Source organism: Dermacentor andersoni, chromosome 2, assembly GCF_023375885.2.
Source record: "Dermacentor andersoni chromosome 2, qqDerAnde1_hic_scaffold, whole genome shotgun sequence".
In the NCBI taxonomy this organism is placed as follows: domain Eukaryota; kingdom Metazoa; phylum Arthropoda; class Arachnida; order Ixodida; family Ixodidae; genus Dermacentor; species Dermacentor andersoni.
In genome coordinates this window covers 178,771,412-178,908,373 of record NC_092815.1, presented here as the reverse complement: position 1 = coordinate 178,908,373, position 136,962 = coordinate 178,771,412, and the positions used below count along the sequence as shown (strand labels likewise).

At 47.1% G+C, this 136,962-nt stretch overlaps 2 protein-coding genes across 2 annotated transcripts; both read left to right on the top strand.

Annotated features, from left to right (window-relative positions):
- Positions 1-43,178: 43,178 nt before the first annotated feature.
- On the top strand, positions 43,179-69,485 carry LOC126540379 (uncharacterized). Its single transcript, XM_055075996.2, has 4 exons — positions 43,179-43,460; positions 63,907-64,098; positions 65,253-65,504; positions 68,718-69,485. Exons 1-3 carry the CDS (start codon positions 43,420-43,422, stop codon positions 65,491-65,493), a joined length of 474 nt encoding a protein of 157 aa, XP_054931971.2. The 5' UTR covers positions 43,179-43,419; the 3' UTR covers positions 65,494-65,504; positions 68,718-69,485.
- A 2,998-nt stretch (positions 69,486-72,483) lies between these two features.
- On the top strand, positions 72,484-86,912 carry LOC129387225 (uncharacterized). The gene is made up of 2 exons (XM_055075997.2): positions 72,484-72,587; positions 86,128-86,912. Exons 1-2 carry the CDS (start codon positions 72,513-72,515, stop codon positions 86,638-86,640), a joined length of 588 nt encoding a protein of 195 aa, XP_054931972.1. The 5' UTR covers positions 72,484-72,512; the 3' UTR covers positions 86,641-86,912.
- Positions 86,913-136,962: the final 50,050 nt, after the last annotated feature.

Below are 136,962 nucleotides of genomic sequence, written 5' to 3'. Positions count from 1 at the left end.
TGCTGCTGGAGTTCGTGTTCGTGAGTGCGAGCGAGAAGGCGACCATCCGACCGACGAAGAAGCTCCTGGAAGAAATCGCAGCTCGCCGTCGACGCATGAATCGGAACCATGCCGTGCGTTACTTTAACGCTGTATACAAAGGTTTCTCTAGCGAGAACCGTTCAGTCTCGGCCGATAAGTATCGTTATCTATACGCGCAAGAAGTGGCTGTTTTCGAGCTTTTAAGGTTGGCGATTTCCAGCGGCAACCGGAAGAATAACACTTCGATATTAACGAACGCAGCAATGATTCATCGTCGCACTCCGTCGTTGTCAGCCGAGGACTGGGGCGCCGTTCTTCGCAAGTACTGGAATATCTCCGACCGTTCGAAGGTGGACGTCGCCGTGGAAAATCCGCGGTATTTCGACGCCGTCTTCTCGCGGCACAAGACCGTCGGTAGAGGAAAGTTCATGGAATTTTACAGCTGGCTTTGCGTGCAGGCTGTCGTGCCGTTCACCAACAAGCGCATCGTATCGCTCTACTACGCAACCCGCGACCCCCGGTCTGCGCACCGACACTATTGCCTCGCTGAAACAAGGCGCTTCTTTCCAAACGTGCTCGAAGGGAATCTCCTGGAGGAAATTATGGGCGGCAAGTACGGAAAGGAAGACCTACGAAAAGTTACGAGAGGCATCGTTCGCGCTATGGGCAGCGCCAAGTCGGGACGTCCGTTCAACCGCGGCAGCTGCTCCGACGCCGTCCACGCATTGCGCGAGTCGGCGTTGCACAAATTCGCGCTCCTAAACCCGGCAGGCTTCGACGCTCTACCGGACATGACCGAAAACCCGTTAATCAATTGGTCGCGCACGAAGAGCGCCGTTACTTATCTGCATTCGAAGACAAAAGAAACTCCGGCGTCATCCGCACGCAGGCGGTCTCTCCTTTCCGGCGCAGTGTTCGACGACCTGGACCCGTCGTTCTATTCGTCCGGTCTTCCAGCGGGCGCCAAGTACGGCGGACTCGGACTGCGAGTGGCGACCGGCCTCGTCGAGGGGTTCCTCGGGAGAAGGACCGGTTGCCGGCGACTTCTCGCGAAGGAGTCGAGGCGCTTGAAGACCTGCGCTCGGCGGCGCCTGACGGCGCCGTCGGTTTTGAACGTCACGACCCGAACGATCATGATGACCTCGTCCGTGCTCTGGTCGGCGTACAAGGGCGGCGAGGGAGGAGCGACCGGGGCGAGGTTCGTCCAGCTCACGGATGACAAGCTCTTCTTCGTCGTGCAGTGCCTGCCTTTCTGCGGCAAGCCTCGGGGAGAGGTCGACTGCGAGTGGCCGCTCGCGCACAGCGCCCATTTCTCTCGCGTGTTCGGCTGCTCCTCCGGCGACCGAATGAATCTCGCCGGCGAATGCGCACTGTGGCACTGACGGGAAGGGCATCGCGGCCGCATCATGCAGCGGGAAGAGCCCGGGACATGGTTGCGTGCATCAGAACGACCCGAGACCGCGATACGTATTGGTAAATGAGTTGTAAGCGACATAGTTGACTGCCATATAGAGCACTTTGGGATTAGTAAAATATGACCAAACAATCGAAAGCCTCCCTTTTGACGGCCTTCATTCCTTTTCGTGCGGAAGTCTCTTTGATGGTACTGACGCCGTCTCTCTCATATTTAGTTGCAATTTAAGTAAATGGACAGAAGGCTGCATAGAAAACCTAGATGTTCCTTGCGCACTGTTGCTCGACTTGGAGAATAGTTGAGCAAGGCATTGGTTGCTCACGTTATTACAGGTATTCGAGTAAACCATGGTTATGCGGTGACCGGCAGTACGGCAGTATAATTTAGCGATTATTTCAGGCCTCACTGTTTATTCTTACTCCTTTCAGTTCTTTTCTTTTTATCTCAGTGGGCGCGGGGTTACACAACCGGGATGTTGCATGAATTGTTCACCGAAATTGTGTACATGGTCTGTAATTTTTCATATGCATAATATAGACGTTTATGATTATTCCTGGTGCTGTAGTACGTCCAGCTCATTTACTTTATGCGATGCAGCCAAAAGGACAAAGTTGGATGACCTTTGGTTATTGACGGTGCCATAAAGCTCCACTTCGTTCTTTTCATGGTGCTCACGGCTGCCGCTTACCGAGCTCTTGTGCAAGTGGATGAGTGTGCGTTTTTTTTATGGTGATGACCTTAAAGCCTTTGGCCCATACCCACTCACGGGGCTTGGCCAAAAGTGGGGCAGATTTCTATCTCTTGACCAGTGATCTCCCGTTATATATTAGACCTGTATATATACATACATTATTGCATATTTAGCCTCTCGCTCGGCTAGCCTCCCCACCTATCATCCAACGCGTACGTATCTTCAGTACTCGTTGACATTTTCGGAACACGCAAATTACGTGCACGGTGTGTAAGCTATGCCCTGTGAATAATGTACGAGGGCGGTGCGCGTTAATAAAGAATAAATGATGGTGTTTTACGAGCCGAAACCACGATATAGGCACGCCGTAGTGGGGATTTCCAGTTTAATTTCGACCACCTGAGGATCTTTAACGTGACAAATAACGGTTTACCAGCACCTTTTCTGAGAGAAATAGACTTGCCAATTGGACGAACATCCATTCTGGAGACGTATATAATGAGCTGTAGGTACGATTGAACTGGTAACGCTCTCATAAAACAGCCGGCAACCATGGCTTTCACTGTGACGAGGTTAGTATATGGGCATAAAATTAAGAAAAAAATTCCAAACGTTTCTTTCATGTGCAACTCCTATTTTATCAGCTTAGTCAATTTATTGAAGTTAGGTTGGCGGCAGAACCTTTCGTCACACTTTCCTATCGCGTCATGTGCCGGCTTTCCTTCGTTAAAGAAAAGATGCAGATCCCACGCACGTATATGTGGGAATCTATGTAGGCGAATCTTTGTCTGCTGTTTGCGTTCACTGATATTATTTGGCGTTGATACAGTTACGTAGGAAGACGCCGACATAGTTACGTAGGAAGACGCCGACGAAAAGCTATATACAAGTATATTTACAAGGCAATACGCCGCACTTGGCCAAGAGGCAACAGCCCGCGCTAGCCTCTAATCGTCGTCGTCCTCTTCACCCTGCTCGCCTCTTGGTCATCGCAAATACTGTTCCGTAGCACTACCCCCGGCGGCAAAAGCGCCGTCCCGGAGCGACTAAACGCCGGACTCGGAAGCAGTGTAGTAGGCCTTGAGCCTACTGACGTGCACAACAACACTAGATGCCAGACTAGAGGACGAGGTTGAACGCACAGGAGCAATTTCGTACGTCACAGGCGTCACCTGGCGGAGCACGCGGTAGGGCCCTGTATATCGCGAAAGGAGCTTCTCTGAAAGTCCGACGTGACGAGAGGGCGACCACAGGAGCACGAGCGCACCAGGCGAAAAATGTACGTCACGGTGGCGGGCGTTGTACTGACGCTGCTGAGTGGTTTGCGAGGCCGTCAGTCGAGTACAGGCAAGCTGGCGTGCATGGTCCGTGAGGGCGATGGCGTCGCGCGCATACTCGCTTGTTGAGATCGCAGCAGGAGGAAGTGCCGTGTCTAGGGGCAAGTACGGTTCGCGACCGTACAACAGATAAAATGGAGAAAATCCGGCGGTGTCGTGCCGGGAAGAATTGTACCCAAATGTGACGTAAGGAAGGGCAATGTCCCAGTCGTGGTGGTCCTTGGAAACGTACTTGGACAGCATATCGGTAAGAGTACGGTTTAACCGCTCTGTCAGGCCATTGGTTTGAGGATGGTATGAGGTAGACAGCTTGTGTTGAATGGAGCAGGAACGCACAATGTCGGCGATAACTTTCGAGAGGAAGTACTACCACGGTCAGTAAGCAGCTGTCGTGTGGCGCCATGAAGCAAGATGATGTCACGCAAGAGAAAGTCCGCGACGTCAGTGGCGCAACTGGTAGGGAGAGCCCGCGTGATAGCGTATCGGGTGGCGTATTCAGTCGCGACGGCTACCCATTTGTTCCCAGAGGATGACGTGGGAAAGGGACCGAGCAAGTCTAATCCAACACGAAAGAACGGTTCTACAGGGACGGTGATCGGCTGGAGATGACCGGCAGGTAGCACCTGAGGTGTTTTCCGACGCTGGCAGGGATAACAGGCAGCAACATAGCGTCGAACGGAGCGAGCGAGACCAGGCCAATAGAAGCGGCGGCGGACGCGGTCGTACGTGCGGGTTACCCCAAGATGTCCTGCAGTGGGTGCGTCATGCATCTCAAAGAGCACAGTCTGTTGTAGCTGTTTTGGCACGACAAGAAGATCAGAGCCGTCAGGGAGGAAGTTCCTTCGATACAGAATGCCGCCCTGGAGGACATATCGGCGAACGGATGCGTCGGTAGGTGTTGAGCGCAGACGCTCGATAAGTGCTCGCAGCGATAGGTCTCGGTACTGCTCATCGGCGATGTTAGCGAAGGCAGACACAAAGAAAATGCCGTAGGCGCTACTACTGTCGGCGTCGTCAGGCTCGTCGACCGGGTAGCGAGACAGGCAGTCAGCGTCCTTGTGTAGACGGCCAGATTTATAGGTGACAGTATACGAATATTCTTGGAGGCGTAAGGCCCAGCGACCAAGTCTTCCTGTAGGATCTTTCAGTGAGCATAACCAGCAAAGCGCGTGATGGTCTGTGACAACGGAAAAGGGTCGGCCATATAAGTATGGGCGGAATTTCGCAACCACCCAAACTAGGGCCAGACACTCACGCTCAGTGATGGAATAGTTGCGCTCCGCGGGTGAGAGGAGCCTGCTGGCGTAAGCGATAACACGGTCGTGGCCATGCTGGCGTTGTGCCAGTACTGCGCCAATTCCGTGACCGCTGGCATCAGTACGGACTTCAGTAGGCGCAGAAGGATCGAAATGGGCCAGAACGGGAGGCGTTGTGAGAAGGCCGATTAGAAGCGAGAATGCAGAGGTCTCGTTATCGCCCCCCTGGAAAGGGGCGTCTTTTTTCAAAAGCTCGGTTAGCGATCCTGCTATGGCCGCGAAATTTTTTACGAAACGGCGGAAGTACGAGCAAAGGCCGATGAAGCTGCGCACATCCTTGACACACTTCGGAACAGGGAAGTGCGCAACAGAATGGATCTTGCCTGGGTCCGGTTGCACTCCGTTCGCGTCAACGAGATGTCCAAGGACGGTAATCTGGCGACGGCCAATTGGCACTTCGGTGCGTTGAGTTGCAGACCGGATCGCCGAAAAACGTCCAGGACTCCTGAGAGGCGCTCGAGGTGCGTAGCGAATGTTGGGAATACTATAACGTCGTCCAAGTAGCACAGGCACGTGGACCATTTGAAACCGTGAAGAAGGAAGTCCATCATGCGTTCAAAAGTGGCAGGAGCGTTACATAGACCGAACGGCATCACTTTGAATTGACAAAGACCGTCGGGTGTTACAAAGGCAGTCTTCTCGTGGTCGAGATCGTCCACGGCAATCTGCCAGTAGCCGGAGCGAAGGTCAATAGAGGAGAAATAGTGAGCACCGTGGAGGCAGTCAAGGGCGTCATCAATCCGAGGTAGGGGATACACGTCCTTTTTGGTAACCCTGTTAAGGTGCCGATAATCCACACAAAAGCGCCATGATCCATCCTTCTTTTTTACCAGTACAACAGGTGACGCCCATGGACTACATGACGGTTCAATAATGTTGTTGGCAAGCATTTTGCGAACTTCGGCGTGAATAACTTGACGCTCAGCCGGTGATACTCGATACGGGCGGAGATGAATAGGAGGGGCATCGCCGGTATTAATGCGATGTTTAACAGCTGTAGTTTGGGCCAAAGGATGATCGTTAAAGTAAAAAAATATCGTGGTAGGAAAACAGAATGCGGTAGAGCTCACGAGCGTGCTCGGACGGCATGTCGGGCGCAATAATTTTCTGTAAGTCGGCGATGGTAGAGGAGGATCGGCTGAATTGTCGTCTACTGTAATAGATGCTACTGAGTGATCCTCGAATGAGCAAAGCGGGGCCAGAGACATCGCGCGTGGCAGCACTTGTGTCGTCAAGCCAAAATTGACCACTGGTAGGCAGACGCAATTCGCCGTAATAGATAAAACTGTATGAGGTACTGTGATCCCGTGTGTAAGGAGGACGTCTTGCATAGGAGCCGCGATGTAGTGATCGTCGGAGACTGGTGGGGATGACACGAAGTCAACGTAAGTCAGTGCCGAAGGTGGCAAGCAAACGAAGTCGACGGAACTGAGGCGACTGGGGTGTGGTTCAGCGGGATCCAGAACGGGCAGGTCAAGGCGGAGAGTACTCGCGGAACAATCGATGAGAGCAGAATGTGCGGAGAGGAAGTTTAAGCCGAGGATGATGTCGTGGGGACAGTGGGTTATGACTGAATAGCACGATAGTGGAGCGATCGGCGAAAGCGACGCGGGCGGCACACATACCAATTATGGGGGCTGTTCCGCCATCGGCGACATGGACAGCAGGCGTCGTGGTGGGCGTGATTATTTTCCTCAGCCGGTTACGAAGGTCAGCGCTCATTACCGACAAATGCGCCCCAGTGTCTATGAGAGCGGATACAGAAACACCGTCGACTTGCACGTCAAGAAGGTTCAGATGAGTGGGCAACGTCAGCAGAGGATTTGGCGGCGGAGGGAGCAATGCAGCGTCACCTCGAGGTGCTGCATCGTCTAGTTTTCCGGCTGGGAGTGGTGTCCGAAGGGAGTCGGCGAATAGGGGCGATGGGGCTGGGGGGAGCGAGATTGTCGTCGTTGGGGCGAAGGTGAACGAGAATAGGGGCGGTTCGGCGCAGGAGAATCAGTGGCAGCATTATCGGAGCGGGAAGCATAGGGACAAGAAGGGCCACCTGGGGGGCGAGAGTAGGCAGTATAAGTAGAACGGTTCGGTGAACTCCAGTGACTGCAACAGTGCCGAGAAATGTGCCCGATTCGATGGCAGTGAAAACAAATGGGCTTGTCGTCTGCAGTGCGCCATTCAGATGGGTTGCGGAAACGTCGTGGGTAAGAAGATGCGGGACGGGGCGGAATCGAAGAAGCCGGGTGTGTATCAGGGCGATGGGCCGAGCAGATGGTGTGAAGATCCATGTTTGCGAACTCCTGGCGGACAACTGCCTGGATCAGGGAAACTGTGACTGCAGATTCGTTGGTTGTACTGGAGTCGAAGGCAGCCGGATAGGCGGCCTCGATCTCACGCCGGACGATCCTGGCAACATCGGCACTGTTGTTGGGACGAGGAGCGTCGGCACAGGAAGATGTCGCTGGGGTGTTGGGCAGACAGGCAAACTGCTGGTCGATACGTCGGCTTTTAGCGAGTTCCAGGTGGCGGCACTCTTTTATAACTGCATCCGCCGTCGCCACGTTGTTAAAAACGAGCAAGTTGAAGGCGTCATCGGCAATGCCTTTGAGGATGTGGGCAACCTTGTCTGACTCAGTCATGTGGGTGTCAACTTTGCGGCAGAGAGCCAAGACGTCCTGAATGTACGTGACGTAGGGCTCTGTTGACGTCTGCACACGGCCGGAAAGCGCCTTCTGCGCGGAAAGTTGGTGACCGTAGGGGTTGCCGAACAAGTCTCGGAGCTTTTGCTTAAGCGAATCACAGCTGGTGAGCTCATCTTCGTGCGTCCGAAACCAAACTCGAGGTGTGCCACCGAGGTAAAAGACTACGTTGGCGAGCATGATAGTAGGGTCCCACCGGTTATTGCGGCTGACGTGTTCGTACAGACTGATCCAGTCCTCGATGGTTTCCCTATCTTTGCCCGAGAATACGCCAGGATCATGGGGAGCGGGGAGAGTGATGTAGGTCGTCGAAGTGGCAGCAGGTGTCGGAGCTGGCGGAGTCAAGTTGTCGTCGCCGGGAGCCATGAAGGAAGGCCCGACGTACCGTCCACTGCGAAGCTCCGTGACGAGGTACAGGGAAACTCCACCTCCACCAGATAGGTTACGTTGGAAGACGCCGACGAATAGCTTAGCTATATACAAGTAGATTTACAAGGCAATACGCTGCACTTGGCCAAGAGGCAACAGCCCGCGCTAGCCTCAAATCGTCGTCGTCGTCTTCACCCTGCTGGCCTCTTTGTCATCGCAAATACTGTTCCGTAGCAATATGTTGATGGCATACGACAGCCGTGACGGGATGTGAAATGTTGCCTTGCATGCTTCGCTTGTGTTTGTTCTTGCTCCGCTCGACGCTTTATGCGAGCCATCGTCTCGTCGGCACAAAGTGCACGCTTCGGCGCCATTCTGGATTGTAACCTTGTAGCTCACAAAGCTGCTTCCTCTCGCTCTCTCTCTGTTCCCTCGCCAAGATTTTCCCCACCTCCTCCCCCTACTCTCGTTGCTGTGGTGGGTGAGCACGGAGACAAGCGCGGCAGCTCCTGCACAGCATTTGAGAGGGGTCACGCCTAGTTCTGCGTCCAGAGGGCATATTGCTGATGAGACGCGGCATAAATCTTGACACGAGCTTCTCCGGTCGTCTTTCCTTTGTGGCACAATCCTGTCATGCACTAACGCGATAACGTTAAGTCCCCCGTGTCGCAGAAAATCCAGTGGCAGGCGTTGCTTGGGAAATAATCATTCTGAACCACAACCATGCAGGCCCTCCACGTGGCGCATACCTTGTCTTACGTTCTTTACAATGTTATTCCTCGGAATTTTGTGAACGACAGATCATGAACAAATGTGAGAAAACAAAACACCGACAGCGCATGCCTTTTATGTTTTTGTGACACGGCCACGTCTCGACCACGTCCCGACGCGACCGGCGTTAGTGGCGCGCGTCTCCACTACGTACTGACGTGACCGGCATTAGCGGCGTGGCGAACAGCAGCAACAGCAGCAGTGGGAAGGTCGAAGGAATAGGCAAAGAAAGCTTCGCTTTAATGAACTTGAGACGTCATCATTTATTCGTGTAGCGATTCATTCACGCGGGTGAACGCTGCAAGGAAATATAGCTTGCAGAGTCGATGACCGCAGCCGCGCTGATTTCAGCTGATAGCAAATCACTTGGTTGCCGCGGCGGCAAAGACGCTCGCAAGTGTTGGCCTTGGCGATGCTGGCGGGTTCTGCCGCCTTCGGCATGCGCGGCGCGTTTCCCCCCGCTAGTGTGGGCGTACCTTATAGGTTACAGCGAGGTTGAACGCTGAACTGAATCTCCCAGAACGGGTGTTCAACAATATGCGGGGTCGACATGTTGGCGCGACGCAGCACGCGACGCAACTGCTGCTGTGCAGTAGAAACAACGCCATGCCAAATCTAAGGCGACTCAGAATGCTGGCCAAGAGAACCTCCGCAGACAAACACGCTCAAAACAGGGCGTAGGAGTTCGTATGAACGCTCCCTACACTGGCGTAATGTCTCTTTATATGCACCAGCTGTATCTTTCAGTTTGTCGCTGAGTCGTGCGCACGTCGTGTGTTTGCAGGCTTACTGTATAAGGCTCCCGCAGTAACTCTATGTGTTTGCCTCGTGGAGCAATGAGCAGAGAAGAGCGCGATCAAACGGGAAAACGGTGCAGCGTCGATGCACCGTGGCGAAAGCCGGATTGGAACGCTCGTGCAATGTACAATAGAACACATATGCGCTTGACGACGCGCAAGCTCGCGTCTGCGCGCTCCCGCATGCGAGCACGGTGCGGCACACTTGCGCGCGTCGAAATGCGTCGCGAGCACGGAGATCTGTTTCGGACAGATATCGGCACTCGGGCTACGCAGGGGCTACCTCGCGTCCCCACGCGCCTGGTTACGCAGCCACGACGTGGTAAAAACTGTAAGCGAGGAAAATTTTTGTCATGCGAGAGAATGCCTCCTTAGCGAGTTACCAATCATCTTCCGTATCGGGCATGTTTCTACCCTTTTTCGTGGACTGATCGAGGAGATTCCTAAAATTCCTAAATGTGTGTGATTCCTAAAAATCTAGGCCGATATGTGCTACTGGGAAGGTGCCCCTAGGTCCACTGTTCGCCGTCATGTTGAGGATATATGTGCATATTTATGTTAAATTAAACAAATAAGTAAACACAAGTAAAAAGAGAGGCTCAACCAAGTGTCGGCGCTCAGGTAGACAAGGTAGACGTACATGGTGGTTCATATGATTGCGATTAAAAATTGATTATATCTCCTCTGTCCTGCCTCTTCCCCTATCTTTCACGTTCCTTATTCGCCCATCTCGTATCTTATTCATATAGTATTTCACGCGCAGTTTCGTCGACCTGGTCTTAGCGTCGGCACTTGTTGACCCCCTCCCCCTCCCCTTTTTTTTGTTTGACCAAGATGGCAGGTTGTCCAGTATGTGGGTGCTAATTGCACCCGTACCATTTTTTACCTACCCTTCTACTAATTCCAGCTTCTTGTTAGCGCTGGTGAAAACACCTTCCAGACGCTATTGCCTCGCGCGAGCTCTGCTTAGTCCAAGCGAACCCGCTTTATTTCCCCCAAAACATGTGCCGTACGGTGGCTTTGCCCCAACATGCATGTATCTACGGAGGTGCACCCTTTACAGGGGTATAGTGTAATGTTATTTTTCGACAATATTGACGGTAATTACGCCCGTTACCGTAATTTAACCTGCTTTGTGACTAATTCTAGCTTTCTGTATCGCGGAGACCTACATTTTTATAGCGTTTTCGACGTTCTTTGATGCTCTAGACGGGTGAAAGTGCCGTTTTCTTTTTGCTGAAAGTGGTTACAAGATACCCAGGTCACGTATACGCCAAGCCCATGTGAAGTTAGCTATACTCGCGCGCAACTTACTGTGACAATAAAGGGAAAGCTAGAAAGGCCGAGTTTCCGCTCGTGTTTTGGCACTTAGTAGTTCAGCACCGTTTGGCAGCACTTTTGGGTTCTCGGAACAGACAGCCCAATATACGCATTTACCACGTGCGATGGCTTCGCGTTTGCCCAGACACAGAAGGGAAAGCCGCCAAATTAATCAACTTTAAGACTCGGTGGTGTCTGTTGTGTACTTTAGCTGTCGTAAATAAGGTGTTTGCTTTCTCTTCTCCAGCTTAAAGCACTATGGATGAATACGTCAGACTACTTTCAGAAGCGCCCTCGCTAGTGCGCGCTTTGTCCTCGTAGCTTTTCCTTCATTGCCACAGAAAGTTGTACGCGAATGTTAGGAAACCTTGTCCTCAAAATGTCTGTCGGCTGGATTCGATCACAGTACCGCCAGCACAGACGCCCGCTACGATAACCATTACGCCAACAGACATGCATGCCTCAAGGTGTGCCATAGAACGTCCTTAAAGGGACACTAAAGGCAAATATTAGGTCGAGCTAGATTGAAAGACTATGATTCTGTAATAACGAATCCTTCATTGGTAATGAAAACAGCTTTTGAAAGCGAGAAAATGACGGTAATAGAAAATCGGAGTGCCGCCATCTGTTGTCGACTATGGTACCGCTTATGTGTGGCATTAGCATCTCTGATTCACAGCGAGCGGCCGCGACCCGCCACTGCGAACGGCATCGCTTTTTTTTCTGTTTACAACGACCGAGGCGGCAAGGTGTGGCAATTGACCACCCTACCGGCTCTCGCAGCGGAAGCTGCCGAAACCCAAACAGAGAGACAGAATGACTCACGTAAGCTGAGCACCTACACCCGCCAAGCAGTACGCTTCGCATCTAGAGCTAAATAAAGAGTATACAAATGACAACCACATAGAGGGCGGTCACGTGGAGATGACGTTAAGTCCTCCGCCTTGGCACGGGTGGTTCGAACTGAAATTTAATATAGGCCAAAAATTGATTTGGCACGCATAAAACGATGATATACTTCTAGACGAATACTCTGTTGATCTAGCTCGACTTGATACTTTCCTTTAATGTCCCTTTAAGTATTTTCCGCACGCACGCCAGCGCATGGAGACGCTTGGCGCGTTTCCCGAACGCGAAGGCCAAGCAGGCCCAGGGCCTTATTTGAGCCCTAACCCTCATCCACGTCCCTCTTTACCCTTCCCCCTTTCAATAAAGTTTATCACCACCACCACCACGCCGACGGTTTCCCCCATAGTTTCCCGTTGGTCCTGCCTCGTGCACCAGCGACGTGCAACACATGCAAACACCACTAGCGGCGCTCTTAGTCACGCCAGCATTGTCAGACGTTTCGTAGCTGACACGGCTCTGTTACTTCTATCCAGCAAGAGTCACGTTCCACCCGCGCGAGACCCCTACGAACACCGTCCGAAGAGTCCAAGCACAACGCTGTACCGTGCTCAGCGACTGAAGCGCAATACTCGGACCGCATGGCAAACGGTGTTTTTTGCGCTACCTGTGAGCGCTGGTTGGTCGATGGGGCGCCATATTCAGCCACATTGTGTCGCAAATGCCCTCGCTTTCATTCTATATTGGGGCGAGGACTTACGGAGTCGCCATCTGTCGGAAGCGTGTCGCTTGCGTAGTATGAGGGATAACGCGGCGCGCTCCTCATGGGTTTGGCTGCCGGCGCTCGATAAAAACACCACGCGGGAGCCTTCCTGGACGTTTATATAAGCACTCTCGAAACGAAAGAAGTTTTTTTACTGTCAAAATAATAATCTTGAGCAAACATAAAGGACAGAATGGCCAAGGCGGCCGCATTTCGATGGGGACCAAATGCGAAAACACTCGTGTACTTAGATTTATGTGAACGTTAAAGAACCCCAGCTGCTCTAGACCATTCTGGAGCCTCCCATTACGGCATGCCTCATAGTCAGATTGTGGTTTTGGCGAGCTAAACCCACAATTTATTTAGCACAGAATGGTTTACAGACAATAAACACGTACACTGAACGCTTACTGCGCGCGGTCGCCATCGAGGCCCCCGAAGCGGCTTCTTGCGTGAAAGGTCGGCATTCGCTGAGAACTATGTGAAATATGTTCGTATGCTAGGCTGTCTTTATAATCAAATGGAGCATAACAGAATGAAGCCTCAATGCAGCGATCGCACGGGTTCGCGGTGACTGGTTCCGTGTCTGCATGCATGTCTGCACACAATGTTTCGCGTTTTCGCATCGTGTCGTGAGCTTTAGGCTGCTGCATATGAGCACTTGACAGTCCACAAGCTGTGTGGACGGTATCAGACCTGCTGAAAAATAATTTTGTTGTATCTATGGACTTCGACGCCTGCAGCGACTTATGACGTGCCGTCGCGACGATTCAATCTTTTTTTTTTCTTCTAAAGCCTTGCACCCCCCCCCCCCCCCATTATTTCTCAAGTTGCTTCGCATTGTATCTTTATCGGTCTTCTCAGTGAGCAATTACCCGCTGCTTCTTTTTCTTAATCCAGTGCATTTCATTGTTTGGGGATAACACTAACATGAGCAAGTGCCATGCCTTTTTTAACGTGCTTCATACTGTTCCCCTTCCATTCCAGTGAACTTGCCGGTATCTGGTATCAACAAGTTCATAGACCAAAGCTTCGTAACGTTAGCCGGGCAGCATGCGCAGGTGAGCGTCTCAGTGCGCGCTTTCTGCTACTCACCGAACGTCGCAACCCCGACCCGATATCAGAAATCTTCGTGCAAGTGCTTGCTGCACACCCGAGTAGCAGCCGATTGCTGCTTGCCTTTTCTACGTTTCGCGATCCAAGCTTCACGCAGCTTCTTGCCCTGCGGGTACGTGTGAAGACTGACACCAGGCTCCGTCGTGTACCTCCGGCACTGCCGCACCGAGCAGTAACCTACCATGTTGGGCGCCTTCAAAGGCAGCCACTACCTATTATAGTGCTTTCAAGTGTTGTCAAGCACACACCAAAAGCGGGAAAACCCCCGTACTTAATCAGAAGAGCAGCGCAGGTGGGACTTTGAACTTCCGTTTTCAGCTCGCTTCGGCGATTCCGAAGCAGCCGACGCGGTCGCTGTGTCCACGTGATCTTTCATACCGCGTCACGCCGACGGCGGCGCCAGCTTTTCCAATGGTGGAGCACACCCACAGCAACATTTTGCATCAGCTCAGGGTCCTCAGTCCCCGGTAGGTGCTGGGGACCCTGAGCCATTTACTGCGTCATTACGACCAAAATGAGCGAGGAAATACATTCAAGTCCGTGGCGTCAATGTATTGACGTATACAGGCGTTGACGTTAGCACGGTATAGATTGGCTCTAAACCGGTATATGGAAAGTTGATCAGCGATAATTTTTATTTAGCTATGTGATATTATTATCAGCAATGTGATTATCTCCGCTTATCCGCACAGCACTACAGTGGAGGCAGAGTTTGTCTCACTACCACTGGAGGTTTTGGAAGAGTCTATTAAAATAAAAAAAATTGAGGATAAACGCCCGGTATATAAATGTTTGTTCTCTTGTGTGAAACCTAACAATATTGTTCGAAGCAGCTTTCTCTTTGCGGCATCCTTTAAAGAGTAGTGTGGGCGCTTCCAGAAATTCACCGCTTGAGAGAAAACTCGGTTATTTGCTCGGTTCTGGGAGCGTCAGCAAGCGTGGTTCTTTTAGCGGCGTCGCTGAGATTTAGCTCCACGGCCTGAGTTGTCACCCTGCTCGAAGTATCGGACGACGCTGCCTCATTCCCAGCATTGCTCATGTAAGGAACTGCGTCACGGGAGCTGATGCCGCTCGTCGCCTGCTCATTGCTAGCTGAGCTGACAGTGTGATCGGGGTTAGTCGAGCTGGTGGCGTTGACCAAGCTGACGGTGTAGCTGGAACTGGTAATCTTGGCAAGACTGGAACCAGCCTGGCTGGCGGATTCTGTCTTGTGTAGCGACTGGCCGGTGGAACGATTGATCGGTCTTGCAGACGAATTCGCCCTGACAGACGACGGTGCATGCGTCTCCTGAAAAAGCGGTCGGAAAGGAAAAAGAAAGCGTAAGCTGAACATTTTCTTGAATTGTTTCGTGCGTATGAGATCACTCAACGCATCAATCATGGCTGCGAGTCGGCAAACTCGCGGTGATTTGCATTCATAGCCGAACGTCGTACCGACAGGAATTTGATTTCTTGCTCAAAATGCTGAAGTCCGTGGAACAGTGAACCGCGTGACGCCGAAGGGTGGATTCACGTACGCTATACTGTTATCGCGGCAACTTTTACGTATGTGCACATTTACACATTTATAGGCGAGATGTATGCTGATTTTGATAGTATGAAATAACACCTTGCACCTGAGATAAAAAAAAAATCTGATTCCGTATACTTTACTGCAATAGGTGTTTCCTATTTACGTGGCCGAAAATAACCGAATCGACAAAATAACACAACTTTTGCTTTTAAGCAAATGCCAGAATTTGTACCGTTGTATAGGTCGTCGTGATAACCGTGTGGAACGGTCACTATATTAGTGATCTTCTTCGCATTAAAGTTAGAAGAAAAAAATTTGTGTAGTTTCACGTACCGAAACTGCACTGCGCGTTTTGAGGGACGTCCTAGCGGACGGATGCGGTATTGCTTTGGCCTGTGGTTCTTTGACGTACATCTAAATTCAAGTGCACGGTGTTTTGCAGGGAATCGAAAACCTAATTTCGGGTCCGGAAGCAGAACGCCATGGCCACTGAGCCACCACAGCGGGCACAGCGAGCGGATGACGGAATGCGTTCGCGGCGTCGGCAGCAGTGACTGGTGCAGACTGTTTGGTGCCGAGCACGAGTTCTCGGGACCTCATTCCAGCCGCAACGGCTGCGTTCCAGTGCTAAGTGAATCTAACATCGCCCGTGTTCTTGAGTTTAGGCGCACGTTGAAGGACCCCAACTGCCCGACGTTATCAATGCGAGAGCGTAAAATGGCTCATTGAGCGAAAATGCCGGCGTCTGTAGCAGCGAAACGGCACCTAAATTCCCATTGGCTGCGACGCCACGGCACAAGCGCGCCTCGACGGAGCAGAGCTAGCGAAAGGGAACGCCTCCTGCCGCACCAGCGCGCCAGGTGTTGCGCGAAGGGGGAGGGAATCGCCGCGACGCCCAAGCACCATCGCTCTCGGAAGCCTGCGTTATCCGCGCATTCCTTGTCCACGCAAAAGCTCTCATCTGCGTTCTAACTGCACCTCGGTAAGGCCAAACGAAAACGCGCAGAGCGTCTTAACGCGCTCCCTTGCCCGCGAGGAGTTAATAACTCGTGCTCAGCGGCGTTCAAATGGACATTTAATGCTTTCGCACTCACAACTCGTAAGATGTGCTTAGGTGTCCTCGGTTCTTTCTGAGCGTTCTGCTCGACGGCGTCCCTGACAACCTTGTAGAATTATGTAGTGTGAAAGCCATTCAATCGCACTATTACTCCGAACCACCTCCGAACCAAGGCTATATACCACATGGGATACCGCGTAATTTGTGTTAGCTCACCGTTATCTGCCTGGGACGTTACTACGGGTGGACCTCTCTGATAATAGGGCGTGTCAGGCGAAAGTCCTTGAGCGAGAACGTTGAGCGCGTTTGGAAATTCAACTCCGCGAAGGCCAACAAATGAGAAGTATAAAGGAAAAAGAAAACCAAAACATAACTAGCTATTTAGAATGTCGTAAAATAATATTGAAGTGACATATACAATCGAGAAGTGCGGCTGTTTTTGAGTCGAGGCTTGTCCGGGGTTCCTCTTTCGGGCTGGCCTTGACTTGTGGCGCACGGACTTGTGCTTCTTGGCACCGGCGCCTTCTCCGGACGGCTCAGAGCTGGCCTCCAGCTTCGGCGTCGTGTCAGAGGCGCTGCCCCCGCGTCTGTCGCTTGCGAGCAGCCTGCTGTCGAGTCGTGCGTGCGCTACCAGCGAAAGGGCTATAACCGTTGAGGAGACCACGGAGAAAATGGCCAGCGCCATCATAAGGCGTGAGACTGACCGGCGATCCTCGCGCAACCTAGCGGTCGTCACCAGAGGTGCCGATGAGCCCGTCGTCGTGGTCGCCGATTCTCCGCCAGCCGAAGGGCCGCTGTCACCGCTGCTCTCTCTTCTGAAGCTGCCAGCGCTGCCACTCTCGGTATCCCTGCGGAGTACGAGCATGCTCGTGGCATATCAGTGCGTGATTGTGGAGGCATTGGAAGTGCCTAGTGAGCGAGTGGTTTGGGAATGGGCAGGGGTGGTCACGTGAATGCTCAGGGCAGGGCTCAATATGCACACTCTTAAATAAATGTTTGCACCCTTTGGGGCTTATCTTGACCCACAACGGTAATCGTCATCTGCCTTGCCTGCGTTTCCTGTCTTGAAAAAACTGCGCTCGCTAATTTCCTGTCGAGAATGCTATGTCACGTTGATAACGCGCATGTCGTTGGCGACTTGGAAGTACCGGGCGCGCAGCGTTAAAGAAAGGATATGCGGGCAAGATGATTATTGCTTTGGGACAAGAAAAGCCCCGAATGGTGCAAAGATTTTTAAGATGGCTCGGTTAGGCCGCAATATTCGACTACGATATTGCATGGTAACATTTCATCGGTATCAGAAGAAAGCCATGCTTCTCTCAGCGGGCTATCATGAAGAACCCAGGTGTCTTGCATAAGTTGTCTCCATCTTACGCCCCCAACTCCTTGCGCCATCCAATGAATGCTCTGCAATTCGAGACTGCTTTTCTCTGTTATTGGCGCCTCTTTTGTTATTCTGACAGAAAGCTGGCTAGCTGTTCTGTACGCTTTCCACGATCTTCGCAGCTGCACTTCTTCCTCTCGTACGCAAGTGCAATATATGCTATGCCCGTTTACTCATTAATCTGCACTGTCATTCTGTCTCATAACGTTAGAACTTTCACTTACCGTTCCGTCGCTATTTTCACGATCCTTAGCTTGTTCTCGAGGTTATTTGTTCTACTATATGTTCCAGCCCCAAGCTCGTAGGTTAGCACTCGCACAATGCACAGTTACTTTATATACTCCTCTTTTCAGAAATATTGGCAAGTCGTGGTTCTAGACTTGAGAGTAACGGCAACATTTGCTCTAACCCAGTTTCATTCATCTGAAAGTTTCCTTCTCGCGGCTCGAGTTTCATGCGATACCTTTTTAGTAGCTTCGAAAGGCGAACAATCGAGCCCTTGCGGGCCGTTGACATTACGCTAACCTCAAGTTCGCATCAAGTGTTCGCTATTACCTGACTAGTTTGGCTGTTATGCTCCTGTAAGCTTTCTTATTCGTAAAGGTTTCGAGTGCAATGCAGCACCCTTGGCTGTTTTAGACATTCGGATTGTCTCTCACTGGGAAATGTGTCCTGTTTACGAAAGGCGGTGTTGTGAGAACTGGAACTATGCGGTTGTAGTTCGCAGGGAACCTCATCAAAAGCACGAAAAATTAGTGTCACGATCATTTTACGGTAACTGTTAACCCAGAAGCATTTTTTGGATGGCTCTTCCGGAACTTCGCAAATGTGTCACTGTAAGCAACAAGTTCCCATAGCCGTCAAACTTCTTGAACTTCACGTGATAAGGATAGACGTCGGAATTGCCATGCGCTATAGGAACTCAAAACTCTCGATTTACTTCTAGGCTGCCTGAGAAGCTTCAGCGACAGCAGTTCTTGCGTTCTCTTACTTTGATTTTGGAATCCAAGCCCAGGAAGTTGGTTAACACATGGAAACGCATTATGGTTATGATAAAAGCCAGATGAAACAGGGTAAAGTGCCTCAGGCAAGCTGGACTGTGTTTCGACAGGTGTGCCTTTCTTTGTCAATGGCGATCTTGTCATTCCTGGCGTGTTAGCTTAGCGTGATGCTGCCAGTGGTGGGCAACACCACTTGATGTCGCTCTACTAAGCACTAAAAGCTAACACGCCAGGAATGACAAGGCCGTCCTTGACAAAAGATAGGCTCGCCTATCGATATGTCAGCAAGCCTGCCTGAGGCAGCTCATCGCGGATCATCCAGCTTTTATCCAACCGTTTAGTTCTTAAAGCAGCAGACTTAGATAATAGGGAAATACGCGTAGTGCGTATGCGGTTAGACGCACCCAGATGACTCGTGAAGCGGGTCGATGTCCGAACTCCTTTGGGGTGCATTCGGGGATAAACTTGACGCAGAAGGCTTCGGCGACGCTTGGGACGACGCCGCGGCCGACCAGGTACTCGAAGTGCCGGGCGACAGGAACGCGTGCTCGAGAAACGGTGGCAGCTCACCGGCGCAGCGCGGCACCTCGTGGCCACACCCCGGCGTTCTTCTGAGGCCGACTGGTGGCGGGTGCCGCGAAAGCTGCCGCAGGGGCGGAGGCGACGATGTCATAGATGCAGGAGAACGGAGAGCTAGCTAGACGTCTCCTCGAGTGTACGGCTTTGGTTTCCCTCTGCCGATGGTGTATGCCCACTACTGATCAAGGGACGAATGTGGTGAGAAGCGCGGAAATGATGGTGACGATGACGACCCCTGACTGCGGCGCCTATCTACTGAGGTAAGTAGGCCAAGGATACAGTAACGCTGGTATAAATGCATTGGGTGCGTCAGCATTGAAGCTAAATAATTGAGACGAAGAGGAGCAGAAACTAAGGAACATGATGTTTAATTGTCTCTGTACTGTATGCTCATACTCGCTACATGGGATAGGTCGCTGATCGGAGCAATAATGCTAAATGTAATTTATTCAACGTACATGGTTTACAGTGCGTGCGAATAATGACTGCTAAGGTCAATAACTTGATGTCTGGTTACGGGAATTAATCAATCAGCGTTTCACAAAATATGAACTAACGCATGCTCATTAGAAGTTTTACCTAATAATTAGGTGCTGCAAAGTATGCTGCTTCCATGCCTAATATTCTAGACATTGTTGGGCTACGGAGAGAAAGCAATGCAGATAAATAGGTTGGTTCACAGGGGACAGCCTCTCACACCCATTCACGCTAGCCTATAGCATACAGCGCGATGTGCATCGCGCTGTGTACTATAGGCTAGCGTGAATGGGTGTGAGAGGCTGTCCACTGTGAACCAACCTATTTATCTGCATTGCTTTGTGCATCGCGAGGAAACGCTGCGCTTTCTTTACAGCGAAGCTGTATACCTCTACCGTCCAAGGAAATTTTCGTGTCGTTGTTGGCGTGGTAAGCAAGAAACTCCCCATGCGTGGGCCGATCCCGGAGATAATGCAATGCTGGGCCGACCCGCGGCGGGGGTGAAGCAGGCGTTAAGCACTCGGGCCGATCCCGAAGATAGTGCAATGCCGGGCCGACCCGCGGCGGAAGTGCAGTTCGCCATTAAGGGGCCCACATACACAGCTTCGCTGGTCGTCCTTCTTCACATAGTGGAAGGGTACTGAGTTTTTTTTTGTCCTGCTGTCATCGACTTCGGTGGTGACGCGGCGGTTTGCGTACAGAGCGCGGTGCTGATGCGTTTAGGTGTGATGTGCAGTTGCGAACGAAGGTCTCGTTTGCAAAAATTATGTCAGATCGAGCGCATTTGATCAAATGAACCTTTCAGGTCGCGAAACCTTCAACAGCACTTGACCCCTTTTAATTGCCGGAGACGAGTTTTCCTCGGGTACAATTGCTTTTTGCAATTAGTGCCACGGTAGAGACTGCCTCATGCACGTGTTTGGGAGCCGTTTTAACGCGACAGCGTTAAGGAGCCCGTGTCGCAGAAAACCCGGTGTCGGCGTCCCATGTCCAGCGTGGGGCGTCGTTACCCAGGCCTTCCATGTGACGCAAGGAATTGACTGAAATAACTGAATTTCTCGAGCTATAATACGCGGGAAAATCGTAAACTACGACCTGCAGACATGATAGCTCTCGGACTGTAATTTGAATGTGCGAGAAAACTTAATTCTGTTACGCGAAAACTCAAACAAACCCCTTTTCAGCGTTTCTACAATGCATAGACTGGAGATATCGTCCGCAATACCCGAGTCCCCGAAGCGGCGCGCCCGCTTCCCTGAAACACTTCCAGATGGCGCTCGCCTCCGCCGCATCGCGGCCCATGCAAGAGTCCGCATTTCTATCCGAAAGCCCGCCTTCGTGCATAGCGTTCGCTGCGAGCGTTTCCCGGTAAACGTTACGGTTACATACGCTGCAGTTGCCGGGAAGCGTGAGAAGCAGTCAGGGATCTTTGAATGCTATCGCGTTCCACTCTTAAAGGTGAAGCTTAAGCGTCTTTCAAATTTTTTAAGTGCCACAAACGGGCCGGGCTGGTCGAATTCATTTTGACGTTCTCGCGAATTCACTCTAGTTGACTCTGGTCCTATAGGGGGCTTACAGACTCCGTTCGGGTAGCTTCGTCCGGTAGAGATAAAAAAAAAAATGGCGGCTGCCAGTCGCGTGTTGCCGCGCCCGTCGTGTAAGCGTAGCTTTCATTTGATTGCGTCATCGACCTCCTAAGATGATTTGCTTTTCCATAAAAGTATTGACAATGATGACTGTCTTTTCTGTGCTATAGACATATCCGGCGACTCTGATTTCGCAGACTACTATGATAGTTCTGATACGGCGATAAGCTAGATGGACGGAACCTTCCGCCAGCGCCTAAATTTGTGTATTCTCAAACGGAAGTCGTGAATTTACTACCCTTATGTCATATATACTTGGCACGCACGCACACACGCACACACGCACACACGCACGCACGCACGCACGCACGCACACACACACACACACACACACACACACACACACACACACACACACACACACACACACACACACACACACACACACACACACACACACACACACACACACACACACACACACACACACACACACACACACACACACACGCGCACGCACGCACGCAGAATGTTATTCAGATGTGCAAAAAGTCATTTTCTGAACGCATTTTGGATTTTTTGCTGGCGCTTAAAGGGTTAATATCGCATGAGGCGCTAGATTCTTAGGGGGTCAAGTTCAAGTCTGTGCTGCGAAGAAGTATTGGCCATTACCATTTGATTATATGTGTCTAATTTCGAAGTCACACTTGCAGTACCTCCCGCTGTGGTTGCTCAGTGGCTATGGTGTTGCGCTGGTAAGCACGAGGTCGCGGCATCAAACCGCGCCCACGGCGGCCGCATTTCGATGGGGGCGAAATGCAAGCACATCCGGGTACTTATATTTAGGTGGACGTTAAAGAAACCCAAGTGGTCAAAATTATACCGGAGTGCCCTGCTACGGCGTGCCTCATAATCAGATCGTGGTTTTGGCACGGAAAACGCCATAATTTTAACAGTTGCAGTGCCTGCTCCACACGGCGTGGTAATTGCATGCGTTTAGTTGTTGCTTTTCCTAATATTCTTAGTCCCTGTGTAGTGATGCAAGTTCACCGAATTTAAAGAGAGAGAAGAAATGGTTCTAGCCATGAAAAAGCTGTAGAGCAAGTACAAACGCAGCGTTCTTGTATGAAAATGTACACGTACACTGAGATCTTTGGAGCAGGTCATAAAAGCTCAACTGGAAGTTAATCCAACGCCCCCTAACTTTGTGTCGTCACTGAATTACAATTCCAAAGCCTAATTCATAAACCTGTCTGGACAACTAAAACGACGTCGATGGCTAACGTTATGACTACGTGGAAACGCTTAATGCAGCTTTGACAAGCTCTACTGATATAGAATTGGTCAAATGGTCAAATTTGATTACATTAAAAAAGAAAAAAAAACCTTATTAGAAATACTGCCAAAGGGGTGGACACAGAAGAATAAATAGTTGGCACTTGTGTCATCTCCTTTCGACAGCGCGGTATTATGTTATAATTGATTAAAATGATAATGATGAACGCTTTTCTTCGGTACTATACAATGTCTCACGGCTTTCTTTAACAAAGCAAGTAATTGTGTGGATGTAGATGGCGCTGATGCTATTTTAAGTGAATTAACGTAACATGATGTCCACTTCGTTTGTAGAGTGCTGCAATAAGATATTATGAAAAATGTCGAACGATGATGCTCATCTTCCTTTTAATCTTCCTCCCGATCGCATTATGACAACAGCTTCGATTCTTCATACATGACCCGATTCCTTGCCCCAAGCAATATCAACTCTGATATGCGCGGAGCCAAGGAATGCACATAGTGTGGATGTACGGCGAACGACTCCATCGTATGAGCACGCCTTTCATCACGTCAACTTCGCGTCATCGTCTTCGACTGCGACGTTCTGCCCGTCGCTGGTAGTAGTAGTAGTAGTGATCGCGTTTCGGAGCAGGCGCAGGTCAGCGGAGAAGGGTTCCTCCGGCGGCGCAGAGCTCTGCTCTTCCGATTCGCTTGTCAGAGTCTCCCACCTACGTTCGACAGGAGCTGAAGTAGCGACTCTGTAGTAGGAGAAAAGAAAGGAAAAAAAAAAAAAAACTGAACATTTAGCTCGAGGCGTGAAGAAATTTTGCGCCGGTAATTACGCGATGGCGGTTCTTCATTTTCTACACAAGTGGAGAGGCTGGTTTATGTGCTCAACTTGTCAAGGCTGTATGCGATCAGTTAAGAAGAAAACGTCCTGACAACACTCGTACTTATCGTATCCTGTTGTCATATTATAGAACTGCGTCTCGCCACCGAGATGTCTACCAACCGGCCCAAATTAGTGCTCTGTTCACACCCTGACACGAGAGAGAGAGAGAAGTTTAATGATACGAAATGCTGAGAGGTCGGCCTGAGGTATATTCCTCTAGCCAGCTGCTCGGCATTGGGGGAAGGGGAAGAGGGAAAGAAAGAGGGAAGAAAGAGGTGCATGATGAGTGACGATGACGATAGAAGATGTAGAACATATGGCAAGCAATTTGGCATGCTCAAAGTCTGCAATCCAGGCCCGTAATTTTTAAAAAGTTCAGTAATGCCTGGATGGCCCGACACCCCGACACCCCCCGACACCCTAGATAGTAGATGAAGACCCCCTCAGAATTATAGGCAGGTACCCACTCGCGGGAGTGGCCGTGAGAGGACAAGGGAGAAATAATAGATTCAAAATATAATGACTGTGGAGGATAATGTTATCAAAATCTAAAAATAAGTTATAACCAAAAAATAATACAATAGAAGTTCAATTTCGTGTAAAGTAAGCTCGAAATTTTGAATTTAGAGTTTAAATCTCATTGATACTAATCGAAAATACTGTAAGTTATTACTGTTAGACGTGCCTGACCCGTACTTCTTTCTCATCGATTCAATTCACCAACGAAGTTCAACGTGCTATTTTTTCCGCTTCCTTTACCGTTCCCGCATACGGGCAGCCGGTGCCTTGGCTTTTCGACAAGGAAAGAATAGGCTCCGCCTGCAACCGACAGATGTTCTGGTCGTACAAAGCGTACGACTGGGCATTTTGAGAACATTGGGCTGATTGTTGTTGCCCGCAGAGTCTTCGCCGGTTTCGGAGGTACTAGCCTGGACCGTCGAATAGCAACAAATGGAAAAGCATGGAAATGGAAAAGCTGTGCAGGGAACTCGGGCCATTTCGGGGGGCTCGAAGGGTAAGCTACAAGTGGTCCCGTCCTATCTTACACTGCGTGTTCTGACCTTCGCTGTGTAATAAATTTTTAGTTTTGCAAAGCCGCACCTCGTCACTGCCCGTCCTGCCGAAACCCGGCGCTCATGGCCTTCGGTCGCCTATACGACGTCGTAAAATTGATGGCAAGTAGAGGAATTGAAGACTCCTAACTCGTGCTAGTATGCGTGCATGTATACAAAGGGAGACCCAGATAGCATGCACCCAGTCTTTAGAAAAGCCAAGCTTTCTACGTGGATTTAAGCCCCAATGGCTCGTTCTTCGGATTCTACTAATGAAATCTGCTGTTCTTCTTTTGCGCCCTTCTTGCTCCCTAATTAGTAGTGAGCTAACTTTACATTTATTTACGGCAGGTATGTCAAAACTAAGCGTTAGAACATAAAACGAAAATTCAGAGCCCTTCCACCCTGCGAAGTCCAGCGAAGCTGGCGCTATGGTTGGTTTTGCTATCTTTGGGATCTTCGGAGGTAATGCACCGCCGCAACGCACCGGCGGCCATTTCACTCCATTGCGCGATCACGCACGCCGTGGCCAAGTCTCCGGCGAACCAAAGACGGTCACACACGGCACACGTGGCGCCAAACGGGTTCTCGACGAACTCTTTCCGGAACCTCGACGTCGCACGCACCCGGGAAACGTTCCGGTGGTGGGAACTCACGACGGCGACGTGCGTTTTGCACTGCGCGATATGCGGGGTCTCGGTGTGCGTCGCCCTTGCGTTTCGCCTCCCTGGTCCGATCATTGTCGGTGGTATTCGGTCGAAGGCGCGCCGCTCGCACCGCCGCTTTTGTTCACGTCGGCGTTCAGCACGTGCGAGTTGCTCTTCTTCGGGAAGGGTTTCGCCGGCACTCGATGTTACCATGGAAGAGAGAGAGGAAAGGGGAAAGGCAGGGAGATTAACCAGAGAAAAAAGATCCGGTTTGCTACCCTACGCTGGGGAGAGAGGGTAGGGGGAGGTAAAGTGGTTACCATGGACGCTACCATGGAATACCAACTAGCCCGTACCCAAACCTTGCTCCTGCTGCTGCTGCTGCTGCTGCTGCTGCTGATGATGATGAAGCCTCAATCAATGGCACAAACCCACTATGGGGGATAGGCCACAAACCGGGTGGTAATATGATTGAATAAATAAAAGAAATGGTTTAATAAATAACTAACACAAAAAACTAAAATAAATATATACTCCAATATGACAAATAAACTGTGAATACATGAGAAAAAGTAGTGACCAATACAATAATAAGCCTTGCGTTTATAGGGATACTAAAAAAGAATGAGAATAATAAAAAGACATATACTTAAACTTGAGTAAGGTAAATTTTTTGAATAATAATACTAGTAGGATTTAAACTGCTTCAGCAACAGCGCTTGTCTCCGTCGTCCTTTTTGTTCCTCGTCTATGTATGCGCTGTAAGTGACGATTGATCTCTTTAAAAACATCAGTTTTAATTCTTTGCGGCATGCTCTTTTTTTAATGTTTAAAAGAAACCACCCTAAGTAATGCAGCAGATCGAACGATCTGGAATCTATCTAGAGGGAAGCTTTGTGTGAGTACATAAATAATGGAAACACCAGTTCCTGCTTATTACCTGTCTGCAGAAAGTGACAGGGAAGGCTTTATTCAAACATTGTAGAGAGGCTGATGCCATTCCGCAACCGCTGCCGCGGATGCGCGAAGGCGAGCTTTCAGGTCTTCCTTTCTGCCCCCGCACGGCCGGCGCCGCCACGGATGGATGGATGGATGTTATGAGCGTCCCCTTTGGAACGGGAGGTGGTTTGCGCCACCAAGCTCTTGCTATTATACTGCCTAATGTCCTACCTAGGTTAAACAATAAATAAAGAAAAAAACATGATGAACTCGCACAACCAAATTTGATGTTCCCTCATTGCGAACTCTGCTTTTGTACGTCTCCGTCTTTTGTCGTTTCCCTACTTTTCTTCCACCAATCCTCCAATCGCCTCTTACTAATGCCTATTGCGGACATGTTTGCTTCACCACTGCTCCCGCTGAACCAAAGGGCTTCAAGGAGGCCAGTGGTGCCTAAATCGACCGCTGGGTAGACGTCTTCACATTCTAATAAAACATGCTCCGTCGTTTCCCTAGCTTTACCGCAGCAAGCACATGCTTCTTCTTCCGTCTTATATCTCGCTTTATAGGTGCGTGTTCTAAGGCATCCTGATCTCGCTTCAAAAAGTAATGAGCTTCCCTTTGAGTTATCATAAATTGTTTCTTTCCTGATTTCGTTTTTTTTCTCTTAAGTAGTTACTCATGGCAGCTTTCTTTTCCTTTGCCGGTACCCATGAGATTATTTCAGCCTACCTGACTTTCCGCTTGACCTTCTTTGTTGCTGTGTTGCCCACCCTAGAGGCCGCATATTTGCTGGTAAGCTTCCTAGTTCTTTTCCTCCACTGTGAATCAATGTTTTTCCTGTACAGATACCTGAACACTCTCCCAGCCCATTTACTATCTTCCATATTCCTCAGCCGTTCTTCATACTCAATTTTACTGCGAGCTTCCCTCACTTCAAAACTAGTCCAGCCCATATCACCCTGCACAGCTTCATTTGTAGTCTTCTCGTGAGCGCCCAATGCGAGGCGACCCACTGACCTTTGGTTCCCGTCGAGTCCTGCTTGTACCTCTGATTTAAAGCAAACAACCGCATTTCCAAAAGTAAGTCCTGGAACCATTACACCTTTCCACATACCTCGGAGGACCTCGTACCTATTGTATCCCCATAGCGCTCTGTGCTTCATTATGGCTTCATTTCTCTTCCCTTTCACTGTTATTGTTTTTTGCTGTGTTTCCATATATCTATTGCCTTCGTTTATCCATATACCAAGATATTTATGTTCTGTTACCCGAGGTATTTCGTGGCCCTGTATCTCCACTGTCTGGTCACTGTTTTCATTGAATACCATAACACCTGATTTTCTAACACTAAATTTCATACCTAAATTGTTGCCTTCCTGTCCACAGATAATAGCCAGGCGTTGCAAATCAATTTGCTTGTTAACTAGCAACACAATGTCGTCCGCATAAAATAAACCTGGGAGTTGCTGTTCTGCTACTGTACCCGCCTGTTTGTATGAGAGATTAAACCCGATATTACTTCCTTCTAGCGCCCTCTCCATCCTCACCATGTACATCATAAACAGCAGCGGGGATAAAGGGGAACCCTGCCTCAGTCCTTTGTTGATATGAACTTTCTCCTCGCTCCTCATCCCTTCCCATTCAACGCAAACGGTATTTTCTAGGTAAATCTCTCTCAAAAGCTGTAGACAATCGTTATCTAAGCCTTCCCCTTCCAGAATATCCCACAAAATGTTGCGGTCTACGTTGTCGTAGGCTCCTGTAATGTCTAAAAAGATCACATACAACGGTCTGCTTTCTGCTTTTGATATTTCAATACACTGAGTAAGAACAAACAAGTTATCATCGAAACGTTTACCTATTCTGAAGCCATTCTGAAGCTCTCCCAAAATGCCATTATTATCTGCCCATGCTTGAAGCTTTAATTTGGTTGCCTGCATTGCTAGCCTGTATATTACCGATGTAACGGTCAACGGTCTATACGAGTGAATTCTGTCTTTCTCCTCCTTACCTTTACAAATTAAATTCATTCTACTTTGTCGCCAACTCTCTGGTATTCGTCTATCTTTTTTTCCACTACTTTCACCAGAGCTTCCTTACTTTTTGGTCCTTGTTCATTTATCAGCCTAACGGGAACCTCGTCTAGCCCTGTGGCTGTGCGCTTAGGAATTTTCTCTTCCGCTTTCTACCAGTTTAAATTTGTCAGCACCAGCTCCTTTTCCTCTTGGGTCTCTTTCATGCTCTTTTTTTCTTCAACTACAACCTCGTCATTGCCTTGGAAAGATTCGGCTGTTACTTTTCGGATGTAATTTATTGCCGCTTCTCCTTCCAATCTGTTTTCATCTTCGTCTAGGATATGTGGTTCTATTCTTGTTGACCTCCTGCCTAATAATTTTATGAGGTTCCAAAATAATCTCCATGCGACCTTCTTTTTCTCATCTATTTCTGACAACCAACGTTCATTTTCACCTTTTAATTTTGCTTGCACCAGTATTTGAACCATAGACTTTTTCTCCCGGTATATTTCCCATTTACTGGTTACTTCATCCTGTGGCAACTGCGCCTTCTTTACCTGCCTGTGCTCTCGAGATGCTTTCGGTCGTTCGGCGATCGCTTCTCGTATCTCCTTGTTCCACCAGATTTTCGGTTTCTTGTTTCCTTTCCAACGAAGATGTTTCTCTTTCCGTATTTCTGTCGTTATTACACTTAGAAGCTCACCATATTCCCACTCTTGGTCATTTGCCAAGTTCTTCCTCAACTATAGTGACTATATTTGCTATTTGTTCAGCGTTCAAATTTTGACTGGCCATTTTGCTCTCCTTGCTCTCTTTCCCAACTAGATATCCCATTTTCAAAATGATGCGCTTATGGTTACTCCCTATGCTGCTAAACCCTTCCTCATCGATGACCATTTCTCTCAACTTATCATGAATTCCTTCTGTCATCAAACAGTAATCAATGCTCGATTGGTGGTTTCCCACTTCCCACGTGATCTGTCCTTCACACTTAGGTCCTGTATTCACGATAACGAGGTTATGTTGCTGACAAAGGTCTAGCATTGACTTCCCGTTATTGTCGGTATAGCCATCTAAATCCTGTATGTGGGCATTCATGTCACATAATAGGACAATTTCAGTACCATTCCCGATACCCTTAATATCAGCGCTTATGCATTCCACTAACTCTTTATTCTTCTCTGTGCAATTTTTTCCGGTCCACAAATACGTAACGCCCATCCAAGTTTCTTTCCCACTCATTGTACCTGATAACCAAAGATGCTCTTGACATTGTGAATTTACTCTTTTCCATTTGGCTTCCTGATGGATGAGCATTCCGACTCTCCCTCCCTTTCTTTCCGACTTAGTTCTGTTGCACCCTTCCCAAACATAATTCTCAATAACTGGCGGCTCTTCTGAGTCTCTAAGGTGCGTTTCTGTAACCGCATACACCCCTATTTGTTCTCTATGTAGCTGCTCCTCAATCTCTGCCCACTTTTCCTTTCTTCTGCCGCCCTGCATGTTTATGTAGCCTATTGCATGGCGAGTTCATTTTCTTGCTTTCCTCCTTTTTCTGTTATCGACGGCAATGATCTTCTGATGCTCCCCTAGGGGACCTTCTTCATTGCTATCTACTCTGACCTCCTGAGCGCCCGCAGGCCCCCTGAAAAAGCAGCAGCGCGACCACCAAGTCGCCAGCCCACTTCTCGTGCGAGCCTGTAATTGAAGTGGATCCCGTCTCGTTTAAAACCACCACAACTTCTCTCTTCCCTGTTTACTTCGACAACCTCGAAGCCTTTCTCTCGGCTCATTTTCCATATTGCCTCATTAGCAGCCACTACGGCTCTTTGTACGGGACTGTCACGTACAGGCACCTCCGGCACCGTGCACACCACGATCTGCACCTGAGGGGATAGCTCGCGCAAGTCGTCCACCCCCTTCGCCAAGCGCTGGGCTAGTCCTGGCCCTTTCCTGTTTAGGACGTCATTTAGCCCACCTGCTACTATGACAAGGCTGCGCACGTGGGAATTTCCCGCGAACTTTTCTTTTGCAGGCTCCATGACAGAACCCAGTGTCCGCCCTGGAAATGTCCCTACCGCAACTCTTTTGTCGCCTTTCACCCTCTCCACAATTGCTTTTGAGCACCCAGCCAGGTTTGAGTCGCCGGCGATAGTCACCCTTTCACACTCTCCTACCTCGCCCTGCTTCCCTTTGTCCTTTTCCGCGTGATTCGGACTCGACAAGGGGCATTGTCCCCTGGGCTCCTGCTTTTTCCGCGTGGCGGCCTCAAGGCAGGTGCCGCTCTTTCCAGCCAACCCTTCATCACGCTGCATGCATTCCAGGTATTTCGCTGACACTCCCTTGCCTGTCGCGTCGGGGGTCTGCGTTCCATTGTCACGCACATTCTCGTTCACAATGTTCAGCTTCTTCCTCGGCTGCTTCAAGCCACTACCGCGGACTCGAGCGCTATCTGGTGGTGGTGCAAGGAACCCAGCGGCGCGCGGCCTCCGCGGTGACTGGTTGGCTAGGGAACAGCCACGGAGCACCCACGGTCACGAAAGCGCCGGCGCGTGGTTCGCAAATAAAAGCTTCGCTTTTAAAAGCTAGCCGGGCTTCCATTTCGCGCGCCTGAACAGTCGCGCTCTCAAACATGCTGCAAAGGAACTAAACGCACTGCACGCCTAACACGGCCGTTGCGGGGTTTTGACAAGGCGTTTACCTTGGTATGACCCCAACATTCCGGCTAGCGGCGAGCCTCGCATCTGAGCGCACCATCTTCTCTGAGAGCAGTGAATGTACTGCCATAGCTAAGTGACAGAAAATCGCACCCGCACTCTGCCTATTCGCTGCGTGAAGTCAACTCAAAAAAGGGTGTGAATGTCGCAGCCAGCCCAAAGAAAGGCCACGTGCCATATTTATGTCCGAAATGGTCCATTATCACGAGCCGGATCCGTTCGCCGTGTGTTTGAGAGCAGCACTACCGCGGTGCCCGAGCAAATTTGCACTGGCTTGAGAGAGAGAGAGAGAGAGAGAGAGAGAAACGACAAGCTTTAATGATGAAAACCTGGAGATGTCAGCCTGGCGTTTCGCCTGACGTGCTACTCCAGGTGCTGGGTGGTGATTATGATAAACAGGGTGTTTCACTTAACTTGAGCCAAACTTTAAAAAATGTGCAAATGCCACATAGCATGGTCAGAACAAAGGTAATGTTGTTTGCCGTCGCTTAGAGATTCAAATATTGTTTTTATTTAATTCCGCATGATTAGACAATTCGTCTTAATTAATTAATCAACTTCTCAATTATTATAGTTAGATGAAAAGTGTAAATGATAAAATTGTAGAGCAACATGAGAAACTCCCGATAGAGCTTTCTGTTGCTCAATACGTGCCACATAGAGGTGTTATGTTTATATAGAAGCCCGCGAATACACGCAAAATTGCTGCGCGACTGGCCCCTCGAGGCACTCACAGCGCTGTGGTCTGCGTCTCTCTCTTCGTCCGCGCTTCGTTCAGCGCTGTTTTCTGCTCGTAATGATGAACACACCTACCCAAATGCGTACCCTTCTGTGGAATAGGCTCTTCGTCCATTATTCGCGGGACCGTCCTGCGAAGGGCTTGGGAGCAGGACACCGGAGTGGACGAATGCGATTGCTCGAACGCGACACCGTTCGCGTGACTGTATACACGCGAACGATTAGGCGTGGGTGTCCAGCGTGGGGACGAACATATCACTCGCTATGCGGTGGCGGTGAGTCAACTTCCTCGATTTGTCGCGCGCCCGTCGGCATGTTCTGTGGGTAGTAATTCGGCTAACACGCATTATGCTGTAGGAAAGGTGCAATAAATGCCCTTGGGATTGTTTTCACTACTGTGTTTTCGTTAGTTTGTCCCAAGAGCACGTGTGAGATCCGACAGACTTAAAAGAAAAGAAACCAATACTTGGTGCAAGATACATTGGACACCTTATGCAGTGCGCACGGAATGAACCGTGACAGGGAGTATTTAGTAGAACCCGGCATATGTGCAAAGTACTCGATAGTGCCTTGCCATGTCGCTAGGAAACTGGTCACCAAAGATGACATCGACTCCGATCTAAGTATATGGGCCAAAATTGCGTCGTTGTGACACGTACTGCAGCCAGGGGAAACGAAAGTATGCGTATTAATTAGCCCGAAATTGACGCCTTTTATTCCGTGAGCACTGTACATGTGCGTGCGCACAGAATAACAAAATACTGGCTGAAGTTATTGCATTCTTAGTCAACTACTGTCTCAAAGACATGTATAGAGTGTATGCAGGTGCGCAATGAATTTCTTGGTAAGCCGAGTAGGTTGTTGGACACCTGTAGACATTCTATTTCCTGTCTAGCTTGTTATGATCGGCCAGCGGTGGTAGTGACCTTCTAGCCCCTCCTGCACCTCTGCGACGAATCGCTTCGTGAAGCTAACACTGCGTCCCCTTCTGACAGACCTGCAGCGCCAGCAAGGCGAGACACGTTGGGCGGATCGAGTATTGTTTAATGGCTCACTGTCACCGTCACGCACCAATAGGAGCAAGAAACCCCTGGAAAAGGTTGTTCTACGGCGTTTTCTCACGGACTTCGGTAACCACCACGGTCGTTTGACAGGCGCCCCAGCTAACAGCTGGGTCATCCCAGGAACCAAGAGGCGCCAGTTCGAGTCAAGCGTGACAGCCCCTGTCTACGAAGCACCCCTCCTTTCTCTGTGTTCAGTGAACAAAGGCGTGGGAGTGATTGTGTGAACCATCGCCTTCAACGCGGGTCCTTGGACGATTTGGGACGCTCCGGCTGGACGAAGGTGTGGTGGCAGATTTTCCTGGCCTAGGGATCTTGGAAGGACAGAGGAGGCTTAAGCGGACGTTTCTTGGCTCCTCAGCGTGCTTCAATTCAGTCATGCTAGACTGATGAGACGTAACGTTCTTCACTCTTCATGTAGATGTAGTAAACAGACTCAGTACTCCTCGTTCTCGATGAGAACATGTTCGTCCCTTCAACAACGTCCTCAGCGTGGATGAGTCGGACGACGGCGTAGGCCAGCTGCCCCTTTTGACATGCCCGAGTCCAACTCTTACAAGCTTAACAATTGTAAAGGTACGGCGTTTATATCAGAACTGATACCCGAGCGTAGTCAGAGCGGGGCGTCGGCTCATATCTCCTCGCTTGTCAGCGCTCCTACTCTTGAGCAGGAACATGGCCGTGAGCAGATCAGAGAGCAGGACCACAGCTTCCAGCAGCGCCACGGGCGTGTAGGTCCGCCGCCAAACTTCGCCCGTCGAGAGCAGACCCCGCACGGACTCGTGGTGTCGGATGAGCCGACGTCTGAGCACGCGGGGACGGCGGTTCGGGAACGACGCGCCCTCTTCGGCCTCCGCGTCCACGTCCTCCACGATCCAGGGACCTGGAGACGGCGAGAAAGAGCGCCTGCTCTCCCGAGGCGAAGGCGGCTGGTCCGGGAACGGCGAGGTCGGCGATAGTCGCGATATCGAAGGAGATGCTGCGGTCGCCCACAAGAGTGTGGTGATAGTTAATTAGTTAAATTGGGCGAGGGGCGGGGGGAGGGGGCTTAACGTCTCGAAACTGCATAGTATACGCTATATGAGGGATGCCGTAGAGGAGGGCCCCAAATTAATTTAGACCATGCGCCTGGTGATCTTTACAGTGTACCCAATGCACTGTAAGGGATAACCTTTACATTCTGCACCCAGCAGAATGCTGCCGCCGCGGCTGGTATCGCACCCGCGACCGTGTGTACAGCCGCGCAAGGCCATAATAGCCACTCAGCTATACAGCACGGCGGGTCGTTGCGGTCGTTCAATTAAAGAAACAGCGCATTGTTTATATTTTTTTCTGCGCTGTTGCTATTGGCGTTACCGGCGTGGTGATTTGTGTGGTGGTTAATCGCATGCCCCTTGAGAAATTGCCTCATTTCTTAACGATTGCTTGAGCTATTTCGACATTATTATTATTATTATTATTATTATTATTATTATTATTATTATTATTATTATTATTATTATTATTATTATAATTATTATTATTATCCGTATATCTTCCACTTAAACTTCACGGTAGAAGTATGTGAAAATGAGTTTCTCAAGAAGACGTTTAGTTTATGACCTGACCAACATAAAGGAAGGTCTCGCAGAGCGCACCGTAATACTGTTACATTAAGAAGTTGTATAAACAGGCATAAAGTACCGCCCCCGTAGACGGCTTCACTTAACAACGAGAATAAGCACTTCTTAGTGCACGATACCTTGGGACACCCTGTATGGTGCGTCTGCACAATATGACATAATGCCAGCTTAAGTACTTGCATTCTTAATTGACTACGAAGAAAGAGTCACCTATTGAAACGTCGGCCAGCATTTCTGAGACACTAAAAAGTTAATTATAGTTAGGAGAAAGTGAAATGGAATGTGAGAAAAAGGATATGACAGATTGTCAACTCAACTTTCAGCATCCCTGCCTTTAGAAGTGTTATTATTTAGAAGTGTTGAAAACAGAAAGGGTTAGAGAGCCACAAGATGGGGGAACATTAACACGGTGACTGGATATATTAGTCGATATTTTTTATTGGAGATATACTTTTATCTCTAGCTTTTTTCTTTTCCCCGGTCCCCTGCGTTGATTTTATTTCAGCGCCACCAGAAGACACATACGATATTTATAGCGCATCGGTAACTCTTGAGCAAAAGGAATGTTCAACAAAATATTTAGTTGCACAGTATATATAAATTCATCGAGGAAACTTGTTTCACGGTACTCTTTTTGAAAGTTACGAAATAGCACGTGTTCAGAGCATGTAGAACATGCTGACGATGATCAATCTATAGTGCCCTTTCAGTATCAACGGGGCTTACAAATGACCGGGTATGTACGGCGGAGTGACCGGGTATGTGCTGCGCGCGACGAATACGCCGCCCTAATTTAACATTGACGAAAAGTGCGCACCCGTCTGCAGGCACGCCAATGAACGTATGGCTTGCTCTGTTCTCCGAGAGCGCGATAAGCGCATTGGAGCGGTTGGGAGGCTTTTGCCATCGTTTACCTGTTACGCAGTACGCTTTTCAGAAGACGCTCTCGAAGCGGCCGCTGGCCAGTCCCTGAAACTTTTTAGTTTGGTTGGCGTAGGCAGGCAGCGTGCTTAGCGCGAATGTGTCTCCAGTAACCCAGCCTTTATGCTGATAGGTTTCTCTCAACAGCTTCGGAATTTTAAGGAGTTGATAAAGCAAAATAACACGGAAGTGGTTTAAAATTAACTCTTATGCCCACCTCGAATTAAATCTAGTGCCAACTTTTGACCATATTGACACGTGTACTTGTTTATCGGGTGACCACGTTTCACCGCCTAACCAATGTTATCGCACAGCGCAGGACGCGCCTGCATGTATCGGACGTTTCTCGAAAGTTATCGACGGTTCTATCCGCTGTCTGTTGTCACCGAACCTTGCGTAATCTGATTCCACGTATGCGCGACGCGAATGTGTAGAACTTTCTGGAAGACACGCGGGCACCAGCGATTACTCTGGAACCTTTGATGACTGACGTATATAAAAGCCGCTTGACCCGCAGATCAGATTTCGACGACCGCCGACCGTGTTCGCCGCTATTGCTGTGCTTTGAGTGTAACTTGCTTTTGTTGGCACAAGTTTGCCCAGTAAAGTTTCACCATTCACAGTTTTGCTTTCTTCACCGTCACTACCACGTGTCATTATATAGAGGGTAGTTGAGTGGAAGAACCATTATATATAGCGGGCTGTCCAGAACTGCATGTACGCTACTCCGAATAACACGCGCTTCCATACGTTTACGGAAGTAGTGCTGGTACATATATCAAAAATAAATTTTGGTGGACTGACACTGAACGTAAAAATGTTGCTTTCTATTTGTAGATGTGACTTGCACTCCCATCTCCTATCTTGATTGGGCATCGTAAGTGCAGTTAGCGGAAGCATTTAGCTCTTCTCAATGTTCATAGAGATAGCACATCATGTGCTATTGACCTGTATATTTGAATTTTCAACGCTGTTTACAACCTTGTGGCTTTATTCTGTATCACACAAACGTGATCGAATGATTGGTTTCTGCCTTCCTGACATACGAAGTAAACATCACTCGTTCGAAACAACTCACGCGGTGAAAAATGCCACAGAGACTGCTCAAAATTTTTTGTGCTACAGTATTAGCACTGCACTTTCGAAAACTAACGCCAAGTTTTCGAAGTGAACCCCTAAGACATTTGGTTCAGATTTCCTTAGACGCTACATCATAGTGACCTAAAGAGAGAGCGAAAGTCTTGAAATTGTAGCTGGACTTCACATTGACCAACGAAGAATAACGGTTCCGACATAGGCGAAATTGCGTGTTTTCTGATCTCTTAGTTGACCTCAAAACTCACCGCTGTGCGAGCCAATATGGCTACACCCATACAATGTACATACTGCGCTTGTTGATTCAAGTACGGATCTTGTCGGCCATGAGGAGCTGGAATATAACAAGCGCACAGGCATCGAGGCTCTTGGGTGAAATTTATCCATCCTTATTTATTGCTCATCTTCAAGAAGTGCCCAGGACAATTAACAGATAGAAAATAAGTTATAATAGGAACTAATGGGAAAGGGGTCGAATACAAATTTATTGCCGTCCAGTTAAGTAAGTATATAGGAGCCATCCTATAAGGAAGAATGAATAACTTGCACAATAATTTTGTAATGGAAGTTTCGATAATTATACGAGAGAAGCTAAAGCAGGCACTCTGCTGTACGCAAAAAGTAACTATACGGCGATCGCATATATCTAGACCAAATAGTAATGCTGACCCCGGCAAGAGAAAGAGAAATTGTCAAAAAAACTTTTAAGTTACTTTAGAAGAAACGGCAAACATCACCTTTTAGTTAAAAATGCGTGCCTATATTGCAAAAAACAGAGCTAGCGCAAATGATCTGCCCATATTTCATATCTCAGCATGAAAGTGAATAATTTTAAAGGAACTTGCGATACGAACTCGGTGGGCCCACTTGTGTTGGGATCATCCGCCGTTATGGTGTACATCTACAATGAGCTTTCCAGTGCTAATAACAGCTTAAACTTAACATGAATGCTTAGAGAATGCGTTTGTTAAACTTCTGTACAACGCGTGACTGTGTTTTTTTCCCCTTGAAGTTGTGTTGTCGTTAATACTTACTATATTTCCCTATAACAGTGGAAGACAGTATGCAGCCGGAGATATAAGTGTGGGTTTCACAAGCACAACATTACGTGAGCGCCTAGAAAAGCGTGTATATATTAATTTTTACAACTATAGCCGGTACCAACCAAGGAGGCCTAAAAAAATACAGTTGATGAATTGGGAGCCTCCGCACTTTCTTACCAGCACAGGTGAATTGCTAGAATTTGCCTATACTTCTATCCTGAAAGAGGGACGCGACCTCTGCAATCCGCTCACAGCTTATTTCATTTTGGTCAGTTATAGTTACTGTTAGCCTAATTAGAAACTAAAAGCCCGTTGTTTCTGGCTAAAATGTAAACTTTGGCTGCGCATTGATATCGCGATAAGCAATAAAATTTGTCAGGATCGTCGTTTTCAAACCAGTGAAAGGAAGAGAGACGTCGAACAATATCTGTACGGCAGAATTAACCATCCTAAGTAACACGGAGTAGGAAAAAGCGCTTCGTGTAATTCTTGCTATTCGCTAACGTTTTTTTCGCGCCTATGGTAATATGGCGGCGGTCTGGTTTCCATTTTCAGACGTTATCTCCACTCCAGCAATATTTTTTTTTAAAATCTCCTTGATGCCAGCCTATGTATAAATTACAAACAAGCTCCACCCACGAAAGCGCAGCGCATTTGCCCTTCACCTCTGAAAGAGAGCCGAGCCAGCAGGACCCTTTTCACAATTAGTATCGCTCAAGCACCATAGCGTGTTAAAAACATCTTTTTCTTTGTTTTTGTTTTCCGTACAGGTCTGTCTTTGTGCTACTGGTTTGAGGAGGAAACTTGAATATCTAGGGCAAACTTTGTGGGTAATCCAGGTATCACTTTTCAGCCAAAGTTATTATTTTAGCGTAAAACAACGATCTTTTATTTTCTAGTGAGCCCAGCATGTACTTTGGAAGAGAAAGTCATTGAGCTCTGAGCCTATACTCCGTTCCATACATAGCAGTCAACGCCGGGGAGGTTAGAAAGACTTCTTGCAACGGCTTCATTCGCACTGGGATATGTTTCGATGTTTTTTGACCGCAACTGTGCGCACCTGGGAGGGTATACTGTAAGAGTGCACCTAGTGGGCTGTCCATTTCGGCCGCTGCTGATTGGATGCAGCTGTACCAGTGAGGAGAAGCCTAGTGGTCCCAGCCAATCAGCAGCGGCCTAAATGGACAGTCCACTAGGTGGACTCCTGGAGAATACCTCCCCTGTTATCTATATAGGCTCAGTATCTAATGAAAGAAGTTTTAATCATTAGAGACAAACACACTGGTATACGGCTGCTAATGCGTTGTTTACGGTCATTTTTATTTTTGTTGTTCTTTTCGGATTTTTTTTTAACTTGAAACCCGTCGCGAGGAGCCTCACGCGCGTGCTCGCGCGAGCGAACGCTGTTGGCTCGCAGCGATACGTGGACGGAACGCGTGGATTGATAACTTTTCTTAACCGAACTGCTTGCGCAGCTTCCACAGCATTGACTGCTATGTGTGTAACGGAGTATCGCTGCCTCGGCTCTCTTTCAGATGTAAACGGCACAAGCACGACGCTTTTGTGGGTGGAACTTGTTTGTAATTATTAGGCCGTCACCGTCTCAGCATCATCATCATCATCACCATCACTACACCACCACCACCACCACCACCACCACCACCACCACCACCACCACCACCACCACCATCATCATCATCATCATCATCATCATCATCATCATCATCACCATCATCATCATCATCATCATCATCATCAGCAGCAGCAGCAGCAGCAGCAGCAGCAGCAGCAGCAGCAGCAGCAGCAGCAGCAGCAGCAGCAGCATGTTTTATGTCCACTGCAGGACGAAGGCCTCTCCCTACGATCTCCAATTACCCCTGTCCTGCGCCAACTGATTCCAACTAGCGCCCGCGAACCCATTTTTATTCTTCTGTGAATTTCCTTCTCATGGTAAGAATTCCCTGTGATTAATTGACCTAGGTAAACGTACTCCTCCACACACTCTAGAGGCCGACTGGCGATCCTGAACTCTTGTTCCCTTGCCGGGCTATTGATCATTATCTTTGTCTTCTTGATATTAATCTTCAACTCTACTGCTACTCTCTCTGTTAAGGTCCTCAATCATTTGTTGTAACTCATACCCACTGTTAGTAAAGAAGGACAATGTCATATGCAAACCGTAGGCTGCTCAGATATTCGCCGTCGATCCTTACTCCTAAGCCTACCCAGTTTAATAGTTTGAATACTTCTTCCAAGCACGCAGTGAATAGCATTGGAGAGATTGTGTCTCCCTGTCTGACCCCTTTCTTTATAGGTATCTTCCTGCTTTTCTTGTGTAGAATTAAGGTAGCTGTAAACCTCTGTAGATATTTTCTAATGTATTTACGTAAGCGTTCTGTACTCCTTGATTACGTAATGCCGCTATGACTGTTGGTATCTCCACTGATTCAAATGCCTTTTCGTAGTCTATGAAAGCCATATAGAGAGGCTTATTGTACTCTGCGCATTTCTCGATAACCTGATTAATGACATGGATGTGATTCATTGTAGAGTATCGCTTCCTGACGCCAGCCTGTTCCCTTGGTTGACTAAAGTCCAGTGTTACCCTTATTCTATTGTAGATTATTTTGGTAAATATTTTATATAATACGGGGAGTAAGCTAATGGGCCGATATTTTTTCAATTCTTTAACGTCTCCCTTTTTGTGGATTAGTATAATGTTTGCATTCTTCCAGTTTTCTGGGACCCTTGCAGTCGATAGACACTTCGTATAAAGAGCCGCCAGTTTTCCAAGCATTAGGTCTGCTCCATCTTTGATTAAATCGACTGTTATTCTATCTTCTCCTGCCACTCTTCCTCGTTTCATGTCTGGCAAGGCCCTTCTGACTTTATCGCTAGTTATGGGAGGAATTTCTGTACCCTGTTCATTTTGTTTCTAATTGAGGTATCCTGACTCATCTGGGTACTGTAGAGGTAAATATAGAATTCTTCCGCTGCTTTTACTATATCTTCGAGATTGCTGATGATATTACCCTGCTTATCTTCCAGTGTATACATCTTGGTTTATCATATGCCAAGTTTCTTTCTCACTGATTTCAGGCTGCATTCATTTTTTACGGCTTCTTCAATCTTTCTCACGCTATAGTTTCGAATATCACTTATTTTCGCCTTGTTGATCAGTTTTGACTGTTCCGCGAATTCTATCTTATCTCTTGAGCTGGACACTTTCATTTTTTGTCGTTTCTTTATTAGGTCTTTTGTTGCTTGGGAGAGCTTGCCTACGGGTTGCCTTGGGGCCTTGTTTCCCACTTCAGTTGCTGTCCTGAAGCCAACCTAGTAACGGTTTCATTCATTAGCTCTGTCATTATCATCTCTCTGTTCTAAGGCTGCATATTTGTTTGCAAGTACCAACCTAAATTTGTCTGCTTTTACGCCTACTGCCTCTAAGATGACCTGTTTTTTCTTGAACAATTTTACTCTTTCTCTGTTTAAATTGAGGTGGATCCTAGCCCCCACTAACCTATGATCACTACATTTTACCCTACATATTACTGCAACATCCTGCTCAATGCTGGGATCGGCAGAAAGTATGAAATCAATTTCATTTCTTGTTTTACCACTAGGGCTTTTCCAGGTCCATTTTCTGTTGCTACGGTTCCTGAAAAAAGTGTTCATTATTCTCAGCTCATTCCTTTCTGCGAATTCTACCATCATCTCTCCTCTAGCGTACTTAGAAATGACGCCGTAGTTGCCAATTGCTTGTTCACCAGCCTGCTTTTTCCTCACTTTTGCATTGAAGTCGCCCATTAATACAGTATACTTAGTTTGCACTTTTCTCATCGCTAATTCAACATCTTCATAAAACTCATCTGCTTCCTCATCATCATGACTGGATATTGGAGCGTAGGCTTGTACTACCTTTAATCTATACCTCTTATTAAGTTTGATTACGACTACAGCTACCCTCTCATTAATGCTGTAGAATTCGTCAACGTTTCCCGCCATGTCCTTATACATTAAGAATCCTACCCCGTATTGCCTCTTATCTAGGAGACCTCTATAGCAGAGGACATGTCCGTTATTCAGCAATGTATAAGCCTCACCAGTTCTGCTAATCTCACTAAGACCGATGATATCCCAAACCATGTCTGATAGTTCCTCAAGGATTCCTGCTAAGCTAGCCTCAATCAAGAGGGTTAGGGTGTTAAACGTTGCAAGGGTCAGTTTCTATTGGCGGCCTGTCCGGACCGAGAGATTCTTAGCACCCTCTGCTGCGTTACAGGTCTGGCCCCCGCCTTGGTCAGGTGCTCCGCAGCTGTTGGGGAGGGAGAGCCTTTAGGTAAATGAGTGAGCCATTTGGGAGGGGGTGGCCGAATACTGCACCAGGGAGGCCAATTCCTGTTCTGGTAAGGGAATGTCTTTGTTAAAGCTTAGTGGGCCTTCCTAATTTGGTTGTACCTGGATTAATATAGCCCCACTCGCTCTCGGTATCTTTCGCCGGTGACAGGCGTCACTCCAAGCCTGAAGATGTTGTGCAGATGTGTGTCGCCGTCTATAGGCACCTTTCTTTAAAAGAGTAATTTGTGTGCCATAACCGACAAGACAGCAAAAACATTATATATAAGAACTTATATGGACCCGCCGTGGTTGCTCAGTGGCTATGGTGTTGGGCTGGTGAGCACGAGGTCGCGGGATCGAATCCCGGCCACGGCGGCCGCATTTCGATGGGGGCGAAATGCGAAAACACCCATGTACTTAGATTTAGGTGCACGTTAAAGAACCCCAGGTAGTCCAAATTTCCGGAGTCCCCCACTACGGCGTGCCTCATAATCAGAAAGTGGTTTTGGCACGTAAAAACCCCATAATTTAATTTTTTTAAACTTATATGAGAGCTTTGCACCTTAATATGTATAAAATATGTCTGCAAGAAATGTCATCCGACATGTTCGTGGTTGTCACTCACGACGGTTGTTCGCCGTCGTTGTTGTGTTGTTGTGTTCACCGTCGATGGTTGTTCACCGTACACCAAGATTGCAAGACACTCACCAGCATATTTCAAACAAGAGGTAACGGGTCTGCAACGCTGAAAACCGATGGCTTAAGCACGTGAACCTCGCAAGTAAATCTTTTGGGCCCGCGCAACTATTATTTTTTTTTTCAAACACACCGTAACTGACCCTGCTTCAGAAAGACTTGGCGAAAATAAAATAACTCAAAGTGACGGTCCTGTAACAGCCTGCCAGGTTTCGCAGTCAAATTCGACGCTGCTAACATAGCCAAATAACAAGAGCAGCAAGAAAAAAGAAATTACGGTATCTTCTCGCATTTTATGGAACTCAACCGTGCGAGCGGGAACTGAAGCGCAGCGGTCAGAAAGCATTGCATAATGCGGGCGCATAGGCGGCTGGCGAAGCAAGAAGAAAAACGGGACCAAGTAAAAACACCGTCAGAATGAGACGGAAACCGGCCCTTTTTCCCATGTTTTCGGCAACGCCTGTTCCACATTGCAGCTGAGCGGATGACGAGAGAGAGAAAGAAGAGCCCGAATCTTTCCTTCCTTCCTATAGACACGCGACCACCGCGAGGGGGAGGGCGACGACCGGCCGCGACTACCGCAGACACATCGCTTCGTCCGGCGTCCCACTCGCGGGAGAGCAATACGGAAGAGGAGAACCGGTCGGTTGCCTCCGCAGCCGAGCGGGCATCTCTCGCTTCCTCCTCGCATTCTCTCTCCGCCATCTTGTTCCTTCCTCTGACGGCTCGCCCCCCCCCCCCCCCTGCCGCGTTACGTGCTCCGGTTCTGTTTCTCGTTTTGTGTACCTTCCTCCCGAACGGCGCATCCCTACAAAAGAGAACCGATATAAGCGATGTTGCGGCGAGGGGTTGAACTAAGAGGAGGAAGACAGTTCGGGGAGAGGAGGTGGTAAGAGGGCGAGACGATCCACGACGCATGGGTGCTGGCCAGGAATTGGGAGGTGGGGGGATGGAGTGAGAGAGAATGTAAGCCGTGACCCAGAGACCATGAAATTCCAGATTGGTCGAAATGCACGTAGCGGTACACGCGGCTGCCGGCGCCACCCCGCCCCCTCTCTGCCATCTTGCTGCCTCGAGGGGGGGGGGGGGGGGTATGAAGTCTCCGTCCTGGACGTCTCGACAGGAGGATCAGGTGTTTTTTCTTCGGCCTCCCTTTTGTTTTCTCGATTGCTCTGTTCACACGCGGGGCTTTGCCCCCGGCACTGACGTTCGCTTACTGTCGCACGCGTGGAAGAGAGAAGTGCGTAGACAGCCGGCAACGTTCCGGGTGCGTGTCAGGACCACCGCCGGGATTCCGTTCCGCTGGCCATGCAGCGGAGACGACCACACGAGCAGGGCACCTTCTTGCGGTGAGTCGTCTGGTGCAGCACGCGAAGGTCCGCTTAATTCTTGAATTTTCGCCAGCCCGTGAATGCGTACGAACAATTAGACCTGTAGGCCCCAATCAGCGCTGCCAGGACTGTATTATTTCGCCAGAAGTCGGTCTCTGACGAGCTCTAGTAATTGTACAAAATATTCACTCACGTGTATGTGTGTGCGTGCCTGTGTGTGTGTTTGCGTGTGCATGTTTGCGTGTGTGTGCGTGTGAGTGCGTTGTGTGTGTGTGTGTGTGTGTGCGCGCGCGCGTGTGTGTGTGCGCGCGTGTGTGTGCGTGTGTGTGTGTGTCTTTATATACACACAGAGGATTAAAGTAGCCTTGTAAGAACTGTATGGAACATAAACCTTCCAGGAAGTAATAGGCAGGACTTAGTCGGTATTCCTAGTTCTCGAAGTGCGAAGGAATGGCTAGATTATGCTTCAAAATTTTAGGATGGATTGAGTCACTGTTGAAGCATGCGTTATGCCCTCTGCACACGAGCTTGAATGTGAATGTGCAACAGCTGTCGTACTATTACAAAATAAAAGAGGTATGTGTGTGCGAACACGTCGAAATCACAGAAGGTGATGCAGATGTACTACATGTCTATTGCATGCATAAGTGTCCTGTCATTCTGTGAAATCTGTGACAAATTCAAATTCACTTGCAATTGGCCTGACAGCAGAATGAGACGATAGCTTCTTGCTCCTTATCTACCTTACAGTGCCGTCGTGCAAAGTTCGAAGCTTTGCATAGCCAAATATCAGTTTCGCCTTAATGACGAAGCAATGAGTGCGATGGCTATACATGTTAGAATAATACACGAAGTGTAAGGCTCGTAGCTGTATAGTGGCGGTATGAATGGCAGTATAAACGTAACCTAACTAAGTAAACACGCGTTGTGTGGCATGTGTCGACACATTAACAGAGAAAACTCGTTGACCACGAGCAGAAACGGTTAGTACTGCAGTACTGTAGGCGTTGTCGCCTTGTGCTGACCTGGCGTTCCCGTACTGCGGCATGCTCACGGCGGGCACGATGTATGTGTTCGTTTCGCGCTTTTGAGCTACTTTTCTAGCAACCATACCTTGGCTAGTATGTGTGGGAAAAAGGGCGAGCCGACAAAGTCTGTATGGTCTGCATAGTATGCGTAGGCTTTTTTTTTACAATTAGTTGCAGCAAGCAAAGCTGTCTAACCTGAGGTCTTAGGATACAGCTTCTGTGCACCAGTATTTGCGACTGGACCCCAAACACGCCTAGGCATCTTTCGCAGCCTGCCGTCCAAATTCTGACGTAAAGGAAAATCCTGCAGGTAGTGGGAGTAATGTTCTTCAGAAAACTTATTAAAGCTAAAGGAATCAGTAATCAGCATTCTAATGTTTAACAATGATATTGGCGTACACTCGCGTGGAGTGTGCAAAAAACGCGCCAAGCGTCTCAACGCTATTCAGTTTGCTGAGGCATGCGCCCGTGGCCTAATGGTTGGAGGATCGAGTGGTTGCGCTTTAGGGTCCTCTGTGCAAATTCTGCCGTCGGGAAATTTCATTGATGCTTATTTATTAGATTTTTGTTAGCGATTTACCGCCGCAATTCCGTATCGGGTATGTTTCGAACCTCTTTCGGGGGCCGATACCGGAGACAGTGCAGCCTGCCGCGCCAGTAACTTACTTTCCGGCTTGAACCCTTATAGTGTTTCGCACATCTATTATTCAACAGTCCTTCAAGTTTTAAGATAAAAGGCATTCGCTGTCACTGTTATGTTTTATGACATTTGTTTGTGGGCTGCCATTCTGGAACTTCTGAAAAATAAATTTGTCGAGAACTGAAGTCCTGGTGTGAGCAACTTTAGGGATAAAATAGTGTGGCAATATGGACCCACGAATGCAGCATGTCATATACGATGGCATGACATTGCCACGAAGCTGTGCTGTTCGGGTTTAGAATGCTTTTACAGTGGAGCTGTCTATGGCTATGATCTGGCGGATCGCGTCGTGCGTAGTGCGCAGAACAACAATTTTAAATGCGAAACATGGCGAACATTTGCCCCTTTGACGGTGTCTATCTATATAGCCACCTGCGTCTTGGTGCTCTCATGGTCATTTCGTTAATTTGGTATCTACGAAAATTGGCATGGTATGACAAGAGTGTATGCCAAGCATAAATTATGTGTTATGACATGAATGCCATGGCATGCGTGTCATGTAGGTCATGAAACAGTCGTCTAAGGCTTGGTATGCACCAAAATTGGCATAGTATGGCAAGAGTGTATGACGTACATAGACGATAGGCCATGACATGCGTGTCACGTAGGTCATGAAACAGCCGCCTACGTCTTGGTATGTATGAAAATTGGCATAGTATGGTAAGAGTGTATGACGTACATAAATGATAAATCATGACGTAAATATCATGACATGCCTGTCATGTAGGTCATCAAATAGCCGGCTACGTCTTGGTGCTCGCATGGTCGTTTCGTTAACTTGGTTGGCTTTCCGCACACTGCTTCGCATAACATCGATTCCCGCAGGGTGCGGGGTCTGCTGGCTTTTTTCATACGTGGGCCGATCCCGAAGATAGTGCAATACCGGGTTGACCCACGGCGGAGGTGACGTAGGCGTTAAGCACTCCCCATACGTGGGCGAATCCCAAAGATAGTGTAATACCGGGCCGACCCGTGGCGGAGGTTAAGCAGGCGTTAAACACTCTCCGTACGTGGGCCGATTCCGAAGATAGTTCAATACTGGGCCGAACCGTGGCGGAGGTGCTGTTCGCTAGTAAGGGGCCCACAACACAGCTTCGATGGTCATCCTTCCTCACAGAGTGGAAGGGCACTGAGTCTTTAAAACAACGCACTTGAAAACAAATATTAAAGACGAGCCAGTTTGTACAGATGCACGGAAAAAAAAATATATTTACAGGGCAGCTAGGACTTCGAGCCGCCACCTGAGGCCACCACAGCAAAAACTGTCGGGCCATTTTTTATTTCATTTTCTTCTTCTACAGTACAGCTGAATACAAGGTGTACAAATAAACTAGGCGTCAGCACCAACGTTCAAATATCACTATATCGGGTAATGAACAACTGTCACCGAGTCATGGCACATCCGGTGGGCACATGTGAGACTTGCAGAGATGCTGGCAGCGATGTTCTACGCTGGTGCCCACCTGATGAAGGGGCTACATGTTGAGGGCATTGTAGCGCTTCGTGCCTTGATGTGGAGGAGGCAACGGCCCGACGCCCTTTTCGGCGTTCGCCACCCGGAGCTTGGGCACGGCGATAGAGAAGCTGGATGTGCCCAGGTTGGACGCCCTTGCTACGTTCGCCGCCGCGGTCTGCGGGAAGGAGTTTGATGATGCGCCAAGAACTTTGGCTAAGAACTCGGCAGGCCGCTACTACCTCTCCCCGGACACAATCTTCTCGGTTCCGCCAGCTCTGCCACGCTCGCCGTCTCCCTCCAAACTCTCTCACGCACCCTTCCGCCAGCTTCTTTTTTCGTCTCTCCGCTGTTCACGTGCACGCGGCATCGGTGCACCGCAGCCACTGGTTTTGGCACATCATCGTCGTTGCCGTCCGCTCCTTCATTTCACCGACCACGACGCATAAATCCCTACATGTCTACTCAGCGCACATCATAACGGGCGTATGGAGTACATTTACCTAAATATATGCGGAGCCCGACGGCTGTGAAAATTCGCTTGGAGTGTCCATATAATTGCTATCGCAATAAAACGCGGAGACAATGATTGGTTCAAGTAATATTTACTGCTAACCAGTTGGAAGAATCAGTGCTAAAGGCTGCAGCCTAGGAACGAAATTGTAAAATTGAAATAATGCTCTACAAGTCTCATGGATTCCTAGTAGATAGCGGAATCGGTATTTGTAATACCTCGAGAGGGAACTGCCTAGAGGAGAGACACGCGCTTCTTAGCGAGGCTCGGAGTGCGTGTACTGTTATCGTACACCTTCTACTTTGTATGGTTATTGCGGAGCAAATTGTATGCAAATCGGCAAGTTTTTGACGGCTTTATTGGTGTAGTCATGATGCACCCAGAGGTCGCATGCACTTAGAGTAAAACAGACATGTGCTTTTTGTTTTTTGTTGATGCTACGTTGTAACCGCAGAAATAGCAGAACGGTTACTGATATGCAAGTGAGAAAACAAATAAAGCTCTGAAAAAAAAAAAAAAACGTGAAGCCACCAGAAGAACAGTCGCCTTCATGATCTCTACTTTTGTTTGTTTGTTACGAAGTCTCTTGCTTTTCACATTTGAATGGGCCGGCAAATCTACGTTTGGTTGTCTGTAGTCGCGCTCGCAACTGCGCTAGCTCTCTTTGATCACAGACCTTTATCAGAGCAAACCTTTTCAAATGCCGATCTCATAAGCCACCGCAGGCTGAAAGCGATGAAGGCACTACTACAGTTTTTAAGGATAACAGACCTGCTCAAACAACTTTAGCACTAAAAAGCGTTCATCGCACTGCATCTGTTCTGGTGTTGTGATAGCGTGCGGTGGTCGTCACTGTGATCGTGTGTCTGTGCTCCCAGTTTCTCTTTGTCTCCGCTTTCTTCTCTTTCTATCTCCCTTCTCCTGTTCCCCCACGTAGGGTAGCAAACTGAATTTTCCGTTCTCTCTAACCTGACTGCCTTTCTCCTTTATTTTGTCTCTCTCTCTCGCTCTCTCTCCATTTTTTTGTTATGTGTTAAAGGGTACTTGTTCCAGCGTGCGCTAAGTCGCCCGCTTTACTCCTCTATTGCTGTATGTAGGTTAAGGCAACTACGCCCGCGGTTTCCGAGTTATATCGGCGAGATCAACAATATTGCGACTGACTAACTGCGAAAAATGGGATAGTGAAACTTGGAAAAAGGGCTCTCACGTCCGTTACACCCCTTACCCCTGTTGAAGGACGTACAGTCGCGTGCAAAATGAGCTGCAACACGGTGCCCACGTTCAAACGGACACCGAGACTGTACGGTGGCGCCGAAATACGAATGACTAGAGGACTAAACATCCTTACAATTACTGGTATTGGTACTGGTATTACTGGTATTACTGGTACACTAAGTTTTCATATGTAGTCTTGAGGAACTTTTCAGCACGTGCACCACGTTGCAGGTCATATTGCACGCGTCTGTACGTTCATTCAAAATATAAGTCGGGATGCTTGCAAGAAGCACAGTGAGTTATCTTCAGAACAGAAATCTAATGTGCAGTAGGTTTGTCTTAATTATCTCTTCCTTAGTCGAAACAACGAGAACTGATACTGAAAAGTGAATATTACCGCCACTTTATTCCCGCTAGCAGTAAAAAAATTAATTGCGCGCTGCTTTATTTCGCTCACTGCTGATATTATTTTCTCTGAGACGTCAGTGAGAACAATATGACAGAAAAAAACAACAACCTTATTTTCAAATACCAATGATACCTTAAAACTGAGAGTCTATAATACATCGTGGAAGATTTTCTTTCTTTGTGTATCATGCGCCTCTTCGATGAAAAACGACAGCTGGGATATGTGTGCGACTGCCAACACTCGACAACTGCATTTAGATCCGATAAATAGTAATCTTTGTTGCGATACGAATTCTACGGACACTCCAGGCAAATTTCTGCCATCGCCGTGGCGTTCAGCATGAAGTCCAAGCGCGAGAAGATCCCATCGCGCCTCGTGGCGCCGTAGGTGCGAGTAAAAGCGTGAGAGGGTGAGCGGAGAAGGATGGTCGTTTGGCTATAGTGTACTCTAGTACACTATCGTTTGACGCGCTCCACTCGCCCAGTGTTGTGCGCAAAAGGTTGTGAGTGGGAGGAGAAGGATGGGAAAAGGGGGGGGGGGGGTAAAAATTTCATATGCTAGCCCGGCCGCGCGCCCTATATTGGAGGCAGTATGCGGCGGATACAAAAGCTGCGCGAGCCGAGATGGCTTGTGGCTTTGTCCGCGCTGGCGTTCTCGCGCGCCTAGCGTTAGATGTAGCGTAATGGCAAGTTTTGCGTTGCATCTAAAGGCAGCACGAAGCGTTCGCTCGCCACTGCTGCCGCTCTTCACCGCGCCAGCGTTCATGACAGCGAATATGCGCGGTCATCGAGTGGCATCTGTTCATGTTTGAGTGTGCGCGCATGACACCGTGTTTGTTATTTAGATGGCAAGCAAACGTTTATGCAATTTATATGGTCGATAAAGCTACTCGCCTTGCCTCGTATAGTTGTTTATTAATTTGCTATCTCAATAAATGCTTCGCGTTTTGGGCGAAGCTGGGACTTTTTGGATGTACACGACTGTCATCGACATAACAATTCTCAAGAACCCGTGTTGGTTATCAGTCTTGGAGCGCCTTATTTCCTAAGGATCTTAATTTATGTGTTATTAAGTGTACTGCTGTTGACGGCAAGCGCTTACGAAAGAAACATATTGCAGTTTCGCCCTAAGAGCGAAGCACTATTACACAAAGTGTAAAACTCGTAGCTCTAGTGGCAGTATGAATTGACGTAAACGTAAGCTGACTAATTAAATACGTGCTATTGTGCTAGCGGCCCTCTGTTTGTATCATGACATCGCACAATTTCAGTTACGTTTATTAATTAAAGCCAACGTCTTTCTTAGGCACCTTACCGCCACTTTTCCGTATCGACTATGTTTCAAACCTCTCTTTTGGACCGATCTCGGAGGTAGTGCACAGCCGCGCCAATGAAGTTTCGTCATTTTAAGCTTTGAGCTCTGTTGGAAATCACGAGTGGCACGGAGAAAACGGTGGCGAACTGGATAGTGGGGTGCGGGCTGTTTAGAGGAGGACTGTTTGGGATGTACGCCATGTTCACAGCAAGCTCGGTTATTGTTTCGCATCTTTATTATTTAAGTCTGAAAAGATTTAGGTTGACAGGCATGCACTCTCTTTGTTTTGGTTCAAGATATTTGTTTGTGGGCTGCCATTCTTCAAATTCTGAGGAACAATTTTGTCAGCAATGTAAGACCTGGTAGGAGTAGCTCCAGTGATAGAATGGTGTGGTAATATAACACGCATACACAGCATGTAATATAGCATGGCTTGGCACATAGCATACATATACCTAAATATAGTGAGTGAGGACTCGGGCATTTCACTGAAAACGTGCTGTGTACACAATGCTGTGCACTTTGTGTACGTTATCGTCCAGGTGGAATTGCGCCGTGATTGTGACTCAGTGTTCGTATCGTCTCTTGATGAAATAAACTTTGTTCTAAACACACACATATACCGAACCTCACGGTGGCCTTGACGGCGAAAATTCGCTTGTCGCGTCCAATTGATAGCTATCGCAACAAAACAACAGCGGCCAAAGTGTCACGATTTACCGTAATTATATTCTTTTGCTTCCGCTTTGTTCCATTCTAACCATCTTTCATACCAACAAGCATACGCTGATCAGAGGATCGAATGGCAACGTTCAAATGATAAATGAAGGTGATAGAATGTAAGGATAAAAAGGTATGGTTGATCCCTCTTTAATAAAGCGTAGGAATCGGTAAAACACGAAAGTGAAACGTGTCTTCACAGTAGCTGGTGTGTGTTTGTTTCGTGAAGCTACGAAGGTAAGATGGTAAGATGGTAAGAAGCGCCGGCAAGATCGTGTGACGTGGCTGCAGGTAGACCACACGCAAAACAAATTGGCCAGTTGTTGAGTGTTCGCCATTGTGCACTGCTGTGTGGGTATCTCTGCTGAACGAAGCGAGGAAGGATTATTAGTTCTTTGGCGAAATCAGTTGAAATCCCGTGCCTGTGGAAACGAAAGTTGCCAGAAACATTCATCTTTCCTGTAAAGGCTTCTGCTTGTCTTATCAAACGCCATTACTTTTCATCAATCAATTAATGCTTTCTCGGCTTTGCAAATAGCCTGCAAACAGGCTTCCGCAGAACTGACTTGAAATGTTCAGTGTCCCTCTGCTTAGTGTTATTGATCAAATCGACCTCGCGCTGCAATCTTTGATTACGGAACATCCCGAAACCTCGTAAGTCAGGGGGAAAATGAGCAACACTAATGTTTTCTGTACTCCCGGACAACATTTCTTGGCTATGAAGCGAAAGCTACGGGGGAGGAGCTCCTGCACATGACTGTGTTCGTCCGCAATGTAGTCCGGGCGCGCTCGGCACTGTTTTCGGTTTCGCCAACCTTGCACAACCTCTTTACTTTAGTCAAGGCAGATACAATTGACTCGGCGTGAATCAATGTTTATTTGCATACCAAGTTTTGAACAGCGAGCATTGCAGCCTGAGTCGGAGCTCCGAAGCAGCCGTATGGCGTTGATTAGGACTTGGACGGGCAACCGACGCTGGCATCGGTAGATCCGGCGCAGCAGTCAGCTCGCTCACTCGTTTGTACGTGCCGATGGTTGCGATTCCCATATGGGTTCGCTTGGTTTCCGTGCAGACGCTGGACAAACTTTTTTTGTGTGCTTCAACAGACTTTTGTTGTTAAAGTTGGCCACCAGCCTCTCAGGGGAGTTGATTAGCGGGACAGCAAGCGACGAACACTCACCAGAAGACACGGGCGGCATATTGCGTTTGATGAATGTGCAAAACGTGCGACACTCTCGGGCGTGCGAAAATTCGAAAGGGCAAACTAGAAATACAATAAAATACCAATAGCTGACTGGTGAATGTTACCTATTATTTCAAATTAGGCGCTGCAAAAAACTAAAAAGTATCGTTTTCCATTTCCCACGTAAGGAAACGAGAGCAAAACTGCAGGCCTACTTACAGCAGCGGTGAAAGAGGCGCGCTTAGTTTCCGCAGCCTTCGCTTCATAGCCAAGAAAAGTTGTCCGTGAGTATAGTGAGTCCACAGCAGTACTGTCTTTTTTAATTTATATGCAGTGTCGAACGGCATAATGTGGAACTTAAATTAAAGATCGTCAAGCAGGCCCGTTTCAAGCGGCTACTGCAACACTGCCTTGTAAAATTAGTAATCCATGAGCCAGCTCTCATACTCATTACATCTGTAAATTTATTAACTTTAACGCCATTAGTATTCGTTCTTACCATCCTTGCGATCATTATCACGGACCAAGGCATCTTCATAAACAGTCGACGAGCATCCCCCACAGAGACAGGAACGGTGCACTGTGTACATTGTCTTCGGGTGGGAGACACCAGGCCCAAGTGGTGGACGGTGTAGGGCTACGTTGGGTCGACGTCTCCGCAGAGAGACTTCGCTCAGCCGGCGAAAATTGCGGCGAAGGCACGCGCGGGAAAAAATAGGGCACGCTTGCCAGAAGGGGTCGCTGCAGGTGGCAAGAAACCGCTACCATTGCTGTGCGAATGTATCCCTGCCTGCACCAAGTGAACTGTGGCGTTGGCACGCGAAGACTTGGTAGGCCTATGATCAGTGTTGCCGTTGGGCACTGAGACAAAAGGAAGCAGCGCGGAAGTCAAAAGTATCCGAAAGTGGCCAAAAGTAGCCAGTTCGTTTGTTGTCGTGCCAAATTTGTCGCCTCCATCAAAAAGAAAATACGATTATTATTATTATTATTATTATTATTATTATTTGTTTTGAATGCATACATACACTAGACAGGAAAGGGAAAACGAGGAGCAGGCTGGCAACTGCCTCCGAAAGAGGCACAACCGCCCGCCTACTCTTCAGAAAGGAGGAGACAAACATAGAAATGGAAGATAGCAAGAAGGGGAGAGAAAAGGAAAGAATGAGCAAGATGGCAAATCTCAAATAATTAAGCAGGACACAGAGTGTACAGGCCACATAGAGTAGGGCCGGTCACTTCAGGTCACGCCACTAAATAATGTCGAAATAGAAGAAATAGTGTCTGAAGTCCCGTCACTCGGAAGCAGAAATAGGGTACAAACGTGAACCTAAGTTAGTTACTTTAGAAAAGTAAGAAGAGGGTGATGCGCCTGGTCGCGTCGAGACGCACAACCGACACTGGGGTACAAACATTCGTCGAGTGTCGTTCACCGCAGGCCAAGGAGGATATAGTCCCTCACTAGCGGCGTGCGCTGCGAACTGAAAGCGGGATACTACAATACCACGCGCCGAAGTGTCTCGCAGCAACCGCAAGACGTACACGATGGACTGGGCACAAGTCCTTGTCGGTATAAACGTTCGCACACGTCCATGCAGCCGACCGTAAGCTTGGGTAGTGCTCTAGCGCGACGAGTCAGGCCTTGACCGCGAACGTTCCACTTGCGACGCGTTGGTCTGTATGCTGCTTCAGTAGGTGTCGACAAATCAGCAGACGAGCGTCATCAAGCTTGCACAAGATTTAACGGCAGACAGAGTTGTTATGAGCATAAGTTGAAGCCAGCCGATCAGCCTCTTCATTTCCGGCGATCCCTACGTGTGAAGGTATCCACTGCACGAGGGAAACCCCACGTGACCCAATTTTGTTGGCGGAGTCAGTAATGCTATGCACAACTGGGCAATCGATCTTACTGCGTTGTAATCTGCTAAGGACAGTGCAGGAGTCCGTAAAGATGGCAGTCTTCGATGAGGTTAACTCTTCTTGCACGTATTTCAGTTTCAGTTTTAGTTTATTATTCTTTCAATACAATGCATTGGTAAGATACAATATACAGACGAGGATGCCAAAGTCAAAGACTGCAACGGGACCCTCAGTTAATAATAACAATGTAGAGATGTATTAAAGAAGAACAAGCTAACTAAAACAAGTGAACACAATCGCGAAAATACAACATACAAACATAATATAAATGAAAACAAATTGTATGTACCTATATAAGCCTATAGTGCATAAAAAAGCTGTCGATACATACAAATAACAAATATAGTGTAATGAATGACGTAAACTTCGTTAAACATATAAAACAGCTTAAGGGCATGACTAAATGTATGAAAGGATGAAGATGTGCAACATCATGTATGAAGAGTGCAACATTAATCGCTGCTAGCTCCGGAGTTGTTGACGAGTCTGGATGGGGTATATGAAATATACGTCGTACTTGCGTCTAAAGGCAGAAAAAAGCTGCAGAAGCGCCTTGGCCGTCGGTGTGTACAGATACATCTTTGAATACTTTGGGAATTATCTGGAAATATTTCGAACATGTGCGACTAAGCCAATTGGAATATTGCCGAAACAGGCATATCAGACTTTTTTGTGTATGTCAGGGATTGCGCGATAAATGGGGAATACGTGTTTGGTGATATCCTTCGGAGGTGGTGGCGTAACCGAAGCAGCACGTTCAGAAATGCCAACGATGTTTAGAAATAATGTCGCCATTCTTTTCATGCGAGAAAAGACGATCAAGGAGCGATTGACCATTCGATGCGTGATGCAGACACTCTATGTCATAGAGAGCTCTCTGGCCTGCTTGCAGGCCCAAAGGTAGCTGATGCGCTTCAGTGAGTAATGCAACAGATCGCGCCTCACGAGGTAATCCATGCACTAGTCGAAGGGCAACGCAGGAATCTCGTTCCAATTGCGCCATCAAACTAGGCGGCGCGTTCAGGGCTGGTAACGCATATACAGCATGTCTGAGAGTACAGATGACTGGTACACCTGCAGAGCAGTTGATTGGTCGTAGGCAGCACCTCTAGCGGCTAAGGGGGCCACATACTTCAGGAGGGATTGAGATTTGCGTCGTACAAGTTCAACGGCAGGACGCTAAGAGATTCGATCATCCACAATGAAGCCCAAATAACGGTGTTGTCGCACCCAGCTTATCGATGTCTCGTAAGGTACAGTCGGCTCATTGTTCGACGAACGCGTTGTTTAGGATGATATACTATTGCAGTCGACTTAGCATGTGATATTTACAGGCCAACTTCAGTGAAGTACTCCGACGTCACGTTCAGACCTCTTTGCAAGCTCGCGCGTAGCTGCGGACCAATTGAGGCGCGAAGGGTCAGTTATCCACAGAGCAATTTCATCTGCAAAGGTAGCTATGTCCACAAGTAAGTCACTGTCCCGAGGCTAGCTGCTTGGAAGCGCGGCGAGTACAGCGTTAGACAGAAATGGCAATAATACGCTGCCCTGTGGGAGACCGCACTTCACAGTGAGGGACTCACTTGTTATTCCATCGACACGCACTTTCATCTGGTGCTCCGTTAGAAAATTATGCACAAAGCGGAGCAGACGACCCGAAATTTCTGCAGTTGCAACAGCGAAAATACCACCTTATGTTGAACCTAGTCGAAAGTTTGTTGTATGTCTAGGAAGAGCATGGTAGGCGGAGTGCTTGTTTCCTCCGGCAAATTGAAGCGCCGAAACAAGGTCTGCAATGCGGTCCAGAGCTTAACGGTGGTGACGAAAGCTACTCATGACATCAGGGAAAAAATTTAGCTTCTCTAGACTGACATAGACGGCAGTTTGGCGGGTTGCAGTATGTGTTGGTGTTGACTAAATGGGTCGGTGATCTGAGCCCCACAGGTCAGCTTCACATGACCAGGCTAAGCACATGGCTCTCGTTGATATCGCAAGGTCTATAGTGGAATGCTCCTTTGCCCTACCTATAAATGTAGGTGAACCGTCATTCAGTTTTTGCTGATCGTTCTTGATAATGATCTCGTTAATCTCTGCCCCACGATTGTCCTGGCGACGGGAACACCATCGCCGATGGTGGGCATTAAAATCTCCGCATAACACAAACGATGCACCCCAGCGAGACACAAAGAACTCAAGTATTGAGGCATCTGAAGAAATTGTAGGCCAATTGTGTATACTTGCCACCGTCGTAGTCACACCCCTGAGATTCACAGAAACACCTGTACACTCAAACTCATCATCACAGATGTCGTCTGTGCCAAGAACCGCCAAATCCAAGTCAGTGCGTACGTGGACTGATGCATTGAAGCATTGCGCGTGTGCGCGGTGTCCACACACTGGAAAGAGCCACAGGTTGGTTCCGCGCATGGAGTGTTGCTGGGGACACCCAGGAAGCGTGGAAGTCGATATTTGTCTTTCCTTGCGCTAGTTTCCTGAAGCGCTATAACATTTGGTGGAGTCTTCATAGCGATGAGTCGAAGAACTAGATCAGCGTGCCGCGGTCGCTGCGAACGCGGCAGCTGTTCAATAATGATAGTGCACATAATTATGACGCGTAAATTACGCCACAGTACCGGTATTTAGAAATGCTTTAGTACTTAAGAAATCTTGGCGGGCGCGTCGAAGCTCGGTGCGTTACAATGTTCGATGCAACTGGAGACCAACTTTATAAGAATCGCTGCGAGCGATGAAGTCCAGCTACACTTTGCTCCTAAGGTGCGTATTAGTTGAAAATAGTCGTAAAAAACGCGCTGACATCCAGCATTTTTAGTGGCCAGGGAGACCGAGCTTTTGGGGCATATTCCGCGAGACGCGATAAAGGGCATCTGTAAGCTCCCACTCCGTTCCAGAAGCTTATGCTTATTGTCTAATCTAGCGCACATATTGGCAACCCTTTGCCGAATGTCAGACTCGAGCACGAGAGGGCCGCGTTTATAGAAATGAGGTGGCCGCGGCATTAAACAGCCCAGACGTGCTTTCTTAATGATGACATTGAACCTGCTCAAACTGCTTTGGCGCGCGACAACACTTGACAGTCTCAATTGCAGCAGTGCACTTCAGTCCAGTCTCTCCGCCTTTGTGTAAAGAAATACCCCTCTCACAATTGCAACGTTATTCCCAGTTGCTTTAGGAACTGGAAGCAGCGTTCTCGGTTGCTCCTTTTATCTTCAGCGGGAAGGTTGATTCGCTTTTCGCTGAACACATGTCCCACATCTAAACCTTGTAAAAGTTGGGGTCGGGCATGAAATAAATGGTAGCTGGCCCATGCCGTCGGCCGACGCATCCACGCTAAGGATGTTGAAGGGAGGGACTTGGTCTCATCGAGAACGAGGAATACAGGATTTATTTACAATATCTACATGAAGGGTGCAGAACGTTACATTTCATCAGTCTAGCATGACTGAAAACGAAAGCACACCGAACAGCTGACAACGGCTGCTTAAAAACACTCTGTCCTCCCTAGATCCCTAGGGGCGGGAAAACTGCCATTCATTCATTCATTCATTCATTCATTCATTCATTCATTCATTCATTCATTCATTCATTCATTCATTCATTCATTCATCAGCCTGGTTACGCCCACTGCAGGGCAAAGGCCTCTCCCATACTTCTCCAACCACCCCGGTCATGTACTAATTGTGGCCAAGTCGTCCCTGCAAACTTAATAATCTCATCTGCCCACCTAACTTTCTGCCGCCCCCTGCTACGCTTCCCTTCCCTTCGAATCCAGTCCGTAACCCTTAATGACCATCGGTTATCTTCCCTCCTCATTACATGTCCTGCCCATGGCCATTTCTTTTTCTTGATTTCAACTAAGATGTCATTAACTCGCGTTTGTTCCCTCACCCAATCTGCTCTTTTCTTATCCCTTAACGTTACACCAATCATTCTTCTTTCCATAGCTCGTTGCGTCGTCCTCAATTTAAGTAGAACCCTTTTCGTAAGCCTCCATGTTTCTGCCCCGTAGGGGAGTACTGGTAAGACAGCTATTATACACTTTTCGCTTGAGGGATAATGGCAACCTGCTGTTCATGATCTGAGAATGCCTGCCAAACGCACCCCAGCCCATTCTTATTCTTCTGATTATTTCCGTCTCATGATCCGGATCCGCCGTCACTACCAGCCCTCAGTAGAAGTATTCCCTTACCACTTCCAGTGCCTCGCTACCTATTGTAAATTGCTGTTCTCTTCCGAGACTGTTAAACGTTACTTTAGTTTTCTGCAGATTAATTTTTAGACCCACCGTTCTGCTTTGCCTCTCCAGGTCAGTGAGCATGCATTGCAATTGGTCCCCTGAGTTACTAAGCAAGGCAATATCATCAGCGAATCGCAAGTTACTACGGTATTCTCCGTTAACTCTTATCCCCAATTCTTCCCAATCCAGGTCTCTGAATACCTCCTGTAAACACGCTGTGAATAGCATTGGAGAGATCGTATCTCCCTGCCTGACGCCTTTCTTTATTGGGATTTTGTTGCTTTCTTTATGGAGGACTACGGTGGCCGTGGAGCCGCTATAGATATCTTTCAGTATTTTTACATACGGCTCGTCTACACCCTGATTCCGTAATGCCTTTATGACTGCTGAGGTTTCGACTGAATTAAATGCTTTTTCGTAATCAATGAAGGCTATATATAAGGGTTGGTTGGATCGGATTGGAAAAACTAATAGAAGTCCTGCAGGACGCACGTCAGTGCGCAGTGGGCGTCTCCCACGCAGGGACCGACAGGGATATTCGGCACATTTCTCTATCACCTGATTGATAGTGTGAATATGGTTTATTGTTGAGTAGCCTTTACGGAATCCTGCCTGGTCCTTTGCTTGACAGAAGTCTAAGATGTTCCTGATTCGATTTGCGATTACCTTAGTAAATAGTTTGTAGGCAACTGACAGTAAGCTGATCGGTCTATAATTTTTCAAGTCTTTGGCATCCCCTTTCTTATGGATTAGGATTATGTTAGCGTTCTTCCAAGATTCCGGTACGCTCGAGGTCATGAGGCATTGCGTATACAGGGTGGTCAGTTTCTCTAGAACAATCTGCCCACCATCCTTAAGCAAATCTACTGTTACCTGATCCTCCCCAGCTGCCTTCCCCCTTTGCATAGCTCCCAAGGCTTTCTTTACTTTTTCCGGCGTTACCTGTGGGATTTCGAATTCCTCTAGACTATTCTCTCTTCCATTATTGTCGTGGGTGCCACTGGTACTGTATAGATCTCTATAGAACTCCTCAGCCACTTGAACTATCTCATCCATATTAGTAATGATATTGCCGGCTTTGTCTCTTAACGCATACATCTGATTCTTGCCAATTCCTAGTTTCTTCTTCACTGCTTTTAGGCTTCCTCCGTTCCTGAGAGCATGTTCAGTTTTATCCATATTATACTTCCTTATGTCAGCTGTCTTACGCTTGTTGATTAACTTCGAAAGTTCTGCCAGTTCTATTCTAGCTGTAGGGTTAGAGGCTTTCATACATTCGCGTTTCTTAATCAGATCTTTCGTCTCCTGCGATAGCTTACTGGTATCCTGTCTAACGGAGTTACCACCCACTTCTATTGCACACTCCTTAATGATGCCCACAAGATTGTCGTTCATTGCTTCAACACTAAGGTCCTCTTCCTGAGTTAAAGCCGAATACCTGTTCTGCAGCTTGATCTGGAATTCCTCTATTTTCCCTCTTACTGCTAACTCATTGATGGGCTCCTTATGTACCAGTTTCTTCCGTTCCCTCCTCAGGTCTAGGCTAATTCGAGTTCTTACCATCCTATGGTCACTGCAGCGCACCTTGCTGAGCCCGTCCACATCTTGTATAATGCCAGGGTTAGCGCAGAGTATGAAGTCTATTTCATTTCTAGTCTCGCCGTTCGGGCTCCTCCACGTCCACTTTCGGCTATCTCGCTTGCGGAAGAAGGTATTCATTATCCGCATATTATTCTGTTCCGCAAACTCTACTAATAACTCTCCCCTGCTATTCCTAGTGCCTGCGCCATATTCCCCCACTGCCTTGTCTCTAGCCTGCTTCTTGCCTACCTTGGCATAGAAGTCACCCATCAGTATAGTGTATTTTGTTTTCACACTACCCATCGCCGATTCCACGTCTTCATAGAAGCTTTCGACTTCCTGGTCATCATGACTGGATGTAGGGGCGTAGACTTGTAGAACATTCATTTTGCACCTCTTATTAAGTTTCACAACAAGACCTGGCTCCCTCTCGTTGATGCTATAGAATTCCTGTATGTTACCAGCTATATTTTTGTTAATCAGGAATCCGACTCCTAGTTCTCGTCTCTCCGCTAGCCCCGATAGCACAGGACGTGCCCGCTTTTTAGCATTGTATATGCTTCTTTTGGCCTCCTAACTTCACTGCCGTTCAACCTTCGACTAATGGGAGCGTCCAAAGTCATCATAGCCGACCCGCATTTGAAGGGGAGGGTTCATACACTCACTTCCGCCCTTTGGTTTCACTGAACACACCGAGGCGAGAGGGTTCTCGTTGACAGGGGTCTTGACCCAAGCAGGCGCCTCTTGATCCTAGAGCTGACCCCGCAGTCAGTAGCCGCCGCGTCTCTGTCCATTGACTGTGACGACTTCTGGGGCCCGTGAGAAAGAACCGCAAAACATTCTTTTCCAGGACTTATCTTGCTCCAAGCAAACCGTGAAGGTGACAGCGAATCGACTAACAATACTCGGTCCGCCGAACGTGGCTAGACATGCCGGCGCCGTTGGGCTGTTGAGGAGGCGCATTGTTGTCTTTACAAAATGAGCCGTCGCAGCGGGCCGAGAAAATTTTGCAGGTCGGTACTCCTGTAGGCCGATCCTAACAACCTCCAGAAGATTGATGTCACATTGGTTTTCCGTTTACGAAGCTTATCACCATGTATCTCATGGTAACCACGTGTTTGCTCACCATTGATACATTGATTCTTTGGCAAAGTGTCGCTTCTACTTCCATTTATTTGTTTTCCTTTCCATGGTAGCCCTTTCAGCCACTGGATATCAAGTCATCGCGATATCTACCGTATACTGTGCTCCTTCGCGTGCAGATGTTGCACTAAATTTCGCATGAGCCACGTGGCGTCGTGAATAGCGTTGTGAATTGTATCATAGTCATGGGCTATGACAGTATCTACAAATGCGCCGCGTTCTTTTTCTCACTTGTTTGAGATGCCCGACCGAACAGTTAATGGAGTAAAGTTGCACACGAGTTGGGCCTTGGTAATGTAACACACACACACACACACACACACACACACACACACACACACACACACACACACACACACACACACACACACACACACACACACACACACACACACACACACACACACACACACACACACACACACACACACACACACACGCGCGCGCACACGCACACGCACACGCACACACACACGCACACGCACGCACACGCACACGCACACACACACAAAGCTAAAGTAGAAGCAAGCGCAAGCTTCAGAAACACAAAAGAAATTTGCACATGTGGTATGAACCAGAAACACTGTGGCAAATTTCCTTTTGAAACTTATTACGCACTTAGAAAGAAAATTTATCAGGGACTCAAGGAAATTTCTTATGACTATTGTTAAAGAGAATGAACCTGCCGACAGACATAAATTTTCATGAGGGGTGAATGTTTAAATTACTCTGCCATTGAGATTACCGTGCACGTCGGTGGAGGAAAGGGTCAAAGTGTCGAAATCCAGAAATCCACTTAACCGAAGACTACCATTTCTTTGAGACAATTAACCATAATAATTAGCAGAAACAAAACGGCGCAGAATAACCCCTTTTCTTACCACATCACCCGCCATCCGCCACTGTTGCGTACTCCAGGGTAGCGTATCGTACTGCTGCCGAGTTGTAGCGGCGCCTGCCTATCGAAGCTCGACCGACGTCACTTATTGGGTAGCGTGGCGTTGTCGGCGGGCTGCAGGCATCCGGTAGACCATGGCGACCAAGCAAGGGCGAGACGATTTCTAGTGCGAAACTTGCACGGTTTATTCAGCGGTGGATGAAAGATGATGAGAAGAGAATGAAATGATAAAAAGTACATTTCCGAGCCCCTTAAATAGGCTCTCTACAATCGTGGGAGGGATCTTGCTTCCGTCGACGTCACGTGACCGGCACCGAAAGCCTGCTGCAAGGAGGAGGGCTCTTGCTTCCTTCGACGTCACGTGACCGGCACAGAAAGCCAGCTACAAGGAGGAGGCCGTCCCGCCTCCTAGAATTGTAGACGCTTGTCCGTCTCCCTTGCACGTTGCTGGTTCGTGGAAGTTATCCTTTGGGCCGTTCGAGGAACGGGTCCCTCTAAAGTCGCACACACACACGCGCGCGCGCGCACGCACGCACACGCACACGCACGCACACACAAACACACACACAAAGGAGGCCAGGTACACTGCGGGAATTTCCACCATAGCCACAGACACTCGAAATGGTCATGGCGAATCAGGAAGTCACGCTTCATTCCAACGAGGCCTGGTGTAAGAAGGTCGGGTGAGAGAAAGTTCTTTCTGCACGAGGTGCGGGACGCCACCCATAGCAGGTGAAGTCACGCCTCATTTCGACGAGGCAGGGTGAGAGATGGTCGGTTGAAATTCCTTTCTGCACGTGGTGCCAGACGTCAACCCTAACACCACTAACTGCGGAGGAGCCGTCACTAAACTGCAGTACGCCCCAACTAGACTCGTTTAGGTGGCTATTCGTATGAGTCGCTATTAAGCGCATATTGATGCTAGACTTAAAGTTCAGGATAAACTAAAATTACAAAGAGGCTATATTTGATTTTCTTTCTAATGGGGGGTACTATGAACCAACTCTGCGCGCAAGAGGTTTATTAGCATGTCTTCAGCTTTTCGATTTCCCAGGAATCTGCTGCTGTATTCAATCATAATTTTATTGACTGGCAAAAGCGTGGGACGATTGTTTCTGCGTTGTTGCCCAAGTTGGAGGTAAATTCATGCCCTATAAGTCTCCAAATGTAGAGAAATTGTATCCATCAAAGTTTAGCCTTTTGTGAAGTGAGGTAAAACACAAGAGAAATCAACTTGCATGCGCTACAGGAGCGACGTAAACCACTATTCTTTGATGGGATGGCAAATTACACAGAATTTCAAAGGAAGAAACGTATGTGCTAGGGCTTACCTCGAAGAGCACAAACTGCTGTGAGGAAAGGTGTGTTTCTCTAAACTGCAGTTTTCGGCACCGTCGTCTTCGTTTGAAATAAACTTGTTCTAGAAACCTACAAATTCCACGAGAGACAGTTGCAACACACCACGCAAACTAACAGGCGATCATTATTAAACTGCTGTCGTTTAAGCTGAGCAGTAATCTCTGCTGATTTTTGCGTCGGTTGAATCTGTGTGAGCTTTTAAACAGCTCTATTCATTTCGTTTTCGCAATGCTAATCACGGCATCTTTCTTTTTTTCACCAGTGAGCGTGAGAACTCATTTAAAAAGAATTGAATAAAATCAAGTACGCTTTAATATCGTAAATTTAGTCGACCTAAGAAAAGAGGAAACGCAATCGCTGGATATCTTTGCGAACATTTTGTACAGTTCCTCACACCCGTTATCACAGCGTAAGGCGGCGTCTAGATTTCTCTTCACCACTTTTAACTGTACGCGCTGTATTGTGTTCTTCCTGGCCCGAAAGAGGGAGCAAGCCGTGCTTATTGGAATTCATTATTGGTTTGTGAGGCTTGGCCACAATCTAACGTTAAGGTTCAGGCGTAGCAGTGTTATACAGAGGCCCTCCAGAGCTCTATAAGGACTTTCTAAATTCAATGACCTAATGTGCGATTATATAAATCAATCGAAGTACGAAGTGAATGAATGAATCAATGAAAAAGAACGGAACGGAGCCATTGCAACAGAGGTGGATAAGTACTCAACAGTATGCGCGCCCTCGCAGCTTTCTCTGACCGGTCCCTGCCTCCGTTTGCAGGCGGCGGCGTCGCGAGGCAGGCCGTGCCCTGGCGCTGCTGGTGTGCCTGGTGCTTGCGCAGAGGTCACAGGCGCTGCCCATCCTCGACCGGTTTGTGCAGAACGTCTTCGAGCCCGACCGCCTGAACCGATGGTTCACACTCTGGGAGAAGGTCATCCACCTGGCCCGCTTCCACGTCCACAATATACCCAGGTACGCAAGCGATTCCCACTGAGCTGGCCTACGTGACTCCCCTTTATGCACGTTCAGCACCTCAAAGGAATACCGAAAGTCTAAAGCGGAGCATGGCGTGTTACTAGCGACCACGGCTCGGACAGTTTATAAAAAGAATGTCGATATCTATCTCTCTTTCTCACGCACACACACCCTTACTTTAGCCAAGTATTTTGTTTGTTTTCTTGCTGCAGGAGAGGCGTCAAGCTTGAAAACTTGCTTGACAACCGTCCGGTTGTTCTTTATGCTATAAATTTATCGCCCGCTTTATAGACAACGATGCTTTATTGGGTTTTATAGCCTTGTCTGTCGCAAGCTCAGGAAATAACTCGCTCGCTTGAATGTCCCAAGTCGACTGGCCGCAATATCTGTTTATTTGGTGTAATGTGCTCTTCCAGTGTGTGCAAGCAGCTAGTGATCCCTCCTTTTCTCTTTCTATTTGTTTCCTTATTCCCTTACTTTGTGCACGGTATATCAAACCATAAGTGCGTCTAGTTGACCTCCCTGCCTTTCATTTTTATATTTCTCTCGTACAGAGAATGCAATGCATAGAACAGAAGCAGAATACTAACGCTGAAGTCAATTGTAAAAATGAACACTATTTTGTGCGAGTGCAGGAATAAAGGGCACAAAAAGGGACAAAATTCACTAGATCTCGTCATGCGTGGGAGCTAGGGGAAGAAGATATTCCATCCTTGCGAGTGTAGCACAATTCTGCTGAAGTTTGATGGATCGCATTTTTTTTTGTTGAATGCGTGAGCCTTCCCTCGTTGAAGAGGACAAACGTCTAAGCGAAATCTATCAAGACGATATGACTCATGACAGAATAACGATAGCGAACCGATCTGATGTGGTTCCAGCTATTTAGAATGATGTCGCTGCGATAAAGAAGAATGTTTTACTACGTTACGATATGCATTGCACGCACGTATAAGCTCGCGCTTTGTCCTTTCTCGTCGATGGTGTAGCCACCATCGCTGCATTTAAATGCACAGCCACAGTGTACAACCGTGCTTCGTTGGCTCAAAACCGGAACGCCATATAAACATCAATGAATTCGACGGAAACGTTGAACCTAACGACTAATACTCCCTCCCGCATCTTCGACGACATCTGTGGGTTCCTTCGTGCAGAATCATCCTGATGCCTTTCTCTAACATCCACTCGGTGCACGGCCGGGCCAAGGATATTCGCCGGGGACTCAGCGACTTGCACATGAGGGGGCTGCTTGGCCGCGTCCAGGGGCTCACGGGCTTCGCTGGTGACGGAGGGGGCACCAGTCGGAACAACTACGCGACCGAGTCTCCGACCTCCATCAAGAAAGCCGCGCAGAGCCTTTCACCACAACCGACGGTAGTGCGGGCCAAGCAGTAGTTCCGAGACCGGTGAGTGTCCACTAGGCAGTGAAGGCGCCAGTTGCGCTCTCGATAATTAACGTTAAAGGGACCAACAACAATCCTTGTTGCGTTTGTCAGATGTATGGCTTTATCTATGGTACGCCAGCGTCTGTTCCTAGGGATGTGGGGATGTGTACGATTCTTAACATTAGAAATATTCAAGATTCAAGATTCATTTATTTCTCCAAGAGAAAAAGGCCGGGGACAAAACGCTGCCTTGAAGCAGCTTGACGGGGTCCGGGGCCCATCTACAAAATGGCAGCAGTGAAGGAAAAAAAGTACAATTTGACATACATCATGAATCAAGGAACCATACACAATGCAGAATTACAAATAAACTTAATGTAATACAAAGTAAAAATTCAAATATACAATGCACTGAGAAGTAACAAAAAAACATAATACAGCGGTATAGCAGAAACAGGAGTAAAACGTAATTGCATTTCAACACTACGATATAATATATCAAGTTCAAACAATACATAGCAGCATTTCTTTTTATACAATGGCAAAAAAACACTATTAGCCTAATTTGGGTTTGAACCCACCACATGCTCAAAAAATTGCTGAACAATTGTTTTTCTGTTTAGGTTCATATTTTCCGTGTACCATTTTTTTGTGTTAAGTGTGTTCGGAACCAGGAAATGCAACATTTGGGAGCCATACGTTGTGCGAATTCGGGGTAAATGCCATGCGTCTGGTGCTTGTCTGAGTGTGCGTTTGTGTCACCGATGAGAGTTGGATTATGAACTTAGCCCGAGGTAAGCTTAAGTTATCCAAGGCTTGAAGAATGGGAAATGACACTAGATGATGAATGGGAGATATTCCATGTTTAATAAACAGTGGTCTGGTATGAGCTAGGTAATCTGAGCCAGAAACTATGCGGATAGCTTTTTTTTGCAGAAGTAGTAGTTGGTTTAGATGCACGCGAGCCGCAGTTCCCCACACAAGATGGCAGTAGCTTACTTGAGAGTGAAATAATGAATGATATATTAATTTCTTAACTTTCACGGGAAACAAGTCGCGACCTCGTGAAAGAGCTCCTACAGATTTCGACAAGCTTAAAGAAAGATGATGGAAGTGATCAGCCCATTTAAGATGTTCGTCAAATATTACGCCAAGAGATTTATATTTACTTACGATTTCGATAGCGTAGTCTCCAATAAGCAGTGGGATTGATATGGTTACTTTCCGGTTTATGGAACGAAAAATAACCGCCTTTGTTTTATTATGATTAATCTTTAAACTGTTTACATGTGACCAGTTATGGAGGCTTTCGAATATGATGTTCGCTTCAAAGAGGAGTTCATTCGATGAGTTTCCAGATAAAAATAAACCAGTGTCGTCGGCATATATTATAAATTCAGCCTTCTTGGAAATATGGACGAGATCGTTTATATATACGTTAAAGAGGAACGGACCTAAGATACTGCCCTGCGGTACTCCGCATCTTATATACTCAAAACTGGAGCTACAACCATCAACACATACGGATTGCTGCCGTTTTTCAAGGTATGACCTTATCAACTTAAGCGGATTGCCTCTTATACCGTATGCATAAAGTTTATCTAAAAGAATGTTATGATTAATGCAGTCAAATGCTTTGCTGAAATCGACAAAAATGCCCAATGTTAGAAGTTTATTTTCAATGTTTTGCAAAATTAGTTCTTTTTGTTTAAGTAGCGCAGATTCCGTACATAAGCCTTGTCTAAAACCAAATTGGGAATCTGTAAAAAGGCGATTATCATTACAGTAAATTTCCAAACGCTTAAGCAAAATTTTCTCTAGTGGTTTCGAGAAAATTGGCAGAACCGATATTGGTCGATAGTTTCCCATGTCTTGTGTAGTCCCAGATTTATGGATAACAATCACTTTGGCTAGCTTTAGTCTGTCTGGGAAGGCAGATGAAGATATCGATAGGTTAAATATATACGATAAGTGAGGTGCAAGAAGGTCAGCTACAAATTTTATTGGTTTTACTGACAGACCCTCTGCGTCAAGGCTGGAGATATTCTTCAAGGCCATTAGTGTAGCAAAAACTTCGAATGGGTGCGTAGGGTGGAGAAAAAAGGAGTCAGGTGTCTGTACAGAAATTAGGCAGGTAGCATTTTTGTTGTAATCTGTTTTAGGGAGACCAATAAAATGTTTGTTAAAGCTATCCGCTAGTTCAGTACCCATTAAGGTTACACCGTTCATTGTAAGACCTCCTATAGAATTGGAGGGCTTGGGCATGTTAAGGACTGCGTTTATTGTTTTCCAAACTAATTTTGCATCACAGCGGCCGTCTTTCTCAAATATATTCGTATAATATTGCTTACGCGCCTTGCGCAACTCGCTGTTTAATTTATTTCTGAACTGTTTGAAGGCAGTCAGGTCGGCCAAATCTCGGCTGGATAAAAATTTTTGAAACATCTTGTCTTTCTTTTTTATCTGTTTATAAAGAGACGGCGTAATCCATGGTTCTCTCATTTTTTTTAGATTGGCGCTTTGTGGACCACGGGAAACATGCATCATATATTTCACGAAATTTATTTTTATTAAAGACAAACCCTAAATCAGGTCTGTTTGGACACTGATTTCCGTTTTCATCATTTGTAATTTTTTTCTTACTGGCTTGGCGGCAAGAGGTGTGTCTTTCTAATAATGTCGTGATTTTTTTAAAACTTCTGACTCGTACCCACTGCTTCGCACCAGCCCACCAGTAATATGTTCGGGGTCGTGAATAACCGAACCTGTGATTACGGACTGCTCCATCGTACCATCTGTTTTGTGGGTATGGTCCCACATTCACAAAACTTCGATGTCATAGTGCACTTTCTTATCAACGGCGATAGCGCGGACCACTTACGGGATTCGACAGTATGGTTAGCGAATAATTGTTTTGAAGCCTCACTGCGAACTTTGGCGGACAAGGAAACAAGGCGACATACCTAAGTATACATTGTGGCGCAAAATACATTTCTTGAAAGGGACAGAAGGAAGGAAGACAGTGAAGCTTGCGCCACAAAGTATACCTAGGAAATCTAAGCACCAACTTGCCCAAGAAGAAGTCCTTTCGGAAGGCGAAATACACCTGTATGTTCCACAAAAAGTGTTGTCGTTAGTGACACCTTCTCTATGGCCCGCATCATAGTCTGCTTATATTTGTTCCCACGTGTAAAATTCCTTCTGTCAATCGATTCCTGTGCATCTATGTTCCAGGCAAACAACGGGCTCCACATTCAACGCAACGGCATTCTGCGACACCGGAGACACCGAAGGTTGACGATATTTTTGCATGACTGCACCGGCGTCGGTTCCCATCCCGGGTCAGTCACTTGAGGAGAGTCGTACCTCCACTTGGGCATTCGTCAGTCAGCGGTGAGCGACGCGCCATAAGACTCACCGCGTTAGCCATCAGAATGGTTCACCTATTTTCAGGAAAATGGTTTTCTGCGATGTGCTTTCCTCCGCGTAAAGTTCATTCCCAACTGTCAATCTGGAACTTACATATTGTCAAATGATAGATTCGTATAGGCTTCTTTCTGCCTTCTTTTTGCCTCACAGACATCTATTTATTAAAAAGTGCAACTGTGATGACTGAAGTGCACTTCCCACTCAGAGTATGAAGTTTGATACGCACTTTACCCAATGCTTTCTGCACATTTAAACACTCAATTTCGATTCCTATTTCAGAGCTCATAGAAGTTATCAGCGACGAAAATTATTCCGCCCAACATGCCTTTATTTTGTCAACTTTGCTCGGCCTACATGTAAGCATTTATCGTACCTTTTTCCTGTGTTATTTTTCTCCTTTGTGTCCGTAAACCATGGAGTCCACGCCGCACAGTCGACAATTTTCATCACTTCAAAATGTTCGTTGCTATCTCGTGCGTCAGTATTTCGCTGTGCGTGTGTGTGTGCGCTCGTCAGTCAGTAACATATTTCCGTGTATCGCCTTTTTTGAATAAAATGGCTAAGTGAAAATTATGGATATCTGTTTTTGCCTTTTGTTTGTTGCCAACACTGAGCTAGTGTGCCGCTCGAAATGGTCTCATTATGTTTCCATTGTTTATTTCTGAATGAGTCTGTTTACTCTGCTTCGAAAGATATACGGTGCCAAAAGTTTACCTGACAGGCCATCCCTATAGGACGCAGGCTCTAACATGGACTTATCGACCTTCGCGATCTCCGAAGTTGAAAATTTTGCATTGGTAAAGTAGCACGTAGAAATATTGTCGGTCTCCTGCCGAAGCGAAGGCTAAAAAGCCCAATTTATGTGCGCACAATTGTTTATACCATTCATCACGCAACAACAACAACAACAACAACAACAACAACAACAACAACAACAACAACAACAACAACAGACATGACCACCATTAGTCTAAAGTTGACCATCAGCGTTTCCGTATTAGTTCATTCATCAAGAGAAGTTTATAGCAATAAAAATTTCAAGTGTGTGCACCCTATCCCCATTACATGGTGCTTTTGCGTGCTGCAATTGTACTGATATCATCCTCGACTGCCTGGCCCGTCCAACGGGACAAGTGATGTTTTGCTCCGCTGTTCTCAAAACAAAAAAACTCACCTATGATAGGTAATTGTGAGAGGCAAGCTAGTTGACTGATTAATGGGCAGTAACACGGCAGAGAGAGAATGGCTTATGAACAGGAAGGCAGATAGAGCCGGCTCTTAGTAGCGTGCTCTTCTGCATTGGAGAAATGGGTGAAGTAAAAAAACCAGTTGCGATAGGTGACAATGAAGAGAAGGGCGGTGCGTGTATATACAACTTCACGATTCTGCGGCAAAGCTAAAGCTGGGAGTCCAATAGAGTCCAATGTATAAATCTAAGACGGCCCTTCTGGCCATTGCTGTATTGCTTGGGTGAGACCACTGGCCCACGTAATGCCTTGCAACTGTTGTTAACGTCCAAGCACGCATTATACGTAGGCTCTGAGAGTGACTATATATGTGTGAACGGCGCCGGATGGATTTCGACCATTAAAGTGCAGCAACATGATGGTGGCTTTGTACCACGCCACCAACAGAATGCAGCCGCCGCGGCAGGATATCGAACCCACTCGAAAGCCTGGGCTCAGCAGTACACCGCCTTAGCGACAGAACTACGACAAAAAGCGGTGTAACAAGACTTAACGCTGCCGATTAATTGCGTCGATTAATGCATAAAGCTATGTACGCATGAAGTACAGGTACCTCAGTATTAAGCAAACAGCCTCTAGCCGGCATTTCCATTCGCTTGAACGCCATATAGGACCTCACCCTTTGAATAAAAAAAAAGGCCTAGACAGGTGCCGTGAAACTGCATGAACCTTGTTTGCCATTATCCGCAATCATTTTTTTCTGTTGTGCCAGTATTGGTCATGTAGCAAGAAATATAAATGGGGAATAATAGGTCAATGACATTAGTAGGCTGATTCGGGTTATGCTAAGGGGCTCGTCACAGTACCATCAGATGTGCAGTATATGTCTATCTCCTGAGCTTGAAAATGGATTATGAACTCTCTTGAATCAAAATTTAATATATCATACTTATAAAAGCGAATTTAAATCACACAGCTCATCCACTTATTTTGTTTACAGTGGGCTGCAGATACACCCATGGACATTGAAAATGGAAACCACTTCTTTTTAATCTCAAATTTGCTCCTGTATATAACAGTAATCTATAATATACTTGTTGCTCCAAAAAAAGTGCATCGAAAGTTTTCTAATATCAAATTAACAAGTATACTTTCGTGTTAAGTTGAGTTGCCAACGCTATGCTTTTCGGTACCGACAGCGGCAGCTTGCATGCATATACATAAACACCGCATGGGCGTACGCCGTAATATTTCTCACACGTTCATAAATGTCCCGCAGTTCTGGCCAGTGCTGGTTCCTAGCTGGAGAGGCTATTGTTGCGAAGCACCAAATAAGGTTCAATATTACTATAATGATTTAATAGCCACAAGAAAATGTAGCTTGAGCACTCAATGTTATGCATTCGCGGTGCGTCACTGTAAGAAATCCATAGCCAGCAGGGAGAACACAGCGCTCCTTGGGCAGTATAAGCAATCCCACCAACCTCCGCTTGAATATACCGCGTGGCGTGCTCCGTGGCGGGTTCTATCATGTATCCTGTCGTCGCCGAATCCGGATTGCTCGAAGCATTCGATAAGCATTCAGAGAAAGGAGATTTTCTTTTTGTATCCTAGGAAACAGCGCCCCGGCTCTCTCTTTGCGTGTCTTCGGAGCACAGTAGAAAACAATTGAAAAAAAGAAACGAAAGACGACATTTGGAAACGGCAGGCCACCGAAAGGTTGGTGAAGGCAGGCTACTAGAAAAAGAAAGTGCTCAAGCGCGGGTAGCCTACGCCCATGTGTATGAATTCTCTGTGACACGCGGACGATGCCAAGAGCAAGCCCGAACCCGTCTCGACGATTCTACCAAGGCAGGGACACAGAGGAGATCACCGCGCATAAAAGTCCATTGGCACTAGGCCTTCTATGTGACTCTTATCCGGGAACTCCCTCGCAGACAATGCAACGACGCTCTTTGCGTATAGTCGAATCGAAGAAAGCGTAGCCCGCATTAAATCAAACCAGTGGCCGAATTCGGGGCCGGGCATAGCCCCGCGGGTCTGCACAGCGCAGCAGGAGCGAAGTCTCGCGTGAACAATTCTGGCGCGACACGGCCACGGCCACGACGCCTGTGCTGCCCCAGAGAGAGAAGACGCCTATTCTCGCGCCTCGAGACTGTGGGATAGCGTGTGCGCGCGAGTAAGCCTTTTGTGCCCGCAGGCGGCCAGCCGAAACAGAGGCAGACGGCAGCATCCGGAACATCAAGTTCCTCCGGGACGGCACCTCATCCGTGTCGTTGCGGTCGTACTGCGCTCATAACAACGCGCACTCTCCCACGATCGCTCCCGTAACGACGCATAAAAGGCACCTCGCCACTGGGATGCTCCCACTTGTGTGCGCCTCGTTCGGTGCCTTCGTTACAGTGCAGACGACATGTGTCATCACTGTGGAAAAGGAGAGAAACCAACTGTTCGGACTATCGGCAGGCCTTCTGTCAAAATAGTTCAGGTAAGTGTCGTGTCGACGAGATGAAAGCCGGAGGCTTTCATGCTGCGAAGCTATCTTCAGTAAAGGGTGCTATCGGGGGCGACAAGCAGTTTAGTTTTCTTGGTCTAACGTGTCATAACGACGAAGCCGTTGCTAAGCTACGGTTTGGAACACTGCTGGCCAAGGTCATTCACTGTGGCAATGATAAACCTGTCGGATAAGGTAGGTCCTTGAATACTAAGCTGAAAGCTAGACTTCAACTTTGTCTTTAGGATCTTTCTCTGCTACCAAGAAGAATTTCCTAAATCTCTGCATATTATTAATGCAGGTGTCACACGGGTACTTTCGATCGCATCCGAGCCTAATCAAGATATCACTTGTCTAGCGCGATTAGCTCCTTTGCGCAAGTTGCGGAACAGAGCCAATTATAACCGAACAAATCGATCTCGATTGGGCTCGATCAGGATCAAAAGTGAATGGATATAAGAAACGGCAGGAGTGAAGAGGAGCTATATACTGGGCTAACTAACTCCCATAACGGTTGTAATGAATAATTTTGAATATTTTTGAATATTTTTGAATATTTATTAACCACTAAACTGCACTGATTTGAATTGACTCAATTATCATGATTATTGACGAAATGGCACAAAGTTTTCGTGAAATTTTGGGCAGAAGCTATCCTGCTTCCCTTAATTATTGTCCACCACATCGCACAGCAGTAGTTCAGCCGCACGCACCAGAAAACAAGACTGCAGACAACCTCGAACATCCCTACCCTGGCTCCCAAACTTCCTTGAACCCCATTTATGATTTCATGTTAGAAGGGGACACAGTAAATGCACATTAGCGCACGCACGTGGCCCTAGTTTCCAATAACTTCGTCCATCTGTAACTATCAAAGCAGTGCCTATACCCCCTGCCAAATGCGTTAAAGAACACGTACGTAAATATAACCACCATTGTTTCAAAGGCTACGCACTTGTTGAGAGATGGATGAACATTAAAGTACGCAAACACGATCGCTGACGTGTGCAGGATTTAGCGCTCGCCCAGGTCTCAGCAAGTGCTGTCTTTGAAACGATAGCGGCCAACCACCTAGCCCGCCAATACCTCCTGAGCAAACATAACCACTTGTACCAGTTGTACACACACAAAAAAACAAATGTCAATGCATTAAAATGCTGAGCCACGCTTAATCTCATGGGCAGAAATTCTAATTATTTATTTGACACGACAAGGGGGGATTTACTAACATACGCATAACCAACTATCGCTATCAACCCAGCTTCTATGATAAAACGAGTAACATTACGCCACGTCAGCACAGTGACATCTTAAAAGCTACGGTGACAGCTCCACGCCTCACAAACATGTGCTCACGCAGTCTACCATTTGAACGTGTGGCCGCTAAACCGTCGTAGCTTGATCCACCAATTAACATGAAGCGGTAAGAGACTTAAACACTGCACTGAACAAACTAATTTCTTTGCTTTCCTTACATTTTGTCATTGTGATCACTTTCCAGTTTTGTTTTCCGGCTGCCAAGCCCCCTGTTCGGAGCGGGAAAACACAGCACTTCACGATTGGCAAAGAGAAAACAGTGACCTTCTTAGCGATGTTGGCACCTCCTACAAATTGGGAGGACACTTTACTTCGGTGACATCGCAAAACGATTTGAATAGCCAGACTCCGAAGACGTGTGACCTGTTGCCTGAAACTTCTGTCTACAGTATGCTCTGAACACTTCCAAACACATGCTCTGAAGAAATGCTTGCACTATGATTATTCGAAACTGATTGCAGAAAAGGCTTAAGGTTTCCACGTAGGTTGACTTATACGACGGATATGTGAATATATCAATGCCGGAATTGCCAGATTGTCCTTTCTATTCGAAGTTTTTAATATCCGTGCAGCACTGCAAAACCATAATCCAGTGCGCAATTCACACAAGCACTGGGAATTCTGACGTTGGAAAATAGTGCTCAGCAATTTTTTTAGAATGGTAAGGTCAATGAGAACCGAATGCATCGAATTACCGATAATCCTTCAGTCACACTAATTTTCAAGTCACTTATCTAGAGGTTTGCAGAACACGCTTACTACAGCGTCAAACGGGGTGTGCAAATGAGCATTCAGTTGTTAGCTTTCGCACTTTGTACCTTTAATTGGCCTCAGCAAACTACTTTTCAAAAAGCTATCACGCGCGATTATGGCTGTGGTTCAATGTAATTGTGGAAATGAAATCCACGCATCTAGTACACGATTAATGAGAGCGAAATCCTTGCAGAATCCGGCTACGCGTAAAATAAAACTCTAGTGGCTTGTCCCAGAAATGTGGATTAACAACGACTGCGCCAAATTTCTACATGTTACGTTATTTTTATACCACACGCTATTCAAGCGCTCTGTTCTATGTTCCCTTAAGGCATGCAGTTTGTTTGGTGTAAAAAGCCTGGATAATCATAACATTTAGAAACGTTAGTTTAAGAATAAAACTGTTAGTCCTAAGTCTTGACAAAGAAGTTGCGAAGGAACAAAATTCAATTAATCTCTTAAGCTATTGTAAACTCTGGACAGAACCCATTTACTTAAGTTAGTGCAAGTGAAATAGTTGAATCATTCTTGAAATACGTTCTATTTTCCTTCTTATGATCGAATAATGTTTGATATATTTTTGTTACATCATTTCAACTTTTACTTACCTTTGTTAAAGGCCAACGTTTCTGGCAATGGTGCTTATTTCAAACACGTGGTAGTTTCATTTCATTCCATTTTTATTCCTTAAAGACCCCGTAACGGGGTATTACATAAGGGGTTCTGAAAGCCCTGTGACAGTGATCTGAAAGCGAGTCTGTAGTAAATTTAAGAGTCCCTATCCCTGCAGAAACCAATTCAATTTATGCGAAATCACCTTTTCTGTTAATAGCCTCACTAAATATTGTCTGCTTTTGTGAAGCAGCAGTTATTCTCTTCAGGCACGCTTATAAGACATATGATGTTTCGCTTTTGTAGAAGCTTTGAGCAATTCCTTTCGACGGGTATGTAAGATAGCCTACCTGTTCATTCTTTTTAGGTAACACTGCTTGACGTTCAGTGAATTTATCAGTTTGAGTGACTGCGCAGTTTACTTTGTCTACCTGTCCAGGAATAGGCGGTGTTTGCAACGATAGCCATAGGTTGTGAACGTACACGTGCGAATCTCAATTGCTGCGTAGATTTTCTCGTTTATGAGCATTGATATCTTTAGAACAGAGATAGGCAATGGCCGGCTATGCATATTTATGAGCGTTATATTGCGCTACTTGAGTAAACTTGAGGAAGTACAAACTCCTGTGGTAATTTGAAATGTAAGCCTAAGTAATCCAAGTAGCAACAAAAAAACTAGGAGTAAAAACTGTAGAATATTTGCTTTATTCAGTTTTTAAACCTTATGCATTCAAAATTATACGACTGCGAATTTATACTTCGACGAGCATTAAAAAGAGCAACAGAAGCTCTTTCATAATTAATGCCGCTGCTATGCAGAGCCCACATTACCTCGTTGGCTAAAAAGGTCCCCAACAGCACTCCTTCCGTCACAAACACACACATACATTTTCTCATTCTTAAATAGAACTAGTGCTTCAGTGAATTTTCTTTTTATCTTTTAACCCTCGCTGGAATGGCGGTCATGGCTTGGACTGAGTAGTGAGGCGTATGCTATTTCAGTACGTATATGCAGTTTATTATGCGAAAAAGAGGTGAGGCGTGCAGACAGGACACAAGAGTAGAGAAGTGGACAACACGAACGCCCTTTTTTGCATAATGAATCTTTACCAACTAGCACAGCTTTCTGTCGTTACATGCAGTTTCATGTTTTTCTTTCTTTTTTTTTTGGTGGAGCCAAACTGTTAACAAAGAGGTTTCCTCATAAAGTTAGTATAACTCTATGGGTAAACAGTATAACTCTATGGGTTTCCTGAATGTCCGGTCGCATACTAAGTCGACACGGCGCCGATTTTCCTCTGCCGACTTCCCGCGGCCCGATACTCGTACTGTGTCGACGCCCCTGTCACACTGCGCTGACGCCGATAGTCGACACACGGTAATACGATGGCTGGGCCGTCACCGACAAGGCTGCCGTAGAATTTTCGGCGCCGATTCCGGCAGGTGACACTCGTTCTTTTTATTTTTATCGGTGCTGTAGCAGCCATCACTTGTTGCCCGTTTGGCATAGGATGCGAAGAAATGGGCCTGCCTAACAATGAATACGAAACTATGCCTCTGCGTAGTCGCCTTTCGTTCATGGAAGCGCTGGCGAGTGCGACCGGCAGCCTTCAATCGAGAACGGTGACGTAGCAATGGCTCCGCGTCGGGTCGCCGTTTACCGCATCTTGCGTGGGCACCGTACGAAGTAAAGCGCGCTGTATTTGAAGTCATTATCGACAAGAATGAACTATAAAAGCAGTTTCCTACGTCTTAACTTCTTATCCTTTAGTTCAGGCTGGTCAGTAACGAGTGCACGAACTAGACCGCTATGCTAGGCCTGATATCCTCTGAACAAGATCGACATTGGCTAAAACTCTATGCGGGCAGCTGGCAAGGGTTGGCAATCGTGCATTTCAGCGTCGTGAGAACGTTTCGAATCACTTTGAGTGTGATTAAACAAATATACAAGCGTAGTTGCTGTGTAAATCGCGTTGCCTGTACGATGTCTTCGCTCAGCGGCCGCCTACTCCGAAACCGGCTGGTGGCAGACTGGTTTTTGCCGGTGTTGTTTCCACGAATACCTGACACACTATGACGAGTCGTTGTCATTGGTCGGGTCGGCATTGCTGTTTTCCTACTGCGACAAAATGTCTCTCAGCGACAAGGTCTCACGACTATATAGTCCACTCATCGCTGACGTCGTGGTCATGTTGGCGTCTTGTCGGCATCATTGTTGCGTCGACTTAGTGTGATACAGCCTAGCTGTATTCCCTCATAGAAGGGCGTATAGGGCCAGTCTTCAAACAACAATGCAGCATGGCACCCAGTTCTCGCGAGTTTAGCGAGTGTTTTAACTTCGCTCCATTGCGTTTAAATCAAGGAATGATGTGACTTTGTTGTTCTACAGTAAGAGTGCATTGCCCTGCGAATGAAGCCGAAATAGATTGTAGCGTCGGCTGTAGGTCGTGCACTCTGATTCTCTTCCGCGACATTTGAAGTCCAAGCGCCTTGCGGTCGCCGCGGCACAACGGTAAGACACGCCGCGCAGCGGTGATTCTTTCGCCACGCAAGGCCTGTTGTCTCACAATAGAAGGCGGCGAGGCGTTCCATCTCCGACATCCCTTGTACGCTTCTCTGCTTGGCTCAGCCTTTCTTGTTGCCTGCGGAGGAAGCACATGACAAGACGTGCTTTCGGTCGCCCGTCGTATATTTCAAGAACAGTGACCCCGGTAGCGTCAGATATCCGTAACATTGTTCGAGGTGCCCGAATTACAATGCGCCAAGATAGCAGAGAAATAGCGAAAACCGGCCGCATTGATGACAGTTTTGCTTTATACTTGATGAACTGTTATGCTTTATGGTTTTATCAAATATAGATAAATTCTTACATTAAAGTAATTTGGCATTCAGCTTCAAACGTTTACGGGCTGTCGTATGGTATGGTACGGCAAAACTTTAATGAAGCGCTGCAGATCGTGAGTCTTCACGAAGCGGGCCGCTCCCACGTGGGAACCGGAAGGCCGAGCCTCTCGGCCGCATCGTGGGCCTGCTGGACAGCCCAGAGTTGGTCCACCAGAAGAGGGCTGACGTATGCTTGCTTTTTTTATAGCCTGTCGCAGGGTAGTTTCCCTATGCATAAAAGTTTGACCTCGCCACGTAACTCCGTAACTGATTCTGCAACAGACTCGACGGCTGGGATCATCGCGCTCTCCATTGGGCGAGCGCGTTCTTGCGTATCATTACAGCATATGAAATCGTACGCCACTTTCTTACGAACAGCGCGTGTGTTCGCACAGCGGGCTCACGTGTCGATGCCCCCGTCATCTCCTTATGGGATCACTTCCCTCGGGACACTTCTCTCGGCGCGTACCTGTGTTCCACGGTATGGTCCAGGGCACACCGTACTTGTATGTATTTGTTGAGTGCGCTGTCTTCTCCGCGTACGTGAGCCACCTGAAAAGTACACGATTGAGAACTAATATTTAGGCGCAGTAAATTCTCACACGTATGCTTTGGGCATACGTGCCCGAGCACATATGTCATATTGTGGTCAACAATTCAACTGTGGCAGGGCGCGTATACGAAAAGACTGAAAAAAATATTAAGGAAAGAAAAAGGCTTTAGAGGACCTGAATCTCTAGCTTGATGAAAGCACAAGGATTTCAAGCGCCGACAAATAGACATAAGGGGCAGAATACACCAAGAATCTCTCAGCGAGATTTCTGGTTATGGTCTTTGGCTGCTAAGCACGAAGTCGTGGGTTCGAATCCCGGCCACGGCGGCCGCATATCGATGGGGGCGGAATGCGAAAACGCCCGTGTACTTAGATTTAGGTGCACGTTAAATAACTCCAGGTGGTCCAACTTTTCAGAGTGCCCCGCCCCCGCCCCCCGCCCCCCGCCCCCCGCCCCCAATACGGCGTGCCTCATGATCAGATCGCGGTTTTGGCATGTAAAACCCCGCAAATAAATTATCAGCGAAATTTCCATACAAGTCGCAGTAATTTTTGTCAGTCAACCTGGAACAGTGCACTATGCCATTTCTGTCAAGGCGTCTCGTTCGGTCTTTAAGCTATTTAGCTCAGTCACCGAATAACATTGGGGCCTGTCTTCTCAGGCTGGGCATGGTTGGACACAACGTGTGTTACAGCGTATCACTTATTAATAGGAATAATGAGATTAAAACCATGACAGACATTACTTGGTAAACTTATCACAGCAACTAATAATATGAAATCAAAAATAAAATCTGCTAGAGCATATAATTTCATTAATTAACTACCGCACTATTGAAAGACATCCCCTAAAAAAATTTGGTAACTATCTGAGTCCCCCAAAGCCGAGTGACAACATAAAATCTAACGAGAGAAGTAGGTACAGGACTAACTTAACGATTTATTTCATCCCATCCTTACTACGACAACGGGAACGTGCCGCACATAAGGCCTGCGGTGATAATCAGATGACACCACTTAATATTATTGATATAAGAGTTTTAAAGCTACTACTCGACCTTGGCATTAAAAAGAGACATGGACCAGCCCTCGTGCCTAAGATATTCTTACTAAGATATGTCGAATGGATGACAAAATACCTCACTATATACTTCAAAACATACTTGATTTCTGGCATCCTCCAAAAGACTAAAATGGCTCAAGTCATACTAATACACTGATTCGGTAACATGCAAGATCCAACTAACTACAGAACGATATCACTAACTAGCACAGTATGCAAGCTGCTCGAACACATCATCATAAAGCATTTATATGCTTATCCTGTAGATAGCAAAGTATGAACACCCTGCCAGCGCGAGTTCAGAAAGGGGCTTTCCACAGTCAATCAACTAATCGAGCTAGCACACGATATCTCTTCTTGCATTGATAACAGACAACAATTAGATCTAATCTCTTTAGATTTTCCCAACACATTCGATCGCGTCTTCCACGACAAATTAATTGCTAAGCTAGAAAGCACTCTATATAAAGGCCAAATGGTGGATTGGATTGATTCGCCGTGGTGGTGCAGTGGCTATGGCGTTGCGTTACTATAAGCCCGAGGTAGCGGGATCGAATCCCGACCACAGCGGTCGCATCTCGATGGGGGCGAAATGCAAAAACGCCGGTGTCCGGTGCATTGGGTGCACAGTAAGGAACCCCAGGTGGTCAAAATTATTCCGGAGTCTGCCTACTTCGGCGTGCCTCATAATCATATCGTGGTTCTGGCACGGAAGACCCAAGAATTTAATTTTGGGTTGGATAAAAAACTGTCTTAGCAACCGCAGTCATTTTGTTAAAATTATTCCCCAGAGTTCTTTGACAACTAATGTTATATGTGGGGTACCACAAAGAAGTGTTCTCGCTCCAGTACTGTTTCTAATTTTTATTGATGACCTTCCAACCACTAATACAGTTATCAGACGTTTGCGGACGATTGTGTTCTTTACAATGAAATTGATTCTCTGAATGAACACATTCTTTTAAACAATGAACTAACACGTGAGTGGTGTAGGAAATGGCAGATGACCCTCAATACAAAACAAAATTGTGTGTCACTATCTATAACTAGGAGAAAGTGCACTAGTATAACTAGAACTAGCACTATAACTACAGCTATAACTATAACGCTGTTAAAACTAGGAAAGAAGATCGATCCATGTGGAATTCCACCATACACGATTTATCTCTTGAGGTATTTCAAATACACAAGTACTTACGCTCGACTTTAACATGACTTTACATGGGATCTTCATATTACTAACATGACGGAAGCCGCGTTAGAACCGCTCTTCTTTATTAACAGGCGTCTTAGGCAGGCACCGCATAAAAAAAGCCTTTAGCACACCTAACATTTGTTAGGTCTACTCTGGAATAGTAAGCGACTGATCAAGAAAGTAGAGGGTGTACAGAGAAAAGCATTGAGGTCGCTATACAATAAACACACATCAACAGATTCCCCCGCAGTATTACTACACCAAGCTGAACCTTGCAAAATAGAGTCAAGCTAGAACTCCTCAAGATTATGTGCCAACATTTATTTAATCAGTTAAATATTCCCACCTCAGAATACCTTATATACACAAAATTAGACCAATCCTCTATAAACATTATCAAATTTTCATTGAATGATCATTCCACACGAATAACTTTCAATTCTAATTTTTTTCCACAGAGAATCCGCATTAGAATAAGTTGAGTAAAAATATCCCTTGTAGTACGGCATTAGAAAGCTTTATGTCACTCCTTGAGCGTGAGTTGCATGCATCACAATTGTGAATAGCTTTTCTCATTATGCTCTTCTCTTGCCAAATTCTTGTTTAATCTTCCAACTGATATTGTTTCCAAAGCTGTATTGAATGAATATTACTCCACCCTATTTAAACGAGGCTCCTCACTAGAGTTTTAGAGTATAAGCTACATGTTTTGAACTATAATGTCTTTACTGTGCATGTATGTTTTTCTTTTCTTTCTGACATTATTAGTATATATAAATTCCTAACTCTTCTTACCCTTCAATAACGAAACTGTTTACTGAATACTTATTTGGCCTGTGCAAGTTTTAAGTTGTGTACATTATAGTTTACTTTACATTTAGTCTGTACGCATAGATTATTCTATGGAGATGCTCTTCCTCTTGCGGTCTATGATGGGACTGATATGATGGGACTGATAGTATTGACAGATAAATATTAAATAAAATATTATTTCATTACTTTCTTCCATGTCCCAGAAACAGGCACATCACTCGCCATTTAATAAAGGGAAAATCAGACATCCACCCGTTCGTAGCGATTGCTACAAAGGAAACCCATACGGGTTCCTCGAAAGAAAAGCTTTGAAGTTGAAGAAAAATTCGTCCTGGTCCGGGACTCGAACCCGGGACCACCGCCTTTCCGGGGCAGCCGCTCTACCATCTGAGCTAACCAGGCTTCTTTTTCTTTTTTTCTTCCTTTTTTTCATGGTTTTTATTATAGTAGCATTCACCCCGACATTCAGCAGTTCTGCCTAGTCAGAGAATGGAGAGCACAATGAAAGTCACACACAGAAAAGGCAGCGTTCATACTGTGAGTAGAAACGTTGGTTTCACTTTAGAAGGGTGGTAAGGATAAGCACCTCACCAAAATAGGGTACCAGTCCGGTTGTATATCGAGTCCATCATAAACATGTTTTAGGTGTAGGGTCATTTGGATAAAATGTACCCTTGTAGGCACTACCATTTCGGCGTTTCGGTCCATCATTCGCGTTTTCCACAAGCTGTGCATTCCCATGAGAAAAAACATATCAAGCGGTGCACTATTATCGAGGCGGCTAGCCGATGGCAGGGGGAAGTCGAATTTGTCTCCACCTTGCGGGTTTCCACAGAACTATTACTTGAAACTCTTTCCTTTGCTTCGAGTTGTCAACAAATTCGACTTCACCCTGCCATCGGCTAGCCGCCTGGTTAGCTCAGATGGTAGAGCGGCTGCCCAGGAAAGGCGGTGGTCCCGGGTTCGAGTCCCGGACCAGGACGAATTTTTCTTCAACTGCGCTACAATCGCTACGAACGGGTGGATGTCTAATTTTCCCTTTTTAATTACTTCTCTCCACCTTGCGGGTTTCCGCAAAACTATTACGTCAAACTCGTCGTTCCTGTATAAAGCGTTGGAAGGCTGTGCTCCTGAACGAAGTATAATATAGTAGAAGGCACATTTAGGGTTTGATATAGTAGAAACAGAAGAAGAACTGTATAATGACCTGCACCGTACCTATATCAGCCACGCAACCTTCATTTAAGTTGAATAGATACAGGATAGAGAGGCTCCTTGTATAACTAGTGATGAAGTTAGAAGACATGTCCCGGGGCAAAGCGGCAGGAGAACATGGAATAACAGTCAATTTAATCCGAGAGGCAGGATATATTCTTGAAAACCGTATACGGCCGTTTACACCCAATACCTCACGTCTTCAAATGTTCCAGAGAGATGGAAGAATGCCAATGTTGTACTAATCCATATGAAGCGTAACGCTAAAGAACCGAAGAATTATATGCCCATCAGTTTGCATTAAGTATTGTATAGAATATTCAAAGATAATTTACAATAGAACCATGCCAACACTTGGCTTCAATCAACCAAGAGAACAGACTGGCTTCACGAAGAGATATTCTACAATGGATCACATCCTTGCCATCAATAAGGTAATTGAGATATCTGTGGAGTGCAATGAACTTCTCTATATTGGTTTTATACAGTATGAAATTGCATTCAATTCAGTGGAGATACCAGCAGACATGGAGGCATTGCGCAATATCTTGGGAAATATCTACGTGAATATCTTGGGAAATATCTACAAATATTTCCACAGCTACCGTGGTTTCCGACAAGAAAAGTAGAAAATAGAAAGGGGTCAGGTAAGGAGACACAATGGCTCCAATGATATTCACTGCGCGCTTTGAAGTATTCAGACTGTTAGGTTGGGAATGCTTAGGAGCGAGAATCAACGTCACATAACTGAACAACCTTCGGTTTGCAGATGACATTGTCCTGCTCCACAACACTAGGGATGAATTGCAGCAATTGATTGAGTGCCTTAACGGAGAGAGTGTAAGAGTAGGGTTGGTGAATAATATGCAGTAGAACAATAGAACGTTCAATAGCCTGACAAGGGAACAAGAATTCATGATCACCAGTCAGCCTTTAGAGTACGTGCAGGAGTATCTTTATCTAGGTCAATTACTTACAGGGGACCTTAATCATGAGAAGGAAATTTACAGAATAAAAATGGGCTAGAGTGCATACGGCAGGTATTACCAAATCCTGACTGGAATTTACCGTTGTCCTTGAAAGGAAAAGTGGACGATTATTGTCTTGTGTCGGTGCTAATCTACGGGACAGAAACTTGGAGGTTAACAAAGAAGCTCGAAAAAAGGTTATATACCATGGGAAGAGTGATGGAATGGAAAATTTCAGGCGTAATGATAAGAGATAGGAAGAGAGCGGTGTGAATCACGGAGCAAACGGCGATAACCGATACTCTAGTTGACATAAATAGAAAACAAATGGAGCTGAGAAGGCCATGTAATGCGTATACTGGGTGTTCAAAATTAAGCTTTTTGCATCAATCGAAGTCATAGCGCTGAATTGACAGAGACATGAAAGACGACAGGACGTGCGCTATCGTCCTGTCGTCTTTCATGTCCCTGTCAATCCAGCGCTATGACTTCAAATAATGCAACGAACCAACTAACCCAAAAATCTGCACTCCTGGATAAGCTTTTTGGTTTTCTTAAAATTAGGCACTGGGAGGCACGCGAAGACCGCCTGTGAAAGTAAGCTATGTGTCCAGGGGGACACAATGATGATTATCGCTGTCTGTGGCACAATTAACTGAAATTGAATAATTAACTTTTTGTTGACTGCAGTAAGTAGGTATGTCTGTATTGAAGAGTTAGAGGCAGTCGTGTTTCTGCACAGCATCAATTGGAACAATTCTTCTAGAGTGTCTGTGCTCCGGGATATCCCGACTCCAAATTTTAATTGTCGTTCGCTTGATTACGCATGCAAGAGAGGGAGGATCGACACAAAGCTCCTCCTTGTTGTGACACGGCTGTTGCGTGCGGCGTTTAGCCTGACAACGGGGCGTAGTGGCAATGATTGCCCCTTGCCCTCTCGTCTGGCAAAGTAAAAATTGAAGAACCTGCAACCACTGTCGTAACACGTGACCGCGCAGTCTGCAACGATGACGGCAGTTGCCATGCCGAGATGATGGCGCAAGGGAGAAGGCGGAGGGCAGTGCGCGTGCGTAATGGTGACTAGACGAGCAGGCATGGTCCTTGCCTAAGCTACGCAAATAAAGTGACTGCTGATTTCTAAGTATTGTAAGTTTTATTGAAATCAAAAGCAACAACTGCACAGCACACCGCGCTGTCATATCTTGATTTCTCCAGCCGAGAGGGCAAGGGGAACAGTTATCATCTTTGCCTATTGTTAGATATGGAGATGTTTCCTGCGCCTATTTCGAGTTCTCCCGGACCACATCGAATCGCAGCACATTCCAGAGGATCGCTCGAGCCAACAAGTTCACGTGCCAACAAGTTCGTACGCCGCGGTAGCTATTCAATGCTTGAGTTTTCCAGAAAACGAATGGATCGCCCGGCATTGTTGCAAGGAAAGTGGGTCCCGAAACAAGACGGCTGTGATGTACCGGGAAGGCCTGGCAGCGTCGCACCGGTCGCCTTTGAAGAAGGCATTTGCCACCACAGCGGGGCCGTACCACCGGGAGCAGGTGGGCCCTCGGACAATGGAGCCCAATCATCCCCCCTTCGCCGCCTTTGAAGAGAGCATTGCACCACAGCAAGGCAAAACCGCGGGGAGCCGCCGGGTGTGACCTCACCGCACGGGTGCCTACCATTGGCCGAAGGTGGCGTCATCGGAGCGGACTCTCCCATTGGCCGAACTTGACGCGACTTCCAGTCCTCGAAGGGTTTAAAAGAAGCATTCCAGAGAGACCAGAGCATTCCCTGATTCACCTCTCTCGAACTTCTTGCCGCGGGCCGCAGCGTCCGAGTTGCTGCCGGCCCGTAATGACTGTACGACTGTTACTTGACTCTCACCTCTCTGTATATAATGTAAAATAAACCCTCCCAAGTTTGTTTTTCATCCCGAAGTCCGTCCCTCAACCCCTACACTATGCCTCCGCCCCGTCGTCAGATTAAACGCCGCACGCAACAGCCTTGTTACATCAGGGGGGAGCTTTGCGCCGATCCTCACTCTCTTGCATGCGTAATCATGCGAACGACAATTAAAATTCGGAGTCGGATTTTCTTTCCCTGAATTCTCATCACATTACGCTTTAAGCAGTCAATGTGTTCTCGCTCACGTGTCTCTTACGCAGGTGTTGTCCAAAATGAGGCAGTCCGAACCCGGCTCAAAGGCAAAGGGCCGATCCAGGACCATGCGCACTCTCCTCGCCGTAGGTTTCGCCGCGACCTTCTTTCTGCTCGCTCTGATCCCATCGTGCCACGGCGCCAGCGCATCGACGTCGGAAGACGACGGAGAGGCTCGGTCTCTCCTCTCGTTCTCGCCATCGGCGTTGAAGAAGCGCCTCGGCGGCGGACTGCGCGCCACGGGCCGCTCCTACTTCGACGCCGAGGACATCCTGCTGTTCATGCTGGGCCTCGGACTGGCCTCCATGCTGGGCCTGGCCACCTTCATGGCCCCCTTCACGTCCATCCTGGCCACGGGGCTCACGCCGGTCACGGTGCAGGGCAACGTGCCCGCGGCGTCGGCCGCCGTTACGCACGGGCGACGCCGACGCAGCCCTTCCTGGACGGACGGCACGCAAGCCGCCGAGCTGCTGCTGCACGCGATGGAGGAAGCGCACGGGCGATACAAGAAGCCGCTATAAGTATACGGGACTGGACACGTTTGTAGCGTGCGCGTGTGATCGTTTGCGCGTGATGAAACAAGCACGACAATGCGATATGGCTCGCGGTAACAAAGTTTCTGCGCTGACTGTGAGGCAGGCGTGTGCCTCAGATTGTGTATAGTCTCGAGCGAGGGAAGCGCGAGGGAGGGCTTGACATAAAGGCAGTTAAAAAATCAACTGTGCGGAGCGAAGCGGAGCCATGGAAACTGAGCGGATCTCACGGTGGAAATGTAATAAACCATTGGACAGTTTTTGCGCGTGTATGTTTCTGGCAATCAATTATGCTGTGTAATTCTGTGTGCAGATTGTTTTGCCTGACAATTAAACGTTTACAGCTCGCTTTGAGCTTTATAATTAGTTGGCTGCGGAGGAAGACACATTCAGTGGCAGTAGCGAGGATGTTAGATCAATGAATTGTACAAAAGAGGGGTACATCATGGTCCTTGAAACATAGACGCATACCCATTCACAATCAAGAAACCTTAACTGGATACGACGAAGCATTTCCTTCATGTGCACTCAGTGTGACAGAACAATAAGTTGACAAATTCAACGAAAAAGTGTCCACAATGTATTGAAGTGGGAAGAGTTTGTTGTTGAGGCAGTGAGTTCAGAAGCTAGTTAAAGCCCGATCTTAATACGTGCGCCACTGTGCCGATGGAGCATGAAATAAAGCTTTCGAAATTGCAGGTTTCTTTACAGTAGATGGCTGCTGGGACTAGCCATGCGTCTTCAACAACATGGCAACCAGTTGAAATCTGTTCAACATGCAGCTTAGTGCTCGGTGGTGAAAATTACACTGTTGCCAAAAACGCTAACTTCTTTGTCTTCAGAGTATGATGATCTCCGCCCCGAAGCACCAATTGCAGCTGCTGAAACAATTTCGACAAGCTACCGCAAGCAGAAAATTTGTTGCATTTTAATACAAGCAATCTGGCCACTTGAATCCTAGAACCTCATCTATAGCTCTAGTGCTTTTTGAGCACCCAGACTGCTAGATTACTGGCATTCCATAGGCGATGTCTAAAAAGAACCGACGACACCTAAGCACTTCTTATGAGTTGCAAATGCGAAAAAATGAATGTCCAATTGAACGCAGCTGAACAGCCCTTTCTGGTTGTGAACTCCTCGCGGGCATGTGAGCGCGTCGAGACGCTCGGCCAGCGCCTGCTAGATAGCATAAGGCCAGTGCACTTCGAAGCGTGACGTCATGCTGCCTTGCCCAACTGCCATATAATCTAATGGGGACGCTCCCCAGTAATCCGCGTTGATTTTGACACCACCACCTTTGTCCCGCCGGGCTTGGCAATGGAAATTCCGGCCCAAGTAGCATGATGCCATAAAGCAGAGCGCACAGGCCTGCTTAGCCCAGTGAGTAAGACAATCGACCTCCGAGCGCGGGGTCGTAGTAGGTTCGAAACTCACTACCACAACGTTCTTCCTTTCGAATTCATTCTGTTTATTTTTTATGCGTTATTTCTTTATATTGATTACGGAGGCGAAGTTAGAACCCAGACGAGAGCTTGCGCGGGCAAGGAACGCGCGGATAACGCAGGTTCCCGAGAGTGAGAGCGAAGGTGACGTGGCGTCGCGGCGATGCCCTCTCCCATCACGCAACACCTGGCGCGCCAGCGTACACAGCAGGTGTTTCCTTTGTCCTGCTCTTCTTCGTCAAGGCGCGTACGTGACGTAGCGTCGCAACCAATGGGAATTTAGGTGCCGCTTCGCTGCTCCAGACGACAGACGCTGGCTTTTTCACTCAATGGGCCGTTTGATGCTTTCGCTTCGATAAGGCCATCTTCCCTTAAGATGATATAGAGATCAATGATACATCGTTAGAAGTACCGAAAGACGTATGCTTGTTGTCTGACGTGGAGTAAATGCGAGTAATTCGGAACGGCTGGCACACGCATTGCCTATCGCGAAAGAAAAGCCAACCTTGCACAAAAGACGGGAAGAATGAGCAAGCAGAAATGGCAGTGGTGGTACTAATATAATGATCGCGTAACGAGCGGATGACCGTAGCTGAAGTACAATTTACTTTGCAGAATAGCCGCTCGCGGAGTTTCTACTACGCACTGGGCTTTTCAATGTACAACTTTTTGTGCAATGCTTGGAACAGCGCGTGTTTGCAGTAAACACCATAAGCCCTCCGTCACTACCCACAATTCTAAATATGGGCACAGAATTTCGATTAAACAAGAGCATATGCGGGCAATTCATCCGCGTAAAAAAATTAAAAGAGAAATAGGAACTTGGATAAGCAGTAGAAATAAACGATAATCGAGGTGTCAGTAGCGTCTTGTAAATTTTAGTTTATTCGTCCTTTCGTTAAAAACATCACCTTAGTCGTCGTTACAATTTGAATAAAATAAACCTGAAGTGGCTTCGAAACACTAGTTACTGAAGTGCTGCGATTGCTGCGCTAGAAAACAGAGTTTGTCGAGGCACCCCCAGTCGTTTCACCAGTTTCCGTAGACAACGTGAGTGCTTCTGCGAGGAGCATGGACAAGCAGCGAGGCTAAAAATTCCATGTACAGCTTTCAGACTTCAGGGTGAAGGGTCCAAGCTATCCTCCTTATACCCAATGGTAACCCTCGTGGGCGTTACCTTTCGTCCTTCTGAATATGAAAGCAGTAAGGGCAAGGTAATATACTGCGATTAGCTCAAAGCTAGGTTCAGGCGGCCGTATATTATCGAACGTGTTGTCACCGCTTTTCAGGAAAACCTAAATTTCGTGAGATGAACTGCTGCATCGTCAGAGACGACGAAAAATTAATACGTACTGCATGTCAAATACCACAAGACAACGCGGCAATCCGCAATGCAATATTAAAGCAAGGAACCGCCAGGTGATGTTAAACTTGTACCTTGTATACAAAACAGGCTGGATTTCGAATGTTCTCCGCCATTCTTATGTCAAGAGAAAGTGTCCATTCCTTCCTGTCCCCCTCCTACTCTCGCCTCTTTAATGGGGCACTAAGGATAAACACGAAGTTTAGACTAACAGAGTATTCTTTCATGGCTTTCTTCATTCTTGTGTTGCAAGTAAGCTAATTACTAGTGGAGAAGCTAGACGGAAAACTATATTCATATTTAAATGCCAATGCCGGACTCTCCCCCATACCCTTTTCTATGGCGCAGGGTAGCCGGCAAGGGGCATTGCATTGAGACCAACATCTCCACCTCTCTTGCATTAAGCTGCTTCTCCCTCCCTCCAGTGCCGGTAACGTTGGTATGACGCCGTGAATTTCACGGCGACTTCGCGTACCCGAGTCCTTTTTGTGCAGAACAAAGTGGTAGAAGTTAGATTTTGCCTACGTTCGCATGCAGTGCAGACATTATTTTTTGCTAAACATCTTAACTTTCCCCAACTTCACGCCGTGACGGAGACCTGTTGCGAGAACTTCAATATGGCATGCATTCAGTCCAGGATAGCAGCGACTTAGTACCCTATAAATGTAATCTACTAGTCAAGCTTAACTTACTTTTTTTTCTGTAACATCTCGTTAAAAATAAGTGCGTTGGAATTAATTAGGATGCTTCGATTAGGCAACCGAACTTCAGATATGCTTATAGGACATGGGTTCTTTCTCTACCGATAGCCACCTTATTAGTAGGGTTCTGTGTTCGTGGAAACTACTTATGGAAACCTATTTTTGCGCCGTTTCTCCACTTCACATTCACGTGCACTATGTTCATACCACAGCGGACACTGGGTGCAGACAGGCAGCTACTAAACTTGCCGCTCCAAGTGCAAAGTTGTTCGTTTGGTTCATCTACACAAGCCGATATCACAGTGGACAAGCGGTAGCAACGTCTCTGTTTTTATTCCTTCATGAATGCGGCTCGACCACACGTTAATAACCTTCCTGTGCTGTTTCCTCAGCAATGCAGTTCTTAAGTGTCCAATACGTCTTTCACGATAATCGGCAGGAATGATCTATGAATACCCGCTACTTTGTATGTAATAATAATGGACACAGTAATCAGAGCGGCGAAATGCTGCGCTAATACACACAATAAAAAATTCATAATGATCGTTTCGCAACGAACTGTATCTTAACAATATACTGCTTCAATTCGGCTTGGTTGACTGGCCCCGTACGATTATTCTATTCTTTGTTCTCTAGAGTACTTACCCAATGGTGGGCGCTGTAGATAAGGTGGTAGGACAACAATATGCGAATAGAGACAGTGGATAATACAACATGAAATGCAACTAGTACATTAGGGCGCCCACGGTGCTCGCATAAAGAACCCTATGTAATTAAGAGTAATACAATATATATACAATGCAATAATTGTAAGGTCTATGTATTGCACGGATATGATAAGTTGTCACACGTTCAGCTACAGTACTGCACATGCAGTACTTATGTTTTCGATAGCAAGAAAATATGTGTAAACTCCTGAGATTCCCAGTGCGAATCGAACGTTTTTGTCTGAAAATGAAGTGTTTAGCTTAATATTTTGTTATTCCACGTCTTCTGATATTCTGCTACAGGGGAATGTGCGCGACTACAACGCCTATTGTGGTCGGCCTTCCGAGGATATGCGTATAGTCCACCTGAAGTACCCGTCATAAGCCAACCAAGACAGGCTGTGACCTATTTAGTTTTTGCTGATTCACGAGATACCCGTATGGATGGACTTTCGTGTACTACTGTGCGCGCGCGCTCGAAGAAATAAACCAGACTTTTTCCTCCACTTTGTTACTCGTTGTTTGCATTCTTCACATTTAGCACCAGAAATGTATCTGATGTTCGATTCAGTATCCAAATCCCCCCTTTTTTACAACGTTCGTATTCGAATTGGTTACACATTGCTGTATCGGAACTCTCCTAGAATAAAGTGCTTTTCTCGTTCATCGTGAATCAGCTGGACATAGCCGTACGACATAACCGTACATAGCCGTTAGACAAGCCGTAGTACTTCCAATTCAATTTGAAGAATATAGTCTATACTTCTTTGTGGGGAATCAAAATCCGCAGCCAAGCGTCGCTGTCTAGACGTTCAGTCGTGAGGAGCGTCATAATTAAATAGCTCTAATTATTGCATATAGGTAAAAAAGTGACAATGAGAACATCTCGAAGCGTTGACGAGGTGCCAAGCACTTGCCGTTCAGTGACCTTTTTACGCATTACTTTTGTGTAGTAATTAATTTGCTATTACGTTTAAGGTAAAAAAATACGACGTCAACTAAGCATGAAATGCACAGGCGTTCTATTTACTTTTTAAAGAAAGCGCTCTTTTATGCATTGAAGCACAAAAGTAAGTGGAACACCAATGCGTTTCGACAGACACTTTGAAAATAAATATCTCCGAACTGGTGCTGTCCAGAGAATTCGTTTCAAGTGGATATACCGTGCGAACTGAAAGGCTATAATTCGTATATTGAAATATGTGGCATAACGTAATAAAAAAAGATAATTAGCGTAATTATGTCAATTATTCAATTAAACATTTTGATTTCTTCTTGAAGTAATGGCCGCCTCTTCAAGTAATTTACATCAAGAATTTGAATTGTGCTATTTGCCACAGGAAATCTTTAAAAATTTGGTGCAGTTAAAAAAACACCCTGTATATCTCACTGAGCAGCTCCCCGAGATCGCCATCTATGCCTTCGTGCTAGTGATATCCCATAACAATTCAATATCTTTAGTGGTGTCCTCGAGGATCTACAAAAGGGACATTGCTTATCGTGTTTAACATTAGAGGCAAGTTATAGGTAACAGGTAAACAAAGTTCAAAATACGCTGCCATATTACAGGCCTTAACGTAAATCACGTATGCAGGTTATCTGGAGTGTTAAAATTGCGCTTTAGGAACGACGTAGAAGTTGACAGGCTGTCATGAGGGAAAATGTAAACAACAACAAGTTAACATCTGGTGAAAATGGGGGAAATAATATTGTTATTATTGTCGCAGTAACATATGTGTAGATTAATTACTGCATTTTAGCAATTTTCCTACCTTGTACCCAATTGCATCATATGCTAGAAAGTTTCAACTGCACCAGTCATGTAGGCGCACAGTTTGTAGTGTAGCATTTAATTACAGACAGTTGAAATTTTTACAGTAACTGCTTGAAACAGCTTCACTGGAAATTGTATTGTTAGTCGGCAAGGTCGCACAAGTCTGCTGTCTTTTTTTTTTACTTCGAAGACATTATAAAGGAAGCCCAAGAAGGTTACACGAAAGGCGTCGCTACCGATAACTATCGGCCCAGGTGGATATAATTTGCAAGAAAAAAAGCAAAGCGATCAATCAACTAATTAAATTAATCAACTTGTTACGTGTACAAGCTTTACTACACATGTTTATGAAATACGAAAGGAATCGTCATAAAAGTAATCATCATCATCATCATCATCATCATCATCATTTATTGGTCCTTAAAGACCCCTAGAAGGGGCATTACATAAGGAGGGGTGGGGGCGGAACATTGAACACAACAACGTAGGTCCCTGTCAAACATTGTCACAATCAGTGATCAGCGGGATATATACAGAAGAAAAAGTACAAAACCCCTTTAAATAAGCATTAACAAGTATAAAAATAGCGACAGTAAAGTAAACAGAGGCAAACAGAAGCAGGCAAGAATTAGCTAGTTCGGCGTTTGAACATTTCAAAACGGTCATGTAAGCCGAAATAATTGGTCTGAGATTATTCTTTGAATTTAACCGGTTACGAACGCATCATCGCGAAGCGCAGATCGGTGGTGAGACTCTTGGGCGATGCAGCAGGCCGGCGTAAAATTAAGCTGCCGTTACATTTCCACGATCTTATTTCGACTGCCGCAGTGGGCAGCGCCCGCTTTGCACTTATGATTGCAGCAGGGGCTTTATCGCGTCGTACAGCCAAGCTTCATGCTCGAGAGGCATTATATGTAATACCATTTTGGAAAGAACCAAAGGCGGCGGCATACTATATTTAAGGAGAAATTGGGGTCATATGTTATGGGCGGCACGTACTGAAAGACTGAAATGTGCAGGCTAACTGCAGCATTTGTAGAAACTTACTTATGCTTAAGCGTCCTCAACTTTACAGGCGGTTTTTTTTTTGTTTTTTTATGGTCCGCGTAGGAAGTTTGTCCAATGTCCTGGAAAACCTCAAAGTGCCTTAAGGATGCCATTTTGTTAGAACAAGGGGCATTTTATGCGCAATATGTGTGGGCGAAGCTTCAAGAGCGTCGGTTAATTGCAGCGTTTGCGAACGTTCCATAACGAATTGCTAGAATTGTGTTATACTCTCGTAATTATATGTTTCCCAGTGTATTTAGAGAACTTTACATACCATCGAGATTATATTTAGTGATAATTCAGTACATGTTAAGTATAATGCGTGGCGAAAGCTTAAAGTTCCTGCTTACAATATACGAGTTTTGCAAAAAAGTACTGAACTCTCGTTTCCACTTTATGTTCATGCTTTATACAAGGTTTGCAGTGTTTCCCCTGTGTTATCAGTGGCCTAAGCAAGTCATCTTGTTTGCGTTTAGGGAAAATGAAGGGCCCAGTTGGGGATGTTGTGTACACGAAGTACAAAGTGTGGGGGTTATTTGCAGCTTTTGCACTGAATTACAAATTCAAGCGCTACGGGGCATTGCAAGTGTACCAGAAAACGGCTCAGAATTTAGCCCTCCGTCGCGGGAGAAATACAACTGCCACCGCGATAGCGTTTCCTGAAAATGGCCCCATGACTACATGAAATTTGCCCTCATATTTGCGCGTAACTACGTGTGCATAACTTACAGCCTTTGTAAAGTATTATTTAGGCACACGAAGGCGTTACACGAACTTTATTGGCTATGTTTTCCAAAGTTGCATGAAAGACATACACGTCACACCGAGTTGTCCTGTAATGCTGTTTCGCACACAGTTTCACAAATAAGTTCCTGCGTGCGAACGCAACAAAGCATTCCACAAACACGAACACCCGAGTGCGGAGCAATGGGAGAGTCGGCTCACCAGCAGCGAGCTCACGGCCCAAAAGGCCCTAGTGCAGCACGCGAGCGATGCAGCACGACTCAGTGGAGCCTTGGAATAGGGGCCCACCCTTGCTGAAGAGAAGTCTGAAGTCGCCAGCGCCAAGAAGATGAAGACGACGGAGACCTCGTAACCGCGAAACTCTTGAAAGACTCAATAAAAGTTTTCACTCACTCACTCACTCCTGCGTGCATTCGGTGTTGTTCATGACCCCAAATCGAACGTTTCACATGGGGTTGTCATCATCATCACTGGCATCTTCTCTGGACTGGGCAGCAAGAAGAAAACGAGAAAGAAGACACAGTGCTATGGCGGCCTCACTGGCCTTGAGGTAAGCGACGCTTTCGAACAATTTAGCGCGCATTCGAGACCCGTAACGGCTCAAGACGGCAAGACTGACTCCCTATCAGCCACTGATGAAGGAAGTACCACAGCTGTCTTGGCATCTTTTATAATGAGGGCGTCCGCCGAGAACTAATGCCACTAGAGTGTCAGAAAAAAGGCAGGTACACGCATATTGCCTCTGCCCACCGATCCACCATTATTGGCGCATCGTGTGGACTTGAAAAAATTCCATCGGAACTCGTAGAAAGGCAAACAGGTATATATGGGGAACCCTATAAAGTAAACCGTAGGCTGTGGTGTCGGGGAGTAACGAGCACTAGTGCTGAAGACTAAATTTGGGACTAGGCATGATATGCTTCTGGTGTACAACTGGAATGCTGTACAAGACAGTGAGCAAACGGTGCACATAGCGTACTTGAATAGCAGTTGTTCAGAGAATGCCTGGCAAATCAAGCCGTATGAAAGAACAGTGCACGTGAACCTTCGGCTCTCTAAGCTACAGGAATGCCAAGTGTTTGAAACAACGACGCAAGGCAGTTCGGACGGTGCCATAATGCGCTTATACAATGTCCACATAGACAATACAATATCACTAAAATGCATGTGCAATGTGCGTTAGTTATATAGTATTTATGAGAAAACGAAGGTTCGAAGAAACCATTTAACACACACCTGTGCACTTATGCATACAGCAACGTATATCACGCCGTTGAACAATTTTAATTTGAATTTATTTCCTAAATAATTTCAGTATATAGCACAGCTCACTTCCAAGGCTAAAGAACCGGTTTCCGTGCAAATAAACTGGTAAGAATTTTACACTGTTGATTATTAACGCCCCATCTTCCGAAGTTCATGGTAAGACCATGGCGAGCTTTCGAGCTCTCGATGGCCTTTTAGAATGTCATTTTAGAATGACAAAGCGGAGTACATTTTCTGGGTAGGGGGAGAGAATGTACTTTCGTGCAGGGTGGAATGCCAGCAGACCGCCGTGGTCTTAGCACTGTAGTAGGGCGACAGAGAAGATACATTGCGGCTTTAAAGAAGCCCCGGGTCGATACCCCGGCTAGCTGGTCTCAGCCAGTGCCACGCCAGTCTCTCGTCTCTTCTCCACCGACCTCGCTGCAACTTGCATAGAAGAGATCACGCGCGGTAGGAGCGACATCAAGTTTCTATACGTCCCTTCCTTCTATGACGCCATTGCCTTCCGAGGCAACAAAGGAATGCATAGTCAACTCATAGTTGACTGGTACACGTGGTCAGACGCACGAGCAGTGTATGGTGAGTCAAGCCAGTGCCAGTCATGTGGGCCGCCCAGATGTCCGCACGCTTTCGAGCCAGCCCAGATAACTTAGTGCCTCGACACGCTGCGTCCTGAACACTTAGCAAGCATCATGCGGAGTATTGTGATTCCAAACTCCTTTGTTGCGCAGTCGCGATTGTGACGCCTTCACACTTTGGACACATCCCCTTTTCATTTGTATATATGCGACCTTATCTTTTTTAAAGTAGAATATAGTCGAAAGAAAAAAAGAAGAAGAAAACATTTATTTGAGAGTGATTCTTCGTCTGCATCGCCGTTCTATCTACAACCGGTGATTACGAAGCGCGTGGAGTGGCCGCTTTAAATGTGGATGACGTGAGAAACTAGGCGAGACTAGAGCGTTGGCTGAGTACCCGCCGTGGTTTCTCAGTGGCCATGGTGTCGGGCTGCGGAGCACGAGGTCGCGGGATCGAATCCCGGTCACGGCGGCCGCATTTAGATGGGCACGAAAGCACCCGTGTACTTAGATTTAGGTGCACGTTAAAGAACCCCAGGTGGTCGATATTTCCCGAGTCCTTCACTACGGCGTGCCTCATAGTCAGAAAGTAATTTTGGCACGTGTAATTTTTTTTTTTTTTTTTTTGCTGAGTGTTCCGTGAACGCTCGTGAACTTCGCAGCTGGGCGACGCTGAAACTGCTTAATGGAGCTCTTGTGATAGAAGACATGCAAACCTTCTATAAAAATACTACCTTGCGTTTCATTACCGGGCATTGCTCTCCCTGCAAGCAGTCAGTCACTTTACCGTGTAGCTAGCAAACATAATCGATTTCTTATACCGAGCGCTACCTTGCTCTCTGCGCAGCAATGACGCTACCACGTCGAACGATCAGTCGAGCCACGAACGGGGCCCACAGCGTGGCTCCCATCTCGATACGCCCGCCCAGGTGTTGGTGGAAAGGTGGGCTGTGCTTCTTGGTGTCCCGTCTTCTCCTCACCGCCGAGTATTTATAGGCTGACATAGAAAAAAAAATGACAGCTGAGGCGTTGCCAGCGAAAGTAAGGTTTAATTGCGCACGAGCTCCTCGGACAATGTTCTAATCACGCGCGGCTTTGTCATGGCACGACGCAGTACCCAAGGCGACTGCTGCTGGGCACAAGGAACAGCACCCGGCCAACTACCGTGCGTCCCACAACGTTGGCGTGATTAGGAGCAGCGCCACGTTTGCGTTCCAGGTGTCGCACTTCGCTGGAGCACGAATGAGGCCGTCGGGAAACTGTCCGCGTAACCCAGGGAAATATTAGATGACGTTAGCTCGACGCTTGCTATCCTTTCCGTTAAGACCAGTACTCAAACAGCAGCTCAGCAGTCCCGCTGTAGTATGCTTATAGAATGCATGCGCGAAACGCTCAGGCCAGCAGTGGAAGGCAGCATGCTGTCGGGGCTCCGCCACCGATCCGAGTGGGCGGAGCGTTGACGGTGCGCCCATTTCGCTTCGTCGTTTTTCTGCAGCCAAACGCACTGCCTGTCTCATGGAGATCTGACCGTCCGCGCGCAGGCCACGTATGCCGTGTCCCCACCGGGACGGCACGGTGGAGGCGGCAGCTGCGCAAACGCGACTCGAGTGTCCGCATGATTGCTATCGTAGTAAATATAGAAACTTCCAATTATAAGTAATCAAGTCGGCTTTGAATTTGAGTGCTGTCGCATGAAAAAGAAGAAAAAGAAGAAAGTAGCGATGTCAGTGTTCGTGGTCATCGAGTGGGATCTGTTTTTGTTTTGCTTGTGCACGCGTGGTACTATGCATGTTGATTTAGCCAGTAAGTGAATGTTTATTGGAATTTATGCCGAATATAAACCTATAAACCTTACATTGTGTAGTTCTCTAACACTTTACTATCGCTATAGATGCCTTGCATTTCGGGCAAAGCTGTGATTTTTTTTTTTTGTGTGGCATATGAATTAATAGAGACTCCTGAAAGAATAAGTTTGGTGGCCCATTAAACGCGTCATCGCCCTTGTATTTTTTGGGACCAAGGTTTTTTGATAACGTGTTTGCGATATCTTTCGATAAACTAAACCTTGAAACAAATGCTCTACTGTATGAATTGCGCAGTATCACTTTGTAATTGCAGAAAAGAGGCGTGAAAAATATATGTTACTGTCGACACAGACTCATTTTATTGAAGTGGAGCATTTCCACTCTATGCCCTATTTATCAGCATCTATAGACTAAAATTATATCAGCGTCCTCATCTCATTGTGGTTCTGAACTATGTCTACCAATTTGCGGGTATGAGGTGCAATGCAGTTGCACAATTTTGATTCTTCAATAATTGCAACAGGTTTGCTTATTCGATAAGTGGACGTAGTTAATAATTCTTAGTTGTTCTTCAAATTACTACCCATGTTCTTCACCACTACTGCCAGTACTATTATCGCACCTTCGTCACAATTGTTGCGGGGGAAAACAAAGGACTCCTGTCTCATGTCTAAGAAAAATATTGAAAGTTATTGCACATACTTAGTTCACAGTGTGTTAAGGGAACACTTAGCTGAGAGAGAGAGAGAACCCTTTAATGAAAAGCGGACATTTTAGTCGTTGGACACTCAGCTGGAGAAAGTACACTGCTATAGTACTATAAGGTACGCGGAACGCTAGTACTAGCATTCTGGCCACTGGCTGGTGTACGCGAGTGGTGAGTGGTGTACACATGCGCAACAGTCGTAATTTCTCATTCACGAAAGCCGCGGTTGGTAGCCTCCTTTCTGTTTAGCTTCCAGGGGCGCTATAATGTAAAACTATTCCAATATGTTTTTATTCCAATCTCCAGACATCAAATTTGCGTAACTGCCGGCGCAAGCATAGGGTGGTGACCCGCAGGGTTGTCTGAACAGACAAATCAAACGCTCCCCTCGTTTGTAGGAGGCCATTTTTGTTTGCTTCAAAAACGAATATAGCATTGCCTACAGTGAGTGGCTTCTCTTATATAATTGACTAACAAGAGGCGAGGAACACGCTCAAGTGGAGAGGGATTCGATGGGGCCGAGCCAGTGCACTGAAAATCGATAACCGGATCAAGAGGGTGGTTATGGCGTCTGCGATTTGTCCGCTTTCCCTTCAATTAGCTGGTCGAAAATCGCGGCAGCATGCAACGGAAGGTTAAGAATGCCGCTAAAACGGATCCTCAGCAAAGAAGAGTTGGCAGAGCGAGGTCGTAAACATGTCGAATGTGCTTGAAGACGTTACACGGCCACGCAAAAAGTTTTATTGTACGCAAATAAACCAACGCTCTCCGGCAGGTGCGAGTAGCCAGTGCCTAGCAATTGGCGGCAGCCATCTTTTATTCCTTTTAGAAGGGGGTAGCCTCCGGCTATTCAGAAAAAAAAAACAGTTTTGTTCGGCATATTAATGCGCCTTTAACGCGTACACGTCACTTTGACGCGGTGAGTTTCCGGTGTTTTGTGACGTCGCGTGACGGGTAGGTGAAGTGGATGCAGCCCAAAAACTTTTGACCAATAGCCGAGGGCTAATGGCGAAAAGGCGTCGAATGAGACATAACTATTTTTGTTTTGTTCGATCCAATCATGCATAATCAGTGTGCACGCGTCATATCAGACGCGGAGCTATCGCAGTTTTCGTGACGTCACGTGACAGACAGGCGAAGTTGGGGTGGTTCAAAAAAAGTTTTTAACTAATCGCGGAGGGCTGATTGCAGAATTGGAATAGAAAAGTTTGGAATAGCTTTACGTTATAGCGCCCCAGTTTCGCTTTCTGGGTTCGCTGACGCGTGTTGTGCGGCAAAGAGCCTATCCACAAATTGCAATTTATTAGTTTTTCTTGGGGGGGGGGGGGGGGGGGGCACGTTGCGGTACCGTGCATATTCCGTGGTAAACAATTATTTGATGACTTCGATTTATATTGAACCGTAAATATGTGCGACGCTTTTAGCGAGCGCCGATTGTGTGGCACACAGCAGCACTGTGAAATACTAGCAGAACGCGCCAACCTTATATTTTTTCATAAGCGAAATGATGGTATGAAGTACAGTGTGATACAAACGGCCAGAATATGCGAAAAGTTTATCTTCTACTCGATCGCGTTAAGTGTGACGGTGGCTGTCCATTTCGTGTGCAGGGCCTACCAAGTGCAGATAATGCTTAGGCCCTTCGCGTTCACTGCTGCCACCGTGGTTCTCCTCGTTCTCTTCGGCGCAGCCGTCTACTTCGCTGTCGAAGCGCACGGTAAGCTCAAAATCAGGCTGCATCTGCGCGCGCGCTGCGAGAACGCACGATAATCGATTATGTTCACCATGACAGCTGCAGTATGCGGCATGATTATGTCGTTGAATTGTAGCACAGAACTTGGGCACTGTACGCAAATGTGTGTACTTCTGTGTTGTTTCTTACTGTCGCTGTACTTCGAAATCAAGCCCGGTCAGGGCAACCCGATATGAGAGAAGGCCTGAGCGCTTCGAGACGAGCTGTGGCAGGAATAGGCGCACAGCCGTTTTGCTTCGATAGAAGACGCGGAAGACGTGTTTCGCGGTTACCTTACACTCTGCTAACAAGCAATATCTTAAGAAATCGAGCTTGACCATCCTTAGCCTCAAGTTCTATAGCTTGATTTTTAGGGCACGACCTAAATCATTCAGTTTAATCAGCTAAGGAAGACATGATGACATAAATTTAGCATAGAATAAGTCGAAGAGCTGCAATATGCGAATGCTTAAAAGATGCGACGTAATCACCGACGTTACGAGCCATTGCTCGAGACGGTCTGCAGTTCAAGACCCACAAGTTCCAGCCTAATGGGCGTCGAGTCATCACTGGAATATTTTTGTCTGCACTCTGAAACATGGTCAAAACACGTGTTTCAAAGCAGCAGTCAGTTTCGGTGTTTCTCTCACAAACAAAGCTTCGTCTTTCGCCATCTTAAAAATAATTCAACGCACTGATTTTGTCGTGCCGTCACTAGTGTCAACGTCGTCATGCTTTCGTCATTGTCATTGTTATCGTATTGTCGTCGATTCATGCCGTTGGATATATTGCGCAATAAATAACTTAGTAGTTCACACCAAGGGAGTCTAATAGCGGTGTGGGGGCACATAGACATTTTGAGTGACTCTGAACCGGCATTCTGTCAACTCAAGATGATTAAGGCCCTGCTACAAGGCCAACATCTATGGCCATCGAATCGCTAGTCTATTGAGTTGACGCAGTTTTGCGGAACTTTACTGAATTCTCGAACACTATCGAACGAAGGTTGCAGCCACTGTCATGAAGAGCCTGTATGCAGTCATTGTGCCGCGAAAACGATTAAAGATAAATAATGGCATGAAACTATTCGCCTTTCAAAAAAATTATTTTCTTGTATCAACAACAAGCATCGGCCCCAGGCCATAAAAAATACTGCAGATGGCTGTTCTAGCTACGCGATAGCGCTCAAAAGAAATCGATAACGGTTCGTGAAAATGCCTGAACGCTACGATAACGTAACTTCTCGGACCATTCCCTATATCGAATGACGGAAATAGGTGGATTGCCGTCGCTACGGACTACACAACTCGCTATGCCATTACTAGAGCCCTACCGACCAACTGCGCTATAGACGTCGCTGATTTCTTGCTTCACAACGTTATCTAGCACCACGGTGCACCTCGTCAACTTCTCACCGATCGTGGCTGATACTTTCTTGCCAAAGTCATAGACGACGTATACTTCGATCATGTGCTACTAAACACAAACTTACTACCGCTTACCATCCTCAAACTAACGGTTTTACCGAACACCTGAACCGCACATTAACTGACATGTTAGCAATGTATGTTTCTTCCAATCATCGCGACTGGCACATTGCTCTACCATTTGTCACGTTCGCCTACAATTCCTCACGCCACGACACAGCTGGATATTCACCCTTCTATCTCCTCTTCGGCCGTGAGCCGGCTTTGCGTTTTGAGACTCTCCTTTCGACCACACTCGACTCGCCTACAGAGTACACTCGGGATGTCATCGCGACTGGCACATTGCTCCACCATTTGTCACGTTCGCCTACAATTCCTCACGCCACGACACAGCTGGATATTCACCCTTCTATCTCCTCTCCGGCCGTGAGCCGGCTTTGCGTTTTGAGACTCTCCTTTCGACCACACTCGACTCGCCTACAGAGTACACTCGGGATGTCATCGCGACTTGCACATTGCTCTACCATTTGTCACGTTCGCCTACAATTCCTCACGCCACGACACAGCTGGATATTCACCCTTCTATCTCCTCTCCGGCCGTGAGCCGGCTTTGCGTTTTGAGACTCTCCTTTCGACCACACTCGACTCGCCTACAGAGTACACTCGGGATGTCATCGCGACTTGCACATTGCTCCACCATTTGTCACGTTCGCCTACAATTCCTCACGCCACGACACAGCTGGATATTCACCCTTCTATCTCCTCTCCGGCCGTGAGCCGGCTTTGCGTTTTGAGACTCTCCTTTCGACCACACTCGACTCGCCTACAGAGTACACTCGGGATGTCATCGCGACTTGCACATTGCTCCACCATTTGTCACGTTCGCCTACAATTCCTCACGCCACGACACAGCTGGATATTCACCCTTCTATCTCCTCTCCGGCCGTGAGCCGGCTTTGCATTTTTGAGACTCTCCTTTCGACCACACTCGACTCGCCTACAGAGTACACTCGGGATGTCATCGCGACTTGCATATTGCTCCACCATTTGTCACGTTCGCCTACAATTCCTCACGCCACGACACAGCTGGATATTCACCCTTCTATCTCCTCTCCGGCCGTGAGCCGGCTTTGCGTTTTAGACTCTCCTTTCGACCACACTCGACTCGCCTACAGAGTACACTCGGGATGTCATCGCGACTTGCACATTGCTCCACCATTTGTCACGTTCGCCTACAATTCCTCACGCCACGACACAGCTGGATATTCACCCTTCTATCTCCTCTCCGGCCGTGAGCCGGCTTTGCGTTTTGAGACTCTCCTTTCGACCATACTCGACTCGCCTACAGAGTACACTCGGGATGTCATCGCGACTGGCACATTGCTCCACCATTTGTCACGTTCGCCTACAATTCCTCACGCCACGACACAGCTGGATATTCACCCTTCTATCTCCTCTCCGGCCGTGAGCCGGCTTTGCGTTTTGAGACTCTCCTTTCGACCACACTCGACTCGCCTACAGAGTACACTCGGGATGTCATCGCGACTTGCACATTGCTCTACCATTTGTCACGTTCGCCTACAATTCCTCACGCCACGACACAGCTGGATATTCACCCTTCTATCTCCTCTCCGGCCGTGAGCCGGCTTTGCGTTTTGAGACTCTCCTTTCGACCACACTCGACTCGCCTACAGAGTACACTCGGGATGTCATCGCGACTTGCACATTGCTCCACCATTTGTCACGTTCGCCTACAATTCCTCACGCCACGACACAGCTGGATATTCACCCTTCTATCTCCTCTCCGGCCGTGAGCCGGCTTTGCGTTTTGAGACTCTCCTTTCGACCACACTTGACTCGCCTACAGAGTACACTCGGGATGTCATCGCGACTTGCACATTGCTCCACCATTTGTCACGTTCGCCTACAATTCCTCACGCCACGACACAGCTGGATATTCACCCTTCTATCTCCTCTCCGGCCGTGAGCCGGCTTTGCGTTTTGAGACTCTCCTTTCGACCACACTCGACTCGCCTACAGAGTACACTCGGGATGTCATCGCGACTTGCACATTGCTCCACCATTTGTCACGTTCGCCTACAATTCCTCACGCCACGACACAGCTGGATATTCACCCTTCTATCTCCTCTCCGGCCGTGAGCCGGCTTTGCGTTTTGAGACTCTCCTTTCGACCACACTCGACTCGCCTACAGAGTACACTCGGGATGTCATCGCGACTTGCACATTGCTCCACCATTTGTCACGTTCGCCTACAATTCCTCACGCCACGACACAGCTGGATATTCACCCTTCTATCTCCTCTCCGGCCGTGAGCCGGCTTTGCGTTTTGAGACTCTCCTTTCGACCACACTCGACTCGCCTACAGAGTACACTCGGGATGTCATCGCGACTTGCACATTGCTCCACCATTTGTCACGTTCGCCTACAATTCCTCACGCCACGACACAGCTGGATATTCACCCTTCTATCTCCTCTCCGGCCGTGAGCCGGCTTTGCATTTTTGAGACTCTCCTTTCGACCACACTCGACTCGCCTACAGAGTACACTCGGGATGTCATCGCGACTTGCATATTGCTCCACCATTTGTCACGTTCGCCTACAATTCCTCACGCCACGACACAGCTGGATATTCACCCTTCTATCTCCTCTCCGGCCGTGAGCCGGCTTTGCGTTTTAGACTCTCCTTTCGACCACACTCGACTCGCCTACAGAGTACACTCGGGATGTCATCGCGACTTGCACATTGCTCCACCATTTGTCACGTTCGCCTACAATTCCTCACGCCACGACACAGCTGGATATTCACCCTTCTATCTCCTCTCCGGCCGTGAGCCGGCTTTGCGTTTTGAGACTCTCCTTTCGACCATACTCGACTCGCCTACAGAGTACACTCGGGATGTCATCGCGACTGGCACATTGCTCCACCATTTGTCACGTTCGCCTACAATTCCTCACGCCACGACACAGCTGGATATTCACCCTTCTATCTCCTCTCCGGCCGTGAGCCGGCTTTGCGTTTTGAGACTCTCCTTTCGACCACACTCGACTCGCCTACAGAGTACACTCGGGATGTCATCGCGACTTGCACATTGCTCTACCATTTGTCACGTTCGCCTACAATTCCTCACGCCACGACACAGCTGGATATTCACCCTTCTATCTCCTCTCCGGCCGTGAGCCGGCTTTGCGTTTTGAGACTCTCCTTTCGACCACACTCGACTCGCCTACAGAGTACACTCGGGATGTCATCGCGACTTGCACATTGCTCCACCATTTGTCACGTTCGCCTACAATTCCTCACGCCACGACACAGCTGGATATTCACCCTTCTATCTCCTCTCCGGCCGTGAGCCGGCTTTGCGTTTTGAGACTCTCCTTTCGACCACACTTGACTCGCCTACAGAGTACACTCGGGATGTCATCGCGACTTGCACATTGCTCCACCATTTGTCACGTTCGCCTACAATTCCTCACGCCACGACACAGCTGGATATTCACCCTTCTATCTCCTCTCCGGCCGTGAGCCGGCTTTGCGTTTTGAGACTCTCCTTTCGACCACACTCGACTCGCCTACAGAGTACACTCGGGATGTCATCGCGACTTGCACATTGCTCCACCATTTGTCACGTTCGCCTACAATTCCTCACGCCACGACACAGCTGGATATTCACCCTTCTATCTCCTCTCCGGCCGTGAGCCGGCTTTGCGTTTTGAGACTCTCCTTTCGACCACACTCGACTCGCCTACAGAGTACACTCGGGATGTCATCGCGACTTGCACATTGCTCCACCATTTGTCACGTTCGCCTACAATTCCTCACGCCACGACACAGCTGGATATTCACCCTTCTATCTCCTCTCCGGCCGTGAGCCGGCTTTGCGTTTTGAGACTCTCCTTTCGACCACACTCGACTCGCCTACAGAGTACACTCGGGATGTCATCGCGACTTGCACATTGCTCCACCATTTGTCACGTTCGCCTACAATTCCTCACGCCACGACACAGCTGGATATTCACCCTTCTATCTCCTCTCCGGCCGTGAGCCGGCTTTGCGTTTTGAGACTCTCCTTTCGACCACACTCGACTCGCCTACAGAGTACACTCGGGATGTCATCGCGACTTGCACATTGCTCTACCATTTGTCACGTTCGCCTACAATTCCTCACGCCACGACACAGCTGGATATTCACCCTTCTATCTCCTCTCCGGCCGTGAGCCGGCTTTGCGTTTTGAGACTCTCCTTTCGACCACACTCGACTCGCCTACAGAGTACACTCGGGATGTCATCGCGACTTGCACATTGCTCCACCATTTGTCACCTTCGCCTACAATTCCTCACGCCACGACACAGCTGGATATTCACCCTTCTATCTCCTCTCCGGCCGTGAGCCGGCTTTGCGTTTTGAGACTCTCCTTTCGACCACACTCGACTCGCCTACAGAGTACACTCGGGATGTCATCGCGACTTGCACATTGCTCCACCATTTGTCAGGTTCGCCTACAATTCCTCACGCCACGACACAGCTGGATATTCACCCTTCTATCTCCTCTCCGGCCGTGAGCCGGCTTTGCGTTTTGAGACTCTCCTTTCGACCACACTCGACTCGCCTACAGAGTACACTCGGGATGTCATCGCGACTTGCACATTGCTCTACCATTTGTCACGTTCGCCTACAATTCCTCACGCCACGACACAGCTGGATATTCACCCTTCTATCTCCTCTCCGGCCGTGAGCCGGCTTTGCGTTTTGAGACTCTCCTTTCGACCACACTCGACTCGCCTACAGAGTACACTCGGGATGTCATCGCGACTTGCACATTGCTCCACCATTTGTCACGTTCGCCTACAATTCCTCACGCCACGACACAGCTGGATATTCACCCTTCTATCACCTCTCCGGCCGTGAGCCGGCTTTGCGTTTTGAGACTCTCCTTTCGACCACACTCGACTCGCCTACAGAGTACACTCGGGATGTCATCGCGACTTGCATATTGCTCCACCATTTGTCACGTTCGCCTACAATTCCTCACGCCACGACACAGCTGGATATTCACCCTTCTATCTCCTCTCCGGCCGTGAGCCGGCTTTGCGTTTTGAGACTCTCCTTTCGACCACACTCGACTCGCCTACAGAGTACACTCGGGATGTCATCGCGACTTGCACATTGCTCCACCATTTGTCACCTTCGCCTACAATTCCTCACGCCACGACACAGCTGGATATTCACCCTTCTATCTCCTCTCCGGCCGTGAGCCGGCTTTGCGTTTTGAGACTCTCCTTTCGACCACACTCGACTCGCCTACAGAGTACACTCGGGATGTCATCGCGACTTGCACATTGCTCCACCATTTGTCAGGTTCGCCTACAATTCCTCACGCCACGACACAGCTGGATATTCACCCTTCTATCTCCTCTCCGGCCGTGAGCCGGCTTTGCGTTTTGAGACTCTCCTTTCGACCACACTCGACTCGCCTACAGAGTACACTCGGGATGTCATCGCGACTTGCACATTGCTCTACCATTTGTCACGTTCGCCTACAATTCCTCACGCCACGACACAGCTGGATATTCACCCTTCTATCTCCTCTCCGGCCGTGAGCCGGCTTTGCGTTTTGAGACTCTCCTTTCGACCACACTCGACTCGCCTACAGAGTACACTCGGGATGTCATCGCGACTTGCACATTGCTCCACCATTTGTCACGTTCGCCTACAATTCCTCACGCCACGACACAGCTGGATATTCACCCTTCTATCACCTCTCCGGCCGTGAGCCGGCTTTGCGTTTTGAGACTCTCCTTTCGACCACACTCGACTCGCCTACAGAGTACACTCGGGATGTCATCGCGACTTGCATATTGCTCCACCATTTGTCACGTTCGCCTACAATTCCTCACGCCACGACACAGCTGGATATTCACCCTTCTATCTCCTCTCCGGCCGTGAGCCGGCTTTGCGTTTTGAGACTCTCCTTTCGACCACACTCGACTCGCCTACAGAGTACACTCGGGATGTCATCGCGACTTGCATATTGCTCCACCATTTGTCACGTTCGCCTACAATTCCTCACGCCACGACACAGCTGGATATTCACCCTTCTATCTCCTCTCCGGCCGTGAGCCGGCTTTGCGTTTTGAGACTCTCCTTTCGACCACACTCGACTCGCCTACAGAGTACACTCGGGATGTCATCGCGACTTGCACATTGCTCCACCATTTGTCACGTTCGCCTACAATTCCTCACGCCACGACACAGCTGGATATTCACCCTTCTATCTCCTCTCCGGCCGTGAGCCGGCTTTGCGTTTTGAGACTCTCCTTTCGACCACACTCGACTCGCCTACAGAGTACACTCGGGATGTCATCGCGACTTGCACATTGCTCTACCATTTGTCACGTTCGCCTACAATTCCTCACGCCACGACACAGCTGGATATTCACCCTTCTATCTCCTCTCCGGCCGTGAGCCGGCTTTGCGTTTTGAGACTCTCCTTTCGACCACACTCGACTCGCCTACAGAGTACACTCGGGATGTCATCGCGACTTGCATATTGCTCCACCATTTGTCACGTTCGCCTACGATTCCTCACGCCACGACACAGCTGGATATTCACCCTTCTATCACCTCTCCGGCCGTGAGCCGGCTTTGCGTTTTGAGACTCTCCTTTCGACCACACTCGACTCGCCTACAGAGTACACTCGGGATGTCATCGCGACTTGCATATTGCTCCACCATTTGTCACGTTCGCCTACAATTCCTCACGCCACGACACAGCTGGATATTCACCCTTCTATCTCCTCTCCGGCCGTGAGCCGGCTTTGCGTTTTGAGACTCTCCTTTCGACCACACTCGACTCGCCTGCACAGTACACTCGGGATGTCATAGCCACAGCGACGCAAGCACGCCAGATTGCCCGCATTCGTCTTTCTGCTTCACAGACACGCCAGAAGTGCCGTTACGACCAGCGCCATCATGACGTGCACTACGAACCAGGTGCTCTTGTGCTAGTTTGGTATCCAACTCGGCGTGTTGGTCTTTCGGAGAGATTCCTCTCGCGATACTGTTGCCCTTACCGCATCCTTCGTCAGGTGACCCCGGTCACATATGAAGTGTTCCCGCTGAATGCCACGTTGCCTTTACCTCTCTCTGACATCATCCACGTCAGCCGTCTCAAACCTTACCTTTCTCAGACCGATGAGCCCCACCAATAAGGTGCTTTTTCCGAAGGGGGTGATGTCACAGTCGGTAACGTGGAAGAAGAGGATGCTGATGGTGGTCTTGGAGACGACAAAGAAGAGTTTAGTATTATCGCTGCTGTACGCTTATTGGCTCAGCCATTAAAAGCCATTTGTAAATAGACGCACGCTTCTTCCTTCCCGTAACCTCATAACGTTGTTTCAATGTGCGATTTAGCAAGACTAAAGCAATGGAAATACATGTTTAGAGATTTATAGTCACATTAAGAGCTGGTTACTTTCGGGCATGAATCGCTCTCGACGATGGCGCCACAACCGTTTCTTATCAGGTTATTTAAAATTTCCAACGGCCATCGGGGTTGTCCGTGTGGTATCGACAGGACTTCTTCGGCTTCCATACTGCTTTAAAATTTCGAAGGCCGCTGACTAAATATCCGTTGAAAAGCGCGCACGTGATACAGGTCTATTTTCTTTTTCCTTCTTTTTTTTCACAGAATGGTTTTCAATGGTCTCTCCTCCTTCCCTTGTGGCGTCAGGGTTCGCAACGCGAAGTTCTCTCGTTATCCAGGAATTGTTGGAAAGACGCGCTCGAGGTAACACCCTCTTCGCGCTTCTTGTTTCTTGCGCTTCTAAAATGACAAGGTATTCGTACCTTATCGTATCCTGGCCTCTGCGGTTGTGGGAGCTTCTGGAGCGAAAGCGTTCACGGCTGCCTAGTCAGCAATCGACGAACATGATCTAATTAAATTCTGGGGTTTCCAAGGTGCCAAAACTAGTCTGATTATGCGTCACGCCGCGTAGTGGGGGACTTCTGAATAACGTTGACCACCTGGGGTTCTTTTAACGCGCACGCAATGTATACGGTACGCGAACGCTTTTCTATTCAACCCCATCGGGATGGCACGGCTGCAGCCATGGTTGAACCCACTACCTCAAGCTCAGCAGCGCACTGCCAAAGCCACTGTGCTACTGCTCCGTGTACAAACATGATGCGAAGCTATATAATAAAAAAGCCCGGTGTAGGCAGCGTCCTTCAGCTAGACGACCGCCTTCTGGGCTCATAAGCAATGTTATTCCGCCGATCCATTTCTTTGCTTCACGAGCTGAGGTCCACCTAAATAAACCGTCTAGTTTCTTAAATATCGTCGCCCGCCACTTGGAAGCGTAGTTACTTGACAGCAAGAAACAGCACAAAAGGGTACCAGTAAAGTACTAAAAGTGTAAATATCGGTGTACTCTAAAAAACTTCAGCTCCTTCTGAGTTCCGACGTCTGACAACAGTTATGCTGACCTCTACGCATGTATTGCGTTTGTTAGGCTGCTCCGCGAATTTTCTTTTTTTTAATGAAGAAATAATAACGGGACAAATTTGATTGATTGCTATTATTGTTTAAATTATAGTAATTCCCGTTCAATCAAATCTAAAAGTGCTGTTATTTGTCAAGTAGGACAGAGTTGTGTTAAACACAAATGCAAAACAATATTTGCACTTGTGCACAGCAATTGGTTCACGGCCCTAAAATTGTAAAGAAAGTGTTCGTACAGTATCAAAATATTTCTTTTACCTTAAGAGGAAGCTTTAGCTTGGGGGCTCCTACTTAAATAGATGGGAAATGAGAAATAGTTTTTCTCAGCAACCACTGCACCAAATTTGATGAGGTTTGTTGCATTTAAAAGATAACGTTAAAATGTACCGACTGTTGGCAGCGAAGCTTTCATGTAGGCCGTCACTTATATTATAAATGTTGTTGAAAATCGAAAACTTTCAGAATACGAAACTATGAAGTTTACAGCTCTCTAACTCATTAAAGAAAAACGATGTCATTATTCTGTAATTGTGTCTAACAGTATTTCGATAGCGTACAAAATTGATGTATTATATATGGCTCTCAAGTAGTCCACTAATATGCGAGTAGGACTTGTACAAGACCCTTGCAAACAATGTAACAAATTAACGTAAGATGCAAACTGATAAATCAAATTTGTCCGTTTTTGATGCTCTCGTGGATGCAGTTCTTGGTGCAGAGCTGCGAATTTCTAAACTTCGTGCTTCCATATTTTGAAACTTCCTTTTAAAGCATTCGGGCTCTAAACGAAAACTCCACTTCCAAAAGTCACTAGAAGTTAACATTATCTCTCAAATTCAACAAATTTAATCAAATTCGGCCCAGCGATTATCTGAGAAAAGCGTTTGTGCGTTTTACATGTATTTGAATAGGCGGCATCAGAGTTGTGCCCGAGCTAAAGCTCCCTTTTAAGTACTAAATGAACCAATAACATTTATGCACCTGCCACTCCTTTATAGCGGGCTCAATAACAAATAAAAAATGTTGTGAAACAATGATTACGTTATTACATTGACTACTACGAAAGAGACCAAGACTTTCCTCGACATTCAATAGGGCTACGCATTCTGCAGTCATCAAAGGCCCTTTTCGGCTCGAGGCAGCACCGAAGCCTGTTCACGTCAATTCCGCAAACATGTTGTCTTGAGGACTACATCTTGCTGCTACTGCTGCGGAGGCCAGCTTACCTGTACCTGACGTATTGACGTCAGGGCGTCGCTTACAGCGTAGATCATGTTTACAAACACTGCACCTATTTGCCGCACAATCTTAAGCCGCCTGAGGTCTACACAACGGTTATTACAGTACTTATATTTGATAATCGCTTGAGGGTACTCGGAAGATATTTCTGGTCGCCTTTTGATTCTTGTAAAGGTCAACGTATTCACGGTGCATAATTTTGTTTTCTCCATTAAAACAGCGTGAAATTGCTATCTCTCTTCTCCAGATGTCATACAGGCGCGTAAGTATGCTTTTTCGCCCCCAATCGATAATTCGTTATAGAAACGGCATCGTCGATGCTTCCTAGTTTTAAGATCTATTTCGTCAGCTCAGTTATGTCACAAACTACGTGAAACATTTACGAAAGTCTGTTCACTGCTTAGAACGTCTGTCAGACAACTGAGCCCGTATTCACAAAACGTTCGTACGCTAAAAGCATTCGTGCCAGCCAATAGTGATGTATGACGTATTATTATCGAAGGCGATTGGCCAATAAAAAAACAGCACTTACGAACGAAAAGCTTTGTGTATTCGGCCCCTGCTTCCTAGCTGCTTCTTCAGTAACGTTCCATGCCTGCGTATCGCCAGTATAGCGGTGGTGCGTTTTGTGATACAAGAACAAGACCAAAATTCGGGCTAGTTGGTGCTATCGCAAATGTAAGTAAATCACAGCGCGCTGTAGACAAGGGACGACCGCAGAGACGAGAGACGCGGAGCGCCGACTTACAACTAATTTACAGGGGTAGCACACGCGCACTCTCTCAGAAACTGTTTGGAGGCTTATTTAACTCGCAACAAGCCGCGATAATTATTTTCATACGCCCTAGATGGAACATATGTACGTTTGTTCTTGTTCTTTTGCTGACTTAAGGGTCTATAACGCAAACCTATTCATTTCTGATTTATTTCCAATCTCCTCATGACAAGTTTACACAAACTCCGACTCAAGCATTGTTGTTTGAACAGTGTTGTTTGAACAGCCCAATCAAACGCTCTGCTAGTTTATAGAGGTCACTTTTGTTTGCTCTCAAAGGAAATAGCATTGTCTACCATGGCAGGTCTTTCTACTCTAATTGGCTCACAAGGGCCGGGAAGCGCGCCAGAGTACATAGGGTTTCCGTGAAAGAGTACATAGGGTTTCCGCGCAGTGAAAGCAGATAACCGGGGAAGGAGAGTAGTGTCGGCGTCTCCGATTGGTCCGCTTCCCCTGGCTTAGCTTGCGGTGGCTGTTTGAAAATCGCGGCGGCGTGCAACGGAAGAATAAAAATGCCGCTAAAACGGATCGTTAGCAAAGTAGAGTTGGCAGAGCATTGTTGTATAAGTGCCGAAAGTGCTCACTAACGTTCGCAAGGTCTTTTATTACACGCAAATAAATCCATGCTCCCCGGCATCTCCGAGTAGCCAGTGCCAGGGCAGCCATCTTATATTCCTTCCGGAAGGAAGCAATGTCCGGCTATTCCGAAAATATTTTAGTTTTGTTCGGTGTGTTAATGCATCTATAGCCACTTAGTGGTCATGAGTTTTCGTGGTTTCGTGGTTTTCGTCGCGTGATAAACAGGCGAACTCGGCGTACCCAGAAAATTTTTGATCAACACCGGAAGGCTAAGTGTGAAGAAGGCGTAGAATGCAAAATTATTCGTTTTTCTTCTGTTCGGCCTAATCATGCACAATCAGTGTTTTCACGTCATATCAGATGGGGAGCTTTCGCAGTTATTGTGACGTCGCGTGACAGACAGTTTAAATGAGCATGGCATGAAAACTTTTGGTCAATTGCAGAGAGTTAATGGAAGAAAAGGCATAGAAACGTATTGTGGTAATTTTGCGCTATATTAGGCCGGTTAATGCCCCTTTGGCAAGGAAAACATTGCGGACATTCAAGTTCGGATAAATTGAACATTCTGCTCCCCATTTACTTTATTTGGCCCCATTTTACTTCAGAGTGCAGCGTGTCGCTGCACACAACAACTTTGAAGGCACTACCATCATGTTTGACGGGACGTTCCACACGGCTCATTGTGTCAGGAATGGTGAAAGAGTATTTTTTCCGCTTTTGCTATTCATGCACATATTAATTACCTTGTGCACACGTATGGACCTGGAAACTTAAGTTTTTATTAAGACACACAGCGTGAGTGAGTACACAATAAATATGCGCCTAATTACTCTGTACCTATGATGACTTAGTAAAAAAAGCACGAAGCTTCTACCTACAAACTTGAGATGCTTTCAATGCAGCCTTCTTCTTACAGTAAAATTTAAATTCGACGCATCTATCAATAATTTTATTTCGTGACTCAAAGGAATACGTGTTCAAGGTTGCCTCTCAGACCAACGCCTTATCAGAGTGATTATACATCTCTTTTATTAGGTTACGACTCAATGTCTGCAGCTCAAGGTAAGTGCATATTTCTTTTAACATTAACTCTCTGAAAACCGAGCAGAAGGCGCTTTTTTACAGCGAAGCTGTTAAGGGCTACTTGCCACACTATCATCATCCGCACTGGCTCGAGTGTCGTCGTCGTCTTGCACAGCTGGCGCATTGGCGCCCCTCGGCGCCACCGCGCGAACGCGCTCATGCCCCTGCTCCCGCGTTCGTCGGCGTAATTATTTACCTAGTTAATTAGTTAGTCAATTAACTAACTGATTAATTATTGAACTAATTATTTGATTGAGAAACGAGAGAGACGTAACCAATAATTTAGAAAGGCTTCGATGAACCGTCGGGATTTACCGAGTGATAAATATCGGGGCCGCACGTTTCAGCTTCGCTGGTTAACCATCCGTGCGGAGTTCTTGGGCTGACAGTTTTTCATCAGCTGTTGTAACTGTCCGCAGTAGCTTCCATAAAGACGGAAATATGAGCTTTGCGAATTTTAGTCTTTCAAAGCCAACAGCAGTGAAGTTTTGAACGGCGTAAGAAATGTAGTTTTATATACCGTTTATATGGTGTGGAGAATATTGCGTTCGAAGCACAAGTGGATGCCTCTCAAAAAGATCGCCGAATTAAAAAAGTCAAGAAAGATAAGGTGCTTGGTAAAAAATACCAGGTGGTCAAATTTATTCCGGAGCCTCGGAATCAGATCGCGGTTTTAGCACATATAACCCAAGAATTTAATTTAATTTTTATATGCCAGTTTCGTTAAGCGATATCTTCAATGTGCCGGCAGAGGCATACTGAAGCAGAGGCACATCTAACGTTCACTCCAGCAATCACTGGTTTATCACGTACGCTACACAAGCAAACTTAAGCAATGAGAAGCAATAGTGACGTTCCGTGACTTTCACATATACGTTGACTGTCACGCTACGGAGCTGCACAGTCTTTTAAACATATTTTGACGGTGCATTTGGACAGGACCGTGCGCGCAAGAGGAGGACGAAGAGGAAGTGGTAGACTTTCTCCTGGAGCTGTGACCTTCGTGCCAGCCTGGGCGATTACCACTAACTTTTCCCCATGTAAATAGTCGTAAATGCATTTGTGCATCGGGCTTCCTCTTCGTAACATTTGCTAGAGGTGCTGGGTAACGACTCAGACCCTGTTAGGATTGGGGGCTCAATCCCATCGCTCGTAATCAGTTGTCAAGATTGGAGTCCGGCATGACTTAGAAGGTAGCTGGCCCATGCCGCCGTCCAACTTATCCACGCTGAGGACGTTGATGAAGGGAAGGACTGCTTCTCATCGAGAACGAGGAATATGGGCTTATTTACAGTATTTACATGCAGTTCATCAGTCTAGCATGACTGCGAGAAAGTACGTCAGCCTAACATGACTGCAAAAGAAAGTGCGTCAGTCTAAAATGACTGCGAGAGAAAGTGTGCTGAGCATCCGCACAACAGCGGTTTTTAAACACTCGGTCCCCCCCCCCCCCCTCGATTCCAAGGTGACGGAAACGTTCGTCCAGTCATCGTAAACAGGCCGCCTCTCCGCGGGACGACTTACACACACACACGCACACACACGCACACACAGGTTCATGGTCCGGAACCGACGTCACACGGACTTCGTAGAACTCGGGGCTTACTGCAAGAACGGTGCGTGGGAAGGGGTCTACGTCGATGTTCCCGCGGTGCGTCCCCGCTCGCGGCAGACCAGGGCGGCGGTGCCGAGTGCAGGTACAAAGCCTGCTTCGTCGAACTCGGCTCCAGCGATGGAGAGTGGAGGACGCGCGTAATGTTCTCGACACACAGTCGACTTAGTCACGCCGTAGCTAGAGGTTTGCGGCGACGCTCCAGGAAAAGATGACGCCTGCGGTCGCAACTGGATGGCAAAACTTGCACGTCAGCGGCCGTTCTTAACAACCCGAGCTTCGCAGTGGCCGCCGTTTCGGTTCTTCACTGATGTCGCAGGAGACGGTGCTTAGTTTGGCAACGCCTGCATCGACTGCGTCGACTGTCGTACTCACGCATCCCCGTCATTCAGGGACCTTCTGCGGCACCAATGACACCGAAGTCGACAACGGGCTGGAGATACATGAGCGGGTGAGCAACCACAACAAATGCAACCAAAGTGAAGGTGACGAACATAATTTTTTACTTGGCGGGAACTGCGCGAGTGTGGTTTCAGAACCACGAAGAAGAACTCCGTGACTGGGATACCTGCAAGCAGAAGCTGCGAGATCGCTTCGGAAAACCACTAGGTCGGAAGGCCGCCGCCAAGAAAGAGTTGGCATCACGAAGGCTACGCAGCCTATATGCAGGACGTGCTGACACTCTGCTGCAAGGCCGGAGCTAAAATGCCGGATTCTAAAAAAGTTGGACCTGTCTTCAAAGGTATCGCCGATTACGCCTTCAATTTACTTCAGAAGGGCAGTGGATTGGGCGAGTTGGTGTTGCATGGTAACTATAAATTCAAACAGCGCTTAAACGACAGGACCAGAATGAGGAGGAGACAAACACGGCGCTGAACTTACAACTGATTTATTTGAAGTAAAAAGTCAACATATATACGTACAAAACTCGGCACGCATGCGCCCGGTCATACATCGATGATGGATATAAACATCGGACAGCCAACATTCGCACGCGTTGTACCTGCCTAGCAATCTACCCTTTATGCAGCAATGCCATTTCTTTCGCTGACAAGATTAAAGATGTTTTGCTAACGCAACTATTAGATTTTCTGATGATATGAAATGCTTCAGCGACTTCTCTGGTAGTCTTGTCACTATGAAAAAATAACAATTTTGTATCGTCAAAGAAAGGTACGCATTTACAAATACTGCAATGCTTTGCCAGGTTAGTGTCTTTTTTGTCTAATGAATTGGCATGCTCCATTAGTCTTATATTGATGCAACGGCCTGTCTGGCCTATGTAAGTTTGGCCACAAGATAAAGGAATTTGGTAGACAGCGCCCTTCTTGCAACTGATGTACTTATTGACATGATTGACCTTGCAAGCAGCATTCCGTTTAACGCCTTCCTGCTTCCTCTGAACTGCCGCCGCTAATTTACCCAGCTTCATCGGAGCAGAAAAAACAACCCTCACACCATACTTGGCCCCTACTCTCTTAAAACGATGTGACAACGCGTGCTCATAAGGCATGACAACAACTTTTTTCCCCGCGACATTTTCTTTGGGCTGTTCCGAACATTTCAGCGTTTTTATAATCTTATTAGCACCTGTCACAATTACAGAATCTGGAAAACCGGCCTCTCTGCATCTTTGGGCTTGGACCATCAGGCTACTGGACATTTGATGAGCACACGACTTTTTGACAGCCATACCAATACATCCTGTTACAATTCCGAATTTAACAAGCTTGGAGTGACAAGACGCGTAGTTTACAAGAGGTTTTTCACTCCTGGGAGCGTATCGCCAGCATAAATGGTTAGACAAAAAGGTCAAACTCAGATCCAAGAACTGCAACGCGTGCGAATGTTGGCTGTCCGATGTTTATATCCATCATCGATGTATGACCGGGCGCATGCGTGCCGAGTTTTGTACGTATATATGTTGACTTTTTACTTCAAATAAATCAGTTGTAAGTTCAGCGCCGTGTTTGTCTCCTCCTCATTCTGGTCCTGTCGTTTAAGCGCTGTTTGAATTTATAGTTATCAATTTACTTATTTGTGAGAGCTGTACTTCGGTTAATGACATTATCATGGAGTGCAAGCGTTTCGAGCAGGTAGAAAGCCGTCGTATTTATCAGTCATTTGCACGAATTCTCAATACGGCTGCAACATCGTCTTGTGAAGAACGACAGGACTCTCCTTCGCGGCAGCAGCAGCCTTCAGAGCAGCTGACAAAGATCGTGCGCCGCGAACTGGAAGCCATGCGTCCTGCGTTTCTGTACCCACCTGTCAACGATACGTGCGCTCCTATGGTTCCTCTTGTTCAGGCTATTGTGTGCCAAGAAATCGCCAATGTCGGCTTGCAGTCACTTTGCACCATGGCCGGTTCCCGGCCAACCCACCAACCTTCGCTCGTGCACGCTCAAAATCAAGGGTTCCCTCGAGGTTCTCGCAACATGACCGAGTGGCGAACACCGGATGATCGTCCAATTTGCTTCAGTTGTCGCCGCATTGGCCGCATCGCCCATGATGCCGTTGGTCGGGCTCGTATGGTTCGCCAGATTTCCTGTGGGCAACTTACAGTGGCTCAGGCATCACAAAAGGCTCACTACGACAGTCGCCACCGGAACCTTCAGTTCCTTTCGGGAAATCTCGTTCTGCTGTGAACTCCACGTTGCCACGTCAGCCTGTCCGATAAACTGCTGTCACGCTATACCGGGCCCTACCGGGGATTGCGACGATTAGGTCAATTAGATTGCGAAATCGCCCCTGTTGAAGACATGCCGTCCTCGTCCCAGCTACGAACTGACGTCATTTACGTCTCCCGTTTAAAACAGCATTGTTCATCTTGTTCACTATCATTCTAAGAAGTGCCGGGACGGCGCTCCAGCCCCCAGGGGTTATATTACGGTGCATTTGGACAGGACCAAGCGCGCAAGAGGAAGACGAAGAGGTAGTGGTAGACTGTCTCCTGGAGCTGTGACTTTTGTACGAGCCTGCGCGATTACCACTAACTTTTCCCCATGTAAATGGTTGTTAATACATTTCTGCATCGGGCTTCCTCTTCGTAACAATACTGTGGCAGTTTCTGTTACCGACACATACTACTGACGTCATAAGAGGGACACACCTGATCGTTACAGTCAACAATGCTCAATAAATAAGTGGAGGGCAAGCGATGGAAGCAAAACCAGTGCTCCTCCAAAAGTGCATCGACCGCACGCCTCTGCAAATGTTTGGACCAAATGATACTGCACGAGTCAGAACGGCATGCTGCTTGCTAACACGCTGTAAGCTGAGCTAGTTATTTATCGTTGATTTGGCTTCACACTGGAGGCTCTCTATGTTATCTTTTAAGCAGAATAATGTAATTTTGCTGCTCTCACTTGCTACATGACTACAGTTTGCACGCTAACTTCATAGCAAGACGCGATACACTCAGTAAGCGGAGCGGGATTGGTTGCGTCCAGACTTGGTGAGCACGATGCGCACAGAGCTGCCAACTCCACTTTTCTCTTTCCTGTCCCTATCTTCATGGCCTCCGATATCCGTTAGCGCATGCTGTCTCCGTCCTCCTTCCTCCCTTCCTCCTCTTTGCGCAATAGTCTTTACTGATGTTCAACTGCAGGCTCTACGCCAGGCAGTTACTGTAGTCAAGAATGCATTGCACGTCAACCACTTTCTATCTCTCTCTCTTTCTCTCGGTACGTTCGTTCCCTTCGTACACGAAACATCCGGCGCAGAACCCCGCGCTGGCGCCACCCAAGGGCCGCTCGCTCCCGCACCGCCTCCAGTGTTGTGCTGTTACTACGATCCCGCATGGGCCAACGAGACGCTGCGTGGCGACTGGGCCTACGACCTGCTGCAGCACTTCCGCCACGAGCACTGCAGCCACGCCGTCTTTGTGGGCGCCCAGTACAGGGACCGCGCAATCGAGCTGCCAGACTATGTGACAGGTATATACACTTGCGAAACGGTTTTAGCAATTCATTCGAGCAGGTGTTGCTATTTGGATATGTTTCATTGTGGTGCTTTTTTTAATCACCAGCAGTGGCTATACACCAGAAATTTCACTACGAGGAACGAAGCGGCTGACCGCTGGGACACAAAAGAGGGGTCGTAGAAACGTCGCCTCCTAAGTCAAGCACATGTTCCGTAGAGGCTTCGTACTGTCTGATGACGGAAATCGCAGCTCAGTAGCCGCCACAAAGCGTTACTGAGCAGTGGCTACTAAAGTGTACGGGAGCACTGCTGTGCTTCACGCCTAACACTAGAAACGTGCCTGCGCCCCGAGTGCAGGAGCGCCGGATCATATATGGGCAAGTAGGTGCATATGCAAAATTTTCTTGTGGTGCCTTGGTTTCTTTTTAATGCGAGAGCATCAACCAGCCCATTGAGCGAAAGAGCCAACGTCTGTCATCTGAAAAAGCGAAAAACGGCCCCTAAATTCCCATTGGCTGCGACGCCACGTAACGAGCGCGCCTTGACGGAGCAAAGCGGGCGACAGGGGACACCTGCTGCGCGATAGCGCGCCATGTGTTGCGTGAGGGGAAAGGGCATCTGCACGATGCCACGCTACCCTCGCCCACGCTCTCGGAAGCCTGTGTTATCTACGTGTTATCCACTGCGCCGCGGTTTGACCCATTCAAAACGCGCCAAGCCTACTTGGACCGAAATGTCCATTGCCTGGCTGGCTGGCTGGCTGGCTGGCTGGCTGGCTGGCTGGCTGGTTGGCTGGCTGGGCTGGGCTGGGCTGGGCTGGGCTGGGCTGGCTGGCTGGCTGGCTTAGTTAACATTGCCACCCTAACATATACAAATTTTTCGGCTAAAAACGCTGAAATTGCTGAGATGTTGAGTGATGAAAGTGCTTATACTCAACTATGGGCTTACACTGCGCGTACTCTGCAGCTGCCCTGGAGCAGTTCCTGTCGCTGAGGCGGCGTGGCCTGTCCCTGCTGGCTTCCGTGTTCGTTGTGGACGCAGGCTGTGCGGCGCAAGAGAGCGGACACTTCGCCTCTACCACAGCCGCGTGGCTGCGCCGACACGGCTTCCAGGGCCTCGAGTTGGACGTCGGTCGCAACTCTGTGTCCACGGGATACGACGCGCTCGTCAAGGTGGACAACCGTCGATTCACGCCTGCATCTCCGTTGTCCCTCGACTGGCATCTTACTGGCCCATAACTCAGGAAAACGTTCACATAGGCTAGAATCGTTCGTAACAGCACTTGGCAGTCAATAGTGACGTCAAACATTATTAGCGAAGGCGTCCGGCCAGTGGCAAATGCAATTACGAAATAAAATACGTTTGAATTTTGTCTGTGAAGTACTCACGACTTTTTCTGTATCAAATTGTGAAGTTTAAAATCTCAAAGAAACAGGCTACTGAAGGTGTCGTAATGGGAAAGAGGACGGAGGGGGTGTATTAATTTCGAGCGCCTAGAGTTCATAAACACGCACTTTAATCTAAGTAAGCGAACGTTTTTGTATTCCGCCGTCAACGAAACACAGCCACCGTGGACGGTAACCGAACACAGGACCTCGTGCTTAAGAGCAGAATGCCACAGCCATTTAGCTATACTATGGCGGATTTTCATGTATTTCAATACTTGCCTGGTTAGAATGGCGAATTCATAGCAGGAAACAAACGCCACCAAAACAGGGTATATATGGAAACAGAAATATTTCTAGAGACTGCCGTTGAAAGCGTAGTTTACGTTCCGTTCGCGTGCGGTAAGAAATACCTGGACCAAGATCGGGTTCTGCCTTAATGAAAGGCTTCGTGTGTATAATCATATTTGGGGCTATATATTAATCAGACCACCTGGCATTCATGCACCTGCATTGCAGTTGTAAAAAAAGGATATAAGAGGGTCTTGTCTTGGCAGAATGGCGGATTAGGCTGCTCGAAAAGTTATCGAGGCAGCGGAGATGGGGCAGTTGGGGTACTTGAAGCGTAAGCCTGGTTTCGGTGCAGCTTGTACACAAGCCGGCATTTCTTTAAAATATCACTACTGTGTTATGATAGGATGATACGTACCATATTCTTTCTACACGTGCTTACGGGTATCTCGTTCTTGTTTCTTTCGTTGTAGTGCAAAGCATTCGTTGCCGTTTCAAAGGTACTTTATGGCCAGTGGATTCAAGCCTCCCCTCATTTAGGACGTTTTCATTAAAAGAATTTACGCGTCTGAAGGTGTTATTGAAAACGGATCCGCCTGCACAAAATACTCGCGCAAATCATGGCGACACCCCGTTAACGATGAGTCCGCAACTCTAAGTGGGTATGAGGGTGAGTGGGAACAAGTGGGAGAATCCTTGAGCCGCATCGACCTCAGTCCGCGATTGTGTGAGCCTGGTACAACGTGTGTACACCGATGAGACTGAGAACATCGAAGTGATACTGTCACTTCAGTTTCTTAGTCGCAGTGAGCCAGCCCAGTTGCGTGATCATGTTCTTCGGCAGCAATGAATAATCGAGTATGAAGATGAGTAGTTGAAAAATAATCGTTCACACCGCTCTCAGCAGCAGCGCTTATACACCTTCTGTTCAACATCTGTTATACCACGCTTACCTCCTTTCAAAATTAATGTCTCAACCCACTGCCACGGTAAAGCAAAGCCCCCGGCTCGAATAGATATTATATCTTCTGCTCTTTATGCACTCTAGTTCTTTTTGTTTTCAAAGTACGTTCTTATTTCAAGTATTTCCTATCTTTTCAGGTTAAAGCATGCTTTTATTAATATTTTATTAAACCGTTTTTTATTCTTCAGGCATTATCGAAAGAGCTACGTGCCCGCTTACCGCTTCTAGTACTCAGCGTAAACATCTACCCGGAGCTGAGCTTCATGAAGCATGTGAACTTAAAGCAGATACACGAGTAAGTACCTCGGACGCTTTCACTTATCACTGTGTGTCCCCGCAGTTACGTGTTCACGTTGAGAATTATGGCACTTTATACGGAACAATGTGGACGAGAATAAATCGATGCAACTGAGAAACACGCAGACAACTTGTCATAGGCTGGGCCGTCCAGTGCCAATGTCTACCTACGCATATATCCAGCGAGATACGAGCGGCCTCACCGAGAAGATTCGTGCGCAACATCCACAAGAATAAAATTTTAAAGCAACAGTAAGAGTGAAGCGATTGGTTTTAAGAACGTCTATAGGAAATTGCCGCATAAGTTGTAAGGTCCAATTTAATATATAAGTAGCTGGTTTCCAATGTTAACTGCTGGGGCAGTATGCGTTAGAGTAGGTTTTTGAACTCATTCGTGTGACACTGAAGGAAGAGTACAAAACAAATACATTTCAACAAAGTATCAGGTTAAAAATGTCAGTAATTGTCGAATGTATTATCCCGCGTTCGGACTTCGATTAAGCTTCATTTGCTCATTCGCGCTGTGAGACAAAACTCTTTGGCAAGGAAATGGTCGCCATGCTGCTAGGAACTCTCAGATCCAGAAACCTTCATTGCTCTTGCAACTCATTTCCACAAGTGAACGTTTTTGTCCTCCCGCTATAGGTTCTGTACTATATACTACGTACATTTCCTTGTTGGTTGCGTTCTTGTCATCGCTCGTCACACGGCCCGTCTCAAAGAAAGGAGCTTGCTTCTTTGTCTGACTAGTATGGCGCGAAACCAGCTGAATCTACGTCATTGTGAGGATGTGTTTTGGGATAGTTTGTATATATCATGATTACCGGCGAGAGTGTGTAGCGAGAAACACAATAACAATTGGACGACGAGACAATAGCGACCGTCTTTGCTTGTCTCGTCGTTTGTATATTCCTTCGCACTACCTCAGTACGCCAATGTGTCGCTACATGAAAACCACCTATCTTAAACGTATCAACGCACGAATAAGATAACGCTGGCCGGGAGCAACTTCTGTACAGCAAACTCTCGTGCTGTGTTCCTTCAGCGTTTGCCCCGATGCTATTCGCTACTCGTTGCTCAGACGACACAAGTGGAAATGCTCATATACTCGACATCCGAGTTGTTCTGAGGGTGCTTGAGCATTGTGTGCCTCCAATAACGAGTACTGAATGTGTTAATTTGTGCCCTCGCAGCGATGCTGACATCCTGGTGCTCAATACGCAAGACCTTGTGACTGACGACCAAGTGACGGCGGCCCACTCAGCACTCTACGGAAAGCACTCGTGGGTGAGACGGGCGATCTCCGCCAACAAACATCTTTAAAAGCTTCTTTTAAAGCGAAGCTTTCTTTGCATCTTCGACTTTCCCACTGCTGCTGCTGCGGCTGCTGTTGTTCGGCACGCTGCTAACGCCGGTCACGTCTGGACGTAGTTGAGTAACGCCGGCCGCGTCGGGACGTGGTCGAGACGTGGCCGTGTCACAAAAGCATAAAAGGCATGCGCTGTCTGTGTTTTTTTTCATGACATTTGTTTATGAGCTGCTATTCTCAAAACTCCGAGGAATAACTTTGTAAAGAACGTAAGAGAAGGTATGCGCCACGCGGAGGGCCTGTGCGGCTGTGGTTCAGAATAAGCGACGCTCGCGGCGTCGACACCAGATTTTCTGTGACACATAGCTCTTAACGCTATCGTGTTAGTACATGACAGGAGTGTGGCGCAAAGTAAAGACGACCAGAGAAGCACGTGTCAAGATTTACGCCGCGTCGCATCTGCGCAATGCCCGCTAGGCGCCTAACTAGGCGTGACCCCTCTCAAATGCTGTGCAAGAGCTGCCGCGCTTGTCTCCGTGCTCACCCGCAACGGCAACGACAGTAGTGGGAGGAGGTGAGAAGAAGGCTGGCGAGGGAAAAGAGAGAGAGAGAGGAGGAGGCAGTTCTGTCAGCAGCAACGCTACAACCCAGAATGGCGCCGAAGCGTGCACTTAGTGCCGACGAGACGAAGGCTCGAATAAAGCGTCGAGCGGAGCAAGAACAACAAACACAAGCTGAGTAGGCAAGGTAACAATTCACATCCTGTCATGACTGTCGTATGCCGTCAATATATCACCGCCAAATAACGTCAATGAACGCAAACAGCAGACAAAGCTTCACTTACATAGATTCCCACAGGGCGTGGGATCTGCGTATTCTTTTATTTGCGAACTTGAGGAACGTTACCGGTACCCGACGTGTATACGCACTTGGTATTGGAAAACACCATGAAATTATAGAACTCATGTATACTACCGACAAACTAAAACTCCATCAGGTTATCATATTTGCCAGGGAGGCATAGTCAATATTATTTGAGTACTTTCAGACGTTAAAGCTGGAAAAAAACGCAAATAACTAAAGGCAGACAACTGTCTCAGCGCATCGCTGCTTGGTTCGCTCGGATATTTAAATTTAAAATATTTGGTTACTGTTGTTCGCATGTATTCAGGAATTACTGTCCAAGCTGAAGAAATTTAACCATGACTAGTAAAAGCAAGTCCACCATTTCTAAGGCAGATTTTATTCTCTTCAAGGAATCACACAGACTCGTTTTTACACCCCATAAAAAGCTATACATTTCTGACCTTGAGACTTATTTTATATTTACTCGCCGAAACGAACAAGGCACAGACGATTATTCAGTGGTGTGTAAGCTCTCAACAAGGCATAGCCCACAAGTATCTCCGCAACCAGAGCTTCGCTAAGGGGGAATCGTTGGATATGTGAAAGCGTAATTTCAAAAATTTGGGCAGGAGCAGGAGCACACCTTTTCGTTGCAAAGATGTTTTCTAATATCGGTCCTACTTTTCCATGACCATTTTGGCTATGGCTCTTCAGATCTGGTACACTCTAAGAACGGAACATAGTGTCCGCAAGTAGGTTTCCATGATTAAACTTCGTTTCCACGCTTTGAGCTAGAGAAGAGAAACAATACTGGACATTGGGACAACGTGCATTTCGTGCAAAATCGTGAAGTGTCTAAGTTAACGGAAATGTAACACGAAGTATTAGACAATTGTAGCGGCGCTGCTATTATTTAAAAGGTGCGCGTATTTCAATTTGTATTCATCGGCGATCGCATGGTAGCAGCAAGGTGCATTTAAGGAAACTTTGGTAGACCTAAGCCAAACAACAGCAACACAACGCTCCTTGGTGCTTGGAGCACAGCCTATTCATGCGGCCTAATTGGGAAATTTGTATTGTCGCAAGGATTTCTGTGTCAAGCGAGAATGTAAGATCAACATGAAGGGGTATTGCTGATGGTTATTCTGCCTCGACAAAGACAGGTCCTCTTGCCACAACGTTGGCTACAGCGATGTTCCTCGTTCAGCCATTGTTGATCACTTCAAGCCTCCGTCTTCCTGGGAACTGCTCTTTTGTCCTGTGGCTTAGTAGGGTGCCGCTACTATGACTTAGCTTATCTACCAGCCTTTGCTTATCGTCAAACTTGCACACCCGAGTCGTTGATGAAACCTGCTTTACCTGTGCAATATCAAGGAGGGAGAACAAGGGAACAAACCGATGTGGAACGTGAGTTTTGCAGAACACCAGTCTGGCTGCTGTGTACGACCTCACTGGCTCCCTGTCTCAGTTGGTGCCAGTCGTACCGTTCACGTCACGGGAATTCGAGCTACAGGAGCCACTGCCGGGGCGTACCAGCGTTTCGGCGGGCCTCAGCTGCCACGGGCCCGCCGACCTAACGCCGTACCATTCTGCGGCCGGCTACAGGGCCTTCTTCGAGGTGCGTGAGCCCGAGGGTGAGCACCTATATTAGGCTAATCTTGTAGACCGAGAAATAAAGAAGTACAGATTGCTGCCTGATTTGAACCTACAGTGTCTGTAAAAAGCGTTCAAATCCCTCCGCGAGAGAACAGATCAGTCGGCCGGCCCAGTCCTGTAGCGCACCCTGTGCTCAGAACCTCAGTAGAGGAATTTACTTTGTACCTTTAACCTTCGTGTATTTGAAGTAACAAAAGTTTTTGAGGAATTTTAGTGCATGCCAGGTGTGGTGACGCTCGAAGTGGCTTTGAAACATCTGACAACAGTTGCACAGAACTCAGCTGTAGGATCCGATGAACCCGGGCTGGGCACTCAAGAGTATGCTTTAGTGTTATACCCTAGTTCATGTATCACTGAGTCTCCCTTCTTGTAGGCGCATATTGGCATACATGCCAACCTGTGAACCTTGAAATTCGTAAAGACACTTACAGACATGACATAAGGAGGAAGTTGAAAACGGAGGGGGAGGGAGCAGGATTAACTTTTGCTTGTTGGCCTTGAGAGTGCGCCTTTTGTGCGATATATACGCAGTTTATTTACGTTTAGACGCAGCACATAAGGAGCACCAAGCTAGGCACAGCAGATAATTAGATGGAATACAGTATATTTAGATCGCAGTGACCTCCTCAACGACATTGCTTGCGCTAATACATCTTGCTTCAGGAAGTTGTTTTGATAAACTTGCTCAAAGCGAATTTCCATCTGTTTAGCGCATAGCAGATAGCACGAGTGCTATCAAAATTTCTTTATTGTATGCACTTTTTCTTCCATCTTGCTCACCCCAGCCTCCAACACCTTTAAAACATCATCATGAACCAAACTTATTTTTCGTAAAACTCGACGCAATATGCGTAGAATCATACCACGAGACCAAATTCGTAAACTTTACGACTAATTGAGAGCGTGGGCATGTATACATATTACTATAACTACATGAGCTAGTTGAGTGTTAGATTGGCTGCTGTTTACCAAACAAATCTTTCCGTCGACCTTTACGTTTTATTAGGTGCGAACGACTATCGCTGAATCGTATCTCCTGCGACAGAATTACGAAAAGGCCACATTCCAACCTTGTTTTGGAGGTCTGCTTCTAGCTTTGCTAAATTGCGATCAATGAGTCTTGTTTCTAAGTTTTACGTCACCATAAACTTAGTTTTATAGCATTTTAGAAGCATTAAACAATGACAAGTCGCACGCGGAGCCTTGCCGTAGTATAGCTTGAGCTAGTTAGACCATGCCAGAGTAAACGCAGCGCCACAAAGTGAACGAAGGTCCTTGAACACGCATAATACGAGGCCCGAAAACGACTTCATGATGTTTCCTTTTAGCCAGTGTTTTCTTCTTTTCCGCCATTAGTCTTTCTCCAAAGTTTCGCACTCTTTTCGCACCTAATGTCCCAGGTATGCCAAATCATAGACGATCCTTCGTTCTCCACCGTCTGGCAGGACAACGACTATTGCTACATGCAGGCCAAAGGGAAACGCTTCATCGTCTTGGAAGAAAGAGAGAGCGTCATTTGCAAAGTGAGTGCGCAGAGAGCGCTGCCTTTGCAAGTGTAGTTGCGCAGCAGACGCATATTCTACAAAACCTAATTATTCATGCGCACCTGGTGAGAGCGTCTGAGCTAGCAAAACACCAGGCAATTGCACCAACAATATTTCATCGGTATATCTTTGACACGTATATGAGAAAGGTGAACACAATCCTGATGAGCCCAGGAGGCATCGCCGAAACGCTATTGATGTGCCTCTTGATTAACAGCAACGAAGACGATTAACACTTCTTACCCGTCTCAGTGGCGCAGTGGCTATGAGGTGCTGCTGGCGTTCCCGTAATTCCAGTATCGCCTTGAGATGTTAAACCCCTCGAATCAATCAATCGCTCGATTAACGCTTGCAAGGCTTGGTCACTGAACCTGACAGTGCTAGCTAATTCCGTTCCTTAACCATTTCTCTCCAATGCACTAAAAACGTACGCACGATCGTCCACTCTATCCTGGGATGAGCACGTCATCTGACAAAAGGCTACATATATCACAACGTCTCTTCTGCCATGTAGAAAAGAAGGCTTAACGCAATCTAAAGCTTACTCATTGAAAGGGTATTCAGCCGACCGATATTCTGAACACTAATGAGTTGCGGCCCCGGAATCGCTGCGCATGTGCAGGTAAAGTTCGCGGCAGCCCACCGCCTCCTTGGCGTAGCGCTCAAGCACATGGATGCGGACGCATTCCGATCATCGCCCGAGTGTGGACCCGCTCTCCCTCTGCTGAACGCGGTGGTCACGGAGATGCACCGGCTACAGCCCCGCCCTCACGGCGAACTGCACCAATGGACGCACGCCGAGCGGCGACTCACCGTGGTGCGAGCCAACGGAAAGATGGCCTGCCTCAGCCACGCTCATTAACCACATGGACAGCCGCGAACCTCTTTTGCTGAACCGAGTCGCAAACCCCCTGAGAAACGACGGGACAAGCTACGCGAGGAGTTGCCTCGAGGAACGTCTATTAGGGCACGTGATGCGCGATTTATATGCGCGCTCAACAGACTGGCAAGCACCAGGATTCGTATTTGTCAAGCGCTGTTTGCGTTGTTTGCAGTTGTTGCGCGAACATTCTGGCAGGGATAGCATTGGCGTATATTGGTCGTTCAAACCTCCAGTGGCTAAACGAGACTGCAAGAATCCTTGTTATCTGGTGCCTTTTGTGTTATATAGCTGTTGTTGCTTTTTTTTTTTCGTTCGCTTTAGTTCATCCGATGTTTTAGCCTTTTGGTGATACAATCCACAAGTATTAAAATCAAGTTCGTCATCATGATCAGGTTTCCACGGTTTCCACGGCGATGAGAGTGCTCTGAACGGGTCGTCGGAAATAACCATCTGTAATAACGAGCTAAGCAAAGCGACTCGTCAAATATTTTTCAGGGCCAATATGTGGGCCATTCCGTAATGAATTTCATACAGACCGACTCCAAAACAACGTTTTTACAGCGAAGCTGTTAAGGGCTACTTACCCCACTATCGTGTTCGCGCGTATAGAAAAAAAACTACCATTAGCAATGACTACAGCGTTGTTGTCTTCGTCCACAGCTGCCTCGTTGGCGCCCTACCGCGCGAACGCGCTCGTAGGCGCCGTCAGCCATTAATTAGCTATCAATTGATTAATTTATTAGTTGATTGATTACTTAATAAACACGAAGACATAGCCAATAATTGAGAAAGGCTTTAATGAACTGTCGAGATTTACCCGGTGATAAACACCGGGGCCGCACGTTTCAGCTTCGCTGGTTAACCATCTGTACGGACGGCTTGGGGCTGACAATTTTTTTTTAACAGAACTTAGCACCTGGGTTTATTCAACTGAATTTAATATGAACGGTCATTCGTTGCTCACTATGCTCCTCACTTAGGTTGTTCGTCTTTGACTGGCGAGAGTAGTATATGCTCTCTAATTTGTTAATGCAGATGACGAAAACATCTCGTTCAATTTTTTGATGGCGTAGCATAGCGTGTCCGTAACCGTGTAAAGTCCTTACTTTCCTCATATTTGGATTTGTAGACAACATAGGGGCCTCCATGTCTAGCCGGTTATTCCTTCTTCGATAGCAATAATTGTACCGAAAAACGCGTAGACATGTAGATGCCAAAATATGCTATACCGCAGACGACTACATAAGGGAAATCCATCCTATTAGCGATGGTTGAAATTAGCACACGGTTTCTCACTGCTGGCAAACCGAGTTAAATTAGGAAAACAATTATTTGCAGTAATGAAGGACGAAGAAAGCGCATGTACATCTTGCTCACATTCGTGCACACAGTTTTGTCAATTTCGCATGCACTCTCTCTCTCTCTGATCGCTCAGTTGCATCTGTGGCATTTTCTTGAGCCTCTTGGCCACACGCAAGTGCACAGTTCTGACCATATACGGAGAATTCGGAGGGGGCGGCCAGTCTTCACTGAACACCTATGCACTTGTCATTCAGCCATAAGTTAGGGCGGGACGACCGTTCTTCCCGAAGACAAAAAGTTCGCCGACGGTTACGATACTCCATAACGCGAAATGTGAGTGTAGCTCTTATACGTGTTTTCATTTCGCGATATGCAGGCTGGCACGGACAACAGACAGTTTTAGTTTAGCGTTTGCAACCACACGTAAACGCATTACGTACGTAAAGAAATAGCTTTGTCATTACTGCGTATGCTCTGAACGCTATTGGGTTTATGCGGTTTACGTGCGCTATGATAACGTACCTTACTTGGCGAGTTTAACGTTCGAATGTTTACGTAGGTTAAGAAATAGCGTTGTCGAACATGGCGGCACCCGTGGCTCCCGCGTCAATTCTCGTGATGGCCTGATGGCGTCGTGATGGCTGATGGCGTTGATCGCCAGCAACTATTGAAATGAGCTTTCGCTTTCTCTACACTCACCTGAAACCTTAGTTATGAGGGCGTAACGCGTCCAATTTCTGAGATCGTTCGGCGATTCCGGCGCACGTACGCCTAACGAGACGCGTCGGCATAGCAACAGGATGGTTGCTAATGGACTGTCTCGGCTTGGATACGTTTGGCACGAGGCACCCTGCTTTATAACGACTTCCTTACGTTTGCGTTCCCGTAAGGTAAACTAAATGTCTTGAAAGGACGCGCACCGTAACATCCCGCAAAGGTTATTACGCTTAACGTACGTAAGGCGACAAACGCTATCCTAAAGCTCTCCAATCTGTCTCGTGCAGCACGTTGCAAATCTAGCGAAGTGTAGCGCGACTGCCTCGCTAATCTGGAGATCGCGAGAGCCAGCGCGTGGGTGGTGCGTGGGCGCGATTCACAGCAGCCGCCGCCGACAGGCCTCCCAGACGACGCGCGTCTATGCATGCGTATTAGAAACAGTTTTCTCAGTTCGAAGAAAAACACAGACTATGAATACAACATTTAACGTGAACACATCGCAGTCCCTCCCGCCATTAGACTTGCTTTTTTACCTCCACTCGAGGTATCCTTCAGATCCTCCTCGCGATTTATTTTTTTTTTCGTGCAACGAAAGGATGTTTCGATTTGGACCACACTAGCAAAACAATTTACCTTTTTCAATGACGCGTTTCTCGCTATTTACGCTAAATTGCATGGGTATAATGGCGTACCAGCATTCTTGGCACAAGTGATGTCTCCATAGCTGTCCCGACGTGTCTATTGCGTGTAAATAAGTATACGATGGTCTAGCACCAATGCATCGCCTAAAAATCTTCAGATGATATCTTTAAAAAAAAACATAATAAGATTGTTCGCAAACAAAGACGTTTTCTTTTCAACCACTAAGGCGAGCACTGCCGCCGAAACACTGCCTGTCCTAACAGTAGCGCGGTGAAAAATGGAAACATGCTTGACGCATCAAGATTATAACAGCCGTTCAGGCGCACAGCCTGCCCTCTATATGCACCACGAGCTGACATGTCCCGTCCTCCACGTGCAGCAACTCAAGTCGTACGTTCCTGCATGACACTACTGCGTGTCCTCTTTTCCTTCCACATCGAAACAAACTTTGACCACTGCTTCTGCCTTCAGCCTTTCACAGCCACAACTCCTTCCGCGCGAAAGTCGGGGTGTCAGAGCAAGCGCACGGTGTATTTGAAGGATCACATGGAGGAGAGGAAGAGAGCGAAGAGCAGGGAGATTAGCCAATGCATAAACCTCTTCGCTAACCTGTGCTGGGGTAAGAGGGTAAACCGATTTAAGGCTGATAGAAGAAATTACAACCTAAAATTTTAGAAAGCGAAAAAAAAAACACTGCAAATAATTGGGATATAGTGCACAACCATCAAAGTCTGTCACTCAGTCCGCAGGTCCTCAAGAAACGCTTCAACTCGTTCAGTGCCTTCTGTGTTGAAAACGGGCTGGATTAGTATCCGAGGATGCTCTCTTCCGACAAAGGTCGATTGTCCAGTCTATCCAAAATGGGTGGACAGTTTTTTTTTTTCGAGGCGCACTCTAGCGAGAACGTTCACAAATGAGATGAGCAATTGTCATTTAGTGGTCACAGTTATCGCATGCCGGGCTGTCGGCCATTCCGATGAGGAATAAATAGGCATTTGTCAATGCCAAGCTAAGCCACAGGCGGCAGCGTTTATCGAGCTCATGACATCGTGACAATACCGCAAACATCAATAACGGGTGGATTGAAGGAAATTAATGTGGGCAGAAAATTGTTTCAGAAATTATATTCTATTACTTTTATGTCATCGGGCAGTGTTGAAATTTAGTGTAACTCAGTTTGACGCGTGTCAACTCCGCTGAATTGCATTCACCGTCAGCTGCAGTTCCAAAGAGCCTCCCCATTCAAGCACGTCCAGCAACGCATAGGAGGTGGCACCTGTGGGCCGGCTGTACACATTCGACTCTTGAAAGGGGTATGTATTTAAAAAAAAGAACATTAAAAACAAGAACAAACGAAAGCGTGGATTTTTTGTTTGTTCATTTCTTTCAATTCTTGTCATCTATCACGCCGATTGGCCGAACCTCACTATACACTATATCGGAGGCGCGGCTTAGTGTGCGCCAATGACGAAAGAAAAAAAAATGGAAAAGTAAATGAAACCGTTACAATGTACAGCCAAAAGCACACCTGGCAGACAAAGAAAACCTTTCGCATGCACCGCTGTAAACAGCTACGCTATTACTTACGGGACGGCGCAACAAAGTAAGCAACCATACAACTAACCTTGTGCGGTCACTTGCTTCACTTACAGATCTATAACGCGGTCGCCTAAAGCGATCAGTACTAACCTGCAGATTATCTCAGAGACAAAGTCTGCTGTGTGCACTGGCTTTACTAGGTGGTGTCATCTTATTTTTCAAAAGAAAGCGACAATACCATTGTACAGTGCTCAGCGATTGAAACGCGATACTCGGACCGCGTGGAAGCCGGTACTTTTTGCGCCGTCGTAGCGCACTGGGTGATCTCTGGCGGACCAAAATGGCAGTCACAATGCGTGACAAGGGCTCATGCCAGCGGAAAACGTGCTGGCAGCTACGCGCTTTGTATATTGCGTTTCGCTCGCTGGGCACTGTACTTTGTTAACAGCGGCAGGTAGGGTCGCACAAGGACATCGTACGCTTGTATATCATGGCAAATCGCGAAGAACAAAGGAATTGGAGGGGCTCGGCTTTTCGTTAGTCAAAGTACACTAACCGACAGACAACATAAGAACCCCAGGGAAAGTTAATTGTTATCATTTAACAAATCGTAGCGCAGGGACACAGAGACGGACAGAAAAAGAGACGACAGACGAGCGCTAACTACCAGCGAAGGTTTGTTTTCAGCGGTCCGGGGCTTATCGCCATTTGACATGCGCGATTCATTTTCTTCGGAAAGTTAACTTCTTATCTCAAAGTTGCACAAATGAGAATACTCAAACAACTAGAGCCCAACCGCGACGTTATTCTTCAGCGAAAAAGTGATTCACAGTCACGCGACTGCATGCATTGAAGAGCAAGACATCGATCGTGTGCGCGCCCTATTTAAACATTGTTGCTCTGTTCTCTTAGGGGGTCATTTACACAGCGTCCAGTCTGTTCTACCGTTACTATATACAAGAAAGGGGCGCTGTAGACCACAGGCCGAATTCAAAAGTTTTTCGTTTGCAAGTTTTCTTTGCCGTTATCCCCGATCACCTTATCAATTACTGCTCGAGGGAACGCCGGAAGAGTTTTGAAACCCTACGTAGCCGATGCACCTTTTTGCAGAAATCAGTAGTTGGTCATGTCGTAATGTGTAAGAAAAAAGGTGTTTGGCGTAAACTAAAACAAAATACTTTAAAGCGTTTGTCATAGCAGGATTCCAAAGATGTAATAATATCTAATATCTAACAATAATATACTAATAATATAATATATATATATATATATATATATATATATAATTATATAATAATAACATTATTATTATATAATATTAATATAATAAAGATGTAATAACATCTTCCTAATATCTGACAAATCCGATCACAAATTTCTAAGATGTCTTTGTCCATACAACGCAATCGTTCTCTGCCAAGTGTCGTTCAGATACCTGGTTTTTTGCAGAAATATCATGTACCTTCTCATGTACCTGTTTACTAAAGTGTCTTTCGTGTAGGAATCGTACTTATTCTTGGGGGAAGCACAAACATTTGTTGTATACTGTGCCGTTTATGGACGGCTGTTATTTGGTGTATTCTGTGTAGCAACCAGGCGCAACTCATGTCGCATTGTATAATCTCCTGGCATCAATTAAAATTTAAGTAACTTTTCATGGTCTCACGGTACCTGCAAAGTGTTAACTGTTGCAAAACTTTAATGTGTTCTGCATTTTCTGGACTAACGTTTCTGTCTAGTTCTCCTGCATCCCTCAGAAACGTCATTCCCTGATTCATTCTGTCTCTTCTCCTTGCCGGAGCAGTTAGCAGTTACTGATAACTGCTCTGAGAACAGTTTTAGATGTCTACCACACGAATCTTGATAACGTGTTCATATCTCGTTGAAACGTTATTCTTGTTTGTTCCTGGCAGGTTGTACCCTCCATTAATAATTGTCTTACTCCTACCAGCACAGAAATGCAACAACCATTCAGACGACTGCACGAAGCTAATCAACTTTAACTTTGCCCGGTGAGACTACGTACGCCTGTGTCCTTATCTCGAAAACGCTGGTTCATTACTTGTAAACATAACAGTTGATCTTCGTGAACAGGTTAGTTTGTTAATGAAAGAAGTTGAAGATGGCGTGCGCGTATTGATACGTATGAAAACACTCAAAATGTCGCATTTTTATGGGTTTCCTGCGAAACTAAAAGAACATGCGGATCCCATGCGCTGTGGCAATCGGTTTAAGTGACCTTTTGGAGAACAGCGTACATTTTTTCTACGAAGCTATTGAAATTTTATGTGTGATATCAGCAAATGAGGTGCTTGGGAACAGTTTCCAACCAATTTCACTTCTCTACACCACGCGGTTTATTTAGAAAAGAAGGACTAATCTGTTTCACTGGCACTAAACAGCCTTTCAGAAAGTTGGACGCGTATGCCCGCGATACCTTTGGCAACTCAATGCAAAAGTATTTCTGACTACTTTCTTCGTGAAACAAAGCAGGAATAAACTTTAATAAAGAAATGAGCGGGCAAGAGCCTTCGCCATGGGCAGGTGGCATCCTCACTCTAAGAATCCATGAGCCCTGTCTGTTCGCCACGTCCTGTCTACCACCATCCGGTCTACTGGGTCGAGGCTACTCAGTCACTTTTCAGATTTTTTATGTGGTTGGATAAATTTACTGTCTTTTAACACTCACTTGTCAAACTTGTTAAACTTGTCAAAAGAGGAATTGTAATGAATTGTCTTCATTCAGTCATAACCAAGACACGTTTCCACTTAATGAGCGAAAGCTTCGGCTTCCAGGTGACGCGGCTGAAAGATGCCGGATACCCATCGGTTTTAATTAGTGCGGTTTCAGAAGTGTTGCTTCGAAATATTAAGAACCACGATCCAAAAAGTAAGCCTGGTAAGCAAAAAAGGCCGGTGCAGGTGATTTCGTATATTCATAAACTGTCACACAGCATCAAAAAGATTGCTTCGAAGCATGAGGTTCCGATTGTGTTTTCTGCACCATGTAAGTTGTCAAAAATGTGTGCAATAACAAACAAAGAGAAGTTGCCGCAGTGCACAACTCAGCATAACAATAAATTCACAGATTGTATGGAAAATGTTGTTTATGAAATTTCTTTGGGTTTCGATCGCCGGTATATAGGCCATGCGGGTAGATGTTTTAACGAGCGGGCCAAGAAGCATAATATTAAGGTACGTAATAAGACAGGTGGCTTTCTGGCTGAACATTGCAAGCTGCGCGGCTGCAACCAAGATTTCACGACACTAAGATTCTTAGGGCAGCAAGAGACAGGACCAAGCGAGAAAACGTAGACGCTTTCTTTTTATTAAAATATCGGCGGACAATTGCGTGAGCAAGCCATCGATATATTTCTTATGATGCTGAGATCGAGTTTCTTGAAGGTTTTGTTTAGCTCTTAAATGTTTCATCCTCTTTCAAAGGTGTTTTTTTTTTCGTCCCAGAAGCCTGCTCAAGCCAAGTAGGTGGATACCTTGTTCTGTGCGCATGTTTCTTGTTTACGTCATTATTTGTTTTGCATAGTGACTTCGCCTTAGCCTTAAGCATTGAGACACGTGGCGACAGTAAACTGTGTTCGATGAGTATATCTTGTTCTTAGTGTTTCTGTGGATTTATCAGTATATTTTCAATCGTTTGCGGTATCTTATTTTTAGTTTATCGTGTGTGACGATATCTTTGTTAACTGCGGTGTTGCACGGCAAGCCTCTTGCGCATAAATAGGCCGGTTTCAGTGCAAATAAAAGCAGTTGTTAGTCGGCACTCGTGATATGGTTCGTGTTTCTTTGTCTCCGTCCCAGTCGCGTTGCACCGTTTGAAGGTCATTTGAGAAAGATTGCCATGAGCCACTTATTGCAAAACTCACGCAAATGGACATACTTTCTTTCAT

What these genes read in the sequence shown, in the direction of transcription:
- LOC126540379 (XM_055075996.2), top strand. Translation starts at nt 43,420, where the DNA reads ATGCAGCGGAGACGACCACACGAGCAGGGCACCTTCTTGCG. An exon ending in GAGCAGGGCACCTTCTTGCG is followed by an intron (nt 43,461 to 63,906) that starts GTGAGTCGTCTG and finishes CTCCGTTTGCAG; the next exon opens with GCGGCGGCGTCGCGAGGCAG. An exon ending in CACGTCCACAATATACCCAG is followed by an intron (nt 64,099 to 65,252) that starts GTACGCAAGCGA and finishes TCCTTCGTGCAG; the next exon opens with AATCATCCTGATGCCTTTCT.
- LOC129387225 (XM_055075997.2), top strand. Translation starts at nt 72,513, where the DNA reads ATGTGTCATCACTGTGGAAAAGGAGAGAAACCAACTGTTCGGACTATC. An exon ending in CTTCTGTCAAAATAGTTCAG is followed by an intron (nt 72,588 to 86,127) that starts GTAAGTGTCGTG and finishes TCTCTTACGCAG; the next exon opens with GTGTTGTCCAAAATGAGGCA.